The sequence below is a fragment of the Oncorhynchus clarkii genome, chromosome 12, assembly GCF_045791955.1.
Source record: "Oncorhynchus clarkii lewisi isolate Uvic-CL-2024 chromosome 12, UVic_Ocla_1.0, whole genome shotgun sequence".
Taxonomy (NCBI): domain Eukaryota; kingdom Metazoa; phylum Chordata; class Actinopteri; order Salmoniformes; family Salmonidae; genus Oncorhynchus; species Oncorhynchus clarkii.
Window position 1 is genome coordinate 17,905,169 of NC_092158.1, and position 143,264 is coordinate 18,048,432.

At 43.1% G+C, this 143,264-nt stretch overlaps 2 protein-coding genes across 2 annotated transcripts; both read left to right on the forward strand.

Annotated features, from left to right (window-relative positions):
- The first annotated feature begins 6,015 nt into the window (after positions 1–6,015).
- LOC139422810 (zinc finger SWIM domain-containing protein 6-like) lies at positions 6,016–79,256 on the forward strand. Its single transcript, XM_071174179.1, has 14 exons — positions 6,016–6,492; positions 43,499–43,855; positions 45,816–45,964; positions 46,106–46,256; positions 53,690–53,860; positions 54,403–54,594; positions 54,736–54,882; positions 58,990–59,136; positions 64,772–65,032; positions 65,140–65,275; positions 68,372–68,529; positions 68,663–68,826; positions 73,058–73,139; positions 75,722–79,256. Exons 1-14 carry the CDS (start codon positions 6,066–6,068, stop codon positions 76,582–76,584), a joined length of 3,405 nt encoding a protein of 1,134 aa, XP_071030280.1. The 5' UTR covers positions 6,016–6,065; the 3' UTR covers positions 76,585–79,256.
- Positions 79,257–113,576: 34,320 nt separating this feature from the next.
- LOC139422811 (kinesin-like protein KIF2A) lies at positions 113,577–140,828 on the forward strand. Its single transcript, XM_071174180.1, has 20 exons — positions 113,577–113,766; positions 115,195–115,289; positions 122,992–123,120; positions 123,426–123,474; positions 130,029–130,160; positions 130,737–130,837; positions 130,923–131,018; positions 131,129–131,186; positions 131,368–131,530; positions 132,271–132,361; positions 133,848–133,911; positions 134,026–134,117; positions 134,544–134,686; positions 134,833–135,148; positions 135,261–135,328; positions 135,566–135,697; positions 138,213–138,366; positions 138,689–138,790; positions 138,894–139,029; positions 139,171–140,828. The coding sequence occupies exons 1-20, from the start codon at positions 113,703–113,705 to the stop codon at positions 139,254–139,256; spliced, it is 2,271 nt and encodes a 756-aa protein (XP_071030281.1). The 5' UTR covers positions 113,577–113,702; the 3' UTR covers positions 139,257–140,828.
- Positions 140,829–143,264: the final 2,436 nt, after the last annotated feature.

Genomic DNA, 143,264 nt, shown 5'->3' on the forward strand with positions numbered 1-143,264 from the left:
TCTGACACGCACTGTCAACTGTGAGACCTTATATAGACAGGTGTGAGTCTTTCCAAATCATGTCCAATCAATTAAATTTACCACAGGTGGACTCCAATCAAGTTGTAGAAACATCTCAAGGATGATCAATGGAAACAGGATGCACCTGAGCACAGTTTCGAGTCTCATAGCAAAGAGTCTGAATACTTATGTATATAAGGTATTTCTGTTTTTTGGTTTTAATAAATTTGCTAACATTTCTAAAACCTGTTTTCGCTTTGTCACTATGGGGTATTGTGTGTAGATTGCTGAGGAAATTATTTTATTTAATACATTTTAGAATAAGGCTGTAACCTAACAAAATGTGGAAAAAGTCAAGGGGTCTGAATACTTTCCTTAGGCATTGTATATATTAACGAATTGGCAAGGGCACTAGAACAGTCTGCAGCACCCGGCCTCACCCTACTAGATTCTGAAGTCAAATGTCTACTGTTTGCTGATAATCTGTTGCTTCTGTCCCCTAGATCTTCGGTACAGATTCTGTCAGACCTGGGCCCTGACAGTAAGTCTCAGTAAGACAAAAATAATGGTGTTCCAAAAACGGTCCAGTTGCCAGGACCACAAATACGAATTCCATCTAGACACCGTTGCCCTAGAGCACAGAAAAAATTATACATACCTCAGCCTAAACATCAGTGCCACAGGTAACTTCCACAAAGCTGTAAACAATCTGAGAGGCAAGGCAAGAAAGGCCTTCTATGCCATCAAAAGGAACATAAAAATCAACATACCAATTAGGATCTGGCTAAAAATACTTGAATCGGTTATAGAACCCATTGCCCTTAATGGCTGTGAGGTCTCGGGTCCGCTCACCAACCAAGAATTCACAAAATGGGACAAACTGTCACGTTCGTCGTATACATAATGAGCGGACCAAGGCACAACGTGAGTAGAGTTCCACATATTTATTAAAGTGTACCTTCAAAAAACAACAAAGAATAAACTAACGTGAAGTTCGTAGCGCACATAGCACTAAACCAAAATGAAACAATATCCCACAAATGCAGGTGGGAAAAGGACCACACTAAGTATGATCCCCAATTAGAGGCAACGATCATCAGCTGCCTCTAGCGTCGGTGGCAGCTCCGGTGCGGGACGTAGCACCTGCTCAGACCGCGCATCTGACCCTGAAGCCGGGCTGAACACTCCACGAAGCCTCCAGTGATAATCCATGGCACGAAGCCTCCAGTGATGATCCATGGCCTGCAGTGATGGCACAAAGCCTTTTTTAAATTTGTTATTTTACCTTTATTTAACTAGGCAAGTCAGTTAAGAACAAATTCTTATTTTCAATGATGGCCTAGGAACAGTGGGTTAACTGCCTTGTCAGCTTGGGGGTTTGAACTTGCAACCTTCCGGTTACTAGTCCAACAATCTAACCACTAGGCTACCCTGCAGTGATGATCCAGGGAAAGGAGCCTCCAGTGACGGTCCCCAGTCCGGAGCCTGTGTGGTTCCCAATCAGAGGCAGCTGTCTATCGTCGTCTCTGATTGGAGATCACATATAAGTTGTCATTTTCCTTTTGGGTTTTGTGGGATCTTGTTTTCTGTTTAGTGTATGTATATGACAGAACTGTGCACTTTCTATTTCACGTTTGTTATTTTGTTTGAGTGTTTAAAATAATAAAAAATAATCATGAACAGTTTCCACGCTGCGTTTTGGTCCACTCCTTTCGACGAGAGCCGTTACAACTAGATCACCCCCTAGTCACGCTCTGACCTATTGCACCATAGAGAACCCCAAGGGCTCTCTATGGTCAGGGCTTGACACAAACAACAAATTGAGACTTTTTGCGGAATCGTGCAAAAGATATCCTCCGTGTACAACGTAAAACACCAAATAATGCATCCAGAGCAAAATTAGGCCGATACCCGCTAATTATCCAAATCCATAAAAGAGACGTTAAATTCTACAACCACCTAAAAGGAAGCGATTCCCACACCTTCCATAACAAAACCATCATCTACAGAGAGATTAACCTGGAGAAGAGTCCCCTAAGCAAGCTGGTCCTGGGGCTCTGTTCACAAACACAAACAGACCACACAGAGCCCCAGGACAGCAACACAATTAGACCCAACCAAATCAGGAGAAACAAAAAGATAATTACTTAACAAATTGGAAAGAATTAACTAAAAAACTGAGCAAACTAGAATGTTATTTGGCCATAAACAGAGAATACCTAAGCAGAATACCTGACCACTGTGTCTGGCCCAAACTTAAGGAAAGCTATGACTATGTACAGACTCAGTGAGCATATCCTTGCTATTGAGAAAATCCATTGTAGGCAGACCTGGCTCTCAAGAGAAGACAGGCTATGTGCACACTACCCACAAAATGAGGTGGAAACTGAGCTGCACTTCCTAACCTCCTGCCCAATGTATTAGACATTAGAGACACGCATTTCCCTTAGTTTACAGAGACCCACAAAGAATTTGAAAACAAACCCAATTTTGATAAACTCCCATATCTATTGGGTGAAATTCCACAGTGTGCCATCACAGCAGCAAGATGTCTGACCTGTTCCAACAAGAAAAGGGCAACCAGTGAAGAACAAACACCATTGAAAATACAACCAATATTTATGTTAATTTGTTTTCCCTTTTGTACTTTAACTATTTGCACATAATATGACATTTGAAATGTCTTTATTCTTTTGAAACTTTTGTGAGTAAAATGTTTACTGTAAAAAAACAACAACTTTATTTCACTTTTGTTTATTGTCTATTTCACTTGCTTTGGCAATGTAAACATATGTTTCCCATGCCAATAAAGCCCTTAAATTGAATTGAGAGAGAACATGGTTTATTCAATGCCATTTCAGCCTGATGAAAAGATACAGGGTGGAAAATAGATGATAAGAACCACATTACTATAATTAGTTATAAAATATAAATTGAGAGACTTACAATGACATGGAAATACAGAGTCATATTTAAAAGATGAATGGCAGTATTTCTGCAGTATAAACTGTCATTTTGCCTGCATTTATGTGACTCATGAAAGGACCAATATTTTGCAATCAATGTTGGGTTCTATTATTTTATTTCACAGATCAATACAACTAAAGAGATTTAATTTGTGTCACTATATGTTTACAGCATATACATTAGACAACACATGTGTACTGTACTGTTTGTGTTTGTATGTGTGTGTGTATCAGTGTATATATCTCCCCAGACCCCTGCTGCTCCTCCCATGCTGAGAGAATAGGCTCAGTTATCCCAGAGGCTGCCTGACTGTATCTGCCTGTCACTGCATGGTGAGATGAGACAATGGAAAACATATTCAGCCACCAGGCTCATATCACTCACCCAGCGTGGAGCAACTACTGTTCATTAGAATGGGGAAGATGGGGAAGCATCGGCAGGTGGTAATGGATATATGCGGGAAATGGTTGCCTACGGTAGAAAGAGAAACAACTAAGTTGATCAGAGGAGAAAGAGAAACATACAAAGATATACCAGAGGTATGCCAACACCAACATTGATGATAATAACTACTGCATAAGCATCACTATGGACCATATTGTGCCAAGTATACTTCAGTCAAATAAAAATGATTTTAAGTAAGTATCAGTAAGACAGTAAAGTCAAAAAGAATGTCAAAATGGCAGATGACACAGAAAAACCGAGAGGTAGGGTCTGTAAACAAACATGGCTGCCTTTCTAACAATTAAGAAATCAAACACACTTAGCACATCAGTGGCCAGCTCAGAGGATGTTGCCAGATGCTTCATTTAAATGCTGCCAGAACTTGTCAGATCATACGGGTTTGTTTTGGCCAATGCTGCTCAGATTATTTGATCAATTACCTGATTAGGGCAGCAGTAACCCGTGGAGGTGTTGCAGAGCCACCAGCAGGAACCTGTGGAGGTGTTTCAGAGCCACCAGCAGTAACCCATGGAGTGGTTTCAGAGCCACCAGCAGGAACCCGTGGAGGTGTTTCAGAGCCACCAGCAGTAACCCGTGGAGGTGTTTCAGAGCCACCAGCAGTAACCCGTGGAGGTGTTTCAGAGCCACCAGCAGTAACCCGTGGAGGTGTTTCAGAGCCAACAGCAGTAACCCGTGGAGGTGTTTCAGAGCCACCAGCAGTAACCCGTGGAGGTGTTTCAGAGCCACCAGCAGTAACCCATGGAGTGGTTTCAGAGCCACCAGCAGGAACCCGTGGAGGTGTTTCAGAGCCACCAGCAGTAACCCGTGGAGGTGTTTCAGAGCCACCAGCAGTAACCCGTGGAGGTGTTTCAGAGCCACCAGCAGTAACCCGTGGAGGTGTTTCAGAGCCACCAGCAGTAACCCGTGGAGGTGTTTCAGAGCCAACAGCAGTAACCCGTGGAGGTGTTTCAGAGCCACCAGCAGTAACCCGTGGAGTGGTTTCAGAGCCACCAGCAGGAACCCGTGGAGGTGTTTCAGAGCCACCAGCAGTAACCCGTGGAGGTGTTTCAGAGCCACCAGCAGTAACCCGTGGAGGTGTTTCAGAGCCACCAGCAGTAACCCGTGGAGGTGTTTCAGAGCCACCAGCAGTAACCCGTGGAGGTGTTTCAGAGCCACCAGCAGTAACCCGTGGAGGTGTTTCAGAGCCAACAGCAGTAACCCGTGGAGGTGTTTCAGAGCCAACAGCAGTAACCCGTGGAGGTGTTTCAGAGCCACCAGCAGTAACCCATGGAGGTGTTTCAGAGCCAACAGCAGTAACCCGTGGAGGTGTTTCAGAGGCCGAGTTGGACCCAAACACACTTATGCTCTCACACTTTTTTAAATATCTAAAAATCACACACGCTTTCCCCGTTTTTAAAATGTTTTTGCTATATGGCTTACCATTTGGCTGAGACCCGTGTCACCAACACCTAAACAATTCAACACAGCTTTATTTATCCCCTGGGGACAAAACAGGACACTTCTGCATTTCCCCGGGCTCTCTCTCCACTCTATCGAGACATGAATCACACTGAGAAATTACCTCTTTGGCACAGTGGATTCCTGCCTGCCTTCAGGGGGGCATTGAGGCAGGGCAGTCGGTTAAGGCCCATTGACAGCAACTGGGCTGGGGGACTTGGTCTGTCTTGTTCCTGTGTAATTACTCCTCTGTCCTAGTGTAATAACAATGTTGTGGATAGGAATAATACTCTTAAAATAACTAAAATTATGAAAATAAATCAAAGAGAATCAAATCTAAGATAGAGGGGGAACGAGCTGACTTGTCTGAATCTGTTGCAATGAATGACATTGCATTGATTGTCCAAAGATTACAACACTCTCCATTTTAGTTGCAATAATACATCACATTTTCTAATCAATTAAGCCTGCCTCCAGGCTGCAGGGTTTTACTGAACACCACTGAGACTCCCACATCAGATTAAATTAACCTCCACTCTGCATATTTCTCTCTACCCTTCTCTTTCTTTCTCTCTCTACCTTTACCCCATTTTCATGACTCTCTCTCTCCCCTCTTTTTCCTTTCTCACTCCTTCTCTCTCCATGCCCACCACATTCCTTTGGAACTGTACGTCATATAGGGCGTCTCTGTATTCCAGCACGCCCGTCCCCCTCTCCCCGAGCCACGAGGCCCGGCCAACTGACAGTTACAATCACCACCCAACGGATCCAACCCCCCCTTTACCCCCGTTTTTCGCGTTTTGCGCCCACGACTGCCTTCTCAGTCCGTCAAGAGAAATGTCAATGGTCGCCCATCATTTTCATTACAAGGCCTGTACATCCTGAAAAACATATATACAAGTTCCCCGGCACCTTCCCAACTCGTCCTGTTCGAACGAGCTGCCTCACAAAGGATTTGCCGACGTTCGGGAATTCCGCCTTTCATTCCCTTTTTAGAACAGGATAGGCCCCGCCCCTTTCTCAATTTGTCAACACAAAGGGATTTGACAACATTGTAAACGGACCGCCCACCATGCCCAAATAAGGTCCATTTGCCCATACACGGCACACAATCGATTCTAGCGTAACCTTTTCCCTTCCTTATCCAGTTTATATGGTACGTTGACTTCCGCCGTCGATGTTAAAGCAGTGCTATCATGGCGGAGCGCGTTCAGCAGCCCCCAGCCAAACGGCTCTGCTGTAGACCGGGTTATAACACGAATTGTAGACAGGGACAACGGGCCGGGGGTACGTTATGTGGCGGTTCGGGTGCGGCCCAAGGCGGGTCGAGCAAAACCCAGACCCCGGAGTCTCTGTTGGACATCTCGGCCCGGAAAGTGGCTGAGAAGTGGCCGTTTCAACGGGTAGAGGAGCGCTTCGAACGGATCCCGGAGCCCGTACAGAGACGGATCGTTTACTGGTCTTTCCCAAGGAGTGAACGGGAGATCTGCATGTATTCTTCGTTCAGTACAGGGGGAGAGGAGAGTGGAACTAGCGGGGAAAATATTGATGAGACGCGGCTGCCTTTCAGACGAGGCATCGCTCTGTTGGAGAGCGGCTGTGTGGACAACGTATTGCAAGTCGGTGAGTAGAAGGACCCAAGTGGATGAAAAATAACATTTTATTTTATTTGAGTTATGGTCAAAACTAGAACACGAAACAACATAGGTTGAAATATATTACTAAAGCAGCGAGAAACGAAAAAGGAAGTGTGTTGAATTAGGTTTGAACAAAGGGGAATGAGGCGACAAAAGGGGGAGGGTTAAATCGCCGAGCTGCGTTGGCGCTATGTGTGTTGGCCATATGATGGTCCTTTTTACAAAAATCCTAATTCTATTTTTCTAACAATATATTGGTTATTATAATACAGTTGGCTATGTCTATGTACCATAATACATGTGCTATGCTTGAAGTGATTTTTGTTTTGTTTGCTTGGTTGAAAAATAGCGTAACCATTACGGAAGTAGATGGGGGATTTAATAAATGTGACCATATACTTGACTCGCATTCTAACATTTTCATATTTTCATTTAGCCTGCCACAAATAGGCTAATAGTCTATTTTCATACTTTGAACTGAAAAAGGCGATGCTTTTCTGGGCAGTGAGTGTGTCGCGTAATACGGTTCAGGGCTGAAACCTTGTCGACTGTGTTTATTTTCCGAAGTGAAAGGCATGGGGGAGGTTTTCTGGTTTAACCAGCTAGAACATAGCTCTCAGCTGAATTGACAATTATTTATACGTACGTGCCATCCTATTTCTTCACTAGAAATATGTAGACTAAAACGATTACAGACGATTATGTTATGCAATCAAATCATGTTATATTTGAGTAACTGAGAAATAGCCGTTTTGGTAACACAGCTTTGACCAAGGATCGTATTTTAGCCTACCCAGTGCGCATATTGAACAGCCGTGAGGCATTCCCATTGAAAGCCTTGGTACTTTGTTCCCATTTTCATGTTCATTTGTCTTTTCAGCTTTCTGTCACCCTCCAAAAGGAAGGCAAACAAATGCGTAGGTTTATTTATTTTCACTGCTTGTTGGAAAGGGGTGGACGTAATCGCGATTTAAAGCCACATTGACTATTTTTTTAAATGGACCTTGAGATGCACCAAATTGCTGCTAATTGGGTCAAGTGTGCTTATTTCCGTCATTGTAATAACCATTAGCAGGCCTACCAAAATGTAGCCTTACATACTAATGAACGCACGGTCACGTAATTTACCCCCCTGTCGACCCTGAGATACCTGCGGGGCTCCCTCCACATTCGAACTCATATGCCACCTTTGTTGTGAGTTCATTAGAGCTCTCCATCCCCCGCCTTTGGAAAGCGTTCAGCGTTCTAATCCCATTACTCTGCGTGGTTAATCTGAATTGTAATACAATATGCAAAAGTAATTTTCTGCATGGCAATCCATCCCTCCCTGTCCCCTCCTCCCTCTGAACGCAGTGGATCGGCTGGGCTTTGTGCCCTAGCCACAGTGCCAACAGAGCTCCAGGCTGCTGACTATCTATCACATTATACTATAGACCCAGGCCTGTGTCTTTATCTAGTCTATAGGCAGAGCACCGCTACAGCGGGTCTGAAATTGTCACCCTTGATAAAGATGAGCAAACGACTGTATAATATAAATAATTCAAATATTGAGCTATATTGAATGCTCAAAATAAATTTTAAATTATGTTTTTTACTAATACAATTGCTCAGAGAAATATTTGTTGTAATATTTAGTAAAAAGTAATATTTTTATTGACTCCCCTGTTTTCAATACATTTTCAATAACACACCTTGAAAGGATAATGTTACTGGCCCTTTTTCTAAAAGAGTTGGAAAACACATCCATACAGAATCCTTCCAGATCCTTGATATCCTTCATCTGCTCTTATGAACTGCCCTCTTTCATCCAAAAATCCACCACCATATTTCACAGTAGGTATGGGGCTCTTTTCTGCTTATGCATTCCAATTTCTACGCCAAACCCAACCAAAGGGCCAAAGAGCTCTATTTTCATTTAATCTGACCAAAGCACTGGTTCCAATCTGTGCAAAATGCAATTTTAGCAATATCCAGGCGTTTACATTTGTTAGATGACATGAAAATAGAGCTCTTTGGCCAATCACACCAGTGTTGGGTTTGATGTTGAAATTAGAATGCATAAGCAGAAAATAAACCCATACCTACTGTAAAATATGGTGGTGGATCTTTGATGTTATGGGGCTATTTTACTTCCACTGGTCCTGGGGCCGTTGTTAAGGTCAACGACATCATGAACTTTACCCAGTACCAGGACATTTTAACCGAAGACCTGGTTGCCTCTGCCTGGAGGCTGAAAGTTGTCCGCAAGTGGAGTTTCCAGCAAGACAATAACTGCAAGCACTCATCAAAATCCACAAAAATTGTTAATTGGTCTTAACATTTTGCAATGGCCATCTGTCTCCAGACTGGAAACCCGTTGAAAACCTGTGGTTTGAATTAAAGAGGGCCGTCCATAAGGCCGGATGGAGGATTTCAAGGATCTGGAAGGGTTCTGTATGGAGGAATGGTCTAAGATCTCTCCCAATGTGTTCGTCAACTCCTCAAACATTTTAGAAAAAGGCTCAGTGCCGTTCTCCTCACAAAGGGAGGTATTGAAAGGTATTGGAAACAGAGGTGTCAATCTTTTTAACCCCTACCTTTTTTAGATAAATGTTTTTGTTTGTTGACTTGTTAATTAAAATCTCTTTCTCTGAGAAATTGTATTAGTATACAACATAATTTCCCCCTTTGTGCATACATTATAGCTCAGTATTTAAATTATTTATTTTAGTCATTTTTGCTCATCTTTATCAAGGGTATCAATTATTTCCAACCCTGCTGCATATCCTCTAGTCTTTCTGCTCATATTGGGAAAGAAAGAAGATAAATGATTCCTCCTCTATCAAGAGGCTCTCCTTTCTCCTTATTTTCCACAGGGTTTGCTACCGATTTTCCGATTAAAAAAAAACAAAACAAAAATCCTGTCAGAGATGAGCATGCCTCTCTCCTTTGTGTGTGTGTAAGCGTGTGCGTAGGGCTCAATCTGCATGCTAGCAATGGGGAATGACAGCAGAAAAAACCCAGGGAGGGTTTCTTGGCTGCTTGCACCACAGCCTGGAATTTACTGGAAGAATGGAGCCAAGAATTGATAAATAAAACATGCAATCTTCCCACACGTGCTTCAGCAAGAGGGGGAAGAATAGGAGAGGGGGGTTCGTTGTGAACAGACCTGGGGGAGAGGATCCGTTACAGATCTGTTTGGCACACATGCATATGTACAGTGTGGTATACAGTACACACCCTCTCCTCTCTACACAGGAAGTACACATACACACACAGTATATGTGACGTGTAGGTTAACTGCCTGCTTAACATCCAAATTATTATTACCTTATTGACGGTCAAAATCATATGATAATTTTCTTGACACCCATAACACTTTATGACATGGTCATAACCGTGTCATAATATGTCATAACAGCTGACATAACCTGTTTTTATAATATGGTCATAACACTGACATATAGTTCGACCTGTTGTGATATATATTGTTTTATTTTATGGCTGGTTATAACATCTACATAAGTGTCAACCTACCACACAAGGCAAAACATTCCATTACACCATAGCCTACGTGTCAACAGTATGTTTTTGATATATTTCTATACACAGAACCAATCAAAAGTTTGATCACACCTACTCATTACATTTTTTATATATATATAGAAAAAGAAAAAAAAATTATCTTCAAGTGTTCACCATTATGCTAGCTGGGTCTTGATCACTCACATATATACTTTTTTCTACATTGTAGAATAATAGTGAAGACATCGAAACTATGAAATAACTCATGGAGTCATGTAGTAACCAAAAAATATATTTTATATTTGAGATTCTTCAAAGTAGCCACCCGTTGCCTTGAGGACAGCTTTGCACACTCTTGGCATTCTCAACCAGCTTCATAAGGAATGCTTTTCCAACAGTCTTGAAGTAGTTCTCACATATGCTGAGAATTTTTTGGCTGCTTTTTCTTCACTCTGCGGTCCAAGTCATACCAAACCATCTCATTTGGTTTGAGGTCGGGTGATTGTGGAAGCCAGGTCATCTGATGCAGCACTCCATCACTCTCCTTCTTGGTCAAATAGCCCTTACACAGCCTGGGTGTGTGTTGGGTCATTGTCCTGTTGAAAAACAAATTATAGTCCCATTAAGCGCAAACCAGATGGGAAGGTATATCGCTACAGAATGCTGTGGTAGCCATGCTGGTTAAGTGTGCCTTGAATTCTAAATTAATCAGACAGTCTCACCAGCAAAGCACCATCACACCACCACCTCCATGCTTCACGGTGGGAACCAAGCATGCAGAGATCATCCGTTCACCTACTCTGCGTCTCACAAAGACACGGTGGTTGTAATCAAACATCTCAAATTTGGACTCATCAGACCAAAGGACAGATTTCCACCAGTCTAATGTCCATTGCTCGTGTTTCTTGCCCCGAGCAAGTTTCTTCTTATTATTGGTGTCCTTTAGTAGTGGTTTCTTTGCAGCAATTCACCCACAAAAGCCTGACTCACGCAGTCTCCTCTGAACAGTTTATGTTGAGATGTGTCTTTTACTTGAATTCTGAAGCATTTATTTGCGTTGCAGTCTGAGGTGCAGTTAACTCTAATGAACTTATCATCTGCAGCAGAGGTAACTTGATTCCATGTGTTATTTCATAGTTTTGATGTCTTCACTATTATTCTACAATGTAGAAAATAGTAAAAATAAAGAAAAACCCTTGAATGAGTAAGTGTGTCCAAACTTCTGACTGGTACTGTGTGTATAAATATATCAGAAATATACTGTTGACATGTAGGCTAATTTGAATAAATGTCAGTTTTTACTTTAGATGTCATAATCAGACAAAATAACGCAATATATGTCATAGCAGGTGTAAAAATGTGTCATTAGTGTTATGACCATGTTGTGTTTGCTATTATGACACTGGGTATTAAGTAAAGTGTAACATATCATATTCCTCAATGTTGTTTTGGATGAAAAACATATGGTTGTTAATGTCTCTGCTGAATTGTCTGTCACTGGCAAGTGTCCCAGTCAGTCTGTTTTATCCCAAGGCCAAATTAGAGGCCCTACCTATCTAGCCTGCTCAGGTCCTGCTGATTGGAAAGCTACTTATCTGATAGCCAGCTCATAGTAAACATGTCATGGACATGACTGCCTGGATGAGAGAGAAACACACACACACAGGACGGGCTATGGCTAGCGCTCCTCTCTCTCACAGGGATCTATCACTGCTGTTAGCGGTCTAAAAAACACTGACACGTTGCAGTGTGTGTGTCTTTCTGTGTGGATAAATACACGTTTCACTGTGCAAGCAGGTGCAGGCAAGGCAGAGTCCTTTTCCATATGGGCATGTGGAATACAGAACCGTGATAAGGCAAACGTAGGAAAGTGAAGGGAAATAAATATTAGCCTTTTTTTCTAACTAATGTCTTCATACGTGCCTAAGGTTGTTATTGTTATGCAATGTGTTGTCATCATCCAGTAACTGGTTATAAATGGTGTAGGCCTATTACACGTTTATAACCATGTCTTTCTATTCACAGACGTTATTAATGTACTGTCTTATGTATCATGCATTCATTACCTCATTGTTAGACGTTAATATTCATTATCCCCTTTATAAATGCATTATCCTGTCCTCTAGCAGCGTGTGTCATGTCAACATTGATCCAGCTTGTAAAGCAGCTCCTAAACCCCTCCCACGGCACCCCAATGAGGTCAAGTTCAACCCCTCCCCCTCTCCTTTACCTCGGTGACCCCATCTCTCCCCCCCCCTGACTGTCTGTTTCCATCTGTCTCTGTTCTATGAGGTCAGAGTTCGTCAACACGGATCCTATTAGCTGTGAGTGTCTTATTGCTGAGACAGGACTTTGGGGGATTTGAGTGAGATGTTATGGTGTGTGCGCGTGGATCCATGCATGCGTGTCTGCCTGTACGTGTTGTTTTGGGGGATGGGAGAGATGATATCTTTGATAATCATAACCAGAAGACAGCAAAGGTTTTACTCTTTCTACTGAGGGAAGTCGGAGTGTATTTGTGTCGACCAGAATGTAGGCTGGTGTGAACTGTCGTGCTCTCAGTCATTCACTGACCAGTATCTAGTGTTGACAGGACAGTTTGGCTATTTAACATGACATAACATAACAGATTAATATGCTGCTAAATAAAGATACAAGCACCCCAGTATAACCTGATGTCATGTTTGTACAACAACGTTGCCTCTGACCATATGACACTGGCCCAGGAAGGAGCATATTGTGGTTGCAACTTAATCCAGAAATGATTGGCATTAAGACTGTCTGCCATAAGATATGTGAGCGACGTAGACCCAGTCTATCATCAGACAGGGCATGTTTATTTTCTTTGTGTAAGCCCTAGCTGTGTTTAGTGGGCTGAGTTCATTATAACCACGCAGGCCATACACACTGCTAGTCATGCATGACAGAATAGCACACTGCCATTTTAGGCCCAGAAATGGCAGAATATGCATATCAGGGCCAAGGTCTACAGAACCCAGGCTTCACTGCCTAACTCCCTCACTGTTTCTCTGGTCCTCTGAAGTGACTTCATTCCTCTGTCTCCTCTCCTCGTTTTGTACTGATATGAGAGAGTTGAGCAGGGGAAAGACAGCCACGACGGGCTTCCGCCATGTTACTTTCACTTTCTTCCAACTCTTTTCAGATCATTACAGATTAAGTAGAGGACATGATGCAATGAGTTTGTGTGTCAAGTGTTTCTGGAGGCTACTTCTGTATTTAGAGCTTCTGTCACCATTATTCTGGATTTTACAGCCTTTTACTTCCATTTACAGCCATGTACCTCTATGTACAGCCATGTACCTCTATGTACAGCCATGTACCTCTAAGACGGTATACTTAAGGGTAAGTCCATATCAAAGCCTGAGCTCTTATAAGCTGGTCGTCTACTCATGTTTTAGAGACATGAAGGAGTAGGAGCACAGGAGAGTGATAGAGCAAGTCTTCTTCCTCATTACAGGTGCATCCTGCTGGTCAGTGGTTGGAGCTTAGGGCTGTGGTCTGGTCCTGGCGTGGGGATGGCAGAGTGTCACCACACAGTCAAATCTCACCCTGCCTCAGATCAGACTCTCACACAGGGCTTTGATGTCCCTCCCTCTGCTACAAGCATTTACAACCAGACTACTGCACAGGACACTACTTCTGGCTACGTTCACTATAGTGTACCAGAAGGCCGGGGTTTTGTTCCAGACAAAGCAAGTGTAAAGGTTGCGTGAAGGATGGCAGAACAGGCCTGACATGCTCTCCAGCTACCAGATGGGTGTTCAGGGTAATAATGGTAGGATAATGACACGTTGTGTAATAATAACACATTCATAACCTCCATTGTCGCTCAGTAAGACCAATGTTGGCCTTTCCCCTATCATCATCGTCTCAGTTAGACACACACACATTATTTATTATATTTATATATCTATATTCACACACACCTTGACCCGTGTGCTTTGAAGTGTCAGATGGTGAAGGTTCATATGTATTCTCTATAAAACATAGGGTCTGTACATATGGTACAGCCGGTTAGGGTTTACACACCAGACAATGCCTTATGGGGAGGCTGGCTAGGCTTTATAGACTCATGTCTGTTATGTGAGAGATGTGGCCCAGCCTGTTGGTGAATTCCACTGTGGTAGAGGGGGGGGGGGTTTGATTCTGAAGTGATGGTGTTGAACACGGACAATAGAGTTGTACCGAACAGAATGCAAATAGAATGTTTGTTTACTGACTCTATTGTAGCACTCACTCACTGCAGTGCACGTGAAACCCCAAGGCCCTAGCAGATATAGGCACTGATTTTAATGCTGGCTGTCTCATCTGCAATCCTCAATCCAATCAATGTTCCGGCGTTCTCCTGAACGATCGCGTGCACTCACTCACTCACACTCTGTCTCTCTACTGGGCTCAATGTTGTTTATCAGTATAAAAGTGAGAGCAAATGGCGACTTTTTCTGCCTCACATTATCCATTTTTATTGGAGCTGCAGTATGGTTAGGCAGTGAACCAAGGCAGAACCACCACACAGAGGGCATCATACACATTATAGCAGAGAAGTCCAGATCTGTACAGCCTACATTAATATGAAGCGTTTTTGAGATTTCAGAGTTAGTCTGACATACTTAATCAATAGGTGGAGGTGGGGATGTAGGCCTATTTAGACTCTTCTTAGTATGATGTACAGATTGGTAAATATTTCATAAGATTGTAAAATGTATTGTAGTATTGTAGTGGTTGTGCAGTAGTGGTAGTTGGAGAGGGAGGTTGAAAACTAAAGAGGTATGGTGAAAGGTGGGAAGAGAGGTATCTGTGGTAGAGGTGAAATGTTTCCTCTGGTGCCATTTCTCATGTCCCGTTTGTAAATCCTGTGTAGTTTTCCTGTTCTAAGTCCTGGAGTTCTGCCTGGGTATTTCTCATGTCCCGTGTGTAAATCCTGTGTAGTTTTCCTGTTCTAAGTCCTGGAGTTCTGCCTGGGTATTTCTCATGTCCCGTGTGTAAATCCTGTGTAGTTTTCCTGTTCTAAGTCCTGGAGTTCTGCCTGGGTATTTCTCATGTCCCGTGTGTAAATCCTGTGTAGTTTTCCTGTTCTAAGTCCTGGAGTTCTGCCTGGGTATTTCTCATGTCCTGTGTGTAAATCCTGTGTAGTTTTCCTGCTGTTCTAAGTCCTGGAGTTCTGCCTGGGTATTTCTCAGCTCCGTGCGGCTGAAATTCCGAAACTACATAATTTACCCCTGGATTCGGGAGGAAAAATACAGACATGAGCAAAAGTAGACACTCACACACACACACACACATTATTGTTGTTACATTGTCGAGAAGGAACCTGCAAGAAGCATTTTGTTGGACGATGTATACCATGCATATCCCGTACATACCACTAATGAAACTTGAAACACAAACGGCCACATACCCCAATGTGGCTTTATCTTTCTTCTTATCAGCCGTACAGACCACATCTATCACACACACACACACACACAGTGGCCTCCCTTAAAGGGGATGTGTCGGTAGAGGATTATTTGTACCCATAGAGCTCTGATCAAGTCAAAGCCTGCTGCTCCCAAAGCATCATGGGATTACTGTTGCTCAGCGCAACACCCAACAAAACTCTGGCAGCATGGAACTATTAGGCTATGGAACCAGTTCCCTGAGCCAACAACTACCTGCCTGCCTGTAACATTCCAAACACACCATGCGTGACACTTCTAGAACATTCTAACACCCAAAACACACTGCTTTGCTACTTGCCATGTTTCCTAAATCTTCTTTTCTCCAGTGGGTGAGATAAAGGCAGCGGAGAGGCCTAGCTAGTCCAAGGGTCTTTAGAAGACAGAGAATACCTCGTCTACAGATGTGCTGTACCTTTCTTAATGAGATGTCAGACAGACCCACACATTTCCCCCACCTCTTCTCCTCGCCTATCCCATCTCTGAATAGAAATAGTGTTGAGGTGCCAGAGCTCAACCTCACTGTGTGTATCTGTGCCACACTGGTTGTGCGTCACACACGTCAGGGTGTCAGCCGTATGTTCGGCGTGTTTAGCCAGCATCCTGGGGAAGGGACAGGGATGGCCAGACAGGATGGTAGGTACTAGGTAGGCGCCCAGGGTAATACCCTGCGTTTGGACCTTGGCCTGCTCTCTGTTTTATAGAACACTTGTACTGAACCTGTAGAGAGACGTAATGGGCTGTGTGTGTTCTCACTGACCTTCTGAACCCCAAGTCACCTATTATCAGGCATGTGCTGCTTCCTGCTTCCTACATTCCCCCTCTCCCCTCTCTCTCCTGTTCTCTCTCTCTCCTGTTCTCTCTCTCTCCTGTTCTCTCTCTCCCCTATCCCGCTCTCTCCCATATCCCGCTCTCTCTCCTGTTCTCTCTCTCCCCTATCCCGCTCTCTCCCCTATCCCGCTCTCTCCCCTATCCCGCTCTCTCTCCTGTTCTCTCTCTCCCATATCCCGCTCTCTCTCCTGTTCTGTCTCTCCTATCCCGCTCTCTTCCCTATCCCGCTCTCTCTCCTGTTCTGTCTCTCCTATCCCGCTCTCTTCCCTATCCCGCTCTCTTCCCTATCCCGCTCTCTCCCCTATCCCGCTCTCTCTCCTGTTCTCTCTCTCCCATATCCCGCTCTCTCTCCTGTTCTGTCTCCCATATCCCGCTCTCTCCCCTATCCCGCTCTCTCGCCTGTTCTGTCTCTCCTATCCCGCTCTCTCCCCTATCCCGCTCTCTCCCCTATCCCGCTCTCTCTCCTATCCCGCTCTCTCTCCTGTTCTGTCTCTCCTATCCCGCTCTCTTCCCTATCCCGCTCTCTCCCCTATCCCGCTCTCTCCCCTATCCCGCTCTCTCCCCTATCCCGCTCTCTCCCCTATCCCTCTCTCTCTCTCCTGTTCTCTCTCTCCTGTTCTCTCTCTCCTCTCCCTCTCCCCTATCCTGCTCTCTCCCCTATCCCGCTCTCCCATATCCCGCTCTCTCTCCTGTTCTCTCTCTCCCCTATCCCGCTCTCTCCCCTATCCTGCTCTCTCTCTCCTGTTCTCTCTCCCGCTCTCTCCTCTCTCTCCTGTTCTCTCTCCCGCTCTCTCTCTCTCCCCTATCCTGCTCTCTCTCTCCTGTTCTCTCCCTCTCCCCTATCCTGCTCTCTCTCTCCTGTTCTGTCTCTCCTATCCCGCTCTCTCCCCTATCCCGCTCTCTCCCCTATCCCGCTCTCTCCCCTATCCCGCTCTCTCTCCTATCCCGCTCTCTCTCCTATCCCGCTCTCTCTCCCCTATCCCGCTCTCTTCCCTATCCCGCTCTCTCTCCTGTTCTGTCTCCCCTATCCCGCTCTCTCCCCTATCCCTCTCTCTCTCTCCTTTTCTCTCTCTCCTCTCCCTCTCCCCTATCCTGCTCTCTCCCCATCCCGCTCTCTCCCATATCCCGCTCTCTCTCCTGTTCTCTCTCTCCCCTATCCCGCTCTCTCCCCTATACTGCTCTCTCTCTCCTGTCTCCTGCTCTCCTCTCTCTCCTGTTCTCTCTCCCGCTCTCTCTCTCTCCCCTATCCTGCTCTCTCTCTCCTGTTCTCTCCCTCTCCCCTATCCTGCCCTATCCCGCTCTCTCTCCTGTTCTCTCTCTCCCCTATCCCGCTCTCTCCCCTATCCTGCTCTCTCTTTCCTGTTCTCTATCCCGCTCTCTCCTCTCTCTCCTGTTCTCTCTCCCGCTCTCTCTCTCTCCCCTATCCTGCTCTCTCTCTCCTGTTCTCTCCCTCTCCCCTATCCTGCTCTCTCTCTCCTGTTCTCTCTCCCGCTCTCTCCTCTCTCTCTCCCCTGTCCTGCTCTCTCTCTCCTGTTCTCTCTCCCGCTCTCTCCTCTCTCTCCTGTTCTCTCTCCCGCTCTCTCTCTCTCCCCTATCCTGCTCTCTCTCTCCTGTTCTCTCCCTCTCCCCTATCCTGCTCTCTCTCTCCTGTTCTCTCTCCCGCTCTCTCCTCTCTCTCTCCCCTGTCCTGCTCTCTCTCTCCTGTTCTCTCTCCCGCTCTCTCCTCTCTCTCCCGCTCTCTCTCCTCTCTCTCTCCCCTATCCTGCTCTCTCCCCTATCCTGCTCTCTCTCCTGTCCTCTCTCTCTCTCCCTCTCCCATATCCCGCTCTCTCTCCTGTTCTCTCTCTCCCCTATCCTGCTCTCTCCTGTTCTCTCTCTCCCCTATCCTGCTCTCTCTCCTGTTCTCTCTCTCCCCTATCCCGCTCTCTCCCCTATCCTAATCTCTCCCATATCCCGCTCTCTCCTGTTCTCTCTCTCCCCTATCCTGCTCTCTCTCCTGTTCTCTCTCTCCCCTATCCTGCTCTCTCTCCTGCTCTCTCTCTCTCCCCTATCCCGCTCTCTCCCCTATCCTAATCTCTCCCATATCCCGCTCTCTCCTGTTCTCTCTACCGCTCTCTCTCCTGTTCTCTCTCCTCTCTCTCTCTCCTATCCTGCTCTCTCTCCTATCCTGCTCTCTCTCCTGTTCTCTCCCCTATCCTGCTCTCTCTCTCCTGTTCTCTCTCCCACTCTCTCCTCTCTCTCCTGCTCTCTCTCCTCTCTCTCCCCTATCCTGCTCTCTCTCTCCTGTTCTCTATCCTCTCTCTCTCCCCTATCCTGCTCTCTCCTGTTCTCTCCCCCCTCTCTGTGTCTGACTAATGACGGACAAATTAGAGATTAGGGGCTTTAGTGGGCCCCTCTGGTTACCATAGCAGCCAGACTACTAACACACACACCCCCTCTGGGTCCTACACAGGCTTACACATGCCCTACCTGGCTTTCCTGTGTGTTTTGTGTGAACGCGTACTCTCTGTGTGTGTGATGGCCAAATCCAACGGAACGAACGAAGCAGAGAAAACCAGACCAACCTGAAGGGAAACTGGTTCACTGGTACACGGTGAGGGGGAGGGAAATGGAGAGTAGGGGAAAGTTCAGAGAGTCAGGGAGGGGCAAGCAGAGGGGAAAGCAGAGGGGCAAGCGTATCAGTAGGTGTGTGTGCTGAGTAAAGCAGCGAGGAGAGTGCTGAGCTGGTCTGCTGATTGTACAGAACAGACAAGCAGGGCTGTAGCCTATGGCCCTGACAAACACACACAGTTGAAGCGGTTATTCTTAGTCACACTCAAAAGCCACAGAGGATTTCCACGTCTGCTGTCTGTTAAGTCATCTAACTGACTGGCAATTAATGTTCCACTGAACATTACTGTACATGAACTCCCTCATTTATCAGTAACGCCCACCCCCACACTAAGACTCAACTTCTCACACACACACACACACACCAGTAGTCTGAGTCACAGAAGGAGTGTTACTACCTCTCTCTGTCGTGTACCATGGCATAAGGTGTGTGTGTGTGATGTTTGTGGGTAAGAGTGTGTCATTGCCATAAATCAGTTACTCATTAATTTCCTGCTCGGTAAGTTAGGGTTGGGGGTTTCTGCTACACCAGTCAGAACCAGGATGTTGGTGTAATGTTGGACAAAGAGGAGGAAGAGGCGAGACCCTAACCCTGAAGCATGTGTGAGCTTGCATGGTAGAAGTACGTGACGGGGCAAGGGAAAGGTGCTGTGTCAACTGATAGGTGGAAGGAGACATCGTGCTGCCCTCGTCACATACACTGGGATGGATTCTCCAGGCTGGTTATGTGCAACTGTTGGAGTTGAAACGTTAAAGATCATGTGGGTAACCCCCCCTCCCCCTCCAAATGCAGTGCAGCAGGTGTGTGTGTTACTCTTTTTAAACATTAGGACGGAACCAGAGGTTATGGACGGTAACACACACCTCTCTGCAGCTGGCCATTATAACAGCTGACCAAACTTGGCTCACTGGAAGTCTGCTCTGCTGTGAAAGGCTGTGGGAGCTCCATCATGTTCCACAGCTCAACACTGGAGGGGTTTAGCAAACACATCTCTGTAATAGAACCCAGAGCTGCATCCTTTTCCCATATCTCTCTCCCTCTCTCTGTCTCTCTCTCTCTCTGTCTCTCTCTCTCTCTGTCTCTCTCCTCTCTCTCTATCTCCTCTCCCTCCCTCTCTCTCTGTCTCTCCCTCCCTCTCTCTGTCTCTCTGCCTGTCTCTCTCTGTCTCTCTCTCCCTCTCTCTCTCCCTCTCTCTGTGTCTCTCTCTGTGTCTCTCTGTGTCTCTCTGTGTCTCTCTCTCTCTCTCTCTGTGTCTCTCTCTCTCTCTCTCTCTCTCTCTCTCTCTCTCTCTGTGTCTCTCTCTCTGTGTCTCTCTCTCTCTGTGTCTCTCTCTCTCTGTGTGTCTCTCTCTCTCTGTGTGTCTCTCTCTCTCTGTGTGTCTCTCTCTCTCTGTGTCTCTCTCTCTCTGTGTGTCTCTGTCTTTGTCTCTCTCTCTCTCTGTGTCTCTCTCTCTGTGTCTCTCTCTCTGTGTCTCTCTGTGTCTCTCTATGTCTCTCTGTGTCTCTCTGTCTGTCTGTCTCTGTGTCTCTCTCTCTGTGTCTCTGTCTGTCTCTGTGTCTCTCTCTGTGTCTCTCTCTCTGTGTGTCTCTCTCTCTCTCTGTGTGTCTCTCTCTCTCTCTGTGTGTCTCTCTCTCTCTCTGTGTCTCTCTCTCTCTGTGTCTCTCTCTCTCTCTGTGTCTCTCTGTCTTTGTCTCTCTCTCTCTCTCTGTGTCTCTCTCTCTGTGTCTCTCTCTCTGTGTCTCTCTCTCTGTGTCTCTCTATGTCTCTCTGTGTCTCTCTGTCTCTGTCTGTCTCTGTGTCTCTCTCTCTGTGTCTCTGTCTGTCTCTGTCTCTCTCTCTGTGTCTCTCTCTCTGTGTCTCTCCCACCTTTATGTAATTCCTTCATTTTCAGTAATGAATGGTGTCTGTCCTTGTTGAGTAAATGTTTCCCAGCCTCATGGAAACCTCCTGGCTGTGTAGCACAGTTTGGTCACACTGTTGTTCTGAGGTGCCATTCATCTGTTATAGTTTGAAACTGTGTAGCTAGTTTAGTTTCTTTAACTTGCTCCCTCTGCCAACACCAGCAGAATGGATCTTTTGTCTGTAGTTGTTTATCCGAGTGGTGGGAACGAGAGACCTTTGGGAAAGATAACTATTTGTGCTCCCAGCAGTGTGTGTGTGTGTGTGTGTGTGTGTGTGTGTGTGTGTGTGTGTGTGTGTGTGTGTGTGTGTGTGTGTGTGTGTGTGTGTGTGTGTGTGTGTGTGTGTGTGTGTGTGTGTGTGTGTGTGTGTGTGTGTGTGTGTGTGTGTGTGTGTGTGTGTGTGAGGCTAAAGAAATGATTTGGGACAGTATACGTCAGGGAACGCTACTGAAATTAAAAAGAGAACAAATGTAATGCCAGCCATTTTTATTTTCCCTCCTCCACCTGATACTCTGACAGTTGAATTTTTCAGCAGGTCTTTGTTTCCAGGAGTTGGACTGGTAATCGGTGCAGTCAGTGTGTATGTGTGTGACAGATCTGGGTTACAGTGTAGTGCTGTTCTTAGGAGAGGGAGAGTGTTAGTTAGCTGTGGATCATAATGAACTCTTCATCTCTCCTCCTTACCCTCTCTGTCCTTTTCAGTTTTCCTTGATTTTTACACATTTATGAGAAATAAATACAATTGTTTGTTATAGAAGTACAACTAATTGCTACTAATTATCAATAAAAATCGAAAAGCAACTTACCCCTCTCGGAGGTAACTATAGTGAACTATGCTTGTCTGTGCGTCCCCTCTCACTTAAAAGCAGCCAGATTCGCTCTTTCTGTACTGTCTGTGAAATCTGTTCACCCCTTTCTGTCTGTCCCCCTCTCCCTCCCAGAAGTGTATTTTTAAACGCCATCCCCTTCTCTCTGTTTTCAGTGAGCACAGGAAAGGGGTGATTGCTGTTTGCAATGCAGTGATTGCTCTGAATACTTCAACTGAAATACAAGATGGAGAAAAATAGAGAAGGAGAAGAATATCAACAACTGGCAAAACAAGAAAGAAACTAAATAAGTAGAAGTGCTCCAATGCATGGTACATGTTTGTGTGTTGGTGGATCAGTGTGTGTGACTGTGTGTCACTGTTGGAGGCCATAAACAGAGAAAAAGAGAGCGGCCTACACCAGCTAACTTAACGCGTGACGGCACACACACACCGGTCCCTTTTGTGGCCAGTAAAATGGACGCCATAAAAAACACAGCTACAATAGTGTCCAGTCTGAGTTGCCAGACTCTTTACACCTCCTCCACTGTTGTTAAGGACCTTTCTTTCTTTCTCTCCTTTTTCCAAGGTCTCTCTCCTTTTCCGAGGTAGTTTTAAACCATTTCTGTGTGTGTTTGAGTCTCTTGTTGTATAGGGTGTCTCTCCTCCTTTTTCCTGAGGTCAATTCATGTTGTTTTCAGACAGAGCTGCAGGGTGTCTGGTTGGAAAGAATCTCTTCCTCTGAGGTATACAGTCTGCTACTGGCTTTAGTGGTGTAAAGGAAAACTTATACATTGAAGTTCAAGAAAAAATGATCCTTATAGTTATTGAATAGGCCAATGAATTGTAGTCAGTAACCCCTTACATTTACATTTGAGTCATTTAGCAGACACTCTTATCCAGAGCCACATACAGTAGTGAGTCATTTAGCAGACACTCTTATCCAGAGCCACATACAGTAGTGAGTCATTTAGCAGACACTCTTATCCAGAGCCACATACAGTAGTGAGTCATTTAGCAGACACTCTTATCCAGAGCCACATACAGTAGTGAGTCATTTAGCAGACACTCTTATCCAGAGCCACATACAGTAGTGAGTCATTTAGCAGACACTCTTATCCAGAGCCACATACAGTAGTGAGTCATTTAGCAGACACTCTTATCCAGAGCCACATACAGTAGTGAGTCATTTAGCAGACACTCTTATCCAGAGCCACATACAGTAGTGAGTCATTTAGCAGACACTCTTATCCAGAGCCACATACAGTAGTGAGTCATTTAGCAGACACTCTTATCCAGAGCCACATACAGTAGTGAGTCATTTAGAAGACACTCTTATCCAGAGCCACATACAGTAGTGAGTCATTTAGCAGACACTCTTATCCAGAGCCACATACAGTAGTGAGTCATTTAGCAGACACTCTTATCCAGGGCCACATACAGTAGTGAGTCATTTAGCAGACACTCTTATCCAGGGCCACATACAGTAGTGAGTCATTTAGCAGACACTCTTATCCAGGGCCACATACAGTAGTGAGTCATTTAGCAGACACTCTTATCCAGGGCCACATACAGTAGTGAGTCATTTAGCAGACACTCTTATCCAGGGCCACATACAGTAGTGAGTCATTTAGCAGACACTCTTATCCAGGGCCACATACAGTAGTGAGTCATTTAGCAGACACTCTTATCCAGGGCCACATACAGTAGTGAGTCATTTAGCAGACACTCTTATCCAGGGCCACATACAGTAGTGAGTCATTTAGCAGACACTCTTATCCAGAGCCACATACAGTAGTGAGTCATTTAGCAGACACTCTTATCCAGAGCCACATACAGTAGTGAGTCATTTAGCAGACACTCTTATCCAGAGCCACATACAGTAGTGAGTCATTTAGCAGACACTCTTATCCAGAGCCACATACAGTAGTGAGTCATTTAGCAGACACTCTTATCCAGAGCCACATACAGTAGTGAGTCATTTAGCAGACACTCTTATCCAGAGCCACATACAGTAGTGAGTCATTTAGCAGACACTCTTATCCAGGGCCACATACAGTAGTGAGTCATTTAGCAGACACTCTTATCCAGGGCCACATACAGTAGTGAGTCATTTAGCAGACACTCTTATCCAGGGCCACATACAGTAGTGAGTCATTTAGCAGACACTCTTATCCAGAGCCACATACAGTAGTGAGTCATTTAGCAGACACTCTTATCCAGAGCCACATACAGTAGTGAGTCATTTAGCAGACACTCTTATCCAGAGCCACATACAGTAGTGAGTCATTTAGCAGACACTCTTATCCAGGGCCACATACAGTAGTGAGTCATTTAGCAGACACTCTTATCCAGGGCCACATACAGTAGTGAGTCATTTAGCAGACACTCTTATCCAGGGCCACATACAGTAGTGAGTCATTTAGCAGACACTCTTATCCAGAGCCACATACAGTAGTGAGTCATTTAGCAGACACTCTTATCCAGGGCCACATACAGTAGTGAGTCATTTAGCAGACACTCTTATCCAGGGCCACATACAGTAGTGAGTCATTTAGCAGACACTCTTATCCAGAGCCACATACAGTAGTGAGTCATTTAGCAGACACTCTTATCCAGGGCCACATACAGTAGTGAGTCATTTAGCAGACACTCTTATCCAGAGCCACATACAGTAGTGAGTCATTTAGCAGACACTCTTATCCAGAGCCACATACAGTAGTGAGTCATTTAGCAGACACTCTTATCCAGAGCCACATACAGTAGTGAGTCATTTAGCAGACACTCTTATCCAGGGCCACATACAGTAGTGAGTCATTTAGCAGACACTCTTATCCAGGGCCACATACAGTAGTGAGTCATTTAGCAGACACTCTTATCCAGGGCCACATACAGTAGTGAGTCATTTAGCAGACACTCTTATCCAGAGCCACATACAGTAGTGAGTCATTTAGCAGACACTCTTATCCAGAGCCACATACAGTAGTGAGTCATTTAGCAGACACTCTTATCCAGAGCCACATACAGTAGTGAGTCATTTAGCAGACACTCTTATCCAGGGCCACATACAGTAGTGAGTCATTTAGCAGACACTCTTATCCAGGGCCACATACAGTAGTGAGTCATTTAGCAGACACTCTTATCCAGGGCCACATACAGTAGTGAGTCATTTAGCAGACACTCTTATCCAGAGCCACATACAGTAGTGAGTCATTTAGCAGACACTCTTATCCAGAGCCACATACAGTAGTGAGTCATTTAGCAGACACTCTTATCCAGAGCCACATACAGTAGTGAGTCATTTAGCAGACACTCTTATCCAGGGCCACATACAGTAGTGAGTCATTTAGCAGACACTCTTATCCAGGGCCACATACAGTAGTGAGTCATTTAGCAGACACTCTTATCCAGGGCCACATACAGTAGTGAGTCATTTAGCAGACACTCTTATCCAGAGCCACATACAGTAGTGAGTCATTTAGCAGACACTCTTATCCAGGGCCACATACAGTAGTGAGTCATTTAGCAGACACTCTTATCCAGGGCCACATACAGTAGTGAGTCATTTAGCAGACACTCTTATCCAGAGCCACATACAGTAGTGAGTCATTTAGCAGACACTCTTATCCAGGGCCACATACAGTAGTGAGTCATTTAGCAGACACTCTTATCCAGAGCCACATACAGTAGTGAGTCATTTAGCAGACACTCTTATCCAGAGCCACATACAGTAGTGAGTCATTTAGCAGACACTCTTATCCAGGGCCACATACAGTAGTGAGTCATTTAGCAGACACTCTTATCCAGAGCCACATACAGTAGTGAGTCATTTAGCAGACACTCTTATCCAGAGCCACATACAGTAGTGAGTCATTTAGCAGACACTCTTATCCAGAGCCACATACAGTAGTGAGTCATTTAGCAGACACTCTTATCCAGGGCCACATACAGTAGTGAGTCATTTAGCAGACACTCTTATCCAGGGCCACATACAGTAGTGAGTCATTTAGCAGACACTCTTATCCAGGGCCACATACAGTAGTGAGTCATTTAGCAGACACTCTTATCCAGAGCCACATACAGTAGTGAGTCATTTAGCAGACACTCTTATCCAGAGCCACATACAGTAGTGAGTCATTTAGCAGACACTCTTATCCAGAGCCACATACAGTAGTGAGTCATTTAGCAGACACTCTTATCCAGAGCCACATACAGTAGTGAGTCATTTAGCAGACACTCTTATCCAGAGCCACATACAGTAGTGAGTCATTTAGCAGACACTCTTATCCAGAGCCACATACAGTAGTGAGTCATTTAGCAGACACTCTTATCCAGAGCCACATACAGTAGTGAGTCATTTAGCAGACACTCTTATCCAGAGCCACATACAGTAGTGAGTGTATATATTTTTGTACTGATCTCTGGGGGAATTGAACCCACAACCCTGGCGTTGCAAGTGCCATGCTCTACCAACTGAGCCACACGGGAACCTCTTAAAGTGTGGAAATGGCCAAATTGAAATGTTTCTAACAGAAGAACTATACAAATCATGTCCATGACCGCGATAGCAATTAAAAGAGAACACTTTGGACATTATGGGGAAATGATCAGACCAAAATGTGAGGACACAACAGGTCACCTGACACAAGACTGAATCCAAACATTACACTGTTGATTTGATATGCATTTTACATTTACTGTACTTTTCACAGCATGTATTGATAATGAAATCTGATAATACTCTGGATACATTCAGGAACATGATAAGAATATTTGGAGTAGGTGCAAGATGAGGGGGAAACTATTAGAAGGGACTGAGTGTGAGATCTAATTGGTGTCTCCAAGTGGTCACACATTTCTTCCAACTGTCTACGTCATGTTAATGCACCTTTATGACTCAAGGAAAGAGCCTTCAATGATTTGTTTGAGTTCTCTTAGCTTTGCCATTGAGGAACTGAAACAAACACACTTGTAGTTTTTTGTTTGGAACACAGCCTTGCGTCCCCAGAATCACACAATTACTGTTGCTGTTTACGCAATCCAAAAAAGTTCCATTATAAATCGCAATCTGTGTCAGGTGGGCATCATTTGAAAGCTTTATTCTACTACCAATGTGGAGATCATAAACGTTGACATTGGAAATGTGAAGTGCACGTTTAGACTCGTGGGTGTGTGGTTTGCTTGTATGACATCAAAGCAATATTTATTATACTCCTCAACATCAGATCTGTCTGTTTGAACTACTGGCACACAGCTCAGACACTCATGTATACCCTACAAGACATGCCACGAGGTCTCTTCACAGTCCAGAACAGACTATGCGAGGCACACAGTACTACATGGAGCCATGACTACATGGAACTCTATTCCACATCAAGTAACTGATGCAAGCAGTAGAATCAGATTATAAAAACCAGATCAAAATACACCTTATGGAACAGCGGGGACTGTGAAGCAACACAAACATGGGCACACACACACACACAGGAAATGATGTAAATATATCACTAGCCACTTTAAACAATGCTACCTTATATAATGTTACTTACCCTACATTATTCATCTCATATGCATACGTATGTACTGTACTCTATATCATCGACTGCATCCTTATGTAATACATGTATCACTAGCCACTTTAACTATGCCACTTTGTTTACATACTCACCTCATGTATATACTGTACTCGATACCATCTACTGTATCCTGCCTATGCTGCTCTGTACCATCACTCATTCATATATCCTTATGTACATATTCTTTATCCCCTTACACTGTGTATAAGACAGTAGTTTTGGAATTGTTAGTTAGATTACTTGTTGGTTATTACTGCATTGTCGGAACTAGAAGCACAAGCATTTCGCTACACTCGCATTAACATCTGCTAACCATGTGTATGTGACAAATAACATTTGATTTGATTTGATAACATACACACTATACATACACATGTATTTTGTACTGTAGTGGTGGAGTAGGGGCCTGAGGGCACACAGTGTGTTGTGAAATCTGTGAATGCATTGTATTGTTTTAAAATGACATAAACTGCCTTCATTTTGCTGGACCCCAGGAAGAGTAGCTGCTGCTTTGGCAGGAACTAATGGGGATCTATAATAAACCCCAGGAAGAGTAGCTGCTGCTTTGACAGGAACTAATGGGGATCCATAATAAACCCCAGGAAGAGTAGCTGCTGCTTTGGCAGGAACTAATGGGATCCATAATAAACCCCAGGAAGAGTAGCTGCTGCCTTGGCAGGAACTAATGGGGATCCATAATAAACCCCAGGAAGAGTAGCTGCTGCCTTGGCAGGAACTAACGGGGATCCATAATAAACCCCAGGAAGAGTAGCTGCTGCCTTGGCAGGAACTAATGGGGATCCATAATAAACCCCAGGAAGAGTAGCTGCTACCTTGGCAGGAACTAATGGGGATCCATAATAAACCCCAGGAAGAGTAGCTGTCCTCACTCCGACAACAACAAATGTGCAAAAGTGGCCCAATTAGCTGGAGGGATGGGGGCATCTTCTTGTGGCGCGCGGTCCTCAAGTTCAGAATGACTCTGTCAAAACCAATACAGCACTGTATAGCGCAGAACCTGAGCTCTGACATAACGTATAGCATGTTACTGTACAGCCACTGCATTAAGCACTCATCAATTACAAAATCTGCCTTTTTCATGGCGTATAAGGGATGACGGAAGCGCTGAGTTGAAAGGTTTAACTTGTCAGTTCATGCACCTTGGTTTTACTGCACCACACGTAGCGACAGCAGCAGTGTTGTCAGATATAACCTTCTGCTAATTGGTGAGTGTGTGTTGGTACAGTGAGGAGACGCTCTATATGAGGAGACGTCTTCAGAGGGACACAGATTGGCCTACTTTACGCAAATCCTCATCGACCCAATTCAGAGCTTTGTGGAGCATCCTCCTCCACACACACACAGACCCTCGCCCCCCCTCATGCACTCCCCCTCACACCCTCCCCACACCTCTTGTTGTTGTCTACAGAGCATGCTCTATTCCTATTGGCTGTGTGGCAGAGGTAAGGAATGGGAGGGTAGCTAGCCATTGTCTAATAACTACACAGTTAAAGGCGGTCTTTGTCACAGTGCTGTGAGAACCAGAATGGCCCCTCTAGCCAGCCGTCTCGACGGGCAACCAACTGGACAGCCTCTGGCATGACAGGGTCCTTACAGACAGCCCCATAGGGTGCCACTGCTCTCTCACAGGCCATGATGGGCTGACCCTTATTATGCCCCACTAAAAGCCCTTCTCAGTTTTCCATTTACTGGACCTATAGTTAATCATCCATTGACTCCATTGTATGTGGAGGGATAACTTTGATTCCTCTAATTCAGAGCAGAAGCGCAGATATTGAGATGAGCGAGATGCAAGCCTTCGCTCTCACACAGCATGTGCACGGGTTCGCTTTACGCTCTTCCAGGGTGGTAGTCATGGGACCAAAACAGAGAAGTTGAGCCTCACGCTTCATTGCTCTTAGTTGTTGCGGAAATTGACCCACTATGCTGATTACTTTCTGAATCTACGTCATATCACAGTCTACCCTTTAAAATGGTAGTCTAGTTGTCTAGTTGCTGTGGTAGGCAGTTAAGGGTTAATGCATCTCTAGATAGTGTGTATGTGTATATAGTCTGTAGTGGTAGTTGAGGGTTAAGTCTGGTTGCCGCGCACTGCTAGGCAGTATGATGTTCTGTAATGGTAGTTGGTATTTTTTTGTATTTTATTAGGTTCCCTATTAGCTGTTGCAATAGCAGCGGCTACTCTCCTGGGGCCGGATTCACAAAACCTTCTTAACCTCTAAGGACGCTAGCGTCTCTCCTGGCCAATAATCTGCGGAAATGCGCAACGCCAAATGCTAATCGTACTCGATAAAACTCAAACTTCCATTAAAACACACATGCAGGGTACTCGATTAAAGCTACACTCGTTGTGAATCTAGGCAACATGTCAGATTTTTAAAATGCTTTTCGGCGAAAGCATGAGAAGCTATTATCTGATAGCATGCAACACCCCGAAATACCTGAAGGGAACGTAAACAAAAGAATTAGCGTAGCCGGCGCTACACAAAACGCAGAAATAAAATATAAAACATTCATTACCTTTGACAAGCTTCTTTGTTGGCACTCCTATATGTCCCATAAACATCACAATTGGGTCTTTTTCCCGATTAAATCCGTCCATGTATACCCAAAATGTCAATTTATATAGCCCGTCTGATCCATGGCAAAACTCTGTTCCAAAACGCAACGTCATTTTTTTTAATTAAAAAAGTTGCCTATAAACTTTTACAAAACACTTCAAACTAGGTTTGTAACCCAACTTTAGGTATTTGTAAACGTTAATAATCGATCAAATTGATCACTGGGCGATCTGTATTCAATAGCAGCTACTCTTGAAATCAGCGTGCATTGTCTCTCTCCCATAAGCCTCTTCCTGTTCCTGGAGGACAGGAAGGGCCTATTTCTTATGTGCAAACAATTTGGGATTTTCAACACATCAATGTTTCTTATGAAAAGAAGTGATACAGTCAGTCTCTCCTCAACTCTTAGCAAAGAGAGACTGGCATGCCAAGTATTAATATCAGCCCTCTGATTACAAATCAAAATCAAATCACGTTTTATTGGTCACATACACGTGTTTAGCAGATGTTATTGCGGGTGGAGAGAAATGCTTGTGCTTCAAGCTCCGACAGTGCAGTAATGCCTAACAAGAAATATCTAACAGTTTCACAACATATACAGTTGAAGTTGGAAGTTTATATACACCTTGGCCAAATACATTTAAACTCAGTTTTTCACAATTCCTGACATTTAATCATAGTAAATATTCCCTGTCTTAGGTTAGTTAGGATCACCACTTTATTTTAAAAATGTGAAATGTCAGAATAATAGTAGAGAGAATTATTTATTTAAGCTTTTGTTTCTTTCATCACATTCCCAGTGGGTCAGAAGTTTACATACACTCAATTAGTATTTGGCAGCATTGCCTTTTAAATTGTTTAACTTGGGTCAAATGTTTTGGGTAGCCTTCCACAAGCTTCCCACAATACATTTTGTGAATATTTGGCCCATTCCTCCTGACGGAGCTGGTGTAACTGAATCCGGTTTGTAGGCCTCCTTGCTCGCACATGCTTTTTCAGTTCTGCCCACATTTTCTATAGGATTGAAGTCAGGCCTTTGTGATGGCCACTCCAATACCTTGACTTTATTGTCCTTAATTTTTCCAAAACTTTGTAAGTATGCTTGGGGTCATTGTCCATTTGGAATAGCCATTTGTGCCCAAGCCTTAACTTTCCTGACTGATGTCTTGAGATGTTGCTTAATATATCCACATAATTTTCATCCTCATGATGCCATCTATTTTGTGAAGTGCACCAGTCCCTCCTGCAGCAAAGCACCCCCACAACATGATGCTGCCACCCCCGTGCTTCACAGTTGGGATGGTGTTCTTCGGCTTGCAAGCATGATGGTCATTATGGCCAAACAGTTCTATTTTTGTTTCATCAGACCAGAGGACATTTCTCCAAAAAGTATGATCTTTGTCCCCATGTGCAGTTGCAAACCGTCATTATAGGACACGTTTTACTGTGGATATAGATACTTTTGTACCTGTTTCCTCCAGCATCTTCACAGGGTCCTTTGCTGTTGTTCTGGGATTGATTTCCACTTTTGGAGCAGTGGCTTCTTCCTTGTTGAGCGGCCTTTCAAGGTAATGTTAATATTGGACTTGTTTTCCTGTGGATATAGATACTTCTGTACCTGTTTCCTCCCGCATCTTCACACGGTCCTTTGCAGTTGTTCTGGGAAACTCATAGTGGAGTTTGGAGTGTGACTGTTTGAGGTTGTGGACATGTGTCTTTTATACTGATAACAAGTTCAAACAGGTGCCATTAATACAGGTAACGAGTGGAGGACAGAGGATCCCCTTAAAGAAGTTGTTACAGGTCTGTGAGAGCCAGAAATCTTGCTTGTTTGTAGGTGACCAAATACTTATTTTCCACCATAATTTGCAAATAAATTCATAAAAAATCCTACAATGTGATTTTCTGGATTTTTTTTCTCATTTTGTCTGTCATAGTTGAAGTGTACCTATGATGAAAATTACAGGCCTCTCATCTTTTTAAGTGGTAGAACTTGCACAATTGGTGGCTGACTAAATACTTTTTTGCCCCACTGTGTGTGTGTATATATATATATATATATATATATATATATATATATACACGCACACACATCTTAATTTCCTATGTATATACTGTACTCTATATTATACCACTGTATCTTAGTCCAATGCCTCTCTGACGTGTGTGTGTGTGTGTCAGTGTAAAAAATTATTATATATATATATATATATATATATATATATATATATATATATATATATATATATATACAGTATATACACACACACACACACACACACACACACACACACACACACAGTGGCATACTACAGTATATACATATGAGATGGGTGATGCAACATTTACAAACAATTAAAATGACTAAGACACCGTAGAATAGTATAGAGTACAGTTTACACACATGAGATGAGTAACGCAGGTACGGCAGGTAGCCTTGTGGTTAGAGCGTTGGACTCGTAAACGAAAGGTTGCAAGATAAAATCCCTGAGCTGACAAGGTGAAAACAGCACAGCTCCCACAATCTTCTTATTCTAAATTTCTTTCAACCAATCATCAGTCATTTGTGTCAGTGCAGCACATGCTGAGTGCCCTTCTCTATAAGCATGCTGAAAGTCTGTTGTTAATTTGTTTACAGAGAAGTAGCATTGTATTTGGTTAAACACATTTTTTCCCCAACAGTTTGCTAAGAGCTGGCAGCAAGCTGATAGGTCTGCTGTTAGAACCAGTAAAGGCTGCTTCACCACTTTTAGGTAGCGGAATTACTTTGGCTTCCCTCCAGACCTGAGGACAAGACTTTCCACTAGGCTTAGATTAAATATATGACAGATAGGAGTGGCCAGAGTCATCCTCAGTAGTTTTCCATCTAAGTTATCAATGCCAGGAGGTTTATCATTATTGATTGATAACAATGTTTCCACCTCTCCCACACTAACTTTTCAAAATTCAAACTTGCAATGCCTTTCTTCATTATTTTTTTTTGTTGCACGAATACGATGGCTCACGGCATTTCCTGCATAAGGTTTGCCAAATATAAATAATTGCCAACATCAAATTATTATGTGAATAAGCCATCTGAGTCGATAAAAAAATGGAGTTGAATTAGTCTTTCTGCCCATAATTTAAAGTACTCAAGTTTTTTCCCATTGTTCTTTATATCATTGAACTTGGCTTCATAATACATTTAGTTATTTTTTGTTGTTGAGTTTAGTCACATAATTTCTCAATTTGCAGTAAGTCAGCCAGTCAGATGTGCAGCCAGACTTATTAGCCACTCTTTTTGCCCCATCTCTTTCAACTATACAGTTGTTCAATTCCTCATCAATCCACGGAGCCTTAAGAAACTGACTGTTAGAACTCTTAACAGGTGCATGTTTATCAATAATTGGAAGAAGCAATTTCATAAATTCATCAAGTGCAGCATCTGGATGCTCCTCATTAATCACATCAGACCAACAAATATTTTTAACATCCACATGAGTCACAGCTAAATATTTTGTATGATCTCTTATACACTATTTCAGGCCCAACTGTTGGAACTTTGGCATTCCTGGGTATAGCCACCATATTGGGATCACTGCATCCAATGGGTATGGCTTTAGAACAAAGTTTTACATTATTAGTTAAAATGTGATCGATACATGTGGATGATCTTGTCCCTGTAGTGTTTGTAAACACCCTGGTAGATTGATTAATAACCTGAACCAGATTACAGACACTGGTTACAGTAAGAAGCTCCCTCTTGAGCGGACAGCTTGATGAAAACCAGTCAATATTCAGGTCCCCAAGAAAGTAGACCTCTGTTTACATTACATACACTATCAAGCATTTAGATACTGACTGTTCGCACTTGGTGGCCTATAGCAACACCCCAAAAGAAAAGGCTTTAGATGTGCCATGTTGAACCTGCAACCACAACACTTCAATAACACTTGACATAAGATCTTCTCTAAGCATTACAGGGATAAGGTTCTGAAAATATACACACACACACACGCACATGCGCAGCAACACCTCCCCATATGCATTTCTCTCTCTTTTATGGATGTAATATCCTTGTATTACTACTGCTGTATCATCAAATGCAGTAGCAAGTTATTGATTTCATGAACCTTATTTCTAAGGCTACATATATTAATATGGGCTGTTTCCAGCCCTTTCCTGGGTAGCTTACCAAAGATGGACATAATACTGAAAAGAGCAAACCAAGCAAGAAAAAAATATATACATTCAGCAGTCCATTAATCAATTGGTGTGTGTGTATGTGTGTATGTGCTGTGTGGAAGAAGCTACAAACCCATAGGCTTGGCTCTCTCATCCCTTCCAGGCTTCTGGGAAGGAGGGTGGACAATGAGCCTGTCATAGCGGATGTAAGTAATGTCCCCACGCGCTCTGGCAGCTTTTATGACTGGGATCAGTTCTTTCCTCTTCTGGCGCACAGCTTCAGGATACTCCTCAATCACCCTGTGGTCCATCTTCAATTTTTCAGAGATAATTTCCCCCACTTTGTCCTCAGACTCCGTCCAGGTCTCACGTTGAGATTCTGTAATTCCGTCCACAAACGTTGTTCTGCCTTGATTGTCCCTTGAGATAACAATGACGGATAAATCAGACTTCATGGATTCACACACAGAACTGATGTCCTCTCTCAATGACTTACAGATTGTTGTCCTCTTGCCGTTCTCCTGTTTCAACTCATCGAGCTGACCCTGGGAGAACGGCATACTGTTCTCCAGGTCCTGGACCTCTTTGGTCAGGTCGTCCATTATTTTGTTAGTTGAATCTACCAGTATTTGGACAAAACACTTGAAGTTATTTTCTTGTTGTTGTAACAACTGCTTGTAGAACTCTTTTGTTCTTTTAAAAGACCCTTCACGTGTGATAGAGACACACCACTGTCCTCAACGGTTCTCCCGCCGGCTTTGGTCTTTGTCATTGTAGCTAGCAACGTATGTTTTGCTGTTACTCCTCACAGTTCCAGACAGGGCAGGTCACAGGGAAGATTGAAAACAACAAACAGCAGGGATCTAGACAGCCACAAACCTGGGACAATCCGCGGTCCCAGCCACAAAGGCTAACTGTGTCGCGGGCTGCGTTAAAGCCCTGCTAGCTTGATATGCAACTAGCAGCTAGGCTAGCCGCAACGCCAAATAGTTCCTCAGACCTGTCCTTGGTCGGCAGGATCACTGGATAGAGACTAGCAGTCCCAGCAACTGATGCCAACTGCGTCGCTGGATCCAAACTAAAAAGTTAGCTAGCTACTAAGATCTTTTCTTAAGGGTTGTCTGGTTGCTTTGGTAAAGTAAATAAAAATGTAAAATCCCCATATTTGGGGACCCTATTTGATTAGATTTGTTCAATTCAGTTTGGTATGAGAACGGTAGTACCTATCTGCAAAAGCAGGGTGTGTGCGGAAAGCTGAGCATCTTGGCTATTTATCTGTGCTTTAAAATCTTTGGTGTGACTTACATTCGTATGCCCATATATGGTAGTATAAGGAGAGGCCGAGCCGATGACCTCCATTGCAAGATGGCTGCTACCTACATTCTGGTTAGCGCTGTGAAGCATAAACTAAATAAACACGGAATATGTTGATTCACACCCGAAATCCAGGATGCCACAGATCATGAGGATGTCTTATTTGTCTGCTTGTGACCTACCGTTATTGATCACCAGCCCCGAGAATGTTTATTTTATACTACGTTTTCAGCAAACATCTTACAATGTAAGCTTCCATTTGGTCTGTGTTAGAGCTATAGCTACATGGGGGGGGGGGTGTATATAAAATTAATCCTTAGGTTGGTAGGAACTAGAGGTCGACCGATTATGATTTTTCAACGCCTATACCGATTATTGGAGGACCAAAAAAGGCCGATACCGATTTAATGGGACAATTTTTTTTATTTATTTGTAATAATGACAATTACAACAATACTGAATGAACACTTATTTTAACTTAATATAATACATAAATAAAATCAATTTAGCCTCAAATAAATAATGAAACCTGTTGAATTTGGTTTAAATAATGCAAAAACAAAGTGTTGGAGAAGAAAGTAAAAGTGCAATATGTGCTATGTAAGAAAGCTAACGTTTAAATTCCTTGCTCAGAACATGAGAACATATGAAAGCTGGTGGTTCCTTTTAACATGGGTCTTCAATATTCTCAGGTAAGAAGTTTTAGGTTGTAGTTATTTTAGGAATTATAGGACTATTTCTCTCTATATGATTTGTATTTCATATACCTTGGATGTTCTTATAGGCACTTTAGTATTGCCAGTGTAACAGTATAGCTTCCATCCCTCTTCTCGCTCCTACCTGGGCTCGAACCAGGACCACATCGACAACAGCCACCCTCAAAGCAGCGTTACCCATGCAGAGCAAGGGGAACAACTATTCTAAGTCTCAGAGTGAGTGACGTTTGAAACGCTATTAGCGTTAACTAGCTAGCCATTTCACATCAGTTACACCAGCCTAATCTCGGGAGTTGATAGGCTTGAAGTCATAAACAGCGCAATGCTTGAAGCACAGCGACGAGCTGCTGACAAAACGCACGAAAGTGCTGTTTGAATGAATGCTTACGAGCCTGCTGGTGCCTACCATCGCTCAGTCAGACTGCTCTATCAAATCATAGACTTAATTATAACATAACACACAGAAATACGAGCCTTAGGTCATTAATATGGTCGAATCTGGAAACTATCATCTCGAAAGCAAAACGTTTATTCTTTCAGTGAAATACGGAACCGTTCCGTATTTTATCTAACGGGTGGCATCCATAAGTCTAAATATTCCTGTTATATTGCACAACCTTCAATGTTATGTCATAATTACGTAAAATTCTGGCACATTAGTTTAATATTTGGTACAGAAACCTTTGTTTGCAAATACAGAGATCATACGTTTCTTGTAGTTCTTGACCAGGTTTGCACACACTGCAGCAGGGATTTTGGCCCAATCCTCCATCTAGATCCTTTAGGTTTTGGGGCTGTCGCTGGGCAATACAGACTTTCAGCTCCCTCCAAAGATTTTCTGTTGGGTTCAGGTCTGGAGACTGGCTAGGCCACTCCAGGACCTTGAGATGCTTCTTACAGAGCCACTCCTTAGTTGCCCTGGCTGTGTGTTTTGGGTTGTTGTCATGCTGGAAGACCCAGCCAGGACCCATCTTCAATGCTCTTACTGAGGGAAGGAGGTTGTTTGCCAAGATCTCGTGATACATGGCCCCATCCATCCTCCCCTCAATACGGTGCAGTCGTCCTGTCCCCTTTGCAGAAAAGTATCCCCAAAGAATGAGGTTTCCACCTCCATGCTTCACGGTTGGGATGGTGTTCTTGGGGTTGTACTCATCCTTCTTCTTCCTCCAAACACGGCGACCACATGACCTTCTCCCATTCCTCCTCTGGATCATCCAGATGGTCATTTGCAAACTTCAGATGGGCCTGGACATGCGCTGGCTTGAGCAGGGGAACCTTGCGTGCGCCGCAGTAATAGAGTGATTTTATTTCAGCTTTTATTTCTTTCATCACAATCCCTGTGGGTCAGAAGTACATACACTCAATTAGTATTTGGTAGCATTGCCTTGAAATTGTTTAAGTTGGGTGAATTTTGGCCCATTCCTCCTGACAGAGCTGGTGTAACTGAGTCAGGTTTGTAGACCTCCTTTCTCGCACATGCTTTTTCAGTCCTGCTCACATATTTTCTATGGGATTGAGGTCAGGGCTTTGTGATGGCCACTCCAATACCTTGACTTTGTTGTCCTTAAAAGGACAACAAATGGACTTTCCTTGTCCATTTCGAAGACCCATTTGCTACCAAGCTTTAACTTCCTGACTGATGTCTTGAGATGTTGCTTCAATATATCCACATAATTTTCTGCCTCATGATGCCATCTATTTTGTGAAGTTCACCAGTAGCTCCTGCAGCAAAAAAAAAAACACAACATGATGCTGCCACCCTGTGCTTCACAGTTGGGATGGTGTTCTTCGGCCTGCAAGCCTCCCCCTTTTCCTCCAAACATAATTATGGTAATTATGGCCAAACAGTTCTATTTCTGTTTCATCAGACCAGAGGACATTTCTCCAAAAAGTATGATCTTTGTCCCCATGTGCAGTTGCAAACCGTCATTATAGGACTCGTTTTACTGTGGATATAGATACTTTTGTACCTGTTTCCTCCAGCATCTTCACAGGGTCCTTTGCTGTTGTTCTGGGATTGATTTCCACTTTTCGCACCAAAGTACATTAATCTCTAGGAAACAGAGCGTGTCTCCTTCCTGAACGGCTGCGTGGTCCCATGGTGTTTATACTTGCGTACTAATGTGTGTACAGATGAACGTGGTACCTTCAGGTGTTTTGAAATTGCTCCCAGGGATGAACCAGACTTGTGGAGGTCTACACTGTTTTTTCTGGGGTCTTGGCTGATTTGATTTGATTTTCCTATGACGTCAAGCAAAGAGGCACTGAGTTTAAAGGTAGACCTTGATATACATCCACAGGCACACTTCCAATTGACTCAAATTATGTCAATTAGCTTATCAGAACCTTCTAAAGCCATGACATTATTTTCTGGAATTTTCCAAGCTGTTTAAAGGCACAGTCAACTTAGTGCATGTAAACTTCTGACCCACTGGAATTGTGATTCGGTGAATTATAAGTGAAATAATCCAACAATTGTTGGAAAAATGACTTGTGTCATGCACAAATTAGATGTCCTAACCGACTTGCCAAAACTATAGTTTATTAACAAGAAATTTGTGGAGTTGTCGAAAAACAAGTTTTAATGACTCCAACCTAAGTGTATGTAAACTTCCGACTTCAACTGTAATAGCACTGGATATATCTAATTTACAGACATTTTGCCACTTTGGAGAGGTTTAGGGACACTTGGAAACATCCCGAGACCACACCTGACAACGTTTACTAAAACATCTGCCCATTTCTAAACTCAGCAAAAAAAAAAAAAAATTCAGGACCCTGTCTTTGAAAGAGAATTCGTAAAAATACAAATAACTTCACAGATCTTAATTGTAAAGGGTTTAAACACTGTTTCCCATGCTTGTTCATTTAACCATAAACAATTTATGAACATGCACCTGTGGATCGGTCGTTAAGACACTAACAGCTTACAGACAGTAAGCAATTACGGTCATAGTTATGAAAACTTAGGACACTAAAGGGGCCTTTCTACTGACTCTGAAAAACACCAAAGAAAGATGCCCAGGGTCCCTGCTTATCTGTGTGAACGTGCCTTGGTCATGCTGCAAGGAGGCATGAGGACTGCAGATGTAGCAAGGGCAATGAATTGCAATATCCGTACTGTGAGACGCCTAAGACAGCGCTACAGGGAGACAGGACGGACAGCTGATTGTCCTCGCAGTGGCAGACCACGTATAATAACAACTGCACAGGATCAGGACATCCGAACATCACACCTGCGGGACAGGTACAGGAAGGCAACAACAACTGCTCCATTTACACCAGGAATACACAATCCCTCCATCAGTGCTCAGACTGTCTGCAATAGGCTGAGAGAGGCTGGACTGAGGGCTTGTAGGTCTGTTGTAAGGCAGGTCCTCACCAGACATCACCGGCAACAACGTCGCCTATGGGCACAAATCCACCGTCGCAGGACCAGACAGGAGCTGGCAACAAGTGCTCTTCACTGACGAGTGGCGGTTTTGTCTCACCAGGTGTGAGGGTCGGATTCGTGCTTATTGTCGATGGAATGAGCGTTACTCCGAGGCCTGTACTCTGGATCGATTTGGAGGTGGAGGGTCCGTCATGGTCTGGGGCAGTGTGTCACAGCATCATCAGACTGAGCTTGTTGTCATTGCAGGCAATCTCAACACTGTGCGTTACAGGAAAGACATCCTCCTCCTTTGTGGTACCCTTCTTGCAGGCTCATCCTGACATGACTCTTCAGCATGACAATGACACCAGCCATACTGCTCGTTGTGTGCGTGATTTCTTGCAAGACAGGAATGTCAGTGTTCTGCCATGGCCAGCGAAGAGCCCGGATCTCAATCCCATTGAGCACGTCTGGGACCTGTTGGATCGGAGGGTGAGGGCCATTCCCCCCCCAGAAACGTCCGGGAACTTGCAGGTGCCTTTGTGGAAGAGTGGAGTAACATCTCACAGCAAGAACTGGCAAATCTGTTGCTGTCCATGAGGAGGAGATGCACTGCAGTACTTAATGTAGCTGTTGGCCACACCAGATACTGTTACTTTTGATTTCGACCCCCCCCCCCCTTTGTTCAGGGACACATTATTCCATTTCTGTTAGTCACATGTGTGTGGAACTTGTTCAGTTTATGTCTCAGTTGTTGAATCTTGTTATGTTCTTACAAATATTTACATATGGCAAGTTTGCTGAAAATATACACAGTCGACAGTGAGAGGACGTTTCTTTTTTTGCTGAGGTTAGTTCGGTGTATCAATCTCATTTTTATTTCCTGATGTTCACATGTTGTGGAAACCATCTGATGTGTTTCCAGCTCTGGGCTTCAATAATTCACTTTTAACTTGTCAGTCAAAGATTTCTTTCAAAATAAAAAAAACAAAGAGTTGTTTTGTGTGTGCTTGATCTTTTGTTTTCTGAACTATGCAACCCCTATCTATCTTCTGATAATTTTCTCATCATCTCCCATATCATCTTTCCAAATATACCACGTTTTGGCATGTCAGAATCTTGCAATTACACATGAATAGCATTTACTTTTGCGTATGTCTATTTAGGCAGCAATCTCAATTTTGCTATTACATCTAAGAGGTTAAGGGTTAAGTCTGATTGTCGTGCAGCGCTAAGCAGTATTATGTTCTTTAGTGGTAGTTAAGGGTTGTCTCGTTGTTTTGGTAAGTAAGTAAGGGTTAAGTCTGATTGTCGTGCAGCGCTAAGCAGTATTATGCAAGCTACAGAGCAGAAGAGGGGAAGTGCATTACAGAATGCTGAGCTCAGTGCTCTGGCACGTCGCCAAATATCTCTTCACACACTCAGCTGAGGGCTTTCCAAGCTTCCCACCAGCCCAGCGGTCTCCTCCCCTGTTTTGGAATTCTCTCTGCCTCTCCCTTCTCTTTCTCCCTCCTCCCTCTCTCTCTCTTTCCCTTCCTCTTCTCTGACGTCAGTAGTTCAGCTGTGGGCCATGCATGACCCGGGTTGGGCCATATAAAACAGGGGAGTGCCCTCAGTGTTAGTGTGTGTGCGAACTAGTACAAGCAACTGCCAACCGGGGGATGTACTTACGCAAGCGTGTGTGTGTAAAAGGTGATCCCCTGTGTCGTTGTGTCAGCTGACTGCTAGGAAGGAAATGGAGTAAAAGGAGGGGGTTCTCCCTCTTTCTCTCTCCTCTCGTCTCTCGTCTCTGTCTCTTTGTTCGCTGCTCTCTTTGTCACTCACCTTCTCTCTCCCCCGTCTTCTGTTAGTCATGTCTGAGTGTGAGTTTCCTGTATTCTGATTGAGCAAAAGCCTGTTGCGAAGCAAAACGTGTGTGTGTGTGTATGCTGTCTCCCAAACCTCCCCTGTGACAGTTATTGAATTCTTATAAAATCAATCTCAGACCAAAGGAATATTTGTCCCCTGCTTATTAATAAGCACTTATTTTAGGATCAGCTTAGCCAGATCCAGGCCTTATGTCAACCCTTAAAAGATTTAGGGCAAAGTTGACCTTTGACCAACACTCTAGGACATCTGAGGCTTTCAGACTAAGCTATGGATGTTCGGTCTTATCATTTTGTATGTGCAGTGTATGTGGACACCGCTGCTTCAAATGAGTGGATTTGGCTATTTCATCCACACCGTTGCTGACAGATGTATAAAATCGAGTACACAGCCATTCATCTCCATAGACAAACATTGGCAGTAGAATGGCCTTACTGAAGAGCTCAGTGACTATCAACGTGGCACCGTCATAGGATGCCACCTTTCCAACAAGTCAGTTCGTCAAGTTTCTGCCCTGCTAGAGCTGCCCCGATCCACTGTAAGTGCTGTTATTGTGAAGTGGAATTGTCTAGGAGCAATAACAGCTCAGCCGCGAAGTGGTAGGCCACACAAGCTCACAGAACGGGACAGCTGAAGCGTGTAGCGCGTAAAAAAAACAACTCACTACCGAGTTCCAAACTGTCTCTGAAAGCAAGATCAGCACAACAACAGTTAGTTGGGAGCTTCATGAAATGGGTTTCCGTGGCCAAGCAGCTGCACACAAGCCTAAGATCACCAAATGCAATACCAAGTGTTGACTGGAGTTGCGTGAAGCTCTCCGCCATTCGACTCTGGAGTGTTGGAAACTTGTTCTCTGGAGTGATGAATCACACTTCACCACCTGGCAGTCTGAAGGACGAATCTGGGATTGGCGGATGCCAGGAGAACGCTACCCGCACAAATGCATATTGCCAACTGTAAAGTTTGGTGGGGGAGGAATAATGGTCTGGGGCTATTTTTCATGGTTCAGGCTAGGCCCCTTAGTGCCAGTGAAGGGGAATCTCAACTCTACCTCAAACAATGACATTCTAGACGATTCTGTGCTTCCAACTTTCTGGCCCAACTTTGGGGAAGGCCCTTTCCTGTTTCAACAAAGCAATGCCCCCGTGCACAAAGCGAGGTCCATACTGGAATGGTTTGTCGCGATCGGTGTGGAAGAACTTGACTGGCCCACACAGACCCCTGACCTCAACCCCATCAAACACCTTTGGGATTAATTGGAACGCTGACTGCGAGCCAGGCTTAATCGCCCAACATCAGTGCCCGACCTCACTAATGCGCTTGTGGCTGAACGGAAGCAAGTCCCTGCAGCAATGTTCCAACATCTAGTGGAAAGCCTTCCCAGAAGAGTGGAGGCTGTTATAGCAGCAAAGGGGTGACCAACTCCATATTAATGCCCATAATAATGTTTGACGAGCAGGTGTCCACATATTTTTGGTAATGTTGTGTAGATACATCATTTCAGCCCATCAATATCAGGCTCACAGAGGATTCTTAGTAGACAGTCAGGAAAAGTAGCAATGTGATACATTAGCATATCATAGTGGGGAGAGCCTGATCCAGAGCTTCCAGTACTGGTAGTAGAACCTCTCCTCCTGGTGTCTGTGTGTGTACTTTGAGAAAGCCTCAATTAAAATGGATATCTTTGTTTGGACTTCCCCTTTCTCCTCAAGCCAAAAAACTGCTAAATAGTTAGCCGGGTAGCTATTTCGGGGACTGAGTGGTGCAGTGCCAGAGGTGTCACTACAGACCCGGGCTTGATCCCGGGCTGTATCCCCAATGAGTGACCTCTTAGCCAGAGAATGTCAGGTTTATAGAAAATAGGTGTGTGGGTGGGGGGGATTATGAGTGCGTGAGTGACGGCTGAGCTCTATTGCATTAGGAGGGCATCACTCGTCACACCGAGGGACTCTAGAGATCATCAGTTTGACCTTTTCCCCAGAGAGAGAAAGACGAGAGCGATGTTCCCCTCTCTTCGCTTCAGGGACAGCTCTTTCTCTTCCCCCCCCTTACCATTATAATCTGACTAGTAGCTAGTTGGTACAGTGGGTCTTCTGCACGTATAGGATGCTAAGCCACACACCCACAGGTTAATGACAACAACATGAATGCCATTGGGGTGTTCAAATATTCCGAACATGACTTTGTTACGCACTTCTGTGTAAAACTATTAGGCTACATGAATACAATTTGATTGACTACTTGATTGATTGACTGACTGATCGTCTAATGGTTCTCCTCTTTTCTTTCTCAGGGTTCCACCTCAGCGGAACGGTAACAGAACCGGCCACGCCGTCGGAATCCGAGCTCGTCTGCAGCGTGAGTGTCAGCTTTGACCGCTGCAAGATCACCGCGGTCACGTGCAGCTGTGGCAATAAGGACATCTTCTACTGCGCGCACGTGGTAGCGCTGGCCCTGTACCGCGTACGGAAGCCCGAGCAGGTCAAACTGCACCTGCCCATCTCAGAGACACTGTTCCAGATGAACAGAGACCAGCTGCAGAAATTTGTCCAGTACCTGATAACAGTACACCACACTGAGGTGCTGCCCACTGCTCAGAAACTAGCTGATGAGATTCTGTCAACAAACTCTGAGATCAACCAGGTCCATGGTGAGTGGGGGGGTGTGTGTGTGTGTGTGTGTGTGTGTGTGTGTGTGTGTTTTTCTGGAATAGATTTCCCCCTGGCTGATATGATTGGCTGGCTCCAGTGAATCCCTACCGGATATGATTGCAAACTTGACTTTCATTGAAATGAAGCTGCAGCAATGTGGTGCTTTCAGAGCAGGGCAGGGAAGAGAACAAGAAAGATGTAAATGTAACAGAAAAATGACCTAAGTTAACACATTCCTTTAGGAAAAAGACAGGTGCTGCAATCGTCAAGGCAGAGATCATGTACACTATGTGGACACCTGCTCGTTGAACATCTCATTCCCAAATCATGGGCATTAATATGGATTTGGTCCCCCCCTTTGCTGCTATAACAGCTTGCACTCTTCTGGGAAGGCTTTCCACTAGATGTTGGAACATTGCTGCAGGGACTTGCTTCCATTCAGCCACAAGCATTAGTGAGGTCAGGCACTGATGTTGGGTGATTAGGTCTGGCTTGCAGTCCGAGATCCAAATCCTCCCAAAGGTGTTTGATGGGGTTGAGGTCAGGGCTCTGTGCAGGCCAATCAAGTTCAGGAGCGGGCCTTCCCCAAACTGTTGCCACAAAGTTGGAAGCACAGAATTGTCTAGAATGCCAGACCAGTATTCCTCCTCCACCAAACTTTACAGTTGGCAATATGCATTCGGGCAGGTAGCGTTCTCCTGGCATCCGCCAAACCCAGATTTGTCCGTCGGACTGCCAGATGATTAAGCATGATTCATCACTCCAGAGAACGCGTTTCCACTGCTCCAGAATCCAATGGCAGCGAGCTTTACACCACTCCAGCTGACTCTTTGTATTGCGCATGGTGATTGTAGGCTTGTGTGGCTGCTCGGCCATGGAAACTCATTCCATGAAGCTCCCGACAAACAGTTCTTGCGCTGACATTGTTTCCAGAGGCAGTTTGGAATTTGGTAGTGGGTGTAGCAGCCAAGGACAGGCGATTTTGACGCGCTACCCCCTTCAGCCCTCGGTGATCCTGTTCTGTGATCTTACTTCTACACCACTAACATCACATACTTTTGTATTATTAGTCCTGTGTAGCTCAGTTCGTAGAGCATGGCGCTTGCAACGCCAGAATTGTGGGTTCGATTTCCACGGGGGAATTCCCCAAAGTATGAAAATGTATGTACTCACTACTTTAAGGCGCTTGTCTGCTAAATTACTAAAATGTTAATGTAAATATATAGTTTATGTGTAGCCCATGTATCTGATGCTGTCTGGACTCTTTTTGGCAAGACAGCATTAGCATCAGATACATGACCTACATATAGTAAGACAGAGGGGCACTGTTTCGCTGGCTTGGATGCTTTCTCTGGTGAGATGGTTTCAGCCACACGCACGCGCACGCACACACACACACACACACACACACACACACACACACACACACACACACACACACAAGGACCGACATCACTTGGAATAACTAGGTGCTGAAGAGAATACACATGCACACATATGAGTGTTGTTGTGAGCCAGGTTAAAGTTGGCGGCTGCACATTGCACTGTTCTGGATGCTGGAATTGTTTAGGATGAACGTGCGAATGTAACCTACTTTTTGAAGTGAATTGTTTGACAATCTGATAAAGACATGACTGGTTGTGTTCATGGCACATTAAAAGAGGGGGGTGGGGCTCAGACTGGCCTCTGCCTGGGGCCTTCAAATCACCTCCCTGTCCATATGAGCAACACTAATGTAGTGTGTGTGTGTGTGTGTGTGTGTGTGTGTGTGTGTGTTTGTGTGTGTGTGATGATGATACTTTACTGAAGCTGGTGTCATATGAGGTCTATTTTCATCTTGCTTGGTTTTTGTTTGTGTCTGAGAGAGCCCAATGCTTTTGCTGAGACATGGAACATCATTAAATCTAAATAATGAGCTGTGTGTGTGAGACTAAACTCTCTTTGTGTCCATGTGTGTAGGGGCCCCAGACCCCACGGCAGGGGCCAGTGTAGATGATGAGAACTGTTGGCACCTGGATGAGGAGCAGGTCCAGGAGCAGGTGAAACTCTTTCTCTCACAGGGAGGATACCATGGCTCTGGGAAACAACTCAACCTGCTGTTCAGCAAGGTAACATATACCACATACACATACACACACACACACACACACACACACACACACACACACACACACACACACACACACACCCCCTTGTCTCTTTGCTGACCTCTCTCCCTCCCGCTCTCTCTCCCTCCCTCTCTCCTCTAGGTGAGAGAGATGTTGAAGATGCGTGACTCCAACGGTGCCAGGATGTTAACGCTCATCACAGAACAGTTTATGGGCGACCCTCGTCTGGCACTGTGGAGACAACAGGGAACCACCATGACCGACAAATACAGACAGCTGTGGGATGAGCTAGGTAAGAGGCAAGGCACACACACACACACACACAAGGACCGACATCACTTGGAAGAACTAGGTGCTGAAGAGAATACACATGCACACATGAGTGTTGTTGTGAGCCTGGTTAATGTTTGATTTTGTGTGTTAGTCAGTGGTGTTAGACCTACAGTGCCTTCAGAATGTATTCATACACCTTCACTTACTCCACATTTAGTTGTGTTACAGCTTGAATTCAAGCGATTTAAAAAATAAATAAACAAATTGCATTCATCTACACACACTACCTAATGACAAAGTGAAAACATGTTCTTAGAAATTAGTGCGCATTTCTTGAAAATGAAATGCAGAAATATCTAATTTACATACAGTAAGTATACACACCCCTGAGTCAATACTTTGTAGAAGCACCTTTGGCGGCGATTACAGCGGTGAGTCATCTTGGGTATGTCTGTATCAGCTTTGCTGGGTTCTACTAAGCTAACATATGGAATTGTTTTAAGATTGTTATACCAGGGATAATTTAGCTATTTGATTTAGAGTTTTAGGACCCCTTTAGGTATAAAAAAAGATATATACATACAATTATTTGATGAAACATTGAATTTGGCCCTACTGCTATTGCCCAATAGAAACTCATTGAATAACAGTTCATATTGAGATGTGTCTGTTACTTGAACTCCGTGAAGTATTAATTTGGGCTCCAATCTGAGGTGCAGTTAACCTGTCTAACCCCTCGCCAACAGCCAATGAAATTGCAGGGCACCAAATACAAATCAACAGAAATCTCATAAATCTAATTTCTCAAAAATACAAGTATTAGGCACCATTTTAAAGATACAATTCTCGTTAATCCAGCCACTGTGTCTGATTTCAAAAATTCTTTACAGCGAAAGCTCCACCAACGATTATATTAGGTCACCACCAACTCACAGAAAAAAACAGCAATTTTTCCAGCCAAAGAGAGGAGTCACAAAAAGCACAAACAGAGATAAAATGAATCACTAACCTTTGATGATCTTCATCAGATGACACTCATAGGACTTCATGTTACACAATACGTTTTGTTTTGTTCGATAAAGTGTAAATTTATATAAAAAAATCTAATTTTACAATGGCACGTTACGTTCAGTAGTTCTAAAACCTGCGGTGATTGTGCAGAGAGCCACATGAATTCTCAGAAAAAAAATTCTAGTGTTATGCATGGAACTTTAGATACACTTCTCCTTAATGTAACCGCGGTGTCAGATTTTTAAAAAACTTTACAGAAAAAGCATAATCTGTGAACGGCGCTCAGAGCCCAAACCAGGCAGAGAAATATCCGCCATGTTGGGTAGTCACCATTATTCATAAATAGCGTTATAAATATTCACTTACCTTTGATGATCTTCATCAGAATGCACTCCCAGGAATCACAGTTCCACAATAAATGCATTTTTTGTTCGATAATGTCCATTTATGTCCAATAGCTTCTTTTGTTAGAGCGTTTGGTAAACAAAAGTGCGATCGGGTCCAGTCGGACGAAACGTTCAAAATGTTATATTACAGGTCGAAGAAACTTGTCAAACTAAGTATAGAATCAATCTTTAGGATGTTTTTATCATAAAAGTTCAATAATGTTCCAACCGGAGAATTCCATTGTCTGTAGAAAAGCCATGAGAGAGCTAACTCTCTCGTGACCGCGCGTCATGAGGCTGTGACACTGCCAGACCACTGACTCAAAGAGCTCTGGGCTACCTTCAGACTAGTCTTGTGAGGCTTGTGGGTGTACTAGAGCAAAACAATATTAGTGTGGCGCCCAAACTGTTCGGGCACTACAGACGCAGATCGGCGGTACCGACTTCAGGCACGTCCCGTGACGCCATTGGCAGACTTTGGGGATTGAGACGCAGCCCATGCAAAATAAATGACATCTCTAGTTGAACCTCTCTAGGGTATGTGGGACGCTAGCATCCCACCTGGCCAACATCCAGTGAGATTGCAGAGCACCAAATTCAAATACAGAAATACTCATTATAAAAATTCAGAAAATATACAACTACTTTACATTGGTTTAAAGATTAACTTCTTGTGAATCCAACCACGGTGCCAGATTTCAAAAATGCTTTACGGCGAAAGCATACCTTACAATTATTTGAAAACATAGCCCAGCAGACAAATCCTTACAAACAGTAACCAGTCAAGTAGAAGAGTTACACAAGTCATAAATAGAGATACAATTAATCACTTACCTTTGATGATCTTCATATGTTTGCACTCAGAAAACATTTATTTATCCAATAAAAGTTCCCTTTGTTCAATAAAGTCTCTCTTTATATCCGAAAACCTCCATTTTGTTTGCGCGTTTTCTTCAGTAATCCACAGGCTCAAACGCAGTCACAACAGGCAGACAAAAAATCCAAATTGTATCCGTAAAGTTCATAGAAACATGTCAAATGATGTTTATATTCAATCCTCGGGTTGTTTTTAGCCTAAATAATTGATAATATTTCAACCGGGCAATAACGTCGTCAATATAAAAGGTAAACAAGAAGGGCACTCTCTTGGTCGTGCGCATGAAAAAGCTCTGTGACACGGCTGGGTCCACTCATTCAGACTGCTCTTACTCCCTCACAGAATACAAGCCTGAAACAATTTCTAAAGACTGACATCTAGTGGAGGCATAGGAACTGCAATTTCAGTCCTGTTAAGTATACTGTTAAGTCATTGAATAGAAAACTACAACAACAACAAAAAATCCTACTTCCTGAATGGATTTTTCACAGGTTTTTGCCTGCCAAATAAGTTCTGTTATACATTATTTTAACAGTTTTGGAAACTTTAGAGTGTTTTCTATCAAAATCTACTAATTATATGCATATCCTATCTTCTGGACCTGAGTAGAAGGCAATTTAATTTGGGCATGCTTTTCATCCAAAATTCCAAATGCTGCCCCCTACCCTAGAGAAGTTAAACATATGGATTTTAATGGGGATGTTTTTATTATACTATTTAGATTTCCACGGAGGCGCAGACATCGACTCTAGGGGGTGAAGTTGGATGGGGAGCGGTGGTGAACAGCAAGCTTAGTCTTTCCACAGATTTGTCATTGGGATTCAAGTCTGGGCTTTGGCTGGGCCACTCAATGACTTTCACATTCTAGTTCTGAAGACATTCCAGCATTGCTTTCGCTGCATGCTTGGGGTCATTGTCCCGTTGGAACGTTAATCTTTGCACCAGTCTAAGGTTGTTTGCACTCTGAAGCAGGTTCTCATCAAGGATTTGCCTGTATTTGGCTCCATTCATTGTTCCCTCTATCCGTACCAGTCTCCCAGTCCCTGCCGCTGAAAAGCATCCCCATAGCATGATGGTGTGATGAGCTGTGCCTGGTTTTCTCCAGACATAGCACTTTGCTTTCAGGCCAAAGAGTTACATTTTCATCTCATCAGACCACAGAATCTTTTGCCTGAGTCTTTCATGTGCCTTTTTATAACCTTCAGGTGTGCTGTCATGTGCCTTTTTATAAACTCCAGGTGTGCTGTCATGTGCCTTTATTATAATCAAATGTATATGTCACATACACATGGTTAGCAGATGGTAATGCGAGTGTAGTGAAATGCTTGTGCTTCTAGTTCTGACAATGTAGTAATAACCAACGAGTAATCTAACCTAACAATTCCAAAACTACTACCTTATACACACAAGTGTAAAGGGATAAAGAATATGTACATAAAGATATATGAATGAGTGATGGTACAGAAGGGCATAGGCAAGATGCAGTAGATGGTATTGAGGACAGTATATACATATGAGATGAGTAATGTAGGGTATGTAAACAAAGTATAAACTCCAGGTGTGCTGTCATGTGCCTTTATTATAAACTCCAGGTGTGCTGTCATGTGTCTTTATTATAAACTCCAGGTGTGCTGTCATGTGCCTTTATTATAAACTCCAGGTGTGCTGTCATGTGCCTTTATTATAAACTCCAGGTGTGTTCTCATGTGCCTTTATTATAAACTCCAGGTGTGCTGTCATGTGCCTTTTTTATAAACTACAGGTGTGCTGTCATGTGCCTTTTTATAAACTCTAGGTGTGCTGTCATGTGCCTTTATTATAAACTCCAGGTGTGCTGTCATGTCCCTTTATTATAAACTCCAGGTGTGCTGTCATGTGCCTTTATTATAAACTCCAGGTGTGCTGTCATGTCCCTTTATTATAAACTCCAGGTGTGCTGTCATGTGCCTTTATTATAAACTACAGGTGTGCTGTCATGTGTGCTGTCATGTCCCTTTATTATAAACTACAGGTGTGCTGTCATGTGCCTTTTTTATAAACTCCAGGTGTGCTGTCATGTGCCTTTTTATAAACTCCAGGTGTGCTGTCATGTGCCTTTTTATAAACTCTAGGTGTGCTGTCATGTGCCTTTTTATAAACTCCAGATGTGCTGTCATGTGCCTTTTTATAAACTCCAGGTGTGCTGTCATGTGCCTTTATTATAATCAAATATATATGTCACATACATATGGTTAGCAGATGTTAATGCGAGTGTAGCGAAATGCTTGTGCTTCTAGTTCTGACAATGCAGTAATAACCAACGAGTAATCTAACCTAACAATTCCAAAACTACTACCTTATTCACACAAGTGTAAAGGGATAAAGAATATGTACATAAAGATATATGAATGAGTGATGGTACAGAAGGGCATAGGCAAGATGCAGTAGATGGTATCGAGGACAGTATATACATATGAGATGAGTAATGTAGGGTATGTAAACAAAGTGGCATAGTTTAAAGTATAAACTCCAGGTGTGCTGTCATGTGCCTTTTTATAAACTGCAGGTGTGCTGTCATGTGTCTTTTTATAAACTCCAGGTGTGCTGTCATGTGCCTTTTTATAAACTACAGGTGTGCTGTCATGTCCCTTTTTTATAAACTCCAGGTGTGCTGTCATGTGCCTTTTTATAAACTCCAGGTGTGCTGTCATGTCCCTTTATTATAAACTACAGGTGTGCTGTCATGTCCCTTTATTATAAACTACAGGTGTGCTGTCATGTCCCTTTATTATAAACTACAGGTGTGCTGTCATGTCCCTTTATTATAAACTACAGGTGTGCTGTCATGTCCCTTTATTATAAACTACAGGTGTGCTGTCATGTCCCTTTATTATAAACTCCAGGTGTGCTGTCATGTCCCTTTATTATAAACTACAGGTGTGCTGTCATGTGTCTTTTTATAAACTCCAGGTGTGCTGTCATGTGCCTTTTTATAAACTACAGGTGTGCTGTCATGTGCCTTTTTATAAACTACAGGTGTGCTGTCATGTGCCTTTTTATAAACTACAGGTGTGCTGTCATGTGCCTTTTTTTAAACTACAGGTGTGCTGTCATGTGCCTTTTTATAAACTCCAGGTGTGCTGTCATGTCCCTTTTTTATAAACTCCAGGTGTGCTGTCATGTGCCTTTTTATAAACTCCAGGTGTGCTGTCATGTCCCTTTATTATAAACTACAGGTGTGCTGTCATGTGTGCTGTCATGTCCCTTTATTATAAACTACAGGTGTGCTGTCATGTGCCTTTTTTATAAACTCCAGGTGTGCTGTCATGTGCCTTTTTATAAACTCCAGGTGTGCTGTCATGTGCCTTTTTATAAACTACAGGTGTGCTGTCATGTGCCTTTTTATAAACTCCAGGTGTGCTGTCATGTGCCTTTTTATAAACTACAGGTGTGCTGTCATGTGCCTTTTTATAAACTACAGGTGTGCTGTCATGTGCCTTTTTATAAACTCCAGGTGTGCTGTCATGTGCCTTTTTATAAACTACAGGTGTGCTGTCATGTGCCTTTTTATAAACCACAGGTGTGCTGTCATGTGCCTTTATTATAAACTACAGGTGTGCTGTCATGTGCCTTTTTATAAACTACAGGTGTGCTGTCATGTGCCTTTTTCTCAGATATGTAATCCGTCTGGCCACTCTCCCATAAAGGCCAGATTGGTGTGCTGCAGAGATGGTTGTTCTCCCATCTCAGCCAATTAACTTTTTAGTTCTGTCAGTGGTCATTGGGTGCAAGAAAATATAAACATTTTCCCACTTTGTCATTTCGGATTATTGTGTGTAGATGGTGAGAAAAAAATTGCCTGAAGGCACTATCTCTCTGCACATTGTGATATGATGACTGATTGCATGATGGGTAGTGTTTGGCATGTATCAGGAGTGTATTGTCAGTCTGTTATGTATTTGTAGGGTGTGAGCTAGGTGTTTTGTGAAATATGCTTTTTACAACCTAAAATGTGTTCTGATATTGTGAGCTGGGTATTTCGCTCTCTCTCGTTCGCTCTCTCTCTTTCTGTCTCCCTCTATTTTTCTTTCTTTCTCTCTTTCCCTCTTTTGACAGAACAGATGAATTGTGGGCTGAATATTCAAATGAGACCCATCCATGGAAATAAAGGGGGATGGGAGCAGGGGGGTGTTTCCTCTTGTTATAATGAACCACAGCTGAAGTAGCTGTGCGTGAACACTGAACTGTACACTGTCCATATTCACGATAAGCAGGAAGGCTTTAGGAATTATTCCTTGTTAGTGTCTAATCGGGGGAGAGTCTAGATAGACCCTAGTCTAGTAACCAGATCCAGTAGAACTTAGCCCTAGCCTCGCAACGACATCCAATAGTAACCTGCCCAAGCAACATCCCATAACCACAACCCTGTTGTCATGGTAGTTGATTGTTGGAAGTGTATTATTTATCCCCCCTTTCTTTGTCTGTTTTGGTTTCTTTCTCTCTTTCTGTTCTAAGGGTAGTTCATCTCTTATTTCTGGATCGTTTGAATGCATCATCATGCTTTTAATGTTTTGGAGATTCCTCCTGCTTGGATGCACATTCTCCTCTTTCCTTTGTCTTCTTTCCTTCTCTCCCGTTCTGCAATCTTGCCTCCTCTTCATTCTTTCTCTTAAATTTCTTCACTCCCGACTTTTCCTTCCCATCTCATCCACTCTGTTTTCTCCCCTCTCCTCTCTCTTCTTTCTGTTGTCCTTGATGCCATGCAAAGACAGAGGATAAAGTGACTCTTCCCACCTTCCTATCTCATCCCCCTCTCCTGTTCTTTAGCTTCACCTCTCACTCCTCGTGTCTCATTCTGTCATCTGTCCTCTTTTTCTGTTCATTTTTCATAATAGTCACTGTTTTTCCCTGTTTTCCTGCATACTTATTTTTGATGCCTTCGGTTTACTCTCTAAATCTCTCTTCTTTCCTCTGCCTCTATCCTTCCCTCCCTCCCTTCATCCATAACCCATCTCCTTTTCAGCTCATGCTTCAGGTAATCAAAGTGTGTGTGTGGCAGGCATGTAGGCATGTGTTTATTGAAAAGATAAACGCAAGGTCCAAAACCTTTTAATGGTATCTAGTGTTCCCTTTTCATAGAATGAAATGACATGATTCAAGGATGAATAATAATGACAGAAACATCCTTTGTGTGTGTAGGTACCCTGTGGATGTGTATTGTGCTGAACCCCCACTGTAAGTCGGAGCAGAAGTGTGTGTGGCTGAGACAGCTTAGACGGTGGAACAGCATCGATGTGTGTCCATGGGAGGATGGAAACCATGGCAACGAACTACCCAACCTCACACACGCACTACCGCACGGCAACCCAGGTGAGAAAACGCACACGTAGACAGACAAACATGCACACATCTCACACACACCTGACCAACACTGCCTCAGGGCGCCCCTGCCACCCAGGTGGGACAACCACACTGAGCGTGTGCGAGAAAAGCCTCCTTCTTTTTATCATGTTCTCTCTGTCGATCCCTCGCTCGGTCTCCATGCCTCTTTTAATCAACTCTCTCCCTCTCTCCATGGCTCTGCCCTACGAGCTGTTCTTATTCGTTTCTCTGTCTGATGGAATAAGCCCAATAACCCAAGCGGGGTCTTATAGCTACGGCTGCCCCTGTCCCTGTCTGAGCTAAATTAGAGAAAATACCCTTTAAAAATGTATATGAGGCTTCTGAGTAGGAACAGTGCAGTGAATGAGCATTTCACCGAGGAAGCTTTAGCTTTAGGTGGCTGATCAAAGCAACGCTTTTTAATGAATATTTTCACATTGTTCTCTTCTCACATTGTCCTCTTCTTTCGCTCCTCTTTTCTACCCACCCTCACCCCTCTCCCTAATCGCCCTCTCACCCCTCTCTCCCAGACTTGTCGTCTCGTCCTCATAGGACAGTGTTTACGAGGGCCATTGAGGCCTGCGACCTGCACTGGCAGGACACACATCTGCAGCGCGTCATCACACATGACCTCTGCACACACACACACACACACTGTCCCCACGACAACCACGGTAGTGGAGGGGCACTGTTTGACGCCCGCGGATGGCCCCTCTGGCACGGTGAGTGTGTATTTGTGTTGACAATGACGAAAGGGGGGGAGGGATTTAGAAGGCAATTTTGGGGATTTTTTTGTTTTATTTAGTTGAAGTAGCTTTGGTTTTGGTAGTCTATTGAAATCCCCCCTCCCATCCCTCTTGCAGAGCACGTCCCAACAGCGTGTGCGAGGGTTGACGCGCTGCGGTCACATGGTTATCCCAGGGAAGCCTTGCGATTGGCCATTGCTATTGTCAACACACTCAAACGGCAGCAACAGAAACAACTACAGCTCCTCCGCAACCACAAAAAAGGTCAGTTCTTCATCGTTTCATTTATACTGTTTCACTAAAGGACGGCCTCCTCTCACTCCTGTCTTTGTCTGTACCTGTATGTTAACCATATAATACCAGCGTACTAACTGTAGGGACAGTATATAAACTGTAATATCAATGTACTAACAGTGTATTAGCTGTGTTTATAAACCATGTAATAATAGTGTACCGCACCTGCTGTCTCTAACTCTGAATGATTGGCTATGAAAAGTCAACTGACATTTAATCCTGAGGTACTGACTGACCTGTTGCACCCTCTACAACCACTGTGATTATTATTATCTGACCCTGCAGGTCATCTATGAACGTTTGAACATCTTGGCCATTTTCTGTTATAATCTCCACCCGGCACAGCCAGAAGAGGACTTGCCCCCCCTCAGAGCCTGGTTCCTCTCTAGGCTTCTTCCTGGGTTCTTGCCTTTTTAGGGAGTTTTTCCTAGCCACTGTGCTTCTACACCTGCGTTGCTTGCTGTTTGGGGTTTTAGGCAGGGTTTCTGTACAGCACTTTGTGACATCGGCTGACGTAAAAATGGCTTTATAAATACATTTGTTTGTATTAACCGTGGTAATAGTTAGTAGTGTATTAACTAACTAGAGTAATAACAGTGTAATTAGAGTAATAACAGTGTATTAACTGTGTAACTAGAGTAATAAGTGTATTAACTGTGTAACTAGAGTAATAACAGTGTATTAACTGTGTAACTAGGGTAATAACAGTGTATTAACTGTGTAACTGGGGTAATAACAGTGTATTAACTGTGTAACTGGGGTAATAACAGTGTATTAACTGTGTAACTAGGGTAATAACAGTGTATTAACTGTGTAACTAGGGTAATAACAGTGTATTAACTGTGTAACTAGGGTAATAACAGTATTAACTGTGTAACTAGGGTAATAACAGTATTAACTGTGTAACTAGGGTAATAACAGTATTAACTGTGTAACTAGGGTAATAACAGTATTAACTGTGTAACTAGGGTAATAACAGTGTATTAACTGTGTAACTAGGGTAATAACAGTGTATTAACTGTGTAACTAGGGTAATAACAGTGTATTAAGTGTAACTAGGGTAATAACAGTGTATTAAGTGTAACTAGGGTAATAACAGTGTATTAACTGTAACTAGGGTAATAACAGTGTATTAACTGTGTAACTAGGGTAATAACAGTGTATTAACTGTGTAGCTGGGGTAATAACAGTGTATTAACTGTGTAGCTGGGGTAATAACAGTGTATTAACTGTGTAGCTGGGGTAATAACAGTGTATTAACTGTGTAGCTGGGGTAATAACAGTGTATTAACTGTGTAGCTGGGGTAATAACAGTGTATTAACTGTGTAACTGGGGTAATAACAGTGTATTAACTGTGTAACTGGGGTAATAACAGTGTATTAACTGTGTAACTGGGGTAATAACAGTGTATTAACTGTGTAACTGGGGTAATAACAGTGTATTAACTGTGTAACTAGGGTAATAACAGTGTATTAACTGTGTAACTAGGGTAATAACAGTGTATTAACTGTGTAACTAGGGTAATAACAGTGTATTAACTGTGTAACTAGGGTAATAACAGTGTATTAAGTGTAACTAGGGTAATAACAGTGTATTAACTGTAACTAGGGTAATAACAGTGTATTAACTGTGTAACTAGGGTAATAACAGTGTATTAACTGTGTAGCTGGGGTAATAACAGTGTATTAACTGTGTAGCTGGGGTAATAACAGTGTATTAACTGTGTAGCTGGGGTAATAACAGTGTATTAACTGTGTAACTAGGGCAATAACAGTGTATTAACTGTGTAACTAGGGTAATAACAGTGTATTAACTGTGTAACTAGGGTAATAACAGTGTATTAAGTGTAACTAGGGTAATAACAGTGTATTAAGTGTAACTAGGGTAATAACAGTGTATTAACTGTAACTAGGGTAATAACAGTGTATTAACTGTGTAACTAGGGTAATAACAGTGTATTAACTGTGTAACTAGGGTAATAACAGTGTATTAACTGTGTAGCTGGGGTAATAACAGTGTATTAACTGTGTAGCTGGGGTAATAACAGTGTATTAACTGTGTAGCTGGGGTAATAACAGTGTAATAACTGTGTAGCTGGGGTAATAACAGTGTAATAACTGTGTAACTGGGGTAATAACAGTGTATTAACTGTGTAACTGGGGTAATAACAGTGTATTAACTGTGTAACTGGGGTAATAACAGTGTATTAACTGTGTAACTAGGGTAATAACAGTGTAACTGTGTAACTAGGGTAATAACAGTGTATTAACTGTGTAACTAGGGTAATAACAGTGTATTAACTGTGTAACTAGGGTAATAACAGTATTAACTGTGTAACTAGGGTAATAACAGTATTAACTGTGTAACTAGGGTAATAACAGTATTAACTGTGTAACTAGGGTAATAACAGTGTATTAACTGTGTAACTAGGGTAATAACAGTGTATTAAGTGTAACTAGGTTAATAACAGTGTATTAACTGTAACTAGGGTAATAACAGTGTATTAACTGTGTAACTAGGGTAATAACAGTGTATTAACTGTGTAACTAGGGTAATAACAGTGTATTAACTGTGTAGCTGGGGTAATAACAGTGTATTAACTGTGTAGCTGGGGTAATAACAGTGTATTAACTGTGTAGCTGGGGTAATAACAGTGTATTAACTGTGTAGCTGGGGTAATAACAGTGTATTAACTGTGTAGCTGGGGTAATAACAGTGTATTAACTGTGTAACTGGGGTAATAACAGTGTATTAACTGTGTAACTGGGGTAATAACAGTGTATTAACTGTGTAGCTGGGGTAATAACAGTGTATTAACTGTGTAGCTGGGGTAATAACAGTGTATTAACTGTGTAACTAGGGCAATAACAGTGTATTAACTGTGTAACTAGGGTAATAACAGTGTATTAACTGTGTAACTAGGGTAATAACAGTGTATTAACTGTGTAACTAGGGTAATAACAGTGTATTAACTGTGTAACTAGGGTAATAACAGTGTATTAACTGTAACTAGGGTAATAACAGTGTATTAACTGTGTAACTAGGGTAATAACAGTGTATTAACTGTGTAGCTGGGGTAATAACAGTGTATTAACTGTGTAGCTGGGGTAATAACAGTGTATTAACTGTGTAGCTGGGGTAATAACAGTGTATTAACTGTGTAACTGGGGTAATAACAGTGTATTAACTGTGTAACTGGGGTAATAACAGTGTATTAACTGTGTAACTGGGGTAATAACAGTGTATTAACTGTGTAACTGGGGTAATAACAGTGTATTAACTGTGTAACTAGGGTAATAACAGTGTTAACTGTGTAACTAGGGTAATAACAGTGTATTAACTGTGTAGCTGGGGTAATAACAGTGTATTAACTGTGTAACTGCGGTAATAACAGTGTATTAACTGTGTAACTGCGGTAATAACAGTGTATTAACTGTGTAACTGAGGTAATAACAGTGTATTAACTGTGTAACTGCGGTAATACATGTGTTAACTAACTAGGGTAATGTGTGTATTGACTGCGTAACTAGGGCAATGCGAGTATTGACTAACTTGCGTGTACTGACTGTAACTAGAATAATATTTGTATTAACTGTGTTACTAGAGTAATGTGTGTATTGATTGCGTTACTAGAGTAATGCGTGTATTGACTGCGTAACCAGCGTATTAACTGTAACTAGAGTAATATGTGTATTAACTGTAACTAGAGTATTAGCTGTGTAACCAGAGTATTAGCTGTGTAACCAGAGTATTAGCTGTGTAACCAGAGTATTAGCTGTGTAACTAGAGTATTAGCTGTGTAACTAGAGTAATGCGTGTGACTGCGTAACTAGAGTAATGCGTATGACTGCGTAACTAGAGTAATGCGTGTGACTGCGTAACTAGAGTAATGCGTATGACTGCGTAACTAGAGTAATGCGTGTATTAACGGTGTAACTAGTGACTGTAACTAGAGTATTAACTGTGTAACTAGAGTAATAGCTGTGTAAGTAGAGTATTAACTGTAACTATAGAATAAAATGTGTATTATCTGTGTAACTAGAGTAATAACCGTATGTGGTCGGTGTCCTCTCCAGAGCTGCTCCATAAAGGCATGACGTCAGTCACTAACATGGAGGGCTGGGTGGGCCACCCCTTGGACCCTATTGGCACTCTGTTCAGCACCCTACTGGACACGGGACGGGGAGACGAGGAGGGGGGCAACACCTTCCTAGACTTCTCAGGTACACGTAGGCACACACTTTCTCACTCTCTTTCCTTCATATTTAATGCATTGTAATTCGACAGTTTTTTTTATTCTGCTCCATCTCTTATTCATGAGCTGTGATTGGAGGATGGCTGAGGAAGAAATTAGTGATGTCATCAGTGATGATTGGGTGTGATTGGTTCTGTCAGACGGGTCCTAGTGTTCCTGTTCTTCTAGGCCAGACACTGTGTGTGTGCGTCATTAAATAGTACCCGCAAAACACCAGTCTTAACGTCAACAATGAAGAGGCGACTCCTGGATGCTGGCCTTCTAGGCAGAGTTGCAAAGAAAAAGCCATATCTCAGACTGGCCAATAAAAAGAAAAGATTAAGATGGGCAAAAAGAACAGACACTGGACAGAGGAACTCTGTCTAGAAGGCCAGCATCCCGGAGTCGCCCCTTCACTGTTGACGTTGAGACTGGAGTTTTGCGGGTACTATTTAATGAAGCTGCCAGTTGAGGACTAGTCACTTTAATTTACTTGTCCTCTTCCTCAGTTGTGCACCGGGGCCTCTCACACCTCTTTCTTTTCGAGTTAGAGCCAGTTTGCGCTATTCTGTGAAGGGAGTAGTACACAGCGTTGGTCGAGATCTTCAGTTTCTTGGCAATTTCTCACATGGAATAGCCTTCATTTCTCAGAACAAGAATAGATTGAGTTTCAGAAGAAAGTTATTTGTTTCTGGCCATTTTGAGCCTGTAATCGAACCCACAAATGCTGATGCTCCAGATACTCAACTAATCTAAAAAAGGCCAGTTTCATTGCTTCTTTAATCCGAACAGCAGTTTTCAGCTGTGCTAACCTAATTGCAAAAGGGTTTTCTAATGATCAATTAGCCTTTCAAAATTATAAAGTTGTATTAGCTAACACAACGTGCCATTGGAACACAAGAGTGATGGTTGCTGATAATGGGCCTCTGTATGCCTATGTAGATCTCCCGTTTCCAGCTACAATAGTCATTTACAACATTAACAATGTCTACACTGTATTTCTGATAAATATTATGTTATTTTAATGGACAAAAATGCGCTTTTCTTTCACAAACGGGGACATTTCTAAGTGACCTAAACTTTTGAATGGTAGTGTACAGTATATACACATACACACAGTATCAGTCAAAAGTTTGGACATAACTACTCATTCCAGGGTTTTTCCTTATTTGTACTATTTTCTACATTGTAGAATAATAGAGAAGACATCGAAACTATGCAATAACACATATAGAAAAGTAAAGCACCCCAAACCATCACACCGCCTCCTCCATGCTTCACAGTGGGAACCACACATGCTGAGATCATCGGTTCAGCTACTCTGCGTCTCACAAAGACACGGCGGTTGGAACCTAAAATCTCAAATTTGGACTCATCAGACCAAGGACAGATTTCCACTGGTCTAATGTCCATTGGTGTCCGTGCTTCTACACCTGCATTGCTTGCTGTTTGGGGTTTTAGGCTGGGTTTCTGTACAGCACTTTGAGACATCAGCTGATGTAAGATGGGCTTTATAAATACATTTGATTTGACAGTACTGGTTTCTTTGCAGCAATTTGTCCATGAAGTCCTGATTCAACCAGTCTCCTCTGAACAGTTGATGTTGAGATGTGTCTGTTACTTGAACTCTGTGAAGCATTTATTTGGGCTGCAATTTCTGAGGCTGGTAACTCTGTGTCTTCCTTTCCTGTGCCGGTCCTCATGTGAGCCAGTTTCATCATAGCGCTTGATGGTTTTTGCGACTGAACTTGAAGAAACTTTCAGTTCTTGACATTTTCCGAATTGGCTGACCTTCATGTCTTAAAGTAATGATGGACTGTTGTTTCTCTTTGCTTATTTGAACTGTTCTTGCTATAATATGGACTTAGCCCTATTTGGTAAAAGACCATCTTCTGTATATCACCCCTACCTTGTCACAACACGAGGTGTGTGTATACAGTGGGGCAAAAAAGTATTTAGTCAGCCACCAATTGTGCAAGTTCTACCACTTAAAAAGATGAGAGGCCTGTAATTTTCATCATAGGTACACTTCAACTATGACAGACAAAATGAAAAAAAATCAGATTGTAGGATTTTTTATGAATTTATTTGCAAATTATGGTGGAAAATAAGTATTTGGTCACCTACAAACAAGCAAGATTTCTGGCTCTCACAGACCTGTAACTTCTTCTTTAAGAGGCTCCTCTGTCCTCCACTCGTTACCTGTATTAATGGCACCTGTTTGAACTTGTTATCAGTATAAAAGACACCTGTCCACAACCTCAAACAGTCACATTCCAAACTCCACTATGACCAAGACCAAAGAGCTGTCAAAGGACACCAGAAACAAGCACATCAAACATAGATCATTGTGAAGCCCTAAGAGACTTTGGCCTTGGTTGAAATAAGTCATTTTGGTGCAGACTGTAGACTATATACCTATCTGGTGTGTTGTTGCTGGGGGTAAAACTAGCGCCTGGACACCCAGTAGCTCTGCATCACTGAAATGGTATGTTGTAGTGTTCTGGGACAGCGCAGAGCTAATTTCATAATAATGGAGGTGACTGTATTCTAGGTTATTATAGTTTTGTGTTTTTATTTCTATTCGTTTTTAAGGTTTTATTTGAAATTCAGTTTAGTTTTAGTTTGTTTTCAGATCCACTTTCTTAGTTGTTTTTTTAGTTAAAGTTTTATAAAAATGTATTTAGTTTTTATATTATTTAGTTTTTATGTTAGTGACAGAAAGAAGCCTATCCAAAACACTGTTTGTGGGGGGATGTCACTTCTTGCCACTGTGGGGCAGTAATGTATAAGGTGATGGGTCAGGTCATAGGTTAGGTTTAAAGGTAGACTCAGTGAGATGACGTAGCTACATGAAGTAAACAGTAGTAGTGGGTCAACAACCAGGAGCGTTGAAGCGCGAAGCTAAACTTCTTCACTGTTTTGGCCCAATAGCTACCAGATTGTAGCAGCGTGAAGCTAAACTTCTTCACTGTTTTTGGTCCAATAGCTACCAGGTTGTAGCAGCGTAAAGCTAAACTTCTTCACTGTTTTTGGTCCAATAGCTACCAGGTTGTAGTAGCGTGAAGCTAAACTTCTTCACTGTTTTGGTCCAATAGCTACCAGGTTGTAGCAGCGTGAAGCTAAACTTCTTCACTGTTTTGGCCCAATAGCTACCAGGTTGTAGCAGCGTGAAGCTAAACTTCTTCACTGTTTTTGGTCCAATAGCTACCAGGTTGTAGCAGCGTGAAGCTAAACTTCTTCACTGTTTTGGCCCAATAGCTACCAGGTTGTAGCAGCGTGAAGCTAAACTTCTTCACTGTTTTGGTCCAATAGCTACCAGGTTGTAGCAGCGTAAAGCTAAACTTCTTCACTGTTTTGGTCAAATAGCTACCAGGTTGTAGCAGCGTGAAGCGAACCGGTGCATATGCGCAGATACTCGGTCTTGCATCGTGCTCATCTCAAAAGACGCGTTGGAGCAGATCACTTTTGTCAAGTCGGTGCCTTTTTAAAGTGGGGGAAAAAAATGTCATACATGTCGACTGCATGAACTTTACCAAAATGATGTGGTCTGAGGTGAAGTTTTGACTTCAGTCGATTGCAAGTTTTTGCAGTTGCTCCTCACAGACTTCATCCTGCAGCCATCGCCTTCGGAGGCTCTATTGTCAACTAATCATTAGGGTGTTTTTGTTTGACCCACACGAACGTGACCAAACACATGACTGAAACGGGGACTAATTTTCCTTAATTTATGTGTACAGTGGATATATACCAATAAATATGATTTGAGGCTCTCTCTAACCTATTCTGCAAGGTGTACATACATAATCATATTATGTTTTCAGTTTGTGATATGGGGGTGGGACATTATGAAGAAAACCTTTTTATAAACAGTAGCAACACCGCCATGTTGATCTGAGCCTTGCTGTTAGAAAACCACGTTAGTGTCCGACTGTTGCAGAGTCACCTCCCCCGACTCCACTCCTTGACTTTTGTCTACAGTTGGGTTCTTTAGCCTTGCCACTCCAATGTGCCCAATCTCTGCGGGGCTGCTCGTTATCTCGATGAGTCTATCTGTAAATGATAAAGTCAATCTCAATGTGCCCCGCCAGATTCAGAAGCTTAAAACCCCTATTAGAAAAAAAGCTTGACAACCCCATTCGATTTTTGCCTCTCAAACTAAAACTGAACCTAATTCAAGAGGGTTTTATTTTGTTTTCGAGTCAAAGATAATAGTAGTGTTTTTTTATTTTTAAAAATTACAGATTTGTTAATTTTTTATATTTCAGTTGAGTTTCAGTTTTAATTTACTATAATAGCCTTACTGTATTGAATCTGACAGATTGATCCACAACCTTGCTGTATTGAATCTGACAGATTGATCCACAACCTTGCTGTATTGAATCTGACAGATTGATCCACAACCTTGCTGTATTGAATCTGACAGATTGATCCACGACCTTGCTGTATTGAATCTGACAGATTGATCCACAACCTTGCTGTATTGAATCTGACAGATTGATCCACGACCTTGCTGTATTGAATCTGACAGATTGATCCACGACCTTGCTGTATTGAATCTGACAGATTGATCCACAACCTTGCTGTATTGAATCTGACAGATTGATCCACAACCTTGCTGTATTGAATCTGACAGATTGATCCACGACCTTGCTGTATTGAATCTGACAGATTGATCCACAACCTTGCTGTATTGAATCTGACAGATTGATCCACGACCTTGCTGTATTGAATCTGACAGATTGATCCACAACCTTGCTGTATTGAATCTGACAGATTGATCCACAACCTTGCTGTATTGAATCTGACAGATTGATCCACGACCTTGCTGTATTGATTCTGACAGATTTGATCCACAACCTTGCTGTATTGAATCTGACAGATTGATCCACAACCTTGCTGTATTGAATCTGACAGATTGATCCACAACCTTGCTGTATTGAATCTGACAGATTGATCCACAACCTTGCTGTATTAAATCTGACAGATTGATCCACAACCTTGCTGTATTGAATCTGACAGATTGATCCACAACCTTGCTGTATTGAATTTGACAGATTGATCCACGACCTTGCTGTATTGAATCTGACAGATTGATCCACAACCTTGCTGTATTGATTCTGACAGATTGATCCACAACCTTGCTGTATTGATTCTGACAGATTGATCCACAACCTTGCTGTATTGAATCTGACAGATTGATCCACAACCTTGCTGTATTGAATCTGACAGATTGATCCACAACCTTGCTGTATTGATTCTGACAGATTGATCCACAACCTTGCTGTATTGATTCTGACAGATTGATCCACAACCTTGCTGTATTGAATCTGACAGATTGATCCACAACCTTGCTGTATTGATTCTGACAGATTGATCCACAACCTTGCTGTATTGATTCTGACAGATTGATCCACAACCTTGCTGTATTGAATCTGACAGATTGATCCACAGCCTTGCTGTATTGATTCTGACAGATTGATCCACAACCTTGCTGTATTGATTCTGACAGATTGATCCACAACCTTGCTGTTTCACTCTATTAGATTTGGTGACATTTCAAAGACGTGCTGTTTTTTTATGTGGTTTCTTTTGTTCTTTTGTTTTTTTCTTTCTTTCTACAGGCTCTGTGAGTTCAGCCAAAAGATTGGAGCCCCACCTCTTCCCAGCACAACACTTCCTGGACGATGGCCAATCGTTCGTAGCACTGGCTGTAGAGACGGCTCTGATTGGCTTAGGGCAGCAGAGGGTGATGCCTGACGGCCTATACGCCCAGGAGAAGGTGTGTCGCAACGAAGAGCAGCTATTGGCCAAGCTCCAGGAAGTGGAACTGAACGATGCCCTGGTCAAGATCTTCCGCAAGCAAGCAGTCTTCCTGCTAGAGGGTGAGGGGGAGACACACACACACACACACACACACACCCTCTCTCTCTCTACCTCTCTCTCTACTTCTCTACCTCTACTCCCTAACCCTGTATTCGGTCTCCTGTAGCTGGTCCATACAGTGGTCTAGGAGAGTTGCTCTACAGAGAGAGTGTTCCCATGCATACTTTCGCCAAGTATCTCTTCACCTCCCTACTACCTCACGACGCTGAACTGGCGTACAAAATTGCACTGAGAGCCATGAGGTGAGTACAAAACGCACACACAACCTGTATCAGAAAATAACACTTCAGTTGAAAAAGGAGCTCAGCCTCATTTGAGTCTCAAATTCTGTGTGTGTGACGAGACAGGAAGCTATCCTTATTAAATAATTAAACAACACTGAAAATGGTTGAATAATAGTTTTATTTATATATCAACTCAGCAAAAAAAGAAACATCCCTTTTTCAGGACTCTTGTCTTTCAAAGATAATTCGTAAAAATCAAAATATCTTCACAGATCTTCATTGTAAAGGGTTTAAACACTGTGTCCCATGCTTGTTCAAAGAACCATAAATAATTAATGAACATGCACCCGTGCAACGGTCGTTAGGACACTAACAGCTTACAGACGGTAGGCAATTAAGGTCACAGTGTCTGCTCATCTGCGTGAACGTGCCTTATGCGTGCTGCAAGGAGGCATGAGGACTGCAGATGTGGCCAGGGCAATAAATTGCAATGTCCATACTGTGAGACGCCTAATGCAGCACTACAGGGAGACAGGACAGACAGCTGATTGTCCTCACAGTGGCAGACCACATGTAACAATACCTGCACATCGTCGGTACATCCGAACATCACACCTGCGAGACAGGTACAGGAATGGCAACAACAACTGCCCGAGTTACACCAGGGATGCACAATCCCTCCATCAGTGCTCAGACTGTCTGCAATAGGCTGAGAGAGGCTGGACCGAGGGCTTGTAGGCCTGTTGTAAGGCAGGTCCTCACCAGACATCACCGGCAACAACGTCGCCTATGGGCACAAACCCACCGTCGCTGGACCAGACAGGACTGGCAAAAAGTGCTCTTCACTGACGACTCGCGGTTTTGAATCACCAGGGGGGATGGAGGTGGAGGGTCCGTCCTGGTCTGGGGCGTTGTCACAGCATCGTCGGACTGAGCTTGTTGTCATTGCAAGCAATCTCAACGCTGTGCGTTACAGGGAAGACATCCTCCTACCTCATGTGTTATCCTTCTTGCAGGCTCATCCTGACATGACCCTTCACATTGACAATGCCACCAGCCATACTGCTCATTCTGTGCGTGATTTCCTGCAAGACAGGAATGTCAGTGTTCTGCCATGGCCAGCGAAGAGCCCAGATTTCAGCACTTCTGGGACCTGTTGGATCGGAGGGTGAGGGCTAGGGACATTCCCCACAGAAATGTCCGGGAACTTGCAGGTGCCTTGGTGGAAGAGTGGGGTAACATCTCACAGCAAGAACTGTCAAATCTGGTGCAGTCCATGAGGAGGAGATGCACTGCAGTACTTAATGCAGCTGGTGTCCACACCAGATACTGACTGTTACTTTTGATTTAGACCCCCTGTTTGTTCAGTGGCACGTTATTCCATTTCTGTTAGTCTGTGGAACTTGTTCAGTGTATGTCTCAGTTGTTGAATCTTATGTTCATACAAATATTTACACACGTTAAGTTTGCTGAAAATAAACGCAGTTGACAGTGAGAGGACGACGATTTTTTTGCTGAGTGTGTGCATGTGTGTGTGTGTGTGTGCGTGTGTGTGTGCGTGTGTGTGTGTGTGTGTGTGTGTGTGTGTATATATATTGATAGAGAGATATACACTGAGTTTAGAAAACATAAAATACACTTTCCTAGTATTGAGTTGCACCCCCTCATTTTGCCCTCAGAACAGCCTCAATTCATTGGGGCATGGACTCTCTACAAGGTGTCGATGCGTTCCACAGGGATTCTGGCCCATGTTTACTCAAGTGCTTCCTACAGTTGTGTCAAGCTGGCTGGATGTCCTTTAGGTTGTGGACCATTCTTGATGCACACGGGAAACACAAACTGGTGTGCCTGGCACGTTCTACCATACCTTGTTCAAAGGCACTTAAATCTTTTGTCTAGCCCATAAATCTTTTTGTCTAGCCCATAAATCTTTTTGTCTTGCCCATAAATCTTTTTGTCTAGCCCATAAATCTTTTTGTCTAGCCCATAAATCTTTTTGTCTAGCCCATAAATCTTTTTGTCTTGCCCATAAATATTTTTGTCTAGCCCATAAATATTTTTGTCTAGCCTATAAATCGTTTTGTCTAGCCCATAAATATTTTTGTCTAGCCCATAAATCTTTTTGTCTTGCCCATAAATCTTTTGTCTAGCCCATAAATATTTTTGTCTAGCCTATAAATCTTTTTGTCTAGCCCATAAATCTTTTTGTCTAGCCCATAAATCTTTTTGTCTAGCCCATAAATCTTTTTGTCTAGCCCATAAATCTTTTTGTCTAGCCCATAAATATTTTTGTCTAGCCTATAAATCTTTTTGTCTAGCCCATAAATATTTTTGTCTAGCCCATAAATCTTTTTGTCTAGCCCATAAATCTTTTTGTCTAGCCCATAAATCTTTTTGTCTAGCCCATAAATCTTTTTGTCTAGCCCATAAATCTTTTTGTCTAGCCCATAAATCTTTTTGTCTAGCCCATAAATCTTTTTGTCTAGCCCATAAATCTTTTTGTCTAGCCTATAAATATTTTTGTCTAGCCCATAAATCTTTTTGTCTAGCCCATAAATCTTTTTGTCTAGCCCATAAATCTTTTTGTCTAGCCTATAAATCTTTTTGTCTAGCCTATTTACCATTTGAATGGCACATACACAATCCATGTCTCAAAGCATACAAATCCTTGTTTAACCATCTCCTCCCTTTCCTCTTCACTGTGGATTTAACAGGTGGCATCAGTAATCCACCTTTCACCTGGATTCACCTGGTCAGTCTGTCACGGAAAGGACAGGTGTCCATAATGTTTTGTACACTATTTTATGACGTGAGGTTTCATTTGGGTGTCTTGCTACATTTACAACTTTATTTAATTTTGCCCATGTTAAACTCCTCTGAATTGTATTATATTTATACATCTTTATTTTCAACAATACAGTCTAGAATCAGCATCAGATATAGCAAGTGCTATGAATACTTTCTATTTCTGACCTCTGCTTTAACAGAAGCACTGAATCTTGCAGAGAGACCGGGATTTCCCATAAGCCTTAGAAGACCCCTTAAAGGCCCATGCTTCCTTATTAGAAGCAAAACAACATATAAAACATCAGTGTATTAAATGTGTGTCTTTAGGTTACCGGTCCTGGAAACCACGGCTCCATCAGGTGATCTATCCAGACCTCACCATATAGTATCTATGGTCCCTAACCGCTACCCTCGCTGGTTCACTCTATCTCACATAGAGTCACAACAATGTGAACTGGCCTCCACCATGCTTACCGCAGCCAAAGGTATGTACACAAACAAACATACTGTATGTACAAACGCACACATTGTACAAACACAAAAATACACACATGCTCAGATAATGTTTACTATCTTTTCTGCAAATAGGTGGTTTTATATTGGGTTTTTGTCTCTCAGGCGATGGGCGTAAGTTAGAAACGGTGTTAGAGTCCATCCAGAAGAACATCCACTCCTCGTCTCACATCTTCAAACTGGCTCAGGATGCCTTCAAGATCGCTACTCTGATGGACAGCCTGCCAGACCTCACACTGCTTAAAGTCTCACTGGAGCTGGGCCTTCAGGTAACATATACACTACCGGTCAAACATTTTAGCCACCCCCATTTTCCCAGTTTTTATAGACATTTAAGCAGTTCAAGTCCAGTGAATAACCTGAAATGGTACGAAGGTAAGCGGTAAACTGCCAGAGGTTTAAAAAAAGTTTAGGTTACCAAAAACTGATAAATAATATACATTTCACAGTTATTTAAAAAGGCCTTTTTCAGGGAACAAGTAATGGGTTAACAACGTACAGCTGTTCTGCAGCGATGGAAGTAAATGAAGCCTTGAAAGTTGATGTTAACAATTCCTACATGTGTCCCAACTTTTGTTGATTACTTACAAGCCCTCTGTCTGTATTAAAGCGGTGTTGGAACAGACTGTTACTACACCCTCTTAAGCATTATTTTGAAAGTATTGTACTACAGGAAGCAGTATATTGCTATCATAATGGCGAGAAAAAGGCAATTAACAAAGGAAGACAGACCATTATAATCCTTAAAAGTGTAGGTCTTTCCTTTCGAGAAATTGCAAAGAAAGCCAAGGTGTCAGTGAGTACAGTTTACTACACCATCAAAAGGCACTTGAAACTCTGACAAGAAGAGGTCTGGCAGATCCAAAGCCACAACAGAATCAGAAGAGACGTTTCTTAGAGTCAACAGCTTGGGTGATAGGCGATTCGCAGGACAACATCTTCAAGCACAGCGTAACACTGGTCGAGGTAATCAAGTCTCAGTTTCAACTGTGAAGAGAGGACTTCGAGCCTAATGTTTGACTGGTCGAGTGGCAGTAAGAAAGACATTGCTAAATATGAAAAAGAGTCTTGACTGGGCCATGAAGCACTGCCAGTGGACTACTGAAGACTGGAAGAAGGTCTTATGGACTGATCAATCAAAATGTGAAATCTTCGGTTCATCACGCAGGGTTTTTGTACGCCATTGAGTAGGCGAAAGGATGGTTCTTCAGTGTGTGACACCAACTGTCAAACATGGAGGAGGAAGCGTGATGGTCTTGGGGCTCTTTTGCTGGATCCAGAGTCGGCGACTTGCACAGAGTGAGTGGCACCCTGAACCAATAAGACTACCACAAATGAAATGAAATAAATATGCCATCTCTCAAGCTTAGCCTTTTGTAAACAACACTGTCATCTCAGATTTTCAAAATATGCTTCTCAACCATAGGAAAACAATAATTTGTGTAAAAGTGGCTAGCTAGCGTAGCATTTAGCGTTAGCATTAGCGTTAGCATCCAGCACGCAAGATTTCAACAAAAACATAAAAGCCTTCAAATAAAATCATTTACATTTGAAGAACTTCGGATGTTTTCAATGAGGAGACTCTCAGTTAGATAGCAGATGCTCAGTTTTTCCAAAAAAGATTCTTTGTGAATTCGAAATAGCTCCGTTTTCTACATCACATTTGGCTACCAAAAAAAAAACGAAAATTCAGTCCTCAAAACGCGAACTTTTTTCCAAATTAACTCCATAATATTGACTGAAAACATGGCAAACGTTGTTTAGAATCAATCCTCAAGGTGTTTTTCACATATCTCTTCAATGATATATCGTTCGTGGAAGCATGGTTTCTCCCCTCAATCAAATGGAAAAGTACAAGCAGCTGGCGTTTGCGCACCGAATTCCACGCAGGACACCAGGCGGACACTTGGAAAATGTAGTCTCTTATGGTCAATCTTCCAATGATATGCCTACAAATACGTCACAATGCTGCTAACACCTTGGGGGAACGACAGAAAGTGTAGGCTCATTCCTTGCGCAATCACAGCCATATAAGGAGACAATGGAAAACAGAGCTTCAGAGATTCTGCTCATTTTCTGCTTGACGCATCATCTTGGTTTCGCCTGTAGAATGAGTTCTGGGGCACTTACAGACAATATCTTTGCAGATTCTGAAACTTCAGAGTGTTTTCTTTCAAAAACTGTCAAGAATATGCATAGTCGAGCATCTTTTCGTGACAAAATATCGCGCTTAAAACGGGAACGTTTTTTATCCAAAAATGAAATAGCGCCCCTAGAGATCCAAGAGGTTAAACTCAGTTTTTCACAATTCCTGACATCTAATCCTAGTACAAATTCCCTGTTTTAGGTCAGTTAGGATCACCACTTTATTTTAAGAATGTGAAATGTCAGAATAATAGTAGTGATTTATTTCAGCTTTTATTTATTTCATTACATTCCCAGTGGGTCAGAAGTTTACATGCGCTCAATTAGTATTTGGTAGCATTGCCTTTAAATTGTTTAACTTGGGTCACACGTTTTGGGTAGCCTTCCACAAGCTTTCCACAATAAGTTGGTGAAATAAGCTAGTGTAACGGAGCCTGGTTTGTAGACCTCCTTGCTCGCACATGCTTTTTCAGTTTTGCCCACAGATTTTCTATAGGATTCAGGTCAGGGCTTTGTGATGGCCACTCCAATACCTTGACTTTGTTGTCCTTAAGCCATTTTGCCACAACTTTGGAAGTATGCTTGGAGTCATTGTCCATTTCGAAGACCCATTTGCGACCAAGCTTTGTCTTGAGATGTTGCTTAATATATCCACATAATTTCCCTTCCTCATGGTGCCATCTATTTTGTAAAGTGCACCAGTCCCTCCTGCAGCAAAGCACCTCCACAACATGATGCTGCCACTCCTGTACTTCACGGTTGGGATGGTGTTCTTCGGCTTGCAAGCCTCCCCCTTTTTCCTCCAAACATAACGATGTCATTATGGCCGAACAGTTCTGTTTTTGTTTCATCAAACCAGAGGACATTTCTCCAAAAAGTATGATCTTTGTCTCGATGTGCAGTTGCAAAACGTAGTCTAGCTTTTTTATGGAGGTTTTTGAGCAGTGGCTTCTTCCTTGCTGAGGGGCCTTTCAGGTTATGTCGATATAGGATTCATATTTACTGTGGATATAGATACTTTGTGCCTGTTTCCTACAGCATCTTCACAAGGTCCTTTGCTGTTGTTTTGAGATTGATTTGCACTTTTTGCACCGAAGTACGTTCATCTCTAGGAGACAGAACGCATCTCCTTCCAGAGCGGTATGACGTCTGCATGGTCCCATGGTGTTTATACTTGCGTACTATTGTTTGTACAGATGAACGTGGTACCTTCAGGCGTTTGGAAATTGCTCCCAAGGATGAACCAGACTTGTGGAGGTCTACAATTTTTTTCTGAGGTCTTGGCTGATTTCTTTTGATTTTCCTATGATGTCAAGCAAAGATGCACAGAGTTTGAAGGTAGGCCTTAAAATACATCCACACGTACACCTCCAATTGACTCAAATTATGTCAATTAGCTTATCAGAAGCTTCTAAAGCCTTGACATCATTTTCTGGAATTTTCCAAGCTGTTTAAATGCACAGTCAACTTAGTGTATGTAAACTTCTGACCCACTGGAATTGTGATGCAGTGAAATAATCTGTCTGTAAACAATTGTTGGAAAATTACTTGTGTCATGCACAAAGTATATGTCCTAACCTTCTTGCCAAAACTATAGTTTGTTAACAAGAAATTTGTGAAGTGATTGTCTGGTGACGTCTGGTGAGGACCTGCCTTACAACAGGCCTACAAACCCTCAGTCCAGCCTCTCTCAGCCTATTGCGGACAGTCTGAGCACTGATGGAGGGATTGTGCGTTCCTGGTGTAACTCGGGCAGTTGTTGCCATTCTGTACCTGTCCCGCAGGTGTGATGTTCGGATGTACCGATCCTGCGCAGGTGTTGTTGCACGTGGTCTGCCACTGCGAGGACGATCAGCTGTCCGTCCTGTCTCCCTGTAGCGCTGTCTTAGGCGTCTCACAGTATGGACATAGCAATTTATTGCCCTGGCCATATCTGCAGTCCTTATGCCTCCTTGCAGCATGCCTAAGGCACATTCACGCAGATGAGCAGGGACCCTAGGCATCTTTCTTTTGGTGCTTTTCAGAGTCAGTAGAAAGGCCTCTTTAGTGTCGTAAGTTTTCATAACTGTGACCTTAATTGCCTACCATCTGTAAGTTGTTAGTGTTTTGACGACCATTCCACCATTCCATTCCACAGGTCCACATGTTCATTAATTGTTCATGCATGGGAAACAGTGTTTAAACCCTTTACAATGAAGATCTGTGAAGTTATTTGGATTTTTTACGAATTATCTTTGAAAGACAGGGTCCTGAAAGGGGACATTTATACTTTTTTTTGGTGGGTTTATGTTATATATATACGCAAGCAAACAAACACACCTCCCTAACCTGTACCTGTTCCTTTCTCCCCTGAAGGTGATGAGAATGACTCTGTCCACGTTGAACTGGAGGAGGAGAGAGATGGTACGGTGGCTGGTCACCTGTGCCACAGAAGTTGGTGAGTTACTATTCTAATGATGTTTTCCAGTGTGTGTGGCTGCAGAACAAAAGTATCCTGTTGTTGAATGGGTTCCCATTTCCAATGTGCATAATGTCAGCTGTGGTGTCAACTGTGGAAAACTGGTGAAACAGCTGATTGGCTGCTTTTTAGACAATTGAGAAGTAAATGGACCGAAGGTATAAAGATGGCAAAATCTAGGTATTTTCTTGATGACAGAGTCTGCTGGTGATCCCGCTAAATTCTGGAAAACTGTTAACTCACTTAAACCAGGAAACTCCTTGACTTCCCTGCTGAAGCAAATTACATCGGAATCTGGGATCATCAGTGACCGAACTGAAATTTGTGATGTTTTTAATAAGCATTTTATTTCTGCTGCTTTTCTTTTTGAAAGAAAACATGGCCAACATGATCCTGACTGGTCTATAGCAGATAGTGCAGATAAGACCTCATCATCTTTTTTTTTTCTATTTTTTTTTTCTATTGTATCTACTTTGCCACCATGGCCTTTTTGCCTTTACCTCCCTTATCTCACCTCATTTGCTCACATTGTATATAGACTTGTTTTACTCCATGTGTAACTCTGTGTCGTTGTATGTGTCGAACTGCTTTGCTTTATCTTGGCCAGGTCGCAATTGTAAATGAGAACTTGTTCTCAACTTGCCTAGCTGGTTAAATAAAGGTGAAATAAATAAAAAAAAATAAAAACAAATCTTTGACTTTTTGAAAATTAAAAACCGGCTTACTGTTTTCCACATCAGCTGAAGGCCGAGGGACTTATCTGAACTATCTGCTATAGATTCTATGAAATCATTAGGTGCTGACAATCTGGATCCATATTTACTCAAGTGTGCGGCATCTATTATTGCTGGTGTAGTGACGCATATCTTTAATCAAACATTTGTCGTAGGAAAGATTCCTAAATCTTGGAAAACAGCTTTTGTTTTACCACCCTCAAGGGAGGCGATGGTAGTGAGTTGGATAATTATCGGCCCATCTCTAAGCTCTCCTGTTTGACTAAAATTCTAGAGTCATTAGTGAAAAGGCAACTACAATCTTTTTAACTGTTAACAATACTCTTTCTAGTAATCAATCTATCTTCAGACCTAAACACGGTACTATTACGGCCACTGTACGTGTTGTAAATTATATTACTAATGCCCTAGATAATTGAAAGTACTGTGCCGCCTTGTTCATAGATTTATCTAAAGCTTTTGACACTGTAGATCATGCGATACTTTTGGGTAAGCTGTCGTCAATAGGACTGGGATTGGATGCCTGTCGTTGGTTTCATGATTATCTAAAGGATAGAAGTCAGGCTGTTAGAGTCGACGGCATTCAGTCGGAGCCATTGGAGTTGGTTAAAATGGGTCCCACAAGGTTCTAAACTTGGTCCATTACTGTTCACTCTCTACATAAACAGTATTGGTGATGAGATAAGAAAGTGTCAAATTCATTTATATGCTGATGACACTGCATGTTCTCTATCGCTTCAACGGCTGACCAAGCGTTGTCATTATTGGAGACAAATTTTAAGATATTACAAGGGTCTTTTATACAGCTGAAACTCGTTTTAACGGGGAAAAAACAACACATTTTATGATTTTTAATATGTTCAAAAAGTTGGTTGAAAATACACTTGCACTTACGAGCTCAGATGGTTCTCGAATGAATCAGGTCTCTGCATATAAATACTTAGGGATATGGTTGGATGATAAACTGTCTTTTAAAATGCATACTGACTAACTTTGCAAATGGCTAAAAATCAAGCTAGGCTTCCTCTATAGAAACAGGACATGTTTGTCCTCTATAAATAGAAAACAAATTGTACAAGCTACTTTTATGTCTGTTATAGATTATGGGGATATTATTTACATGCATGCTACGGCATCAACACTTACATCGCTGGATGCTACTTATCATTGCGCACTTAGGTTTATTACGGGAGCTACAGAACTCACCACTGTGTTTAATATCAAAATGTGGGTAGGACTAAGCTGTCCGTGAGACGAGAACAATATGCTCTCGTGTTTGTCTATAAAGCACTTCTGAATAAACTACCTTCTTATTTATCATCACTAATATTAGAATTATAATTCGTAAAACCAGGTCTCAAGCATGGATTACACTTGTGGCCCATGCGATTTCCACAGAGTTGGGTATGGCTGCCTTTTCCTGTTACGCTCCTTGCCTATGGAATAGCCTGCAGACTAAACTTAAACTTGAGACTCTTGTCCCCCTGTCGCCCATTTTATATATTTATTGTAGGATTTGTATTTGTGTATTGCTTGTTACTGTTTCGGTAATGCAAGGTCTTGTGCTGTTAGGGGAATAACCTGTGTGTAAATGTATTTTTTTTGTGTTATCTGTGATCTTTTTGTTTGTCTTGTGTAGTTCCTTAATCATTGTACCTAAACTTTATGTGTAAACATGTATACGCAGGGCCCAGCTGTAAAAGAAACCTTGGTCTCAGTCTGTGTTCCTTGTTGAAATAAAGGTATTAAAAAAATTAAAAGCTGTTGTGTGTGTAGAACATATTTCCATGACCTAACCAGCTTCTCCTCTGCTCTCCACTGCTGTAGGTGTGTATGCGTTGGACAGCATCATGCAGAGTTGGTTCACCCTGTTCACCCCGACCGAGGCCACCAGCATCGTGGCCACCACCGTCATGTCCAACACCACCATCGTCCGGCTGCACCTGGACTGTCACCAGCAGGAGAACCTGGCCTCCTCCGCCCGAACACTGGCCCTGCAGTGTGCCATGAAGGACCCCCAGAACTGTTCCCTCTCTGCCCTCACCCTCTGTGAGAAGGACCACATCGCCTTCGAGACGGCCTACCAGATCGTTCTGGACGCGGCCGTCACGGGGATGAGCTACACACAGCTCTTTACAATAGCCAGGTACATGGAGCACAGAGGATATCCCATGAGGGCTTACAAGCTGGCCACGCTAGCCATGGCCCACCTTAACCTCAGCTACAACCAGGACACCCACCCGGCTATCAATGACGTGCTGTGGGCCTGTGCTCTGAGTCACTCTCTGGGGAAGAATGAGCTGGCTGCCGTCATTCCTCTGGTGGTGAAAAGTGTGAAGTGCGCCACTGTGCTGTCAGACATTTTGAGACGGTGCACATTGACCACGCCGGGCATGGTGGCACTGCACAGCCGCAGGAACTCTGGGAAGCTGATGTCGCTGGACAAGGCTCCACTCAGGCAACTGCTGGACGCCACCATCGGAGCCTACATCAACACCACGCACTCTCGCCTCACGCACATCAGCCCGCGCCACTACAGCGAGTTCATCGAGTTCCTCAGTAAGGCCAGAGAGACGTTCCTCATGGCCCAGGACGGACACATCCAGTTTACCCAGTTCATAGACAACCTTAAACAGATCTACAAGGGCAAGAAGAAACTCATGATGCTCGTACGGGAGAGGTTCGGTTGACGAAGACTAAACTTAAAAACTATTGTGATTGGTTGATGGATGTATGGAGATTTAGAGCGATCACGCCCCCTTTTACTTGATTCTGCGTTTGTATCCCTTTTAACTTAAAAAGTGACGGAATAAGTGAAAGAAAAACCTGAAAACAACAAAAGGCCACATCGGTATTAATGTGTATAGACCCTATTTAGTTCACAAGCAAACAAAAAAGAAAATTGTCATGTTGTGGAAGTGTGTGTGTGTGTGTCCCTTTATGTATAAAGACAGTGTAAGAGAGAGAGAGAGAACTAAAGAGAAAAATAACATCTTTTTACACTGAGTATATGTTGTCCAGTGGCGAGATGTCCACATAGCACTCCTGTCCCCCTCTGTTAAATGCTCACAGCTCAGAGACAATGAGACAAACAAGGCTTAAAACCAAACAGAGCAACTCCATCAGACGTGACCAGTACCTCGTACGGACCCAGCTTTATTCCCCCCTTAGCCCTTCCTCACCCCTCCTTCCCCCACTCAGTGTGGTCAGTGTGTGTTAACAGTTAAATAACAATACAAACAGTTCACTATCCAGTTCAGTCCACAATTTCTTGTTTTATGTCTCTTTAGTAAGAGAGATCACCAACATCAGGCTGACTGTCTGCTGTGGCTTTAGTAACAGGGAGCGTCAACTCCAGGCTGACTGTCTGCTGTGGCTTTAGTAACAGGGATCACCAACTCCAGGCTGACTGTCTGCTGTGGCTTTAGTAACAGGGATCACCAACTCCAGGCTGACTGTCTGCTGTGGCTTTAGTAACAGGGATCATCAACTCCAGGCTGACTGTCTGCTGTGGCTTTAGTAACAGGGATCACCAACTCCAGGCTGACTGTCTGCTGTGGCTTTAGTAACAGGGATCATCAACTCCAGGCTGACTGTCTGCTGTGGCTTTAGTAACAGAGATTACCAACTCCAGGCTGGCTGTGGCTTTAGTAACAGGGATCACCAACATCAGGCTGACTGTCTGCTGTGGCTTTAGTAACAGGGAGCGTCAACTCCAGGCTGACTGTCTGCTGTGGCTTTAGTAACAGGGATCACCAACTCCAGGCTGACTGTCTGCTGTGGCTTTAGTAACAGGGATCATCAACTCCAGACTGGCTGTCTGCTGTGGCTTTGCAGTGTTGTTTACCCTGATGCTTTAGACACGTGCAGAAACACACACACACGCATAGAAACACATAGTAACGGACACACTCAAACTCATGCAGTTGCAGAAACAACCTGTAAACACACACTTGCAGAAAAACACAATTATACTGTCATAGTGCTTGCGCTTGTGGAAACTTAGCAACTGTCAACATACATTCTCAGGGATTTCTCAACAAAAAAAGCAAAGGAAAATAAAAAAGAGAGAATGAGAGCATTTTATTGTACTGTATATATAATAGTATATGTCTGAATATTGAAAACAAATGTATACGTTAACTAATTTATTAAATCATATTCTATGTAATGCAAAATACTTGAAGCTGCAGTACCATGGTTTTTATAACCAAAACATATCAGAAGGACTTTTAAAACGTGTCGCGTTGCGTCATCAGGGGCCAGGACAAAGGTCAAAGGTTAGGGGTCATCTCAGTAGGACTGTTAGCTGGGCGACCCCAGAGAGACAGACAGACTGACATCCACTGGACTGCTTGACAGGAACCGGCTGTTTGCAAAAAAGGACATGGATGTTGTATTTAGTATGGACCAGCAAAATATATTAATCCTCCAGTTGAACACAGTTGTATTGGGCACCGTGGTATAAGAGGAGAGAAAGAGAGAGAAACTGCCCAGGAGCCCGATCAGTAATGCCTTAGCATTACAAATGGAGAACTCCGGCCCAGTGCCTACGAAGCCGTGAAAAAAATCCCTGACTCTTTACTAATAATTAGCATAGTAATACGCTGTGGTGAAATTTGGTTTGTTCACGCATCATGTCTCCTTCCACAGTGTTCAAGTCACAAAAAATAATCTACATTATATGCAGAACAACCAATTAAAACATGTACTTGCCTCTACAACGAACCCACAACACGCCTCTACAACGAACCCACAACACGCCTCTTCTGTCGACTCCTTGACTTTGTGCAGGACAGAAAGTTGCTATGTTGGTCTTGACTGTTCAATTTTGTTTTGTTACGCTTTTTATATGTTTCTCCTTTTTTAACTTTTTAGTTATCTCTCTAGAATTATTCAATGAGAACAGCCTTCTTTCTTGCCTTGTCTTAACGCTTTAAAACAACCAAACGGGAGTTCTGACTACCAAACTTTGTTCATTGAAATGAAAAAGCCAACCAACTTTGGTTACAACTTTTAGTGTCTTTCATTTTTAGCTGAATGGTTCTGTGTTCTGTGCTTTAAAAAGCCCTTCTCTGTTTGTTTTTGGGTGCAGAAACATTGTCTAGTGTCTCTTGTCCCCTCCTCCCCTAGAGGTTTGTCCATAGGTCCTTTGTCCAAAGACAAATATCTTTCATGTTCCATTTTATTTATTATGATAGGTAAACGATTGTACTTCTTCAACCGTGTCAACATTGCTCATGTGTTAAAATTCAGATTTGATACACCAATATCAATTTATTTATGTAACTAAATCACTGTTTTTTAAACTTGTTAATGATTGAACTTTTTTGTTTTAATTAAAATTCGTTTTTTGAGAGGAGATCTGGTGTAGTGTTTATTTGCATTTATTTTTGAAGGTTCCTAGTTCTGCTATTTTACACACTGCGCCATCAGTGGAAAAAGGAGAAACACTGTTTTCCTTTCTTTTATCCCAGAATGTAAGTGAGTGAAACGCTGGACCTCTCCTGGGAAATTATGAATCCACTGAGAGTAGTAGTAGAAAGGATGTCAAGGTTTTTTCCTGCTCATTTGTTTCCTCAACAGTGTTAGTGTTTGCTGTATTTGGGGAGTATTCCAAGTGTTGTGTTCTTTATCACTCCTGATAATCCATGATGTTTCTAATAGAGAGCTGTTAACATTCCACTCCAGGTGATTCTGTGGAATTCAAAAGTAGTATTTCCCCTAGACCTTTTTTTGTGATACAGGCTGGACGCTTTAGTTTACTTGGTTAGATGACGATAGGAATATTCCTTCCTCTTCCTGTCTTCTATCGTTAACAGCATCCAGGGGAGCTGTTGAGGGTACAGGAAGTTTGAGTTGGAACCACAAAGGGAGGGGGATGGAGGAATAGGAACAGCCCCAATTACTCCAAACAAAATCAAATCAAACTTTATTTGTCAGATGCGCCGAATACAACAAGTGTAGACCTTACCATGAAATGCTTACTTACTGACTCGGTACCGGTACCCCCTGCATATTACCTTTTTATTGTTGTTACTTTTTTATAATTTTTTATTTTGGTTTATTTGGTAAATATTTTCTTAATTCTTCTTGAACTGCACTGTTGGTTAAGGGCAGTTCAAGAAGAGTTAAGAAAATATTTACCAAATAAAATAAAAAATTATAAAAAAAGTAACAACAATAAAAAGGTAATATACAGGGGGTACCGGTACCGAGTCAGTGTGCGGGGGTACAGGTTAGAGGTAATTTGTACATGTAGGTAGGGGTGAAGTGACTATGCATAGATAATAAACAGCGAGTAGCAGCAGTGTACAAAACAAATGGGTGGGTCAATGTAATAGACCGGTAGCCATTTGATTAATTGTTTGGCAGTCTTATGGCTTGTCTCATTGTTGACAATGTTTTGACCCCCTCGCCCCAGTAGTCGTTCCATTCAAATCAATCACCACTGTCTGGATTTACTACCTGTGAAGTGTTTTGTATGTATCAGGACTGACCACAGTAAATCCCCAAGCTAACAATGAGCTCAACTAAACAGGAACCAGTTAAAAAGGTTGGGGTTGAGATTAGGCCTACATATCTCCGCCTTCCTATGTATTTGGGAGAGCAAGATAAGACTGACCTCTTATACATGTCCCTGAAAGGGAAAGGTCTGCACCTGACTAGTCAGGACCAGAGTCAGGACGGCACTGTCCCCTGTCAGGACTCTAACATGCACTTTTATATAGATTTACTCCAAGATGTAGTGTGTCGTCGTCGTCCCCCCCCCGCCCCTTCTCAGAAGGTGTTAGAGAAACTGAGACACTGGGGGGTTTCATGATAAATGAGCGTTACACACACACACTTGAATCGTATAGATGTACCTGTACATCTTCATTGTTTGTGGTTTTAGGCTGGGTTTATGGATAAGCACTGTGTGACATGCTGATGTAAAAAGGGTTTTTAAATACATTTTATTTTATTTACAGTATCCATGTCAGTGAGTGTATCTCCTGTATAAATAGCCAGGCAGTGGGGAGTTTCTGTAACCCCATATCTGGCACCAGAGATCAGCTGGGACACACACACATCCTGGCTGAACCAGACCATGACCCCATTCCTGTTCTCATTCCCGGGAATGCCACATGGTTCCCAGTCCATCTGGGACAGCAATGTTCTTTCTGGCAACTATACCTGAGGTAATATCACCTCTCAGTACTGGCAACTATAGCTGAGGTAATATCACCTCTCAGTACTGGCAACTATAGCTGAGGTAATATCACCTCTCAGTACTGGAAACTATAGCTGAGGTAATATCAACTCTCAGTACTGGCAACTTTAGCTGAGGTAATATAGCTGAGGTAATATCATCTCAGTACTGGCAACTATAGCTGAGGTAGTATCACCTCAGTACTGGCAACTGTAGCTGAGGTAATATAACTTAGGTAATATCACCTCTTAGTACTGGCAACTATAGCTGAGGTAATATTACCTCTCAGAACTGGCAACTATAGCTGAGGTAATATCACCTCTCAGTACTGGCAACTATAGCTGAGGTAATATCACCTCTCAGTACTGGCAACTATAGCTGAGGTAATATCACCTCTCAGTACTGGCAACTATAGCTGAGGTAATATCACCTCTCAGTACTGGCAACTATAGCTGAGGTAATATCACCTCTCAGTACTGGCAACTATAGCTGAGGTAATATCACCTCTCAGTACTGGCAACTATAGCTGAGGTAATATCACCTCTCAGTACTGGCAACTATAGCTGAGGTAATATCACCTCTCAGTACTGGCAACTATAGCTGAGGTAATATCACCTCAGTACTGGAAACTATAGCTGAGGTAATATCACCTCTCAGTACTGGCAACTATAGCTGAGGTAATATCACCTCTCAGTACTGGCAACTATAGCTGAGGTAATATCACCTCAGTACTGGCAACTATAGCTGAGGTAATATCACCTCAGTACTGGCAACTATAGCTGAGGTAATATCACCTCAGTACTGGCAACTATAGCTGAGGTAATATCACCTCAGTACTGGCAACTTATAGCTGAGGTAGTATCACCTCAGTACTGGCAACTATAGCTGAGGTAATATAGCTTAGGTAATTTCACCTCTCAGTACTGGCAACTATAGCTGAGGTAATATCACCTCTCAGAACTGGCAACTATAGCTGAGGTAATATCACCTTTCAGTACTGGCAACTATAGCTGAGGTAATATCACCTCTCAGTACTGGCAACTATAGCTGAGGTAATATCACCTCTCAGTACTGGCAACTATAGCTGAGGTAATATCACCTCTCAGTACTGGCAACTATAGCTGAGGTAATATCACCTCTCAGTACTGGCAATTAATCTGTTTCTCCATCTATTCCTGGGGGATCCTGAGGGTGCACACATTTCTGATCCAGCACTAACTCATCTCATTAAATTGGTTCAAATCCTGTGTCTGCCGTCACACCCATCAGTCACTTCCCATCCTGTCTCTCATGGTGATGCGTCTCCTTCCTGCTACAGAAACAGTTGGTCAGAGAGGTAAGGAGAGAGGAGCTTTGATCTGTCTGTCAAGGGTCAACTTTATCCTACTCCTTTACATCACCACAGAGACTGTCCAGACTCCAGAGATGGGAGATGGGAGACTCCGTACCCATTTCAGTCTAACGACCACTGCACTAGTGGATGTCTGCATTCCACTTCCTCTCTGGACAGGAAATGACCCATTGTGAAAGTCTGGTGTTGATAGACACATCTTGTTTTGTGATTTGTTTCACGGCAGTGCTTTGATACTTTATCAGGAGACAGCCAGCCCCTAAACACAACATTCTAGAATGATGTGGAGAGCCGTTTAGCAAAGGTGGAATGGAGCCCCTACTGTGAGACTGCTACTGCAATTACTGGAGCTGTGCTGCTTGTTCAGACTTTTGAGTATGATTCTATTCTATTGTGCAACGTGGCTGTGGAATATTTTCTTCTTTTAACATTCCCTCTCAACTAAGCAATTCTCTGATCATGACAGTTCTAAGGCATTCTCTGATCATGTCAGATCTAAGGCATTCTCTGATCATGTCAGATCTAAGGCATTCTCTGATCATTGCAGTTCTAAGGCATTCTCTGATCATTGCAGTTCTAAGGCATTCTCTGATCATTGCAGTTCTAAGGCATTCTCTGGTCATTGCAGTTCTAAGGCATTCTCTGATCATGTCAGATCTAAGGATAATGCAGGTAGGAAAGAAGCCGTTCTAATCATACATACAGTGCCTTGCGAAAGTATTCGGCCCCCTTGAACTTTGCAACCTTTTGCCACATTTCAGGCTTCAAACATAAAGATATAAAACTGTATTTTTTTGTGAAGAATCAACAACAAGTGGGACACAATCATGACGTGGAACGACATTTATTGGATATTTCAAACTTTTTTAACAAATCAAAAACTGAAGAATTGGGCGTGCAAAATTATTCAGCCCCCTTAAGTTAATACTTTGTAGCGCCACCTTTTGCTGTGATTACAGCTGTAAGTCGCTTGGGGTATGTCTCTATCAGTTTTGCACATCGAGAGACTGACATTTTTTCCCATTCCTCCTTGCAAAACAGCTCGAGCTCAGTGAGGTTGGATGGAGAGCATTTGTGAACAGCAGTTTTCAGTTCTTTCCACAGATTCTCGATTGGATTCAGGTCTGGACTTTGACTTGGCCATTCTAACACCTGGATATGTTTATTTTTGAACCATTCCATTGTAGATTTTGCTTTATGTTTTGGATCATTGTCTTGTTGGAAGACAAATCTCCGTCCCAGTCTCAGGTCTTTTGCAGACTCCATCAGGTTTTCTTCCAGAATGGTCCTGTATTTGGCTTCATCCATCTTCCCATCAATTTTAACCATCTTCCCTGTCCCTGCTGAAGAAAAGCAGGCCCAAACCATGATGCTGCCACCACCATGTTTGACAGTGGGGATGGTGTGTTCAGCTGTGTTGCTTTTACGCCAAACATAACGTTTTGCATTGTTGCCAAAAAGTTCAATTTTGGTTTCATCTGACCAGAGCACCTTCTTCCACATGTTTGGTGTGTCTCCCAGGTGGCTTGTGGCAAACTTTAAACGACACTTTTTATGGATATCTTTAAGAAATGGCTTTCTTCTTGCCACTCTTCCATAAAGGCCAGATTTGTGCAATATACGACTGATTGTTGTCCTATGGACAGAGTCTCCCACCTCAGCTGTAGATCTCTGCAGTTCATCCAGAGTGATCATGGGCCTCTTGGCTGCATCTCTGATCAGTCTTCTCCTTGTATGAGCTGAAAGTTTAGAGGGACGGCCAGGTCTTGGTAGATTTGCAGTGGTCTGATACTCCTTCCATTTCAATATTATCGCTTGCACAGTGCTCCTTGGGATGTTTAAAGCTTGGAAAATCTTTTTGTATCCAAATCCGGCTTTAAACTTCTTCACAACAGTATCTCGGACCTGCCTGGTGTGTTCCTTGTTCTTCATGATGCTCTCTGCGCTTTTAACTGACCTCTGAGACTATCACAGTGCAGGTGCATTTATACGGAGACTTGATTACACACAGGTGGATTGTATTTATCATCATTAGTCATTTAGGTCAACATTGGATCATTTAGAGATCCTCACTGAACTTCTGGAGAGAGTTTGCTGCACTGAAAGTAAAGGGGCTGAATAATTTTGCACGCCCAATTTTTCAGTTTTTGATTTGTTAAAAAGGTTTGAAATATCCAATAAATGTCGTTCCACTTCATGATTGTGTCCCACTTGTTGTTGATTCTTCACAAAAAAATACAGTTTTATATCTTTATGTTTGAAGCCTGAAATGTGGCAAAAGGTCGCAAAGTTCAAGGGGGCCGAATACTTTCGCAAGGCACTGTATACAACCAGGAGCTGAGAGCAATTTTACCTGCCAGCAAAAAATACACATACAAAGCAGCATAACTATTGATTGTTCAGAAGTGTGAATGTGTGATCTTTCTTTTGTAATTTAAAATTGATTTCCTTTTTCTCAGCTGGCTTGACCCCAATGTTTTGTTTTGATTTGATGTTTTGATTTGATCTGTTATTCCCTTACCCCTCACCTCCATATTCTAAAGCAATATTGTCCAATCGATGCACTCGCTTTAGAGACTGGCTACTGTTTGTGATTCCTCTGTGCGTGTATAAAGGATCTGCGTTTGATTTCAGCTAACACAAACAAGCCTTGTGAATTCTACATTTGAATGCTTGTGTGGACAGTGGAGCTCCTTCTGTTCCTGCCGTAGTTTAACCTCCACAGTTCTCCTCGTACAACAACAACACGTCCTCCTCTCTAATCAATGTGTCGCTTATCTCACAACGTCTCCATGTCTTCTATGGACAGATTTGAGCTTGCTCTATTCATTCATTTCTAAGAGTTCTTGTCATGGTACAGAAGAATGGTCACACTGTCAAAATCAGTTGCTGGTTAGGTGTGGAATTCTAGAGATATATGTCCTAGAAGTCAAATGTCCGCAGGCATTTCCTACTGACTTTCATGTCTTAATTACACAAAGTTTTAATTGGTTTAGTTTTAGTACATAATTGTAGTTATCCCTCCATCCCTGTCTCCCATCCCTCCATCCCGCTCTACCTGGAGGGGATTAGACTGCATCCATCATGCTCAGGTCGTTGGAATACGTCATATCCTGATAATCTGATTTTGGAAGAAAATGAACACCACGCCTGTCCTCAGTACCATCATTATCTGTGGCTTGAGATCGACATTGGACTTAACCACAGATCTAGGGTTAGATTCTCTCACCTACATCTAACCTTAACCATTAGGTAGATGATTAAACATCTGACCCTGGAGCAATGGTGAGGCAGTCTACAGTACCTACTGCTGTTTGGTGTGAATGTATTGAATAGAGAGAGATGTAATGTTTCAGCAGCCTTCCTCATAATACATGTCAGAGCTGGAAGCGACGCGGTGTGTGCTACCATGCTGTGTTATTTCTTTATCGAAACGCGCGTGCACACACACACACACACACACAAACAGACACACCCACACCCAAACCCACCCACATCCACACCCACCTCACCATGAGACACAGTATTTAAACAAAGAGTGAACAGGGAATTCAGGAGGGGAATGAGCACGCACACCTGAGGGGCCGCCATGTTGAGGATCAGTGTGGCGGATGTGTTGTTACCTACCCTTACCACCTGGGGGCAGCCCATCAGGAAGTCCAGGATCCAGTTGCAGAGGGAGGGGTTAAGTCCCAGTGTCCTTTGAGCTATGGTGTTGAACACAGAGCTGTAGTCAATGAATAGCATTCTCACATACAGTGGGGCAAAAAAGTATTTAGTCAGCCACCAATTGTGCAAGTTGTCCCACTTAAAAAGATGAGAGAGGCCTACACCACCTTTACTCCACACACAGAGATGCATACAAAGCTCTCCCCCGCCCTCCATTTGTCAAATCTGACCATAATTCTATCCTCGTGATTCCTGCTTACAAGCAAAAACTAAAGCAGGAAGTACCAGTGACTCACTCAATACAGAAGTGGTCAGATGACACGGCTGCTACACTACAGGACTGTTTTGCTAACACAGACTGGAATATGTTCCGGGATTCATCCAATGGCATACCACCTCAGTCATCTGCTTCATAAATAAGCGCATCGATGACGTCGACCCCACAGTGACTGTACGTACATATCACAACCAGAAGCCATGGATTACAGGCAACATCCGCATCGAGTTAAAGGCTAGAGCTTCTGCTTTCAAGGAGCAGGAGACCAATCCGGACACTTATAAGAAATCCTGCCATGCCCTCAGACGAACCATCACACAAGAAAAGCATCAATACAGGATCAAGATTGACGCTCGTCGGATGTGGCAGGGCTTGAAAACTATTATGGACTACAAAGGGAAACCCAGACATGAGCTGCCCAGTTACACCGAGCCTATCATATGAGCTAAATGCCTTTTATGCTCGCTTCGAGGCAAGCAATACTGAAGCATGCACGAAAGCACCAGCTGTTCTGGATGACTGTGTGATAACGCTATCCTTAGCCGATGTGAACAAAACCTTTAAACAGGTCAACATTCACAAAGCCACAGAGCCAGATGGATTACCAGGACATGTACTCAAAGCATGTGCGGACCAACTGTCAAGTGTCTTCACTGACATTTTCCACCTCTCCCTGACCGAGTCTGTAATACCTACATGTTTCAAGCAGACCACCATAGTCCCTGTGCCCAAGGAAGTAAAGGTAACCTGCCTAAATGATTACCGCCCCGTGGCACCCACGTCGGTAGCCATGAAGTGCTTTGAAGGCTGGTCATGGCTCATATCAACAGCATCCTCCCGGACACCCTAGACCCACTCCAATTCGCATACCGCCCAAACAGATGGCTAGGTTTCCTTTTAAGCCTTCACTTAGATCTAGATTAATTCTAATCGTCCTTCTGGAAATCAGACTTTTTCAATCTAGACTAGGGCAAATCTGAGACTATTTTCAACCATTTCAGTTTCAGCTAGTCCAGTTTAAATGTGCAATTTAGTCTAGGATTAGGCGTAATATGTGTTGGCGAAATCGCCCCGTAGTGTCCAGCTTCTGTGGCATTTAACAGACCAACCCTTCTTCTTCTTTTGTCTCTGTGATACTTATTACATTATATCAGTTAGAGCATCTGGCCAGTAACTGAAAGGTCACTGGTTCGAATACCCTCGCCGAGATGGTGAAAAATCTTTCGATGAGCCTTCGAGCAAGACACTTATCCTAATTTGTTCCAGGGGTGCCGTACTACTATGGCTGACCCTGTTAAGCAACACATTTCACTGCACCTATCTAGTGAATGTGACAATAAAACTACCAAAATACCTGTTGGGCCACCATAAACCAAAACAGCTTTAAAAAAAGATTCTACAAATACCTGGATCTCAATTAGAGGGATGCAACACCATTCTTCCACAAGAATTTCCATAATTTTGTGTTTTTTTGACGGTGGAAAACACTGTCTCAGACACCGCTCCAGAATCTCCAATAAGTGTTCAATTGGGTTGAGATCTGGAGACTGAGACGGCCATGGAATATAGTTTACACGTTTTCATGCTCATCAAACCATTCAGTGACCACTTGTGCTCTATGGATGGGAACAATGTCATCCTATGAGGCATGGCCATGGTAGCCAAAATAATGGCTACTAGGGTATGTTAGTAGGTGCCAGGCGCACCGGTTTGTGTCAAGAACTGCAATGCTGCTGGGCTTTTCATGCTCAACAGTTTTCTGTGTGTATCAAGAATGGTCCAACACCCAAAGGACATCCAGCCAACTTGACACAACTGTGGGAAGCATTGCAGTCCACATGGCCCAGCATCCCTGTGGAACGCTTTCAACACCTTGTAGAGTCCATTCCCTGAATGAAATTGAGGCTTTTCTGAGGGAAAAAGGGGATGCAACTCAATAATTGGAAGGTGTTCCTAATGTTTGGTGTACTCAATGTACTGTATATATTGTCTCTTTGGTAATTGGATAATATCACAGTAGATCCATCCTGCAGCAGATCCTCACCCACAGATAGAGAACAGAGTCTTCAAACAGCATTGTTTAGGACGCTTTAAGGTAGCTGACACAACTCAGGGCTGGGGGAAATGAAGGGCATCTGATGGTAAATTCAAAGGGTTGTACAAAGGAGAAACTGTATTGTGTGTTTTGAGGAGGTTTCGGGTGATGAGACTATCGCTCCTCACAGGATTAAAGAACGCAAAGGGGAATAGAGAGAGTCACACACACGCGCACACACCTGAAAGGGTGTCCTTGGGAGATAGGCCTACCCAATCCCTGCTCCTCCTCTGGGTTGGGGGGATAGCCATGAATTAACATACCATCTCAGGCACACACACACACACTCACACTCTCTCACACACACATATAGGGAATAGAGTGCCATAGTGTCCTATATAGGGAATAGGGTGCCGTTTTGGATGCAGTTCAAGTAATGTATCTCAAGAACCCATGTAACACACCCATCGACCTGCAATCTGAAATGTCATCTCACCCCAAGCTCCTCAAAAGGCTTCAAAGCAGACCTCAAATCTCTTATCCATCAGATAGCATCCTCTTCCCAAAGATGGAGAAACAAAGAAAAGAGACACAAAGAAAAGTCTTTAGCAGTTCGGTTGATTGAATATGACTTGAAAGGGAAAAACAGGTTTCAAGCAAAAAAGCTTCAAGCTTAAAAGTTTCAAAGATTTTAAAACGTGTCAATCTTTCCTATCCATCCTGAACCTTTCCACAGATCTGCTGTTAACCCATCAGGCGAGTATCTCTCTGCCACATCCTTAACATCCACCAGTATCTCGCACAGTGTAGCCTATCACGCCGTTCGTGACCTTCTTCTTAAAGATGAATCGCCCCATCACTCTCTTTTTCTTGTCTTTTTTCTTTCTCATCCCTCTCATCTGAACCAACAGGGCTCGAAGGGATGGTGTCACTGTCATGTTCATTAGGGGGTCCTTGGCCTCTAAAGTCAGAAACCTTCTATTTCACATTTCTAAATGGAATCTAAAATATCACAAGTTGGAACAGTGCTGTCAATAAAGTTTTCATAAATGTCACTTTGAAAGAAATAGGCAACAGCAAATATTTTATTTTTGAAAAGGTCTTTAAAAGCAAAACTATTTTGAGTTTTTAGAGGCATAGATTGAGGCCAGCTATGAAAGTCCTTCATAAAGATGCTCCATTGTCTCAGTAGCACTGCTAAGTAATGGCAGTCAGCTCTTTCTCTTGAAATATCTCCCCCTTTTTCTTTCAATTGCACTTGCGATAATGAATATGAATTATCTTTGATGGTAGAAAGGTTAGTGCTATCTGGGATCCTTGGGACAACCCTACCCTAAACCCTAACCCTAACCGTAACTCCTACCCTTACCTTAACCATAACCCTCCCCTAACCTAACCCTTAATTATTTTACATTTAATATTAAATGGGGTAACGTTGGGATGTCCCAAGGATTCCGGATAGCATGAATGGACCATGGTGGAAAAGTGTCTTCAACCAAAATAGCTATCAGTGTACCAAAGTGGAACAGTAATGACAGTCCAATCAGTCCCAACTGGGGGTGAGGCAGGAAACTCTCCTCTGCGGTTACCTAGCAACAGAGAGGGCCTCCCAGAGTGTTGATGGGTGTTGACAAGGTGTGGGGGTGATTGTGGTGTACCTTCTGCTGCTGCCTCCTCAAGAGTGCTAAATATCCTCCTCCTCCTTCATAGGCACTGATCTTAGAGAACGTGATGGGTGAAAGCACCAGTAGTAATCATTTGGTGGGTGCTTATATTTGTCCTATTTCACATGGGAAAAGTATTTTTTGCATATCCCAACCCCCTTGGAGACACCCTCGGAGAGTGGGGTCACGGCCAGGGTCAACCCTGGAGCAAATAGGTGAAATACAATATGGTGGAGACAAGAGGCCTATCTAGTTTAGTAACCTAGGTGAGATACAATATGGTGGAGACATGAGGCCTATTTAGTTTAGTAGTGTCATGACGTTGGCCTCTCTCTACCCTACTGATGTTACATTTGCAAAACCCTTGGTTAACATAGAGATTCTGGGAACATCAGAAGGTGGGGGGAAATTAACTATATTTTCGTAATCCGACCAACTGAACATATGCGGTGGTACTTAATGAATATGATGTCAGTTCGGTTGTCATCTGAGACATTCTCATCAATGATAAGATGACATAAACTCTACAGTGGAAAGTCTACACATCAGAGTTATCGGATTCACATGGAATTGTTGTTCAATTTAAATGTTTGAATATGACATTATTCGTGATGGGATGAAATGTGATTTTAGCTTCTAAAATGTGAGATTTGGGTTTTCATAAGATAGGGCTCTGCTCAATCAGTGGCCCGCCCCTGTAAAGGGACATTGGCTATAAAACTTTTCAAACACGCCCTCCTCTCACTTCCAATATAAAGCCTTGACGACAATGTCACCTCCTGTTCCGATGAGGTAGGATGACGGTCCTATGTCAGAATGGTTCAGATAATAACTACAGAACGAAGCCAACATCAGCATGAGCTTTGGTTGCGAATGGTATGAACTTTGAACTCTTATTCACGACAGAGGTGATACCTCCTAGCCGTTGAGTTAGCGACCGCAGCTGCAAACGCAGGTTAGGAAGGAACAGACAGAGTATCCCATCTACCACACAACGACGTTACTACGTATCCAAATGACCACCAGAGACATTCTTCAAAGGACTCGGTTTGGCAAAACGGCCTTCCATCTACCACCAACCTACTGAAGCGCAGCTCAGAGTAAATATTTCTTGCATTTTCCTTTTCCAAATGGGCGGTAATTTAGAATGCATAAGATACTGTATTTACGATAGCACAGCTTCGCCTTTGTTCCTGTCCTCCCGCTCTTTCACTCAACCCAGCCCCTTTTCCTTTGTGTAACAAGCTGTCATATCTGTTCCGTCCGCTAGGGACGTTTTCCTTTATAACGTAATTTGTAATAAAGTTATGATTTAATTATGTGTGATTAGTTAGGTATTTAGTAAATAAATGATTAAACCCAATTGTGTCTTGCTGATTCAAATTGTTAGCCAGGGTTCTTGCAGATAACCAAGAATTTACAACTTTTAGATGAAACTGAAGTAAGATGAAGATTAATGTTGACTGCTATGGATGTAAAATATTACTAGGTCTTTAAGAGTTTATTCGGAAGATAACTGCTCTATAAATATTATTTTGTGGGGCTCGACTCTCTAGCTAATTACATTTACATGATTAGCTCAATCAGGTAATATTAATTACGGAGAAATTATTTTATAGAATAGCATGTCATATCAATTGACATTATTGGTGCCCCCTGTGAGGAATCTAAAATAGAATGACACTTTCATTTTGATTCAGCCTGTATAAAATTGCAAAACAGATTACATAATATACCAAGTTATTGTACACATTTTTGGAGTGTTAAAGACAAGCATTATTGTGTGTGTGTGTGTGTGCTGAAGATTCCCCGCCTCCATGTTGTTTGCTGACGTAGTCAGTGGGTAACGTAAGCAAATACATTTCTGCATGAGGGCCGAGAAAGCTAATTATAGAAATCTGAGAAATAGAGCGTTTGGCCAAACGCAGGGCTATTTCTGCCTGGCGCGTTTCAGACGCGGGCAGGCTCGGTCATTATTAATTTCTCAGGCGAGGACAAAGAGCCAGCCGATTGAAATTCAGGAGATATAAGCTTGACCAGCGATATATATCTCTGTCTCTCTCGCGAGTAGACCACGGTGCATTTTGTTGTTGCCGCGTGTTCCGGTTAAAACATCGTCAAAATACGCCGAAAAGGGTTTGAACATAATACATTATAAGTAAAACCTTTCCCTTGCCAAGGGAATCCTATGTGCTGCATTTTCAGGCACAAAGGAGGGTTTAGCTGTCATGCTAAAGCTAACAAGGGAAAATAGTCATTTTGTTTTCTTGTGCTACGTTGAAATTCCTCCGCCTTGCCGAACGGATGTCCCACTCCAGATAGTTCCGTTTGATTTCAGCGTGTGAAATCATTGACCGCTGACGTGTGCCCAGGATATTCGTTCATGAAGAATTATTCAGGTCACACTCAAGTCATTACTTATGATATCCAGACGGATATCAATGCCTTATCCAATTGAACTAATAAGTGTAAATCTGGCAATTTACATTCTGAAATAGATATTTTAGATAATATCCAAATTGATGAGTTTTCTAAATAAGACATTGTAAACTTTTTCCAAACTAACCTAGATGAAGCAACTTCTCAGGTTAATTAAAGTTTAATTCCCAAATAGCCTATACAGGTCTGATTTATCATTAAATTTATCAATCAGTAAAATGTGTTTTTTTCAAAACCATTCAGTAATCCAGTACTGACAGAAGCCCCGCCTAGCAGGAATCCCATGTGGTTTTTGCATTAGGGAGAAGTGCACCAGTGTTGAATGTTCCCAACATTTGATTTACTGTTTACACTTATGATATCCAATTAATGGAGATTGTATGGATTATTGTCTCATTCAATTGAATAAGTTCAATTGTTGAACATACCTTAATGTTCTTCCAATCAAATGAGACACTTTTAAACTTTTAAACTCATATTAACCTGGATGAAGCAACATCTCAGGATAATTAAAGTTTAATACCCAGATAGCCTACCCAGGTAGGATTAATCATTGGCATTGATTAATTAATTCAATTGGCTTTGGCAAATTCATTCACGTCCAACTTCCACATTACTGGTAGTTCGTCAACATCTATAAATAGATTAAACTTGTCTTTGCAGCTTCCAATGAATTCCAAACCCAAACTTTGAAATAAAATAGGAAAATGTTTCCTCTAAATGTTTCTAATAATGTACAAGCTATCAAAGGAGGTGGTCACCACTCCTCCGCTAATTAGTGAAACTCCACCCATAAAAGGATTGATCTCTGACCTCAGCAGCGATACCAACCCTAATTATGCCATTAGCGAAAAAACAGCCGAAATTGCGAACGCTCTCCAAAATCAACCATCAAACACAGGTGACGGTTCTCCCCACTTTTGCACTGATGTATCGCCATTAAAATGTGGCATCGGTCCAATACCACAGAGCACAGCTGAAGCACGTGCCACACATGGCTAACATGAGGGGACAGGTGGAGAGAACTGAGCAACTATTGACAAAAGCAGGAAATTAAAACATTCTGCTAGTCGAGGAACTGCGTTTGAAATCTGAACATTTAAAAGTAATTGCAAATACTTATAACGATGAACGAGCACAAACTCTTCAACAAAATCGTTGTTTCCATGAACAACTCGATTTAGCCAAAACTAAATATGATGTAGTCCACTCCAAACTAGATAAATCTGTTGAGTTATCTACCAACAGGAGCGCGCAATTTGATAACATGCAGGCAGTTTTGTTGAACGTTACTCAGAGTAACAAGGTTCTACTCAAAATTCTGCAGAGACAATCAATTGATGAACACAATGACTAAGTTGGATGACAAATCAGCAGAACTCATTGAAGTCGCTGACCAAATGAATGATGAGAGAACTCGGGTGATGAAGATGGAAATCTTGATTTCAAAGCAAGAGGAGGAAATCTCATCAATGATTCTCTCACTCCGTACTCAATACCTCTATCTGCAAACCATGACAGATAAGTTTGAGATCAAAAGGAGCAAGTGCGACACTCACGTGTCCAAAATCAGTACTCTAAGCGCTCAAGTGGACTCTGCAATGCAGCAGAATACCACCCTTAGGTACCATCTGGAGGAAATCCAGAATGGTCACGCTCCACAGCGTTACGACCCATCCAAGCAACCGGAGCCCGGTACTCCAAGGAGTGAAGACGATAGGTTTCAGACATTGCCTCCATTAAGTGTCCCTCAGTCTTCTCCTCTTGGCCATTCGGCACTGAGTAATATGGCGCCTCTTGGCCAACAAAGCCAAAACTTGGCTTCTCCTCTTGGCCTTTCGGCCCCACTTTCCACACAACGATGGTCCACAACCTGCAACATGCAGGTTAATCGCAAGATTGAACCCAACATGGGGGGACTGTCATGACGTTGGCCTGGGGGTAGGTTTATGACTGTCATAAATACCTCTTCCCCCCTTTTTCCTCTCTCTACCCTACTGATGTAACATTTGCAAAACCAGTGGAAAGTCTACACATCAGAGTTATCGGATTCACATGGAATTGTTGTTCAATTCAAATGTTTGAATATGACATTATTCGTGATGGGATGAAATGTGATTTTAGCTTCTAAAATGTGAGATTTGGGTTTTCATAAGATAGGGCTCTGCTCAATCAGTGGCCCACCCCTGTGAAGGGACATTGGCTATAAAACTTTTCAAACACGCCCTCCTCTCCCTTCCTATATAAAGCCTTGACGACAATGTCACCTCCTGTTCCGATGAGGTAGGATGACGGTCCTATGTCAGAATGGTTCAGATAATAACTACAGAACGAAGCAAACATCAGCATGAGCTTTGGTTGCGAATGGTATGAACTTTGAACTCTTATTCACGACAGAGGTGATACCTCCTAGCCGTTGAGTTAGCGACCGCAGCTGCAAACGCAGGATAGGAAGGAACAGACAGAGTATCCCATCTACCACACAACGATGTTACTACAACGTATCCAAATGACCACCAGAGGCCTATCTAGTTTAGTAGCCTAGGTGAGATACAATATGGTGGAGACCAGAGGCCTATCTAGGTTAGTAACCTAGGTGAGATACAGCCTTTTATTTATATTTTATTAGTGATGTATTGCCTCAAAGACACAAAGGACTTTCAAATTGATTGTACTGTCTGAGCTTTATCTGAACACTTTCCCTCTTTTGGTTTTCAATTCATGAAATCTAATTATACTACTAACAAATGAGGCAATCCACTTAACAAACTGTGATTTATTTTTCTATTCCACTCTCCTGCCTCTCTCTCATCCCCATCTCTCTCTCATCCCCATCTCTCTCTTATCCCCATATCTCTCTCATCCCATCTCTCTCTCTCTCTTCATCTCTCTCTCATCCCCATCTCTCTTTCTCTCCCCCATCTCTCTCTCATCCCCATCTCTCTCTCATCCCCATCTCTCTCTCATCCCCATCTCTCTCTTATCCCCATCTCTCTCTCATCCCCATCTCTCTCTCATCCCCATCTCTCTCTCATCCCCATCTCTCTCTCATCCCCATCTCTCTCTTATCCCCATATCTCTCTCATCCCATCTCTCTCTCTCTCTCTCTCTCCCCCATCTCTCTCTCATCCCCATATCTCTCTTATCCCCATATCTCTCTTATCCCCATATCTCTCTCATCCCATCTCTCTCTCTCTCTCTCTCTCTCTCATCCCCATCGCTCTCTCATCCCCATCTCTCTCTCTTATCCCCATATCTCTCTCATCCCATCTCTCTCTCTCTCTCCCCCATCTCTCTCTCATCCCCATCTCTCTCTTATCCCCATATCTCTCTCATCCCATCTCTCTCTCTCTCTCCCCCATCTCTCTCTCATCCCCATCTCTCTCTTATCCCCATATCTCTCTCCCCCATCTCTCTCTCTCCCCCATCTCTATCTTATCCCCATCTCTCTCTCATCCCCATCTCTCTCTTATCCCCATATCTCTCTCATCCCATCTCTCTCTCTCTCTCCCCCATCTCTCTCTTATCCCCATCTCTCTCTCATCCCCATCTCTATCTTATCCCCATCTCTCTCTCATCCCCATCTCTCTATCTTATCCCCATCTCTCTCTCATCCCCAGTGTATTCCAGTGAAAGCCTGTTGAATCCCTCACTTTTATTGTTATTTATGGTGAAGGGTTTATAATTAAATACTAATTAATACCTTTAGTGCCGGGTTGCAGCATGCCTTATTACAAATCTCTCCAGTCCCATGATTTCTGATCCCCATTCATCCATTTCTGAAGTAACCTGAGGAGCCTATAGGCGGCTCGCCACCATGATTAACAGATCAGTCCTCTACAACTCATTATCTCACACAAAGAAAGGAGGGGTGGATTTAAATTAAAAATGGCCCCCCACCACTCCCCACCAGACACCGTTAGACCCCCCCTCTCCGCTGACACATACCCTGTAAGATTTATGACAGATGGAGGGAGATAGAAAGACATTCATACATTGATAAGTTCATTGAAAAACCTCAGTTAAAACAGAGGCCTTTCTACCAGAGGGGATCCAGGATCATTTTATTGTATCTAATGGAGGGATAATAAACTGTATGTTTCTAGGTTAGATTATACCACCACTAAACTATCCTGGCTCCCCTCTGGTGAGATAGAAATGCGCTCTTCTCATTGAAGAGACTTGGAGTGGAAATATCTGGACAAAATGTCAATTAACATAATATGTACATAAGCTTTTCTATTCACATTAGCAACGGGAATGTCATGAGCCGAGAGAGGGCTCGGGCATGGCTCGGCATGGCTCGGCATGGCTCGGCATGGCTCGGGCATGGCTCGGCATGGCTCGGGCATGGCTCGGGCATGGCTCGGGCATGGCTCGGCATGGCTCGGGCATGGCTCGGGCATGGCTCGGCATGGCTCGGGCATGGCTCGGCATGGCTCGGGCATGGCTCGGGCATGGCTCGGGCATGGCTCGGCATGGCTCGGGCATGGCTCGGCATGGCTCGGCATGGCTCGGCATGGCTCGGGCATGGCTCGGCATGGCTCGGGCATGGCTTGGGCATGGCTCGGCATGGCTCGGGCATGGCTCGGGCATGGCTCGGGCATGGCTCGGGCATGGCTCGGGGGCTTGAAGCGTACAGTATGTGTGTGCAGCTCCGTGACCAGCCCCCTTAAAGTATTTTGTTTACCTCAGATCAATCATGACACTCTCCATGGAACAAGTGCTGCTGCTGATTGTACAAATGTTGACATGCCTGTCTGGTAGGGTTTTAAATCCATTGCGACAATGACACAGAGACGAATATGGGATTTTGGGATTTTGGGATTTTGGGATTTTGTCTAGATGGGCTGAAGCTCCCGTCTGCTCTGAGGGAGCGGCTCATGGTAACATTCGGTGTCATAGGAGGGCAAGAAGACAAGAAGCTTTGAGAAGGCAACGTTAGCGTCCGCACCTGCCACGACCAATCGTCTGATTTGAACACGGGAACACAGTAATCACTGGTTAGTAATCATTGTTGGTAACTTGACCGAAGTGAACTGGCTGAGAAACTTCATGATAAAGACACAGCCTTTTAACACTCTTTGTAGTGAGTTGCAGCTCTGACACTGCTTTGACTTGTCTCCTGAAATGAGCTTTTAATTGAAAAGAACCTCTAACATCACACACACGCAAGCACACTAACGTGCATGTACTCATTCACCGTGTGGTCAGTTGCCACAAAATAGGATTTAGGAGTACAACAGGTAGACCTTACAGTGAAATGCTTACTTACAAGCCCCTAACCAACAATGCAGTTTAAAAAAATACAGATAAGAATAAGAAATAAAAGTAACAAGTAATTAAAGAGCAGCAGTAAACTGCATTCATTTTGCTGGACCCCAGGAAGAGTAGCTGCTGCCTTGGCAGGAACTAATGGGGATCCATAATAAATACAAATACTCATAGCTTCAGGGAGCAAATTAGGCCATATCTACTATTCAGTTGCTATGAAGACCAATAGTCACAATTCCTGATCAAGTGTGAGAAGTCAGATTTTTTTTTCTTCTCTCTCCTCTCCTCCCTCTTCTCTCCTTCTCTTTTCCCTCTTCTCTCTCCTCCTCTGCTCTCCCCTCCTCTCCTCCTCTTTTCCCTCTTCTCTCTCCTCCTCTCCTCCTCTTTTCCCTCTTCTCTCTCCTCCTCTCCTCCCTCTTCTCTCTCCTCCTCTCCTCCTTCTTCTCTCTCCTCCTCTCCTCCCTCTTCTCTCTCCTCTTCCTTTCTCTCCTTCTCTTTTCCCTCTTCTCTCTCTTCCTCTCCTCCCTCTCCTCCTCTTCTCCCTCCTCTCTCTCCTCCCTCTTCTCTCTCTCCTCCTCTTTTCCCTCTTCTCTCTCCTCCTCTCCTCCCTCTTCTCTCTCCTCCTCTCCTCCCTCTTCTCTCCTCTTTCCTCCCCTCCTCCCTCCTCTCTCTCTTCCTCTCCTCCCTCTTCTCTCCTCTTTCCTCCCCTCCTCCCTCCTCTCTCTCCTCCTCTCCTCCCTCTTCTCTCCTCTCTCTCCTCCTCTTTTCCCTATTCTCTCCTCTTTCCTCCCCTCCTCCCTCTTCTCTCTCCTCCTCTCCTCCCTCTTCTCTAATCCTTGTGACTTTTACTGTTTGCTTTAGAATAGATCAATCCTTGTCTCTTTCTTCGTTTCTGTTTCTGTCGATCTCTCTCTCTCTCTTTCTCTCTCACGTCTGAGCTTTTGCTTTTTCATTCTGCAGAACAAGCACTCGGCTCTCTCATTTCTCCTCTCTGTTCTCCTCTCCTTTCTCCTCTCCTTTCTCCTCCTCTCCTCCCTTTCTTCTCTTCTATTCACTGAGCCACCTCCAGTCACTATAATATATTATACACACATTTAACACACATGGCTTTCATCTCAGGGAATATAGCTATTTACCACGAGACAGAGGAATGGGAGAGTGTGTGTGTGTGTCTACAGCGGCCACAGCTCGACAACACCATTCCACAGAATCCAATTTGTGAAGTCAATGAGGGGTGTGACACATAATGTATACTAATACAGCACCAGGCAAGGCCCTGCAGGGTTCAGCCATCCCTCATGTACATATCATGCATATGTTAATGTCTCCTGCATACCAGACAACAGGAATGAACCACACACACGTAGCTGGCTATGTGGCTCACACTAGCTAACGCTCTTTTTTTGTTCATGTATGTTCTCACAGCTTGAATAGGAATATCATATGTTCTGTTTCTCGCCCTTTTGGATACAAAAATATCTACTCAAACGTCGAGAGAGAGAGAGAGATTATCTGCATTGTGTACATGTATGCATGTGTGAAAAAGATTATAATTCCTATGGGAGAGAGAGCAAGAGTCAGATAGAAAGAGAGCTTCACTGTAGGGCTGTGTGAGTGTATGTGTGTGTGCCAGGATTTCAGAAGCTCTGTGCATTAGCTGTGTAAGTGTCTGTGTTATTGTTTATGCAACGTGTGGGTGGGAGACGGAAAGAGTCTTGCTTAGTGTTTCCCTTTGTGCTTGTATGTATATACACTACATGACCAAAAGAATGTGAACACCTGCTCGTCGAACATCTCATTCCAAAATCATGGGCATTAATATGGAGTTGATCCCCCCCCTTTGCTGCTATAACAGCCTCCACTCTTCTGGGAAGGCTTTCCACTAGAAGTTGTAACATTGCTGCGGGGACTTGCTTCCATTCAGCCACAAGAGCATTAGTAAGGTTGGGCACTCACAGTCGGCGTTCCAATTCATCCCAAAGGTGTTCGATGGGGTTGAGGTCAGGGCTCTGTGCAGGTCAGTCAAGTTCTTCCACACTGATCTCGACAAACCATTTCTGACGTTGCTTCCAGAAGCAGTTTGGAACTCTCGGCGATCCTGTTCTGTGAGCTTGTGTGGCCTACCACTTCTCAAATGAGCCGTTATTTCTCCTAGACGTTTCCATTTCACAATTACAGCACTTACAGTTGACCGGGGCAGCTCTAACAGGGCAGATATTTGACAAACTGACTTGTTGGAAAAGTGGCATCCTATGACGATGACACTTTTAAAGTCACTGAGCTCTTCAGTAAGGCCATTCTACTGCCAATGTTTGTCTATGGAGAGTGCATGGCCGTGTGCTCGATTTTATACACCAGTCAGCAATGGGTGTGTCTGAAATTAGCCAAATCCACTCATTTGAAGGTGTGTCTACATACTTTTGATATATAGTGTATGTATGTATGAGAAATACAAATGTGAATATGTTTGTTTGTAATCTGTATTTTGTGTACACATTTGTGTGTGCGACTGTGGGTATGTTCTTAAGAGTGTGTGTGTGCACGAGCGTGTGTGTGTGTGTGCTTGCGTGTGTGTGTGTGTGTGAGAGAATCATATTGTCAGTGTGTGTGTAGGACTGCAGCAGTGGTAACTGGTGAATGGGTTGTTTAAAGAGTAGAATATGAATGAAGAAGAGGAGTAGTGAGGTCTGGAGCAAAGAATACCCCACAGTACTGTTGTAATCAAACCACCTCTCACTGGGCCCCAGTCTCTGACTAATGGCCCTAAAACCACCGTCATACTGCCTGCTTATTACATCTGCCTGATTATAACATGGCCTGTGCACCTCTTACCCAGTACCATGGACGGAGGGAGTGAGGGAGGACAAAAGATCGCCAGCTCAAAGATGTTTTGGTGCTGTAGCATTGTGACCAGTAAAAGAGATTGGATTGCATTTTCAAAATCTCTCTTTCTCTCTACCAACATCTCTGGGTGTTGATGGATGTATTCTGCATGAGACCATTCTTCAAGGCTGTTGCTGATTTCTACCTGCTTGGCCAGCCAATCAGGAACCTCCATTGAGTACCAGGGCGAGACAGAAACCAGCAGGAATGTAGAACTAGAGGGTTTGAGTATGGTGCCCACCTGGTCTATGACTCCTTATCACATGAATATCCACCTGGTGTATAACTCCTTATCACATGAATATCCACCTGGTCTATAACTCCTTATCACATGAATATCCACCTGGTCTATAACTCCTTATCACATGAATATCCACCTGGTCTATAACTCCTGATCATATGAATATCCACCTGGTCTATAACTCCTGTTCACGTGAATATCCACCTGGTCTATAACTCCTTATCACATAAATATCCACCTGGTCTATAACTCCTTATCACATGAATATCCACCTGGTCTATAACTCTTGATCATATGAATATCCACCTGGTCTATAACTCCTGATCATATGAATATCCACCTGGTCTATAACTCCTGATCATATGAATATCCGCCGGGAGATAAGAACACAGTGTAATTGATTACATCCATCACGAGAATAGAACAATCCCAGATAAACAGATCTTTTGTTGACAAAATGATAAGTCTCCATTTTAGTCCTGTCAATGCTCCTGTACGTCTAGTGGATATTCGTTTCCTAAAGCACTGCATGGTGATGTAACCTGGTTCTGTATTGAATGTAACATGGTTCTGTATGGGATGTAACCTGGTTCTGTATTGGATGTAACCTGGTTCTGTATGGAATGTAACCTGGTTCTGTATGGGATGTAACCTGGTTCTGTATGGGATGTAACCTGGTTCTGCATGGGATGTAACCTGGTTCTGTATGGGATGTAACCTGGTTCTACATGGGATGTAACCTGGTTCTGTATGGGATGTAACCTGGTTCTGCATGGGATGTAACCTGGTTCAGTATGGAATGTAACCTGGTTCTGTATGGAATGTAACCTGGTTCTGTATGGGATGTAACCTGGTTCTGCATGGGATGTAACCTGGTTCTGTATGGAATGTAACCTGGTTCTGTATATGATGTAACCTGGTTCTGTATATGATGTAACCTGGTTCCGTTTGTGATGTAATCTGGTTCTGTATATAATGTAACCTGGTTCTGTATGGGATGTAACATGGTTCTGTATGGAATGTAACCTTGTTCTGTAAATGATGTAACCTGGTTCTGAATGGAATGTGACATGGTTCTGTATATGATGTAACCTGGTTCTGTATGGAATGTAACCTGGTTCTGTATATGATATAACCTGGTTCTGTATATGATGTAACCTGGTTCTGTATGGGATGTAACCTGGTTCTGTATGGGATGTAACATGGTTCTGTATATGATGTAACCTGGTTCTGTATATGATGTAACCTGGTTCTGTATGGGATGTAACATGGTTCTGTATGTGATGTAACCTGGTTCTGTATATGATGTAACCTGGTTCTGTATGGGCTGTAACATGGTTCTGTATGGAATGTAACCTGGTTCTGTATGGGATGTAACATGGTTCTGTATGGGATGTAACCTGGTTCTGTATATGATGTAACCTGGTTCTGTATATGATGTAACCTGGTTCTGTATATGATGTAACCTGGTTCTGTATATGATGTAACCTGGTTCTGTATGGGATGTAACATGGTTCTGTATGTGATGTAACCTGGTTCTGTATATGATGTAACCTGGTTCTGTATGGGCTGTAACATGGTTCTGTATGGAATGTAACCTGGTTCTGTATGGGATGTAACATGGTTCTGTATGGGATGTAACCTGGTTCTGTATATGATGTAACCTGGTTCTGTATGGGATGTAACATGGTTCTGTATGGAATGTAACCTGGTTCTGTATATGATGTAACCTGGTTCTGTATATGATGTAACCTGGTTCCGTTTGTGATGTAACCTGGTTCTGTATATGATGTAACCTGGTTCTGTATATGATGTAACCTGGTTCTGTATGGGATGTAACATGGTTCTGTATGGAATGTAACCTGGTTCTGTATATGATGTAACCTGGTTCTGTATATGATGTAACCTGGTTCCGTTTGTGATGTAACCTGGTTCTGTATATGATGTAACCTGGTTCTGTATATGATGTAACCTGGTTCTGTATGGGATGTAACATGGTTTTGTATGGGATGTAACCTGGTTCTGCATGGGATGTAACCTGGTTCAGTATGGAATGTAACCTGGTTCTGTATGGAATGTAACCTGGTTCTGTATGGGATGTAACCTGGTTCTGCATGGGATGTAACCTGGTTCTGTATGGAATGTAACCTGGTTCTGTATATGATGTAACCTGGTTCTGTATGTGATGTAACCTGGTTCTGCATGTGATGTAGCCTGGTTCTCTATGGAATGTAACCTGGTTCTGTATATGATGTAACCTGGTTCTGTATATGATGTAACCTGGTTCTGTTTGTGATGTAATCTGGTTCTGTATATAATGTAACCTGGTTCTGTATGGGATGTAACATGGTTCTGTATGGAATGTAACCTCGTTCTGTAAATGATGTAACCTGGTTCTGAATGGAATGTGACATGGTTCTGTATATGATGTAACCTGGTTCTGTATGGAATGTAACCTGGTTCTGAATATGATATAACCTGGTTCTGTATATGATGTAACCTGGTTCTGTATGGGATGTAACATGGTTCTGTATGTGATGTAGCCTGGTTCTGTATATGATGTAACCTGGTTCTGTATGGGCTGTAACATGGTTCTGTATGGAATGTAACCTGGTTCTGTATGGGATGTAACCTGGTTCTGTATATGATGTAACCTGGTTCTGTATGGGATGTAACATGGTTCTGTATGGAATGTAACCTGGTTCTGTATATGATGTAACCTGGTTCTGTATATGATGTAACCTGGTTCCGTTTGTGATGTAACCTGGTTCTGTATATGATGTAACTTGGTTCTGTATATGATGTAACCTGGTTCTGTATGGGATGTAACATGGTTCTGTATGGAATGTAACCTGGTTCTGTATATGATGTAACCTGGTTCCGTTTGTGATGTAACCTGGTTCTGTATGGGATGTAACGTGGTTCTGTATGGGATGTAACATGGTTCTGTATGGGATGTAACCTGGTTCTGTATGTGATCTAACCTATTCCTCTTATGATGTAGGTTGTGGTTCACCCACTAACCTTTAGAAGCACACGTAAATATCACTATAGGACGTCATAACATCAACATGGATCTAAGTGTGAACGACATTGTCAGAATCATATACAAGGACACAACAACATAAACAGGATTGTATTGGTCTGCCAGTCCACCATTTCCTCTGAAATGCCACTGTGTGGTGGGGAATGGGAGAAGGTGAACTCACACACACAATGATCAAAATGTTTAAAAAAACAACAATGATCAAAATGTATGGGGTTACTCCTGGGCTCGTTGTGTGTATGTGTGGCATTTCCCAGTCTTCCTCAGTGACTTGCAGTGAAACAAACACACACACACAGACAGACACACATGCACAGCGTCCTCCCGAGAGGTGGCCTTGACAAACCTCCAGATGGTAATTGGGTCATTATGACTCTCTGGGATGGTATTGATCCTATGTTTTAAGACCTGGCTGCTAATGGATGTCTAGACACATCACGGTTCACACTGCAGCCACGGCCAGTATAGTGTGTGTGTGTGCATGTGTCACAGTGTAAAGTAACTTAAGTGTTCTTTTCAATCAGATCCGCTTTAGCCGACATCCGCATAGCGGTTGTTTTGATAGAGGTAGAACTGCGTTAGAGCTGTCAAATGCTCATGTGGCTCCCAGCATTTTACCTAAAGCGCACATTGCCATTGGCTGCACGGAGTCACATTAACAGAAATCCCATTTTTTACAAGTGCATAGCATCCTATTTCAGGACGAGAAGACTCTTTGTCCTCATTCAGCACAATTTCAGAACTTAGGAGAGGAGCAACGAGGAGAGGAGAGGAGCAGAGAGAAGAGGAGAGGAGCAACGAGGAGAGGAGCAGAGAGGTGAGGAGCAGAGAGGAGAGGAGCAGAGAGGAGAGGAGCAACGAGGAGAGGAGCAGAGAGGAGAGGAGCAGAGAGGAGAGGAGCAATGAGGAGAGGAGCAACAAGGAGAGGAGCAACGAAGAGAGGAGCAACGAGGAGAGGAGCAACGAAGAGAGGAGCAACGAGGAGAGGAGCAACGAGGAGAGGAGCAGCACTGGTAAAAACATGGGGGAAAGAAAGGAGAGGAAGCTAATCATATTCACAACCTTGGCCTCAATCCAAATCAAAGATGGTGGATGGTGGATGGGGGCTGTGTTTCCATGACAACCTCTCTGCCTGCCCCGGCCAGCGATTACATTTTGGAGGGTTAGCTGAGCTGAGCTGAGCCTGGGCCCAAACGTGAGCAGCATAGATGAACACAGAGTGAACAGATCAGCACGTCAGAAACCTTTTCACCTGCAGACTGGATCAACAGGAGCTGTCCCCTGGGAGACTGAAGACTGATGTTCCACTGAGATATACTGAGGTCATTGGTTTCTGCATGAAGTGGCGTATTGTGGCAATTTCTTCAACATGATGTAGGATCTTAATTTGATCACACAGTATTTCACTTTTCATGTAGCCTACTTTTGGCCAGCTAATAACCTAATCACCAGTCAAGCAACATTATGGACAACATTTTAAAATCCTGTTGCTGTAGGATTATTCTGCTGTGACATATAGGTCAAAAGAAGATCCTACATCTGTATATGAATGTCTACTACAATATACCCGGTAACATACTGTTGCTTTTTATTACCTACTAAGTCACCAGAAAACTCTCAAAGGTAGATGGCTCTTGCTGCCTTTCTGCATTTAACAACACTGACAGTTTGCAATATCTCAATCCTGTCCCCCCAAAACCTTCCCTTGTCAAGCAATAGTCTAGAATCAAGTCCAGAACATTCTCCCGGTGTCATGTAAACTTTACTACAACAGGTCTCTTCCTACCACTTAAAACTATAAATCATTTAAAAGCAGAAACTGTCATGCCAATTGTGGAGTGTGTCTGGTTCCGCTAGAGAGGAGTTGGAAAATGGCTGCTGCACCACATGAAGAGGACATTATACTTTCTCAATAGAGATCCTCAGTAGAATAAAATCCATCTCTCCTCCCTCTATCTGTAATATCCATCTTGGGTAGTGCGGTCAGGGCTAACCATACATGCTAATGCCTACAAGCACACCTGCCGTGGGCTCTGTTCACAGTGTCATCAAATCAACCTTGGATCTACAGTACAGGAGGGAGAGATTCCCTGAGTATTCCAGACATTCTATCATATATTTATAATATACTTAGAATGATATTTCTCTGGATTCTATATGCTCCTCCTTGGGGACTGCCTGGGGAGAGATAGGTGGATTCATAGGATTACAGTCGTCAGGTTAGATTGATATTCTATTCTCTTTAATGTGCTGTGGAAATGAATGGGAGGGACGGTTGTATAGCAGGAGATAGATGGATCTCATGTAAGATGAGCTGTGCATATTCACAGCGGGCTTGACGAGATTTAGATAGATGGGGTAGGCGGACAGAGCAGGAAGGAGGGGGGAGAGGTAGAGAGAGGAAGGAAGGAACTTGATGAGTTGAAATAGCTTGTGTGCATAGCCTACCTGAGGAGTGGTGTCTGTTGTGTGACAATTTATAGTCTAGCTTTGTCTGAAACAGAACATTTCAGTGCCAACTGCCAAGCCATTGGCAACAGATTGAAAACCCTTATCACTTTGCCGTGGCTCACAATTCAATTCTACTGTTTTCTTACCATATGGCTGGTGCTGCATTTACATCTGTGGTCAGCACTTTTTCACTTGGTATAAAGGCCCCTCTGTAGTGTAGAAAACCTTTGAGGAGCTGTGTGTGTGTGTGTGTGTGTGTGTGTGTGTGTGTGTGTGTGTGTGTGTGTGTGTGTGTGTGTGTGTGTGTGTGTGTGTGTGTGTGTGTGTGTGTGCGCATTTGTGTGGGGAAATCAGTCAGTGTGGTTAGGAGCATCCTCTATAGGTCATGCACTGCAACTGCAGGAAGCCAGGGGCATCAGATGGTTCAGTGCACTTCATCACTTCCTGGTTCTGCTAAGAGGAGCGGTAGGGAGCTGGTTGGTTATTAATTACAGTAGGCGGCCATCTTTAATCTGGGTATATGTAATTCATGGGTGACTCTCTGACTCCGAGGACAAGGCCCTGAGAAGCCCATTAGCCATAAATACAGAGAGAGACAGACAGGCCATGGGTTGACGGCCCTCTGTCTGATCGTCAGTCATTCTTTGAAGATCATCTTTTAACTTGGATTACAGACTTCTGCTTTTTTAATCATAACACAGGTCTCTGTAACTCTGTTGTGTAACCGCTATCCTCCCATAGACCTCATGTTGGATGTGCCGTTGTCTCCCTTTTCCCTATTTCATTGTTTTATTCATGTGTTTTCATACCCGGTGCATTAGTTTGAGGTTCTGTGTGTTATTTATCATGACTTGTCTTAGGAGTGTAACTTTGTTTGAGTCCTGATTCTTATAATGCACATGGAGCTGTGGGATGTGTGTGACGTTGCCAGCACAGACTCTTCCACACTCCAATAGCGACGCTTCTCTGTGTTATGTGAGTTTGTGGCAACCGAATGCACTTGAAAAGGTAATGAATTATTCCTCAGTGATGGTCTGCACTTTGATTTCTTCTTAATCGGTCTGAAGTTTGCCGTGCTGAAGTTTCCTAACACAACAACACATACGTTTTTCCTAAAGGCAGATCACAAGAACGCTGTTCGGAGTAAGACGACGATGACATATTTTGCGCTGAATACACACCATGCATATCTCATCAAGAAAACAGTCGCCTCCCCAGCAGCTTTGTGGATGCATGCTCGCTGAGGATCTGGGGACGATCAAGAGGCGTTCTACCGCTGTAAGATGTGAGAATGTGATCTTGTTCAGCTGAGAGGACCATTTGCTACAGTACAGATTTCATTGGCCCATCTGTATACAGGCCTACTGTATTGTATCGTCATACCAGGCGGTGTCAGTACAGTACAGTTTTCAATGGGCCATCTGTTATACAGGCCTACTGTATTGTATTGTCTACTGTACCAGGCGGTGTCAGAGGAAGGCTTAAAAAATTGTCAAAGACTCCAGTCACCCAAGTCAGACTGTTCTCTCTGCTACCGCACGGCAAGAGGTGCAAGAGCGCCAAGTCAAGGCTCCTTAACAGCTCCTTAAAAGGCTCCTTAACAGATTCTACCCCCAAGCCATAAGAGTTCTGAACAATGGATCAAATGGCCACCCGGACTATTTGCATTGACACCCCCTTTGTTTTTACACTGCTGCTACTCGCTGTTTATTATCTATGCATAGTCACTTTACCCCTACCTACATGTACAAATGACCTTGACTAACCGTACCCGCACATTGATTCTGTACCGGTATCCCCTGTATATAGCCTCGTTATTGTTATTTTATTGTGTTACTTTAAAAAAAAACTTTTGTTTATTTAGTAAATATTTTCTTAAAACTGCATTGTTAGTTAAGCGCTTGTAAGTTAGCATTTCACGGTAAGGTCTGTTGTATTCGGTGCATGTGACAAATACAATTTGATTTGACTGAGTTTTGCATGAGAGAAGTACTCTTTAGTCTAAGACAACTTGACCAGAGATGTCAAATAAAGTTGTATTATTTAACCTTTATTTATATAAGAACAAATTCTTATTTACAATGACGGCCTAGGAACACTGCCTTGTTCAGGGGCAGAATGACAGATTTTTACCCTGTCAGCTCGGGAAATCGATCTTTCAGTTACTGGCCCAACGCTCTAACCACTAGGCTACCTGCCACCCCAACTTTTTTAAAACCTGGTTGGAACCCTTCATAGGCTGACTGAACACAAAATCATTTCTTCAATATACCTGTATCTATTCAATGTTATAAACTGGGTGGTTCGAGCCCTGGATGCTGATTGGCTGCAAGCTGTGGTATATCTGATCTTATACCACGGGTATGACAAAACATTTTTTACTGTTATAATTATGTTGGTAACCAGTTTATAATAGCTATAAGGCACCTGTTTTTTTTGTTGGTATATGGCCAATATACCATGGCTAATGGCTGTATCCAGGCACTCCGCGATGCGTTGTGCCTAAGAACAGCCCTTAGCCGTGGTATATTGGCCATATACCACTTCCCCTGGTGCCTTCTTGCTTAATTTATTAATGTGGCAATATAATAGCATCTGGTGATGGTAACGTTCATGACAGATTCCCCACTACAAACACACTACTCGCACACATCTCTTCCTCCCAGTCCCCCCTCTTTTTGCTGTCATCCCCAGCAGTTTGTCACCATCACACCATCTCATTGATTCCTATTGTGACAGCTCTGTGCTCCACTGACAGAGATTCACATAGGTTCTGAGCGTGGCCCTGCGTGACAATCTGAATGGCACGCCCATTTGGTGAAATATATATTTTGAAATAAAAATTGACAAAGAAATGTCATCTGGGTTCAGGGGACGGCTCCTGCATCATCACGGGAGAAAATTAATTGCTACCCGTATGGTGACGGTGTGTGACAGATATTGAATAGCTCAGATAATGGCTTTATCATCTAACCATGAAGTGGCCATATTGAAATAAATGACAAGAAGCAGTATGGCAGGCCGGGCATGAAGAACACAGGAACACTCTGGCTGAAAGATAAAGGACATTTGCTGCCTCTCGGACAAAAAATCGATTATAACATGTTGAGAAACACAAGGAAGATCAACTGACAAGATATACATTTTCCAGCAGTTGACAAGTCTCAGTAGTCAAATTAACATTTTATATGAGAGAGAGCGAGAGACCACTGTTTATAGTTTATGTAGCTGATATGGGATATGTGAAAAGTCCGGCTGCACTGCTATCCCAGAATGCAGCAAGCTATCCCAGAATGCACTTCAAAGTGATGCATCCTGTCCCGAGAGGTCTCCTCACCCGTTTCCCCTTTCACGCTCCTCCTCCTTTGCACCCCCCCACCTCTCCTCCTACTCTCTCTCCTCCTCCCTCTCTTCTTTGTGTCTTGGTGAACGTACTAATAGACTACTATCCAAAAACCCTAACCATAACCCTAACCCTAGCTTCATGTCTACACCCCTACTCAACCCAAACTAGCCAAAACCCTAACCCCTACCCTTACCTTAGCTTCATGTCCACACCCCAGCCTAACCCTAGTCAAAACCTTAACCTTAGCTTCATGTCCACACCCCAGCCTAACCCTAGTCAAAACCTTAACCTTAGCTTCATGTCCACACCCCAGCCTAACCCTAGCAAAACCTTAGCCCAAGACAAGAAAACAGTTCAACTACTCATATGTGATTCCCAAGATTACATAAATACTAAAACATATAAATCCCAATTTAGAACTTCTACCCTGAAAATTGGACTCCACAGAGTTTGGTTGAAAATACATTTCCTATTAAAAAGATGGATGGGTATAGGATTTGAGGGGATATAGAGGATATGTAGTCTAGCTATAAGAGTACATCAGATATATGCAGAACTTTCTTATTTTTAATGACGTGTGTAACAAAGGGAGGACAGGAGCGATAGAGTGATAGAATATAGAGGAGGGGTAGCTCTAACAGCCGGTGTATCCCTGGGGGGATGTTGCGGCTCCAGTGAACAGGACTAAGGGCCCATCGCTGCCAGAAACCATTAGACACAGAATCTGTTCCCCTGCCTCTACTCCCAACATAGAACTACATTAGAATGGACATTCCCATTGTAATCAAGGTTCTGTGGCCGGTATGTGCATAGTAGTCATTCTATTCCTATGGCTCACACTGCCCACTAAGAACACAGAACACTGAATGTTGGTTGTAAATGCTCCTCCCTCCTGACTGTTCTGTCCAGCTCTGATCTACTTCCATGACAATGGTAATTAGTCCTGGGATGTCTGCCATGTCACAGCATGCACGCACACACACACACATGGAATGTGGAGTGAGGAAGACATGCCCGGGTTATCTTGGAGCCAGCTATCTAAATGCCAGACCATGGACAGACAGTGGAACGGCATGACAGGCCTTTCTACAGTTGCAGCCATGTTGAAAAGCAGAGTCTCTAAGGAAATTAATAATGAGGATTCACCATTAGAGCTACGCAGGCCTAAGCAGGGCTGACATGCTTTCATTTAGATGGGCATTCTGTGAGAGAGAGGGGGGAGACAAATAAGTAGAGAGCATTGCTTTAGCTTGTGAGAGCGTACACACTCACTCAGTCTTGGCTGCACAGTGGTAATGGCAATACTGGACATGCCAGGGTTAGTGACCATAGACTTAGACATGACTGCAGCCCTGGAGGGATGGATGGAGGTACCGGTATACAACATTTCCTTATTATGGGTTGAAAGCGAGGCCTATGCTATTACAGTGGGGAGTGAGGAGTGGAGAGGAGGCTGAATGAGGGGTGAATTGAGCAATCTCCAAATCCTCCTCAGCCCCCTACAAAGGATCTCCATATGCACGGTCTGCTCGCATCCTGAATTATCCATGACCGCAAAATAGACTCCCAGCGATCGCTGCCTGCATTACATGAGATATTGGTATGTAAAATAATGCGAATGATCTCCATATTGCCTATGCATGGCAGGCTGCTCTGGGCTTATGGGCTTACAGTTCAGTCACTGTGTCCGACTGACCAATCAGTTTGGGGAAGAGGTATTTCTATGGCGATGATAATGTAATAAATATGACTTGGTGCCAATGGGGCTATTTGTTAAGTACTTCCTTTGATCGTAGGGAAAATCATGTCTATTTTGGATATTGTACACCCACACACTCCATACACACACACACACACACACACAGTCTCTCTCCCCATACGCATCCACCCCTATACACACAAACAAAGAACAATCATCAAACACCATCAAGCTGTACTATGTCCTCCTTAATCCAGTAGGAGACAAAGCAGACAGACAGAAGGTAGTCCCTCACAGCTGACAGCAAGGGACTTGGTTGCTGGGGAAACAGATAGGCCAGACAACGATGGCCGACACCTTGGGGAATGGATGGGCCCTCTGGATTGACAGGAAGAGAGATGCAGGGTATGTGTGTGTGCGTGCGTGCATTCGTGCGTGAGAGAGAGCGAGAGAGAAGAGAGGCAGGCAGCTTCATTCATCTTTTGGAATGGATTGTGGTTCTGTCTGTGTAGAAGTGACAGCTGCAGCTCAGGGCTGGGTAGAGGAGGGACAGTGTTACTGCTGTTAGTTTCCCTGACAGATGACTCTGCATATGTGAGACACTGTGAATGCATCATCATCCTCATCATCATCCTCACCATCCACAGAGTGACTAACAGTGTGTCGTGTTCTGACTGACTGTATGGATGTCTGACTGGGATTAACTTGTGTTTGACCTATATTAATGAGTTGTATTAGATTTAGAACAGCACAAAACTATCCAACAACTCACCAAATTATACCTTTCTTCAGCAACAAAAAGTGAAACGTAAAATACCACATGAGAAATACAAATGAAGGACCTGTTTTAAAAAGTTAAATATACATCCCTCCGTTCTCACTTCCTTGCCGGAATCTTCCAATCAAATAGGTGAGATTAGGATGCGTTTATAAAATATTAAAATAGGGCCCATGTTAGAGATGCCTACTAGATGGCCCTCTGCTGCCATGGTATGGTTCAAGGTGGGAATGACAAGATGGGACTATACCTCTCGCAGGTTAGCGTTTCTTGTCCTGAATCTTGTTCTGGAGGCAGCTCTGCAGTGTGGTCAATAGCTGGCACAGCCACAAAGTAATAATGTCTGATTTTAAACCTAACCCTAACCACACTGAAAACCGTAATTCCTAACCCTAAACTTGAATTAAAACAAAAAGCACAGTTTTGTTTTCATGAATTTAGCTTATTTTGACTTTGCAGTTGGTCTAAGGCTAACAGTTCTGCGCAGTACTGCCTCCAGGACAAGACTCATGACAATAAACGTCAACCTGCACAACAGTGGCCCCAATCAACTTTCTCTTCTGTTGGGCTTGATGAAAATAAGTACTTACTTATCAATTCCAATAGTCAATGTTCTGTGGAGATCTTAATGTATAAGTGGGGTTGGGAACAACTTGATCTAGAAAACAAGTTTTTACAAACTTGATGACAGAGTTGTGGTACTGGTGTTTTGCTTCTTCTACAATGTGATTCTTTGTAGATTCCCAAGGGTGCATTCTACGACCATGTCTGTAATGACAACTGCATCACTGATTGAGATGCAGACAGACTGTTCTTCTGATGCAGCTATGGAGAGGCACACAGTTAATATCATCCAGATTTGTTTTTCAGAATAATAAAGTGCATGTGAAATCAAGAGGAGATTAACATTTAGCCTAGTACAATAATAATATCACAATCTAAACAGAGCATTTAACAATCATGTTGACCAATTTAGCATATATACGATATGCATATAATAATATATGTGCATATCATAATTATTGAAATTGTAAACCTTTAAAATAACAATATTACATACTTATAGACTATTATACTCTCAATTCTTGGTTATACATGGGGAATTATACGCATTTATAGAATTAGCCAAGTCCACATAAGCCTCTTATCTTGCAACATAGTGAGCGTGCTGCTTTTTCACTCAAATGCACATCAACAGAACATTGCATAAATATTATAATTGTAGCTAGAAGACAAAAGCACAAATAGCAGCCAACTGGCTTCTTGGATGCTTCGGTTTTTTAGCGTTTTCTCGGTTCTGGAGGAGGGAAGGTTGTCTTGGCGCGTGCGCACTTCTGTCTCTCCCTCTATCCTCCTGACCTCCTCCCGATTTCTCTTCTCTGCGGCGCAACTTGGTCCCCCTCCAATTGAACAACTACACACCCATATTACAGCCATACACACACATACTACACACATGAGGGATGGCCGTCGCTGTCTTTGGAAAGATTCTAATCGGCATTTACGTGGAAATCAAACGGAGTGATGGTAAGACAGAGATCTCCCCTTGTCGACCGCTAGCTAGCTAGCTGGGTGAAGATGCATTTTTCATTGAGGCGCTGTCGCGTTAGCTACATCATCTTTGTTGCTTCCAGGCAGCGCCTAGGCAGACAGGATGCTGAGTTGGATAACTAGCGTAGCAATGGCATGGAGATCTGTGCTCGGCGCTATTGCCATGTCCCTGTCTGACATAGCGTCACAGTCTGACATAGCGTCCCTGTCTGACATAGCGGCTGTCAATCAAATGGGTTATTACCTGAATGACGTAGCCTTTAGTGGATAAGGCTAGCCGGCTAGCTATTAGCAGGGAGGATGCATCCACCTGTGCGGTTATAGGCCGTGCTGGCTGGCTGGCAATGATACTCCATTCATCCGCTATAGCATTTAGCTAACAGGCAAAGTGGGAATAGTCACAGTAGACTGTTCAGCTCTAGCATGCATGCGCTTGTCATTACAGTAGCTTACACTCTCATTGAACAAATATCGGGTGATCATCTTGATTTCATTGCTTTGTGATTAGATTACAATGGCCTATCATATCCACTTCATTCCCTGGGTGTGATATTATGGGGTGATATGGTGAATACATCTAAGAGCATCTCCAGAATGATGATGATGATGATTTGTGACTGTTGTCTTTGCTCGGATCTGTGCTAGTAGTAGACAAATGTAATCAAACATCAGGACCACGCCCATTGCGCATAGTAGCCTAGTATTGTAGCTGGCAGTAGCCACTGAATATAGCCTACTAGCTACTACTTTATAAAGTAGGGCTTGTTAGTCTAAAGTGAAAAGTATTTGGTTGCTATTTATTTCATTCCCGCCTGTTCTTGCTCTGGGGAAGGACTAGCAAAATGCATGCTCTGTTAGTGTTTCAGCAGCAATGAATATGTCTTCATTGTTTTATTATCTGCAACTGTATGACTATTTTTTTATCAAGCAACTGTATGTGACTGTATTTTTGTATGTTTGTTGTAATTTGGACTCATCGCAAAGAGAAGAGCTGTAGCTGTTTAGAATGAGACCTTATGGAAACAAACCATTTTGCATGTACAGTAACATAACGAAAGGCAAACAATCTAATGTTGACATGCATAAAAGCTTTTGACAACCAATCAGATCCAGGGATATTGACACATCTGTCACTTGAAGGCCTCTTGCCCATCCTGGCAGATTCTGGCTGGTCTCATCCTCCTCTTTGGTCAGTGTGATCTAATGTATTTTGGTCATGGCTGCATTTCAATAGTCAAGAGTGTATAACTGTATGAGTCTACAAGTGTTTTCTCTTGTCTATGGCAGCCAGGACGAATTCATCATGACGTGGTCACATGGCTGAATGAAGATTTTCTGGTTCTGTAGCCTGTAGTAGTCTACAATACAGATGTTATCTATATGTTTATAACATGTATCTTGCAGGTCGAATCCACCAGGCCATGGTGACGTCACTGAATGAAGACAACGAGAGTGTCACGGTGGAGTGGATAGAGAATGGAGACACGAAAGGGAAAGAGGTACTGTGTGTGTGTGTATTACGCATTCATGTCTGACCCCCTATCAGCTTGTATCAGAAATAGGATTTACTGCAAATCAGCTTTACTATAGATGCCCTTAAAGTGGAACTAACAACGTTTTAACTACTTTGTAGATATGAAACAAACAGACAATCGTAATACACTACATATACAAAGTATGCGGACACCTCTTCAAATTAGTAGATTCAGCCACACCCATTGTTGACAGGTATATAAACAGGTATATAAATCGAGCACACAGCCATGCAATCTCTATAGACAAACATTGGCAATAGAATGGCCTTACTGAAGAGCTCAGTGACTTTCGACATGGCACCGTCATATGATGCCACCTTTCCAACAAGTCAGTTTGTCAAATTTATGCCCTGCGAGAGCTGCCCAGGTCAACTGTAAATGCTGTTATTGTGAAGTGGAAAAGTCTAGGAGAAACAACGGCTCAGCCACGAAGTGGTAGACCACACAAGCTCACAGAACGGGACCGCCAAGTGAAAATCATCTGTCCTCGGTTGCAACACTCTACAGAGTTCCAAACTGCCTCTGGAAGCAACGTCAGCGCAATAACTGTTCATCGGGAGCTTCATGAAGTGGGTTTCCATGGTTGAGCAACCGCACACAACCCTAAGATTACCATTCTCAATGCTAAGCGTCAGTTGGAGGGGTGTAAAGCTCGCCACTATTGGACTGTGGAGCAGTAGAAACGTTTCACCGTCTGGCAGTCCAGCGGACTAATCTGGTTTTGGCGGATGCCAAGAGAACGCTACCTGCCCGAATGCATAGTGCCAACTGTAAAGTTTGGTGGATGAGGAATAATGTTCTGGTGCAGTTTTTCATGGTTTGTGCTCCTTAGTTCCATTGAAGAGAAATATTAACGCTACAGCATACAATGACATTCAAGTGTATCTATTTATGTAGCAAGCTAAAAACGCGGAGCCTAACGTTAACTAGGTAGCTAGCTGCTAGGAGTATGTCAAGTCATTGAAGGAGTGGGTGAGTGACTGACGTTTTCCCCTCATATCGTTTTTCGGTGGCTACACAGCTAGAGATGCAGGTGTCATTTGGTTAGCTAGCAAGAACTTGAACGGCTTATTCAGTTAATTAACATATCTTGCATTCACAAGTTAACTCTGGCTATCTACTCCGATTTCAGAACACTCTCGTCTGAGTGTGCCAGAGCGTAGAGTAACGGATGAATTTACGAACGCGCACAAAACACCGGGTGAATTTTAATTTTTAATTGAACCTTTATTTAGCTAGTCAAGTCAGTATGACCGACAAGTCGTTCATACTAGTCAAGTCAATATGACCGGAGTCAGTAAATATAGGCACAAAAACAAATAGTTAGTCACAAACGTCTAGATAACATGTAAACAGCATAGACATATAGATCATAACTCTTTAGATAGGTGAACTGTTGGAATCATAGAAATAAAATGATTTACATTAAGAAGCAAAGTGGAAAGCAGAGTTGTCTTGTTTGGAACAATCTGTTGACTGCATTTGACAGAACAGCATGTAAACTTACGCTGAGTATACAAACATTAAGAATACCTGCTCTTTCCATGACATAGACTGGCCAGATTAATCCAGGTGAAAGCTATGATCTGTTAGTGATGTCCCCTATACTTCAATCAGTATAGATGAAGGGGAGAAGATGGGTTAAATATGTGTTTTTTTAAGCCTTGAGACATGGATTGTGTATGAGAGCCCATGCCCCGACTAATTGAGGTTGTTCTGAGGGCAACTCAATGGTAGGAAGGTGTTCCTAAAGTTTGGTATATTTACTGTGATTCCTACAGCAAGGAGGAACTGCGCTGCTTGATTGACAGGGGTGGGGCTTTTGTGTGGGAAGCAGCCTCAAGAGGACAGAGGGAGAGAGAGAGAGACAACAAACAGAGTAAACTATAAAAACGGGCGTTACACGCTGCTGTGTGGCTCTCTTGCGATATAGACATTGCACATGTCAATATTTAGATTTCGGTGTGAATTAGATTCATTGTGCAGCCCTTGGTGTGTGCGCGTGAGCGAGCTCCTTCACACGTCTTTTTTAAAACATGGTAGCCTATTTCTCTTCTTAAATGTCACTGGTTAATCAACCTCACTGCACATGAAGCAAAAAAGTGTGACTTTCTTGTCTTCCTGAGTTACGAGATTACTTTATTAGTCCATATAAGACAAACATTTGTCTTCAGCTTTTTTTCACCCAACACCACCAATACAGTGGGCTTTGGAATTATTGGATCCCTTGATAAAGATTAGCAAAAAAGACTGTATAGTATAAATAATACAAATACTGAACTTTTTACAACGGGTGGATTGGAATTCCCATTGTTAGAGCCTGTCCTGCCCATGACATACTAGGCGACACACACATAGCCAGTACATTCATATAAAAGTGCCATTGTTTATGTCGTTGCCTAGCAACGCACTACTACCACTACTTATACTACTAGCCTTACCATTATTGGATACCTTGATAAAGATTAGGAAAAAATACAGTATAAAATAGTACTGAGCCTATATTGTATAAAAAAAAAAACAGGGGTCAAAATGACTGGATCCCCTGTTTTCAATACTCCAACACCCTCCCCTTGCGAGGATGACGACAATGAGCCTTTTTCTAAAATGTTTTCTGAGATTGGAGAACACATTGGGAGGGATCTTAGACCATTCCTCCATACAGAACCCTTCCAGATATTTTATATCCTTTGTCTGCGCTTATGAACTGCCCTACCACAGGTTTTCAAGTCCAGAGACTGAGATGGACATTTCAAAATGTGATTGTGTGGTCAATTAACTATTTTTTTGTGGATTTTGATGTGTGCTTGGGGTAGGGTTGCAAAGGGTCGGAAACTTTTTGGTAAATTTCCATAATTTTTACTGAAATTTTCCATGGGAAGTTAATTTGGGGAATTTTGCTTAAATTCATCAAAAAAGTTAGCTTATAACAGTGAACCTTTTTTGTGGGATACACATAAGGCAATTCTAGGTCTTGTGGCATATTTTGGTTAAACTATCCCCAATTCAATGGAATTGCAATCCTCTGCATGCACAGTGCATTCTTCCATCGCATGTGCAGTGCAGTCTTCAATCACATGTACAGCTGATTCTAAAGATCTTGCACACTAATGAGATGCTATTGAGCCCACACTACTACACTGTCTGAGACAAGGACTACATGCTTTCTGGTAAGTTTTACAATACTGGGTGGGGTGAATATGGTGGGGTGAATATATGTTATATGACAAACATGATTTTTGTTTAACTAGTAAATAGTAGCCTACAGCAAAGTGTGTTTAAAGAATTTCTAACTTGTTAACAATTTCTGCTAGGTAGTTTTTGCTACCATGTGGGTTTTAGCTCGCTTGAGCCTGCTAACTGAGGAATGTTAATTCACCTGTTTCCATACGTGTTTCTTTTTAAAACATTTATCTTACAAAGTTGTTGTCTAATCAAACTGCTTAACAATTTATCTTTACATGGAATTGTACTCATTTTTTCCCTAATCTTTACAGGAAAATGCCACAGGCACTATCTGATGTGTGGAGACATTTCACTGCAGCTAATGTAGAAGGAAAAGCTGTGTACATCTGCAAATACTGTGCCAAATCATATGTGAAGAATGCAAAGATGCAGAATCATCTGGCCAAGTGCATAAAGTTTCTTCAGCGCTGACAAAAAGCAATCTCAGACAAAAGTCCCTCTACTTATATTCGAGGAATCAGACACCTCATCGATACAGCTCATGGTCCTCCTGGAATCGGAAGTTTTTTTTGACTCAATGGAGGAACGTAGTCAGGGAAATGCTGATGAATGTCTTGCTCGAGCTGTGTATGCAACTGGTTTACCTCTGATGCTCACAGGCAATGTGTATTGGAAGAGATTTCTGAATGTTCTTTGCCCAGCATACACCCCTCCCACCAGATATGCTTTATATACTCATTTACTGGATGCAGAGTTCAACGGAGTTCAACTGAAGGTCAAGCAAATTATAGAGAAAGCAGACTGTATTGCAATCATCTCTGATGGGTGGTTGAATGTTTGTGGGCAAGGAATAATTAACTACATCATCTCCACCCCTCAACCAGTATTCTACAAGAGCACAGACACAAGGGACAACAGACACACCGGTCTCTACATTGCAGATGAGCTGAAGGCAGTCATCGATGACCTTGGACCACAGAATGTATTTGCACTGGTGACAGACAATGCTGTGAACATGAAGGCTGCTTGGTCTAAAGCGGAGGAGTCCTACCCTCACATCACACCCATTGGCTGTGCTGCTCATGCATTGAATCTGCTCCCCAAGGACATCATGGCACTGAAACAATGGATACACTCTACAAGAGAGCCAATGAATTGGTTAGGTATGAAAGGGTCATCAAGTTGTAGAATAAATCTACCTCACCAAGCAAAGTGAGAAGAATAAGAGCAGCACATTGAAGCTGCCCAGCAACATCCTTTGGGGTGGTGTTGTCATGTTTGACAGTCTCCTAGAGCGGAAGGAGTGAAGAAATGGCCATATCACAGTCTGCCGATATGGACAGCCCCATCAAGAGGATCCTCCTGGATTATTTATTTTGAGAGAGAGTGGGAAGCAGCCTGAAAATCCTGCAACCTGTAGCAGTAGCCATTGCACGGATTGAGGGAGACAATGCCATCCTGTCTGATGTTCAGACTCTGCTTGCAGATGTAAGAGAAGAAATTCATACTGCCCTGCGACTTCATCAAAAAGCATGAAGTATTCTGCCTGAAGCCCATACATGCCGCAGCGTACATGTTGGACCCCAGGAATGGTGACGAGCATCCTGTCTGGTGCAGAGATCAACTAGGCCTTTGGTGTCATCACTACTGTGTCTCTGGCCTGGATGAGGGCAAGGTTCTTGGCAGTCTGGCAAAGTACTCTTCCAAACAAGGGTTTTGGGATAGAGATGCAATATGGCAGTATTGGGGTTATTGTCTTGCTGGAAGATCCACTTGCGGCCAAGTTTCAGCCTCCTGGGAGAGGCAACCAGGTTTTTGGCTAAAATGTCCTGGTACTTGGTAAAGTCCATGATGCCGTTGACCTTAATAAGGGCCCTAGGACCCGTGGAAGCAAACATCCCCATAACATCAAAGGCTAAACCCACCGCTGGTGTGTGTGGCCAAAGACCTCTATTTTCGTGTCATATGACCATAGCACCGGTTCCAATCCAAGTACCAATGCTGAGTCACTGGCTTACTGGGGCTCTCTCATACCGTCCCTGGGAGGGGTGCATCACCTGAGTGGGTTGAGTCACTGATGTGATCATCCTGTCTGGGTTGGCGCCCCCCCCCTTGGGTTGTGCCGTGGCGGAGATCTTTGTGGGCTATACTCAGCCTTGTCTCAGGATGGTACGTTGGTGGTTAAAGATATCCCTCTAGTGGTGTGGGGGCTGTGCTTTGGAAAAGTGGGTGGGGTTATATCCTTCCTGTTTGGCCCTGTCTGGGGGTGTCCTCGGATGGGGCCACAGTGTCTCCTGACCCCTCTTGTCTCAGCCTCCAGTATTTATGCTGCTGTAGTTTATGTGTTGGGGGGCTAGGGTCAGTTTGTTATATCTGGAGTACTTCTCCTGTCCTATCCAGTGTCCTGTGTGAATTTAAGTGTGCTCTCTAATTCTCTCTTTCTTTCTCTCTCTCGGAGGACCTGAGCCCTAGGACCATGCCTCAGGAATACCTGACGTGATGACTCCTTGCTGTCCCCAGTCCACCTGACCGTGCTGCTGCTCCAGTTTCAACTGTTCTGCCTTATTATTATTGGACCATGCTGGTCATTTATGAACATTTGAACATCTTGGCCATGTTCTGTTATAATCTCCACCCGGCACAGCCAGAAGAGGACTGGCCACCCCACATAGCCTGGTTCCTCTCTAGGTTTCTTCCTAGGTTTTGGCCTTTCTAGGGAGTTTTTCCTAGCCACCATGCTTCTACACCTGCATTGCTTGCTGTTTGGGGTTTTAGGCTGGGTTTCTGTACAGCACTTTGAGATATCAACTGATGTACGAAGGGCTATCTAAATACATTTGATTTGTTTAGTTAAGTCCAGGCAGTGCTATTGTCAGATGACATAAAAATATAGGTCTTTGGCCACATACACTAATGGTGGGTTTGGCCTTAGAAAGAACAATGCATCTGCAGAACATCCCTACTGTTAAATATGGTTATGGTGGTGGATCTTTGATGTTACGGGGCTGTTTTGCTTACACTGGTCCTGGGGCCCTTGTTAATGTCAACAACATCATGAACTTTACCAGGTACCAGGACATTTTAGCCAAAAACCTGGTTGCCTCTGCCCAGTGATGTAGTTTGAGAAACAGATGCCTCACAAGTCCTCAACTGGCAGCTTCATTAAATAGTACCCGCAAAACACCAGTCTCAACGCCAAGAGTGAAGAGACGACTCCGGGATGCTGGCCTTCTAGGCAGAGTTGCAAAGGAAAAGCCATTTCTCAGACTGGCCAATCAAAATAAAAGATTAAGATGGACAAAAGAACACAGACGCTGGACAGAGGAACTCTGCCTAGAAGGCCAGCATCCCGGAGTCGTCTCTTCACGTTGAGACTGGTGTTTTGCGGGTACTATTTAATGAAGCTGCCATAAGCGCAGACAAAGGATATCAAGGATCTGGAAAGATTATGTATGGAGGAATGGTCTAAGATCACTCCCAATGTGTTCTCCAATCTCAGAAAACATTTTAGAAAAAGGCTCATTGTCATTATCCTCACAAGGGGAGGGTGCTAGAGTATTGAAAACAGGGGATCCAGTCATTTTGACCCCTATCTTTATCAGATTTTTGGGGAATTACATGTTAAACAAAATCTCTCTCTTGGCTTCGGTTCCTGGTCCACTTCCTCTTCTTCTTGTTTCATTTCTTTCATAACCTCCTCCTCTTCTTGTTGGCACCATTCTTCAAATGTAAAAATAAATAAATATCAAAAGTTACTTTTAAATCATCCATGAGGAGTTACCGGTGGTAGTACGCTGCTAGGTAACGATGTAAACAATGGCTGTAACGGTTTTCTTCTGGGGAAAGAGAGGCGGACCAAAATGCAGCATGGTTAATTTTGTACAGCTTTAATAAAGATGAAAGTACAACAATCTACAAAACAAGAAACATGAAAAAACCAAAACAGTCCTATCTGGTGCCACAAAGACAGGAACAATCACCCACAAGAGACCTAAAGAATATGGCTGCCTAAATATGGTTCCCAATCAGAGACAACGATAAACTCCTGCCTCTGATTGAGAACCACTCTAGGCAACCATAGACTTACCTAGAGTACTACTCTAACCACAATCCCATAACTACAAACAACCCCAGACAAAACCAACCACATAAATCCCCATGTCACACCCTGGCCTCACCAAAATACTAACGAAAACACAGAATACTAAGGCCAGGGCGTGACAATGGCACTTTTAATGAATGTACTGGCCATGTATGTTGCCTAGTATGTCATGGGCAGGATAGGCTCTAACAATGGGAATTCCAAACCATGCATTGTAAAAAGCTCAGTATTTGTTTTATTTATTTTATACAGTATTTCTTGCTAATCTTTAACAAGGGATTCAATAATTCCAGACCCCACTGTATATACATACAAACACACATTAGGTTGGAGAGGCTGGAACAGAGTTTTAACATGTTGTACTCTCTCCCCATGCAGATAGACCTGGAGAGCATATTTGCTCTGAACCCTGATGTGGCTCCTGAAGAGGAGGTAGTACAGAGTCCTGAAACCCCTCCTCCTGCTTCCTCCATCTCCTCCGCTGCTAAACAAATCAAGCCACCCAAGGTCATTCAATTATAATGTCCTATACTGTGGCCAATAGCCATATGTCTGTACCGGTGGAGGCTGCTGAGGGGAGTACGGCTCATAATAATAGCTGGTAAGGCGCAAATGGAATTGCATCAAACACATGGAGACCATGTGTTTCTATTTGATACCATTCCACTAATTCCGCTCCAGCCATTACCACAAGGCCGTTCTCCCCAATTAAGGTGCCACCAACCTCCTGTGGCTGTACAGTATAGTTTTAAGTATAGCATGTGTCACATCTTCTTCTTTAAGTTCATGTTGTATTAATTTGTCTCTTGTAGAACCGACGAACAATAGCGCCCCCCAAGACTGAAACCCCAGCAAACAGAGGTAAGAAAGCTTCAACAGAACATTGGTCTCCAAGATTCCTCGTGTTCCACAGTCTGTACACAATGTAACACTGGATTCAACCAGGCTGCTACATAACATCATACTGACCCACTGTACCATGAAAGTAATGATAGTAGATCTCTATTTGAAGAGTTTATTTCCAAAATGCTATAATCACCAGTTTTTCATATTTGTGTTTTTTCAATAGTAATGATTGGTAATGAGTACCTTCATGTGTGTGTGTAAAATATTGCTGTTCTCAGATTTTTCATTCATAGATTTTAAATGTGAATTATATTTTTTTATATATTTTTAACAAAATGCTACATATCCATTGTTTATCTATAATGGAATGATGGTATCCTGTATATTTGACTGTGATATGTGGTTAGCCGTCTTAAGATGAATGCACTGGGTATGGATATACACTACCGATCAAACGTTTTAGAACAAGGGTTTTTCTTTATTTTTACTATTTTCTACATTGTAGAATAATAGTGAAGACATCAGAACTATGAAATAACACATATGGGGAATCATGTAGTAACCAAAAAAGTGTTAAACAAATCTAAATATATTGGAGATTCTTCAAATAGCCACCCTTTTTCTTGATGACAGCTTTGCACACTCTTGGCATTCTCTCAACCAGCTTCACCTGGAATGCTTTTCCAACAGTCTTGAAGGAGTTCCCACATATCCTGAGCACTGCTTTTCCTTCACTCTGCAGTCTGACTCATCCCAAAACATCTCAATTTGGTTGAGGTTGGGGGATTGTGGAGGCCAGATCCTCTGATGCAGCACTCCATCACTCTCCTTCTTAGTAAAATAGCCCTTACACAGCCTGGAGGTGTGTTGGGTTATTGTTGAAAAACAAATGATAGTCCCACTAAGCCCAAACCAGATGGGATGGCGTATCGCTGCAGAATGTGGTGGTAGCCATGCTGGTTAAATATGCCTTGAATTCTAAATAAATCACCAACAGTGTCACCAGCAAAGCATCCCCACACCATAACACCTCCTCCTCCATGCTTTACGGTGGGAAATACACATGCGGAGATCATCCGTTCACCCACACCGCGTCTCACAAAGACACGGTGGTTGGAACCAAAAATCTCCTATTTGGACTCCAGACCAAAGGACCTATTTCCACCTGTCTAATGTCCATTGCTTGTGTTTCTTGGCCCAAGCAAGTCTATTCTTCTTATTAGTGTCCTTTAGTAGTGGTTTCTTTGCAGCAATTCGACCATGAAGGCCTGATTCGCACAGTCTCCTCTGAACAGTTGATGTTGAGATGTGTCTGTTACTTGAACTCTGTGAAGCAATTATTTGGGCTGCAATTTCTAAGGCTGGTAGCTTAAATGAACTTATCCTGTGCAGCAGAGGTAACTCTGGGTCTTTCTTTCCTGTCGAGGTCCTCATGAGAGCCAGTGTCATCACAGCACTTGATGTGTGTTATTTCTTACATTGTTACCCCAGGAAATCTTAAGTTTTATTACATACAGTCGGGAGGAACTATTGGATATAAGAGCAAAGTCAACTCGCCAACATTACATTACGACCAGGAATACAACTTTCCTGAAGCGGATCCTCTGTTTGGTCCACCACCCAGGACAATGGATCAGATCCTCTGTTTGGTCCACCACCCAGGACAATGGATCGGATCCCAGCTGGCGACACAAAACAACGGCGCCGCAGAAGGGGCAGACGGAGCGGTTTTCTGGTCAGGCTCCGTAGATGGGCACATCGCGCACCGCTCTCGAGTATACTACTAGCCAATGTCCAGTCTCTTGACGACAAAGTAGATGAAATCCGAGCACGGGTTGCCTTCCAGAGAGACATCAGAGATTGTACCGTTCTTTGTTTCACGGAAACATGGCTCACTCGGGATACGTCATCAGATTCGGTACAGCCACCTGGGTTCTTCACGCATCTCGCCGACAGAAACAAACATCTCTCTGGTAAGAAGGGCAGGGGTGTATGCCTTATGATTAATGAAATGTGGTGTGATCATAACAACATACAGGAACTCAAGTCCTTTTGTTCACCCAACCTAGAATTCCTTACAATCAAATGCCGACCGCATTATCTACCAAGATAATTATTTTCGATCATAATCACAAGCAGACACATCGACAGCCCTGAAAGAACTTAATTTTACTCTATGTAAACTGGAAACCACATATCCTGATGCTGCATTTATTGTAGCTGGGGATTTTAACAAGGCTAATCTGAAAACAAGGCTCCCTAAATTTTATCAGCATATCGAATGCGCAACCCGGGCTGGCAAAACCCTGGATCATTGTTATTCTAACTTCCGCGACGCATACAAAGACCTTCTCCGCCCTCTTTTCAGAAAATCTGTCACACGACTCCATTCTGTTGCTTCCAGCCTATAGGCAGAAACTAAAACAGGAAGTGCCCGTGCTCAGGTCTGTTCAACGCTGGTCCGACCAATCGGATTCCACGCTTCAAGATTGCTTCGATCACGTGGACTGGGATATGTTCCGCATAGCGTTGGACAATAACATTGATGAATACGCTGATTCGGTGAGCGAGTTTATTAGCAAGTGCATCGATGATGTTGTACCCACAGCGTCTATTAAAACCTTCCCCAACCAGAAACCGTGGATTGAATGCAGCATTCGCTCAAAACTGAATGCGCGAACCACTGCTTTTAATCATGGCAAGGTGACCAGAAACATGACCGAATACAAACAGTGTAGCTATTCCCTCCGCAAGGCAATCAAACAAGCTAAGCGTCAGTATAGCGATAAAGTAGTCGCAATTCAACAGCTCAGACACGAGAGGTGTGTGGCAGGGTCTACAGTCAATCACGGACTACAAAAGAAAAACCAGCCCCGTCGCGGACCACGATGTCTTGCTCCCAGACAAACTTAACAACTTCTTTGCTCGCTTTGAGGACAATAGAGTGCCACTGGCACGGCCTGCTACCAAAACCTGCGGGTTCTCCTTCACTGCAGCTAACGTGAGTAAAACATTTAAACGTGTTAACCCTCGCAAGGCTGCCGGCCCAGAAGGCATCCCCAGCCACGTCCTCAGAGAATGCGCAGACCAGCTGGCTGGTGTGTTTACGGACATATTCAATCAATCCTTATCCCAGTCTGCTGTTCCTACATGCTTCAAGAGGGCCACCATTGTTCCTGTTCCCAAGAAAGCTAAGGTAACTGAGCTAAATGACTATTGCCCCGTAGCACTCACTTCCATCATCATGAAGTGCTTTGAGAGACTAGTCAAGGACCATATCACCTCCACCGTACCTGACACCCTAGACCCACTCCAATTTGCTTTCCGCCCAAATAGGTCCACAGACGACGCCATCGCAATCACACTGCATCCTGCCCTAACCCATCTGGACAAGAGGAATACCTATGTAAGAATGCTGTTCATCGACTACAGCTCAGCATTTAACACCATAGTACCCTCCAAACTCATCATTAAGCTTGAGACCCTGGGTCTTGACCCCACCCTGTGCAACTGGGTCCTGGACTACCTGACTGGCCGCCCCCAGGTGGTGAGGGTAGGAAACAACATCTCCACCCCGCTGATCCTCAACACTGGAGCCCCACAAGGGTGCGTTCTCAGCCCTCTCCTGTACTCCCTGTTCACCCATGACTGCGTGGCCATGCACACCTCCAACTCAATCATCAAGTTTGCAGACGACACTACAGTGGTAGGCTTGATTACCAACAACGACGAGACGCCTACAGGGAGGAAGTGAGGGCCCTCGGAGTGTGGTGTCAGGAAAATAATTCACACTCAACGTCAACAAAGCAAAGGAGATGATCGTGGACTTCAGGAAACGGCAGAGGGAGCAGCCCCCTATCCACATCGACGGGACAGCAGTGGAGAAGGTGGAAAGTTTTAAGTTCCTCAGCGTACACATCACAGACAAACTGAATTGGTCCACCCACACAGACAGCGTGGTGAAGAAGGCGCAGCAGCGCCTCTTCAACCTCAGGAGGCTGAAGAAATTCGGCTTGTCACCAAAGACACTCACAAACTTTTACAGATGCACAATCGAGAGCATCCTGTCGGGCTGTATCACCACCTGGTACGGCAACTGCTCCGCCCATAACCGGAAGGCTCTCCAGAGTGTAGTGAGGTCTGCACAACGCATCACCGGGTGCAAACTACCTGCCCTCCAGGACACCTACACCACCCGATGTCACAAGAAGGCCAAAAAGATAATCAAGGACAACAACCACCCGAGCCACTGCCTGTTCACCCCGCTATCATCCAGAAGGCGAGGTCAGTACAGGTGCATCAAAGCGGGGACCCTGAGACAGCTTCTATCTCAAGGCCATCAGACTGTTAAACAGCCATAACTAACATTGAGTGGCTGCTGCCAACATACTGACTCAACTCCAGCCACTTTAATAATGGAAACATTTAACAAAGCAAAGGAGATGATCGTGGACTTCAGGAAACGGCAGAGGGTCAACTTAATCAACTTATCACTAGCCACTTTAAACAATGCCACTTTATATAATGTTTACATACCCTACATTACTCATCTCATATGTATATACTGTTCTCTATACCATCTACTGCATCTTGCCTATGCCGTTCGGCCATCGTTCATTCATATATCTTTATGTACATATTCTTATTAATTCCTTTACACTTGTGTGTATAAGGTAGTTGTTGTGAAATTGTTAGATTACTTGTTAGATATTACTGCATGGTCGGAACTAGAAGGTCAAGCATTTCGCTACACTCACATTAACATCTGCTAACCATATGTATGTGACCAATAGAACTTGATTTGATGGTTTTCGCGACTGCACTTGAAGAAACTTTCAAAGTTCTTGAAATGTTCCTTATTGACTGACCTTCATGTCTTAAAGTAATGATGGACTGTTGTTTTTCTTTGCTTATTTGAGCTGTCATAAAATGGACTTGGTATTTTACCAAATAGGGCTGTCTTCACAACTGATTGGCTCAAACACATTAAGAAGGAAAGAAATTCCACCAAATTAAATTTTAACAAGGCACACCTGTTAATTTAAATGCCTTCCAGGTGACTACCTCATGAAGCTGGTTCAGAGAATGCCAAGAGTGTGCAAAGCTGTTATCAAGGAAAAGGGTGGCTATTTGAAGAATATATTTTGATTTGTTTAACACTTTTTTGGGGTTACTACATGATTCCAAATGTGTTATTTCATAGTTTTGATGTCTTAACTATTGTTCTACAATGTAGAAAATAGTAAAAATATAGAAAAACCCTTGAATGAGTAAGTGTTATAACACTTTGCAAATATTTCTGAAACTTCAAAAAAAGCAGAAACTGTGAATACATGGGGAAAATAGCCCTCAGGCACCGTGATATCTGGAGAGAGAGACCACGATATCTGTAGAGAGCAAGACAGAGAGCGAGAAAGACCATGATATCTTTAGCAATAGTCTAAATATACAAATACACAGATGGAAAAGAGAGAGAGGGTCTGGGGAGAGATAGCTAACTTAGTAATGGAAATGAGAGAGAGAGAGAGAGAGAGAGTGGGGAGTGATAGCTAGCTTAGTAATGGAAAGGAGAGAGAGGGTCTGGGGAGAGATAGCTAGCTTAGTAATGGAAAGGAGAGAGAGAGGGTCTGGGGTGAGATAGCTAACTTAGTAATGGAAATGAGAGAGTGGGGAGTGATAGCTAGCTTAGTAATGGAAAGGAGAGAGGGTCTGGGGAGAGATAGCTAGCTTAGTAATGGAAAGGTGAGAGAGGGTCTGGGGAGAGATAGCTAGCTTGGTAATGGAAAGGAGAGAGAGGGTCTGGGGAGAGATAGCTAGCTTAGTAATGGAAAGGAGAGAGAGGGTCTGGGGAGAGATAGCTAGCTTAGTAATGGAAAGGAGAGAGAGGGTCTGGGGAGTGATAGCTAGCTTAGTAATAGAAAGGAGAGAGAGGTTCTGGGGAGAGATAGCTAGCTTAGTAATGGAAAGGAGAGAGAGAGGGTCTGGGGAGAGATAGCTAGCGTAGTACTAGAAAGGAGAGAGAGGGTCTGGGGAGAGATAGCTAGCTTAGCAATAGAAAGGAGAGAGAGGGTCTGGGGAGAGATAGCTAGCTAAGCAATGGAAAGGAGCGAGAGAGGGTCTGGGGAGAGATAGCTAGCTTAGTAATTGAAAGGAGAGAGAGGGTCTGGGGAGAGATAGCTAACTTAGCAATAGAAAGGAGAGAGAGGGTCTGGGGAGAGATAGCTAGCTTAGCAATAGAAAGGAGAGAGAGGGTCTGGGGAGAGATAGCTAGCTTAGCAATAGAAAGGAGAGAGAGGGTCTGGGGAGAGATAGCTAGCTTAGCAATAGAAAGGAGAGAGAGGGTCTGGGGAGAGATAGCTAGCTTAGTAATTGAAAAGAGATAATAACCTGTTGATGACACTGCAGAAATTTGACAGTCATTACTCATATTCTGAATTTATAATACATACAATTAAACGAGATGAAAGCGTTGTGTCCAAAGATAATATGGGATGTACTCAATGTGCATTTACTAAACAATGTACTAATAATGACTAAACTGTATTGTGAATGATGTTGTGTGTCTCCAGCCGCAGCAGTAGGGACTACGCGAGCCAGACCCAGTCAAATACAGCACCAGCAAAGCCAACCAGAACCACCCCCACCTGCAGCACTCACAGCCCTACAGACACAGCAGATGACACTACAACAACAGCAGAACGGTAATACACACACACACACACACACACACACACACACACACACACACACACACACATACACATACACACACTCCAGCTGAGTATTTCAAAATAGTCCTGGTTATTGCTAAATACATTGCCATGCTAACGGCCAGCCGTTTTCATTTCCTATTAGTGTAAACCCTGGTTTCAGAGCTCTCTGCTGTGTGTTGAGATGTGTTGTTCCCCCTGGTGGGTTACGATGGGACACATGCCCAGTGATATAATGTTCCCAGGCAGAAAGACACTGATAGGCCTATTAGCCATGCTGTACTGCTGAAAGAACAGAGAGGCAGCCAAAGAATAGCTCTTTCAATGAGCTGTTGTAATTTCTCTCTGTATATTCACTATCCTGGAGGGGTGGGCTTCACTTTTATTGCAATGTTTTTGAATGTGTTGCTTAGCGCTCATGCTTTTATCTTTTGCTTGTCTTGTGCATTTGCCTCTAAAGAGCGTTGAAGTGTATTGAAAAAGGACAGACGGTACAAACAAAATGGATCACTATTCTACGTTTGTACTAGATTCTTTTCGATTATTGTCTTCTCTGAACTGTTTCAGCACGGCGGAAATCCAACTGTGTGAAGGAGGTGGAGAAACTGCAGGAGAAGAGAGAGAGGAGGCGACTACAACAACAGGAGCTGAGAGAGAAGAAAGCACAGGCAGGGTCACACACACGAACACACACCGTCACACACACACCAACACACACACACACACTTTTAACCGTGTGCCATTCTCTCCCAGGAGGTAGATGTGACTGTACCAAACTATGAGATCATGTGTATGATCAGAGACTTCAGAGCCAGTCTTGACTACAGGCCTCTAACCACTGCTGATCTGGTATGTATATGTTAGCTGTAGATCTACTTTCATAGATAGAGTGGTGACACGTCTTCATTTGCCGCTCGCTGAATCACATCTTGTACGTATGATATTGCTTCACCTTTCAGATCGATGAGGAGCACAGGATATGTGTGTGTGTACGAGCACGGCCCCTCAATAAAAAAGGTAAGTATCAGAATTTCATAAATCCAACACAGGCACACCAACTGCTTCATGGTCAGATGGTCTTTTACATGCAGAGATTTAACAGCATCGTAAGCATCACACTCCTCACTCTTTCACTTGAGAACATTCTTTCTATTTCAAAAGTGGGTTATTCAGAACTCCTTTTCACCTCACCCCTCAGAGTTGACGATGAAGGACCTGGATGTGATCACCATCCCCAGTAAGGACGTGGTGATGGTCCATGAGCCCAAGCAGAAGGTTGACCTGACCAGGTACCTGGAGAACCAGACCTTCCGCTTCGACTACGCCTTTGACGACAGCACCGACAACGACATGGTCTACAGGTACATTTCAAGAACAAAAATAATCGTGTGAACCGGGCCAAATTCTTGTGTGTATGAGTCAAATCTTCCATTGAGATAAATGCATAATTTATTCCAAAGTACACTACCGGTCAAAAGTTTTACAACACCTCATTCAAGGGTTTTTCTTTGTTTTTACTATTTTCTACATTGTGAGAGCCAGTTTCATCATAGCGCTTGATGGTTTTTGCAACTGCACTTGAAGAAGGGAATGATGGACTGTCGTTTCTCTTTGCTTATTTGAGCTGTTCTTGCCATAATATGGACTTGATCTTTTACCAAATAGGGTTTTCTTCTGTATACCCCCCTACCTTGTCACAACACAATTGATTGGCTCAAACACATTAAGAAGGAAAGAAATTCCACAAATGAACTTTTAAGAAGGCAATTGAAATGCCTTCCAGGTGACTACCTCATGAAGCTGGTTGAGAGAATGCCAAGAGTGTGCAAATCTGTCATCAAGGCAAAGGGTGGCTATTTGAAGAATCTCAAATGTAAAATATATTTTTTGGGTTACTTCATGATTCCATACGTGTTATTTCATAGTTTTGATGTCTTCACTATTATTCCACAATGTAGAAAATAGTAAAAAATAAAGAAAAACCCTTGAATGAGTAGGTGTTCTAAAACTTTTGACTGGTAGTGTATAATATTGTAATTTTAAATTATCTTTACTGTGATTTGGTTGACCTATCTAAAGCATTTCTTCCCTCGTTCCCAAGGTTCACTGCCCGGCCACTGGTTGAGACCATCTTTGAGAGGGGCATGGCCACCTGCTTCGCCTATGGACAGACAGGAAGTGGGAAAACACATGTGAGTTGAACACTTTCAGTGTGTGTTGGATTTTTAATGCTAAGGCCTTACAAAGTTTATTTACTGTTTAACGGATTACATTTTTTGAAAAGTGAGGCAAGCTAATAAAAGATAAAAACAAATTAAAATGAAATACTATTTGAACCACTTACAAAAATACTAAACAACCTTAGTACAACAAAAGATTTTACACTTTTGGTATAATAGTTTTGTAATGACAGTCACAGGGACTAAAGTTTGGGTCCTGGTCATGTTACCCCTTTTATTAAATACATGTATTTATTTATTTTATTGAACCTTTATTTAACTAGGCAAGTCAGTTAAGAACAAATTCTTATTTACAATGACGGCCTACCAAAAGGCTGGGATTAAAAATAAAAATAGAGCACCACAACACCATAACACCATAAAGAGAGGCCTAAGACAACAACACAACAAGGCAGCAACACATGACAACACAGCATGGTAGCAATACAACATGGCAGCAGCACAACATGGTAGCAGCTCAAAACACGGTACAAACATTATTGGGCACAGACAACAGCACAAAGGGCAAGAAGGTAGAGACAACAATACATCACGCAAATCAGCCACAACTGTCAGTAAGAGTGTCCATGATTGAGTCTTTGAATGAAGAGATTGAGATAAAACTGTCCAGTTTGAGTGTTTGTTGCAGCTCGTTCCAGTCGTAAGCTGCAGCGAACTGAAAAGACGAGCGACCCAGGGATGTGTGTGCTTTGGGACATTTAACAGAATGTGACAGGCAGAACGGGTGTTGTATGTGGAGGATGACGGCTGCAGTAGATATCTCAGATAGGGGGGAGGGAGGCCTAAGAGGGTTTTATAAATAAGCATCAACCAGTGGGTCTTGTGATGGGTATACAGAGATGACCAGTTTACAGAGGGGTATAGAGTGTAGTGATGTGTCCTATAAGGAGCATTGGTGGCAAATCTGATGGCCGAGTGGTAAAGAATTGCTGTCAGCAGTTGGATATGTCCCGGCTGAGTTTTAGACATTTTCTGGAGACATAGTTTTTTATAACGGATGTGCAATCTGAAATATATAGCAGTCTACTAGAGGCATCTTACTGTAATAAGCTGCTTCAGCTTCTATTCATCTTGAAGTCTTTATTCAACCTTTCTTCATTGTTATTTTTATGTGAAGCTGGACTTACCTGCAGTCAGATGACCAAATCGCGCTCTAGTGGCCTCAGGGGTGGAATATTATTTATATTTTTCAGAATTTCAGAATTAATAAACATTATTGCATTTTATTAAGCATAAAATGTGTTTAAGGCTACCAAGAAACACACTGTGTGACCCTGATTTTGCCCACGGCAGTAAAAGGTTTTAAAAATATATACATTTTGTCTGGCCTAACTTGTTAAAGCATATACTGTATGTTTGTTATCACACACTTTCTAGTCTTTCTTTTTTTGGCCCATTGCCTTTGTTTGAGAGGAGACTCAACCCCTTTCCCTTTCAGACAATGGGAGGAGACTTCTCTGGGAAGAACCAGGACTGTTCTAAAGGAGTCTACGCGCTGGCTGGTACGAACACTACACCATATCTCTCTCTACGGATAAAGTTGCTTTTCTTGAGTTAAAATGTGTTCCTTCTGTGTAAAGTTGTCTCTTTAGTGAAACCCTTTTCTCTCTGTGCAGCGAGAGATGTATTTCTCATGTTGAAGAAGCCAAACTACAAGAAGTTAGACCTCAATGTCTTCGCCACCTTCTTTGAGATCTACAGCGGGAAGGCAAGTGAAGGGACCAATATATCTTCAAGCCCCCTGGAGGATGTGTTGACCGTGTTTATATGACCGTGTATGGTTATCTTGTGGTTGTAGTTATTTAAGTGTTCTACCTATTTGTATGAACATAAAGCCAAGCTGCGTGTGCTGGAGGATGGTTGTGGTTGTGTTAACCTGGCCGCGTTGTTGTGTTGTCGTTGTCTTGTGGTTGTCTAGGTGTTTGACCTGCTGAACCGGAAAGCCAAGCTGAGGGTTCTGGAGGATGGTTGTGGTTGTGTTAACCTGGCCGCGTTGTTGTGTTGTCGTTGTCTTGTGGTTGTCTAGGTGTTTGACCTGCTGAACCGGAAAGCCAAGCTGAGGGTTCTGGAGGATGGTTGTGGTTGTGTTAACCTGGCCGCGTTGTTGTGTTGTCGTTGTCTTGTGGTTGTCTAGGTGTTTGACCTGCTGAACCGGAAAGCCAAGCTGAGGGTTCTGGAGGATGGGAAGCAGCAGGTGCAGGTGGTGGGGCTGCAGGAAAGAGACGTCAAATGTACTGAAGACGTCCTCAAACTCATAGAGGTCGGAAACAGCTGCAGGTAAAACCACGGAGGAAGAGAGGGATTATTTAATAGATTGCCATTTTATGTTCTAAAATATTTTTAAAAATCGTCAAATTTCTCCTAATTTTGTCTCTTTTCCTGCTGTTTATTGTCGATCTCTCTCTCCAACATCTCTCTCCCAGGACGTCAGGTCAGACCTCGGCCAATGCCCACTCGTCCCGTAGCCACGCTGTGTTCCAGATCATTTTGCGGCGGCGAGGGAAGATGCACGGCAAGTTCTCGCTGATTGACTTGGCGGGGAACGAGAGGGGTGCCGACACATCCAGCGCTGACCGCCAGACACGCCTGGAGGGGGCTGAGATCAACAAGAGTCTGCTGGCACTCAAGGAGTGTATCAGGGCTCTGGGTCGGAACAAGCCCCACACCCCGTTCAGAGCCAGCAAGCTGACCCAGGTCCTCAGAGACTCCTTCATCGGGGAGAACTCCAGGACATGCATGGTGACATAATATACACCTCCTTTAACACATACTGGCCTGGTTTGCTGTTTATCCACAAAGCACCTACGATAATGATTTTCTAATGATGTACCAACTGCTAATCCCCCCACAGATTGCCACTATATCTCCTGGAATGGCTTCCTGTGAAAACACTCTAAACACTCTGAGATACGCCAACAGGTGAGATATTCACCTGCCTAACCTCAACCTAACAGACTGTCTACATCTCACCTACTACTAATTACTAAGACTGTTAGTCAATGGGGAGAAGTTTAATTAATTCAAGTTGTCATTGCAGAATATTCTTCCTCTCCTCACTTTCCCTTCTTGATACGAGCCAAAACAACCCTTATCCTGATCGGATTCTGTGTGTGTGTGCATCGATCTGTGTGTGTCTCTCTCCCCCTCTCCAAACAGAGTGAAGGAGTTTGGGATCAGCCCGTCAGACATCCCCTTCTCCCAGCAGCAGGGTGGTGGAGGTGGGGGTCGTGCTGAACTCTCCCCCACTAACACCTACGAGTACGATGACTTTCCCAACTCTCCCACCAGGTCTCTCCTCTCTACGACTTCTACTAGCTACCCTCATGTACCTGTCCTCTGTTCTGCCTCTCATTTCACTCCAGGAAGAGGTTACCCCTAAACACAGACCTAGGATCAAATTAACTGTAACCGTGTAATAACTATAAGGCCAATCAGGTGATTAAAAATTATATCAATCTGATCCTGGACCAGGGGTAACTTTTATCTACTCCTTTCATTTCCTTTTTAACCCCTTTCTTTTCTATTAACCATCATCTTAAGGGTTGCTAATGTCTGGTGTCCATATTAGTAAGGGATGGCTCCAAACTTACACGGCCTCACGTTTTACAGCTTGTTTTATATCATTTATTTAACCAGCATTGGTCATTCAGTTTCAGTTTGTCAGAACTGAGTTGTGGCATGATTATATCTTTTACTCTTTCATTCATTTATTGCATTTCATCTATGTTTAACTCTTTCTTCCATTCATTTAATCTATGTTTAACTCTTTCTTCCATTCATTTCATCTATGTTTAACTCTTTCTTCCATTCATTTCATCTATGTTTAACTCTTTCTTCCATTCATTTCATCTATGTTTAACTCTTTCTTCCATTCATTTCATCTATGTTTAACTCTTTCTTCCATTCATTTCATCTATGTTTAACTCTTTCTTCCATTCATTTCATCTATGTTTAACTCTTTCTTCCATTCATTTCATCTATGTTTAACTCTTTCTTTCATTCATTTCATCTATGTTTAACTCTTTCTTCCATTCATTTCATCTATGTTTAACTCTTTCTTCCATTCATTTCATCTATGTTTAACTCTTTCTTTCATTCATTTCATCTATGTTTAACTCTTTCTTTCATTCATTTCATCTATGTTTAACTCTTTCTTTCATTCATTTCAGAAGCAGTGTTTTGTTTTTAATGTTTTTCATTCCCAGCTAGCAAAATATATATTTAACCAGGTAGGCCAGTTGAGCTATAAGTTCTCGTTTACAACTGCGACCTGGCCAAGATAAATCAAAGCAGCGAGACACAAACAACAACACACATGGGATAAACAAACGTACAGTCAATAACACAATTGAAAAGTCTATATACAGTGTGTGCAAATGTAGTAAGATTAGGGAGGAATGGCAAAAAATAGGCCATAGTGGCGAAATAATGACAATTTAGCAATTAAACACTGGAGTGATAGATGTGCAAGTAGAGATACTGGGGTGCAAAGGAGTAAAAAATAAATAATATGGGAATAAGGTAGTTGGGTGGGCTATTTACAGATGGGCTATTTACAGATGGGCTATGTACAGATGGGCTATGTACAGGTGCAATGATCTGTAAGCTGATGCTTAAAGTTAGTAAGGGAGATATAAGACTCCAGCTTCAGTGATTTTTGCAATTCATTCCAGTCATTGGCAGCAGAGAACTGGAAGGAAAGGCGGCCAAAGATGGAGTTGGCTTTGGGGATGACCAGCGAAATATACCTGCTGGAGCGCGTGCTACGGGTGGGTGCTGCTATGGTGACCAGTGAGCTGAGATAAGGCGGGGCTTTACCTAGCAAAGATTTATAGATGACCTGGAGCCAGTGGGTTTGGTGACGAAGATGAAGCGAGGGCCAGCCAACGAGAGCATACAGGTTGCAGTGGTGGGTTGTATATGGGCTTTGGTGACAAAACGGATGGCACTGTGATAGACTACATCCAGTTTGCTGAGTAGAGTGTTGGAAGCTATTTTGTAAATGTCATCGCCGAAGTCAAGGATCGGTAGGATGGTCAGTTTTACGACTTGTTGCGAAATAATTTAGGATTGGAGATGCGTAATGGGAGTTTGGAAGGAGAGTTTACAGTCTAACCAGACACCTAGGTATTTGTAGTTCTCCACATATTCTAAGTCAGAACCGTCCAGAGTAGTGATTCTAGATGGGCGGGCAGCAATCAGTTGAAGAGCATGCATTTAGTTTTACTTGTATTTAAGAGCAATTGGAGGCCACGGAAAGTTGTATGGCATTGAAGCTTGTCTGGAGGGTTGTTAACACAGTGTCCAAAGAAGGGCCATAAGTATACAGAATGGTGTTGTCTGAGTAGAGGTGGATCAGAGAATCACCAGCAGCAAGAGCGACGTCATTGATATATACAAAGAAAAAAGTTGGCCCATGAATTGAACCCTGTGGTACCCCCATAGAGACTGCCAGAGGTCCGGACTACAGGCCCTCCAATTTGACACACTGAACTCTATCAGAGAAGTAGTTGGTGAACCAGGCGAGGCAGTCATTTGAAAAGGCTGTTGAGTCTGCCAATAAGATGTCCATTCATTGCCATTGGTTCATTGACTGTTTTAACCAATCAGATCAGTCAGATCACATGGTCAGGGAAAACTGAATCCTACTAATGTGAGTGTGGTGTGTGCCAGAATCCCTTAGCCTACTAGGTGAAAAATCTATCAATGTGCCCTAGAGCATGGCACTTAATCCTAATTGCTCCTGTAAGTCGCTCTGGATAAGAGAGTCTGCTAAATGACAAAAATGTGTGTGTGTCGACAGGGTGAAGGAGCTAACGGTGGACCCAGGGGTGATGATGGAGGGGCGGGGGGGAGGAGGGGGTCACAGCGTCACCCAGCTGGAAGTCCTGGAGGCTCAGTGGGGGGTCGGCAGCTCACCTCAGAGGGATGACCTCAAACTGCTCTGTGAACAGAACGTAAGAACATACGCACACTCCTTCCATACAGTCACCTCTCTATGTACTGACTAGTACTCTAATCTGCCTCTCTCAACTAATGAACGAATATCAGTTTATTTTACTGTCAGATAAAATGTGTGTGGTTCTTCAATATAGGAGTGATTTCATAATTCAGCATAACACCTCCCTCCCTCCCTCCCTCTGACTCTCTTAATCTCTCCCCTCTCCTGTGCTCTCTCTCCCCTCCCTCTATCTCCTTTCTTTCTCCTTCCCCTCCCTCTCATCCCTTTTTCTCTCTCTCTCTCCTTCTCCTCTATCTATCTCCCCTCTCTCTCCCCAGGAAGAGGAGGTGTCTCCTCAGCTCTTTACCTTCCATGAGGCTGTGTCTCAGCTGGTGGAGATGGAGGAACAAGTCCTGGAGGACCACCGAGCTGTGTTCCAGGTACACACACACACATACAAACACACACAAGTACATACACACATACACAATCACACACATTATTCAGGGTGTGTCTTTTATTCTCTGTGTGTGTCCGGTGCAGGAGTCTATCCGTTGGCTGGAGGATGAGAAGGTGTTGTTGGAGATGACAGAAGAGGTGGATTATGATGTGGACTCTTACGCCACGCAGCTAGAACAGATCCTGGATCAAAAGATAGACATCCTCACTGAGCTCAGAGGTAATGGGGTATTCTATAACTGATTCTAGATCAGAATAAGTCACATTATTTGCAAGTAATTAGCAAGTATATTTTTCTGATTTTTATCTTAGCATCCCTTCTCTCCTCCCCTCTCTCCTCCTTTCTCTCCTTCTCTCTCAGACAAAGTGAAGGGTTTCCGTTCTACACTCCAGGAAGAGGAGCAGGCGAGCAAACAGATCAACCCCAAGAGGCCTCGCGCTCTTTAGACATGTCACACACACCTACACACGTACACACACACGCGTACACACAAACACACACTAATCCTAACACTTAACTGGAACCCTCTGGCGTAAAGGATACTTAAGACTGTCATAAGCATGACATAACTGATGTCATAAGTGAATTGTCCCTAATCGATGGTCGTATATTTGTAAATGTGGGTGGTGGCATAAAGCATTGTTTGATTTGTCCAGAGGGGTATAGTGAAAGGCTTTACAGCACAAAACATCTGGAAACCACTGTTGACAAGCAACGGATTTATACCCTTGTTTAGACCTGAACAAAGTGCTATAATGTAAGTTATGATTTAAGGATTATGAGGTGTTGCACCATTTTCTATGTACAGGCTCCTCCCATTGCTGCTTGTTAATATCATCCATCCATCCATCTGTAAAAGCGAGGGCAGATTCCCTCTCCTTTCCATCCCCCTGTAGACTGTATGTACATGGGTAATGTATCTGTGTGGTGTAACGACTATCGACCGCTTCTCATTTAAACAAAGAAAAGACTGAAGGATTTATTTTAAGCACCTTTTTATAAGATTAAAATGTGAGATATGATCGTTTTTTTTTTTTTTTTAAGAATTAAAACCACTTATTTAGTAACTATGAAGTACTTCATTAGATCTTGCTCCTGGAGAGTTGTAGTATGTGAAGGCTTTCTTTCCAGACCAGCACTAACACACCTGATTCAACAAATCAACTAAACCCCAAGACTGTGAGCAGCTGAATAAGATGTGTTAGGGTAAGCCTGCACACACTGCATTAATCTCTCCAGGACCAAGAGCAAGGAACACTGATTTAGTAAGAAATACCTTTCTGACCACCTCTTCAGATCATGTAGCCTAAATGGGTTAAGGAAGTGATCAGGTGTTGGTCTGGGAGCCAACCAGATGCATGCATGCACAAACCAGCTCTGATTGTACTATAAACCTCCATTGAACTAACTGTACCCTCCTGTGTCTACTGTACATAAATCCATTACTCTTTAGGACTGTGTTCTCCTCAAGTGTTTCCTCCTACCATTTCTTAGGCAAGGTGGCCTGCCTGATCAGCACTGTTGCCCCCCACATCTAAAAAGGCTGATTTGAAATGTTCAGTGTCTTCAACCTTCTGATGTTGCTTTTGGGGGGCGTTGCGCCTCGCCAAAGAATAAATATTTCGGAAACACTGTCTTACAAATGCTTCTAATGACTAGCTTGTAGAAGACTGCTATATGTGTTTCTTGCCAGGATAAATATTTCTATGTACCAACCTGCCTCTTAACAAGCCCAGTCTCAGTTGTATCCTGTCCATTCTGTTTACAAGGCAATCAATATGCTATTAACTGAAGAGATCCCCTGGTACTATGAATCTTGTAAAAAGTCTCTGTTTTCTCCCACCATCCCATTTGAAAGTTGTTTATGAAGGGAAGATAGATGTATAGTGAGGACTGAGTTTGGTTCTAGCTGCTGCGGTGGAACTGGGACTTGACTACAGTACCTTATGATAATATATGTGTGCATCAGATGTAACGCTGCCTGGCGTAAAGAATAAAGAACCACATGACTGACTGGACATTCTGCACCTTTTGCTATGCATGTTCTGACAATAATTATTCAGACATTGACATCTGTAGAGACCATGATCTCCAATCACACCAATTTTATTTAGTTTTACATCCCATATGCAACAATAATTCTCATGACACATTTGTTTACGGAAGTACCCCACCCCACCCACCTCAACAGTGCGATAAATTACACTTAAGACAATTTTTTCTTCAATGTAAAATAAGCAGAACATTTACCAAAACATATAAAAAATTGTGTTTGCATATTGTATTTTCATGCATAATTGTAGTTGTGGTTTAAAAGGAGTAAGTGTTGCTGGGGACGTCCTTGATCCAGACGTGTTGTTCCTGCATTCTCCATCATCTGGTGTACCAGGCAACTTGTTTGTCCTTCATTTCCCTATTCTTCCCCTCAATGGGCTTGAGATCTGGCCACTCGGATTTGAGTTGAGATGGACAACTTCTCACATGCACAAAGTTTTACTCTTTTGCAAAAACAACAAATTCAGAGGCTGAGAACTGGGGTCCATTTTCTGTCTCGGGGACCCCATGTAATGTCATCCTCTGTAGGCTCCCCTGGGAGCTGAGCTCTTGAGAGAGCATTAGCTGTCACCAGATTCTTGCCTGGGACATACATGATCCGATAGGAGTCTGAATCTCAGTATGCAAGGAGGTAGGTCATCCAGCGCTCTTGTGCCCAGGAGTGAAATCAAAGGCTTGTGGTCTGTTCTGATCACAAAGTCCAACCCTAGCAGGTAAGTCTGGAAATGCTCACAGGCCCATGTAGCAGCAAGCGCCTCCTCAATCTGAGCGTATCTATGCTCTGTCTCTGTCATGATGTGTGAAATGAAGGCCATGGGCCTCCATTCACCTGACGGTTGCATTTGGGAAAAGACTCCAGTCCATGTGAGGATGCATCTGCAGATGCTTGTCAGGACAATGAGTGAACTTAGTTCTGTTTTCAAGCTTCTCAAACCCTGTGTGCTGTCACATATCCAGTCATTGTCAGCTTTCAGGAGGTCCCTGGTGGGTTTTTGTCAGCTCTGCAATGTTTGGAGAGAACTTGCCAACGTAGTTCACCATGAAGAGTTGAATATCTGCAATGTCTTTGGGCACTGGCACCTCAGCGATGGCTTTGATTTTGCCTTTCTAAAGGTGTCATGAAGGTGGCGTGTGGGTCTTTGTGTAGGGAGATCTGCCAGAACCCTGCTAGCGTCTAGCTTGGAGAAAACTGTTGCTCCTGACAGTTTGGCCATCATCTCATCCACTGCGGGTAGGATGTGTTTTCCCTACACACATTCTCATTCAGATGTGTCATATCTACACTTTTTTCAACAGGGGTAGTGGGACACGGCAAGGCACCGACAAGGCAACGGGTGTGGCTGACTCTTTCAACTTTGTCTTGTACTCCCCCTGCAGTTTCCCTTCTCCTGTGAACACTCTGGGATACAGTTCTCTGCTGTTAGGTGTATGGCCTTCACTGGTTTGAGTAGCTGCAGGTCTTGTATAGTAGGTCAATCTAGAAGTGGGATAACCAGGCCTGGTATGACAAACACTGGGTGTTTCCCTGTTTTGCCCATGTGCTCTAAAGTGCCATTGAATTGTCCACACTACCTTATCGGTGAGTTTCTTGGTCCACACAGGTTCTTTGTCGCTCCCATCTCCCTGTTTGGAGAAGAGACTGCCTGGGATGGTTGCCACCGCTGCTCCAGTCTAGCTTGAATGTCATCTGTTGTCCTTTCACGTTTACATTCTGTCACCAAACATCAACTGAATCCATAGAGTGTATTTGTCAAAAAATAATATCTTAAATTCTCTCGTGACATCATGGATTTCATCTAATCCACAGCTCAGCTGCGAAATGTCCTTTCTTGTGGCGTTTTCTACACTCGTCCTGTCGTGCAGGGCAACTGTACAATAAGTGTGGCTGTGGCTTACCACATCTCCCACCTCCTGTGGTTTGATTGACAGTTCCATTCCATATCTGTACAATCTTCCCTGGATGCTGTTGGCCCTTTCTTTGGAATCTCATTGCATCCATGTTTACCTTTTTCATGTCTGAGCTACCAGTGCTACGTAGTGTTGTCTGCTGTTTCCTGATTTCCTCCTTATTTTGTAATGGCTTTTGTGAGAGTCAACTCTAACTCTCGTTGTAGTCTCTCTGACAGCCCGTGATCCATAATGCCTACTACCAGTCCATCTCTGACCAGGTCATTCTCACCAAACTGACATTTTGTGTGCACTACGTCATCACGTCAGTTTGATGGAAACACAACTGATGGGAAAATGCACATCTTTTCTTTGTGGATTTTAGAATACTCACATGACAATCTGTAGCCAGTTGGATAAGACCTACCTATAGATTACATTGTGTTTGCACACAAAATTCTTCTCAAAAGCATCTCTGACTTTCATGTAGCTCTTTTTGTCTTCACTAGTTA

What these genes read in the sequence shown, in the direction of transcription:
- LOC139422810 (XM_071174179.1), top strand. Translation starts at nt 6,066, where the DNA reads ATGGCGGAGCGCGTTCAGCAGCCCCCAGCCAAACGGCTCTGCTGTAGA. An exon ending in TCAACCTGCTGTTCAGCAAG is followed by an intron (nt 45,965 to 46,105) that starts GTAACATATACC and finishes TCTCTCCTCTAG; the next exon opens with GTGAGAGAGATGTTGAAGAT. An exon ending in AGCAGTCTTCCTGCTAGAGG is followed by an intron (nt 65,033 to 65,139) that starts GTGAGGGGGAGA and finishes GGTCTCCTGTAG; the next exon opens with CTGGTCCATACAGTGGTCTA.
- LOC139422811 (XM_071174180.1), top strand. Translation starts at nt 113,703, where the DNA reads ATGGCCGTCGCTGTCTTTGGAAAGATTCTAATCGGCATTTACGTGGAA. An exon ending in CAGGAAGTGGGAAAACACAT is followed by an intron (nt 132,362 to 133,847) that starts GTGAGTTGAACA and finishes TTTCCCTTTCAG; the next exon opens with ACAATGGGAGGAGACTTCTC. An exon ending in AACTGCTCTGTGAACAGAAC is followed by an intron (nt 138,367 to 138,688) that starts GTAAGAACATAC and finishes CTCTCTCCCCAG; the next exon opens with GAAGAGGAGGTGTCTCCTCA.